General features: G+C 37.9%; 2 protein-coding genes across 3 annotated transcripts in view; both read right to left on the bottom strand.

The window, feature by feature from the left end:
* LOC138159900 (phosphatidylcholine translocator ABCB4) overlaps positions 1-30,597 on the bottom strand; it is a 110,949-nt gene extending 80,352 nt beyond the window's left edge. Inside the window, exons 1-5 of the mRNA XM_069086232.1 lie at positions 30,392-30,597; positions 30,000-30,089; positions 14,066-14,123; positions 9,476-9,626; positions 1,850-1,907 (exon numbers count right to left, since the gene is read on the bottom strand). Coding sequence (XP_068942333.1) covers positions 1,850-1,907; positions 9,476-9,626; positions 14,066-14,123; positions 30,000-30,079 — 347 coding nt within the window. The 5' untranslated portion in view covers positions 30,080-30,089; positions 30,392-30,597. The remainder of the gene's footprint in view (positions 1-1,849; positions 1,908-9,475; positions 9,627-14,065; positions 14,124-29,999; positions 30,090-30,391) is intronic.
* A 12,078-nt stretch (positions 30,598-42,675) lies between these two features.
* Positions 42,676-129,629, bottom strand: ABCB1 (ATP binding cassette subfamily B member 1). 2 transcript variants are annotated; one of them, XM_069086229.1, is made up of 28 exons: positions 129,227-129,629; positions 128,069-128,154; positions 123,617-123,659; positions 114,476-114,644; positions 111,261-111,300; positions 109,005-109,196; positions 108,241-108,412; positions 102,437-102,561; positions 96,322-96,493; positions 87,472-87,585; positions 84,536-84,646; positions 83,700-83,825; positions 81,797-82,000; positions 80,441-80,611; positions 78,027-78,188; positions 76,729-76,908; positions 74,296-74,442; positions 73,025-73,132; positions 70,796-70,873; positions 68,164-68,247; positions 63,931-64,134; positions 58,347-58,447; positions 57,118-57,258; positions 54,445-54,601; positions 53,168-53,365; positions 50,972-51,178; positions 45,834-45,980; positions 42,676-43,693 (listed from the first exon to the last, which is right to left on the bottom strand). In XM_069086229.1, exons 2-28 carry the CDS (start codon positions 128,146-128,148, stop codon positions 43,487-43,489), a joined length of 3,840 nt encoding a protein of 1,279 aa, XP_068942330.1. In that variant the 5' UTR covers positions 128,149-128,154; positions 129,227-129,629; the 3' UTR covers positions 42,676-43,486. The 2 variants fall into 2 exon arrangements, with proteins under 2 accessions (XP_068942330.1, XP_068942332.1); XM_069086231.1 differs by lacking the exon at positions 129,227-129,629 and adding an exon at positions 128,789-129,194.
* Between the last annotated feature and the right edge of the window lie 14,550 nt (positions 129,630-144,179).

Here is a 144,179-nt window from a genome sequence, read left to right as displayed (position 1 = left end):
TTTTAATGGAGAAGATTTTGACCGTGTCCTTGGTAGACTTAGCTATGAAGATAAGTCAAAAGCAGAGTTATTTTCTTTGGTTCAGGTCTGTATGTAACTGCCTTCATTAGGAGATCAGCCCTAACTACTCTTAGCTGCTTAGTCCCTGTCTCTGCCCACTCCAGGTAAACAAAGAACAAACATACCTGCTGTGTGAAGGGCCGCCAAAGTAAGGAGTGCTGTCTCCGACCCTGCACCTCAGGGCTTTCACCTACTGAGATGTTCGTCTCTTCAGAGCATTTGCTGGCAACATTGCCATTTTAATTCAGACAAAAAGTTTGGCATGATCTTAAATGATTCCTTACCATGTCAGATTCCCCCCTACCCTTTTTGATCTGTTTTTACTATTTATTTTATTTCTGTTTTACTACTATTTCATTCACTTAAATATTTTAAAATTATTATTAATGCACTAACATGAGGGGGCTGGGCCATCCATACCTCAAACAAAGAAATCCTGATGCCTTCCCTCCACCTTTACCAACCCCATGGGGGGTTGAGGAATCATAGATCTGGAGCCACAAAGGACCTCAGGGATCATCTAATCCTCTGAGGCCCTCATTTAATGTGGAAACTAAGGCCCAGGATGGTTATATGACATGCCCAAGGTGATCTAAGGTTTTCCATCACCAGAGCTAACAGGCTTATCACAGTATCATACTGTTACCCGCTCTGAAACAGCTCTTCTGTTTCTCAGATGGTCACCCTTGAGTTAAAAAGCAGTCTTATGGGAAAGAATTACAGTCCCAAAGATAGCTCAGGGACAGCCATGAGCACAGAGTTCCCTTTAAAAAATATATATCAAGTCACTCAGCCCTTTAATGTGGAAACCTGTGAATTCTCTGTGGATCTGGAGGTTTACACATTTACAAACAACCAAATGAACTCAATCAATGGGCTATTTTTATTGACTGAATTCAGCAGGTTGTTTCCAAACTAAATTAGACAGTTTGTGACAGAAAAGTTAAGGAGTAAAATCCAGATGACTGAAATATAGTTTCAGGTGCTGTTTACTGCCTGGAAAGTGGATCTCAACAAAGCAATGCCTAAATGATATCTGTTATTGATAATTTATAGTCATCTCTATGTTCATGTACTTGAAAATCATTTTACAATGATGATTAGAGGTTATTTCTCACAATAACTCTCTGTGAGGGGGGTAAACCCTATGACATTTACTCCTTATAATTTTCCATATTATTCCATAATATTCCATAAGAATGAAGGCCCAAAGAGAGGGAAAAATGACGGTCTTAGAGTCCTAAAATGAATCAGTGGAAAAACTGAACTTAGTTTTAATTTGACTAATCAGATCACAGAGTTGAATTAGGATTTATGTCTACAAAAACATCAAGTCCAATAAAATCTTGTTAGCCAAGGAAATTGTATCTATATGAAGGTTAGAATTAAATTCAATAGATACTTATTGGGCACCTACTGTGTGTGAGGTATATAGCTCTTTTGATTTGATAATTCTATTTGGGAGGTATTAAAGATAGGTAAAAAGCCAAAATCAAATGTATACCTTATTTGTCAATAATTATGTTTTCATACAGATTCTAATTTTGTGGTGTTATTTTTCAAAAAATCAATATTAATTTTTATGACAAAAATATTGTATTCTACATTCCCTTGTGGCTAACACAGAAATCTAGAACAATCTATAAAATTCATGAGGAAGCCAAGATGGTTTCATATGTTTAATCTCTGTGTTCTCTTGTCTTGAATAAAGTACAACACACATATCTTTCATTCGCTTGAAACTACATTATATAAGTACAGTTTAAATACACATATGTTAGCCAATTACCTGGTCATTTCTTCCTCCAGAATTCTGGCTGGATTTAACATCGCCAAAGAAAAATTTACTAAATAAAAAGAAATTAAGAGAAGACATTTTTAAAAGATTGACCTTAGTAAAAGACTGGCATTGATAGTTTCAAAATCATTGGCTATCACTGTGTATTGTAAACACTATTCTCTATTTAAAAACAACAACAGCAAACACCTACTTAGAGTTTAAATACTCAAAAGCTAGAAGATTGTACAAATCATATTTTCCATGCAAAATTAAGTTTTCTCTTTGCAAATACAAGTTCACCGTGAAGCAGTGAGTTCAAGGGTTTGGGGAAAGATGTTACCATAGGCATAGATTAGGGAAGACAAGGCCTTCCTTGATTCTCCTGTGCTATTTATTTGTGGTCTCTGTAGCTGTTTTCTAAGAAACTTCAAAAAGACATCCCAGGGTATGGAAGAGGTATGGATATTGATAGAGGAATGCATTGAACTATCACAATAAATAGATAATAGATAGATAGATAGATAGATAGATAGATAGATAGATAGATAGATAGATAGATAGATAGATAGATAAACAGATAGATAGATGGATAGATAGATGAATGAATTAATGAATAAATAAATAAACAGATAGATAGATAAATGATGAATGAATAAATAGTGATTTTTAACTCCCTTCACCTTACTATAATTAAAAGTTAGCTTTCTTGGGGGTTAGTGGTAGGAGTGGGAGCTTTCCAGGCACTTCCCAGGTAATTTGTATTTGTACCTTTAATTTTTTGCCCCCTTTCCTCCATGTCATCCCTACCACTCTTCACTTAGTGAGGTAGTTTGAAGCACAATGATGCAAGATGTACTATGCCCAAAGGTAATTTAGCAATGATTTTAGAAAGCAAACAAGTCTATTGTCTTTCAATCCCATTCTATATTGATAGATGTCCAGAATCTTAGCATTAGAAAGGATTGTAGATGAACACTAGATAACTAGGCCAACACTTTCATTTTACAGGTAAAGACACTGAAGGAGTTAAATCACTTTCCCAAAGTTAACTTTTTTTAAGTTAAGTAATTAAGCTCAAAGCTTATCTTGTCTGGGATAAGAATCAAGGTCTCCTCTTCATATTTATTCCTCAAAGCCAATGTATAACTTAGAATACAAATGGGACAAGATCACAATTATTAATGTGGGCAAATATGATAAGAATATTCTCTTATGGCATATATTGTCATTCATGGTTGTGTTGGGTGAGTGTGCTAAACTACTTTTTTATTCTTGATTAGAAAGGATGAGTCACTGCATAGTGTAAGGAAGAAAAATGCAGAAATGAAAGTGACATAAAAGCAAATTATTAATAAACTGAGATTTATTTAAATAAGGGCATTTCCTGGTTTTTATATTTTTAAGTTGTCATTCGACAGATTGGTTAATGGTTTGTGTTCATACCTACTTCTTCCCTTCCCCTCAACCCCTTTACACAAAAAGGAAGAAGTATAGTGGGAGGGAAAGAGAAAAATTCAATATTTATTCTTTTTTTTTAAAGCAATTGGGGTTAAGGAACTTGCTCAAGGTTATCCAGCCAGTTATTTCTGGGTGTGGTGCTAAGTATCTGAGCCCGGATTCGATCCCCAGGTTATCCCAACACTGGGGCCGGTGCTCTTACTTGCTGAAGCCACCTGGCTGCCCAATATTTATTCTTAGGACAAAGCACTAGATGGGGTCACTCCCCACTTAGGTTTCTATTCTGTACTATCCTTCCTTTAGTGATGCTGAACAACATAGAGAAAAGGCACCGGAAGAATGATTTCCTTTTATTGTACTGTGGTTTGACCCTGGTTGGGACAGATCAGTTCAACTTTGTTCCTTTAACATATGTAAATATGCCAGAGGTCATGTTTTCTGGCTACTCTGTAATTGTTCCAAAAGAGATAAGGCTAAAATTTATTTAAGCCTTAAACTCTTGCCAGGGTCTGTAGCCAGGCATGGTGTTTGGCATGATTTTTGCCTCAGTATCATGATGTCTTATAGCTGTGAACAACTGAAGGCTTCTACTTATTAACTGAATTTTTCATATGCTAATATGTCTGAATGAAGCTAAGAAATCATCTGATAGTCAACATCTCCCCATCCCCACCCATGTAAATGGTAAGATTTTTAGGTAGAACTTCAAGATTGGTTAGGAAGATACTGTGATAAGAGTGGTAAATGTGGAGTGAGAAGTGCTTGGGGTTGGATTTGGGCTTTGCCTATGTTATCTATATCACTATGGGTAAGTGACTTTAACCTCTCTGAGCCTCAGTTTCCTCATCTATAAATCAGCAATATCAATACTCACCCTGAGAATGTCACAAGATTGTTGTAAGGAAAGGGTCTGGTATATCTCAAAGTACTAGTGCAATGAATTATTATTCTCCTTATTTCTGCTTATTTGTCCCCTAGCTCTGAGTGCTTATTACTTAAATTGGTTAGCATGCCACCTGTGCTGTGTCCAAATCAAATTGGCAAATGGCTATCTGGAAGAACAAGAGATGAGAAAGAATTCTGAAACCATGACATTTTGAAGAAGTATGGGGACCAGTCCATGAGAAGTCTCCATGTTGATATACTGGTTCTGCCACTCTAGAAGAACCCGAAGTGAACAGATTAATTTGGAACCTTCTCCTTCCTCCTTTCCTATTTCCTTCTCTCCCCTAACAAATGGATCTCAATTCATTCAGTGACAGTCTCATAGCTAGAAATGCTTCTAGAAGAAAAATTTTGACACTGATCTGCTAATTTAGGGATTTTTACAAACCCAGAACTGTGGAAAGTCAGGGAGTAACTATGGACCATAGTGTATTTCCCATGACTGCTTAAGTTTGGGTTTTTATATGCAGACAGATGAGCCCCAGGTACCATGGAAACTTGGAGGCACAGCCCGGGGGCAATAACCACACAAGGTTACACAGCACATATAGTTTTACTGTGAAGAGACCATTCCCTTTTGGTAACTACCTTCTCATGCTAGAACTTTCCTGGGACCTTTTCACCTTAGAATCTCCCTCCTTCATGCTAACTCCCTTCACCCATTGACAAGTTCCTTCAGAGACCTCCATTTTGGGGGCAGGCTCAGGTTGGCCATGCTTCATGCCCCACCTGGTGGACTTCACTCCATGCAATGAAAGGACCCTCAAAGGTACGTTCCCTTTCCACCCCCACTCTTTAGGTTACTTTTGGGAGGGGAGGGTGCTACCTTCTACCATTAGAATGTAAGTTCTTCAAGGACAGGAGCTGTGATTCTTTTTGCTTATAGTTGTACCCATAGCACTTAGCACAGGGGCTGGCATGTAGAAAACACTTAATAATGATAGTAGCCTTGCTTATATGCTTCAATCTGATTACACTTCTTTATCTAAGTATCCAATCAAAATGAAAGATCTGCTTATCCAGCTCTAAAAACGGCAAGCTCATGCCTGCAGAGCATGCTTCAATAATTAAGTCCTTTTATAAGTACATCTGCCAACCACTGAACGAGTATAAAAGTATTTGTAAAATGAGGACCAAAATCATTAGAATAACCTAATGAATCTAGATTCACGGAGGTGTTTGTCATCTTGGTATATAACCTGTGGTCAAACTATTCTGGAAAAGGGCCTTTTGTCTCTGAGCATGTTGCCTGTAGTGAGTGGTACCATGTTAAAAATGGTGTTCAGGAAAAAGCAGGCTATTGGTTTTGATTATCTACATAATTAGAGCTGCATATATTTGGTATAGAGGTTAATAGTCTCTAGGAATCCTCAGAGAATCATTTGGTTTCACGGCATTACTGCCCTTGTGGTTCTGAAGGTGGAAGACTATATACACTTGGTACCTTCACAGGTGAGCTATTTACCAATGGAAGCAAAACATTGCTATCATCAAGCCATGCTAACAAGGATGAGCTTGTCTCACAAACTGCAATTTGGTGTCAGTCCACCAAGTAACTTAAAACTTTCTTCAGCATTCCCTTACTATTTGTCTTTCCTGAACTCTCCTGCTAATCTAAAATTCAAGTGAAGAGATTATCAGGGACAAAACCAACTATCTCATCTATCTACAGTCATACTCAATCCTCCTCAGGCCTAACAATATCCTAAAGGCTTGCCTTTTCCCTCATCTAATTGCTATCCCATCTTTCTTTCCTCTTCACTTCTAACATCATGAAGATGTTTTCTGCACCCAATGCCTCAATGCCACTCTTTCTTCAGACCTTCAGATCTAATGGGCCTTTTTTCAATCCCCTCATCTTCCTTGACCTCTCTGCAATTTATGATCACTACCTCCCACTAGAAAATCTTTCTTCCTTTAACTTTAGGCATTAAACCTTCTTGGTTCTTCTCCTACCATTCTATATTTCTCTCTTTTGTTAACTCCTCATCTTTTGACAGCCCTTAATGAGAGTATTCCCTAGGGAATCTGCCTTTGCTTCTCCTCTCTTCTAGCTACCTTTTCTTTCTTGGTTTAGTCTACAGACTCAAAGTCTGTAGTTCTACCTCACTGTGGCACTCCCTATCTGAATCTCCATATAAGTACCATATAAATAAAATTATTAGACTGTACGATCCCTGAGGTCAGGTATCATTTTCTCTCGACTTTGTTTCTCCTCTAGTATATGGGACAATGCTCTGCATAAGCCAGCATTAAATGCTTATTGAATTGAAAACAAGAGTTTGCCTAAATAAGTAACAAGAACATACTCAAATACTATCAGGAATAAGATGTGAGAATCTAAAACATTCTGGGTCACTTCCCAACACTAGTCCACAAAGAGCCTCAGAGCACAGAACCAGAGAAAAGGCACAAGTGTATGAATTTCTATGTATGGGAGTCAAGTTGAAACAAACAGGCAGTTTCTGGCAAACTCCCAGACCACCCTAGACTGGTGTTGATGATGGCCTCATTAGCTCTTTCTAAAAAAGTGTTCTACTTGACTTTGTCCATATTGCAAATCACTGGCACCTACCAAACAATATAGATCCAGTTCCAATAATAACAGCTCACTTTTAAGAAACTGAGGCTCAGAGAGGTTAAGAAATCTTAACCAAAGAACTGGGAAGAAAACTCTTTTCAGGCCCAAATCTAAATCTTCTTGTGCCTTAATGCAGTGCCTTGCATATAGAAGGAATTTAATCAATGTTTATTGATCGATTAATATTCCCTCTACCATACTCTCCTGCCTGCAACAACATGCCAGAAATGGAGTCTAGTGAAAAATTGCTGAACTAATTTGAATATTTAGTTATGGTAGAAGTATTCTAGTTTGATGACAAACAGTCATTAAATTGGTGAATTTATCAAGGCTGAAATCACACACTGTGGTCCTCTTTGAATACTTAATTGAGCCTATCTTTGTTACTCCCCACACTCAAAACTCCTTGTATTTGTGGTATTGTCATACTGTTTGTGACTTGATTTAAAAAAAGTAACAAGTAAGCCACCTTGCTGCTGGTCTGGATTAAAATATTTAAATCTTTGTGTAGCCGAATGTTTGACAGAAATAACAAAGTATCAATCTCTAGCCAAAATCTGTAGGGAGAAGCAGCATGGAGGAGGGCACAGAAGTAATGGAGTGGAGTCAGGAAGCCCAGGATTTAATCCTGTGGCATTTAGTAACCATGGGCATGTTACCATGACCTCTCTGAGCCTCATTCTGCATGGGTAGAGGAGTTTCCCATCCAATAAAATTACAGGTCCTTAATATCAGGATATACCATATGTATTCTTAGGTATGTTTCAAATACTTTTTGACTGAAAATCCCAATTATTAAAGTATTAGATATAGATTATATGTATATATATATATATATATACACACATATAAATGTGTGCTTGTATATATGTGTGTATATATACAGGTTATATTTACATATATGTGTATATGTATATTGTATGTATATGTACATGCGTACACACAGGTGATATACACATACATATGTGTGCGTGTATATATGACAAACCAACCTCTCTCATTCTTTTTTTTAATAAGAGAGTCTCTCATTTTTACACAAGAAACTGTCATTTATTTCTTTGTAGCAATATAACTAGACTTTCAGCCCTTTGGGGGAGTTTGAAAAAATGGGAAAATCCCTTTGCTTATCCCCTAAAGCTCTGGTCTTATATTGATCCCACCTGTAGGGTGAATGAATTTTGGCTTTGGTTTCAGCTGCCACATTCTATTATATATAACAAAATAATTGATTTAAAAGGTTCCTGCCTCCCCAACACATTTCATGTCTTCCTCCTAAACCAAGTTTATACAGTGATATGCAAATTCTATCACAATTCGCTGAAATATGAGTTTGGAGAACATTTAAAAAAATGTGTATACCAAATAGCTTGGATTTTCTAAGTCTACTTAAACAGAGTTTCTAAACAGTCAATATTGACCATATCTATGCAAACAAGCTGTGCTCATTGAACAAATCCATCAATTGCATGTCCTCAGATAACTACAGTCTTCAAAAATGTGAGCCAAGTCCTGCAGAACACTGAGAACCCTTATCAAATGCCAAACATCATTTATGGTGGAAACTATTTCTCTTCCATCAATCTGTTTTCCTATACTCAGCCATCCCTTCAATATACCCAGTTCCCCAAGGTTTGAAGGTTTCAAGGAAACCCAGCAGGCTTTGCATAAAGCACAGGAATCTTTGGTACCTCGGCATCTGGCAATCTAAAGAATAATTCACTACACAGAAACCTCACTAAAAAACAAACAAAAAAAAAACCCAATCCTTAGGGACGGGTTCTTAGTCTGGGGTCTGTGAACTTGTTCCTTTAAAAAGTATCTTGATAACTATATTTCAATGCAATTGGTTTACTTTGTAATCCTACGTATTTTTATTTTATATATCTAAGAACATTATTCTGAGAAGGGCTCCAGAGGACTCACTAGGCTAAAAAATGGTTCCAAGACTCACAAAAAAAGTTAAGGACTACCTTAGGGTCTCAAGCTATGAGGTAAAACCATCTCATCTACTTTGGTAGTTAAATGGCATGGGGTCCAGGAGAAATCAGCCTGATTCTTATTCTGCAATTTAGCTACTTAAATTTTCTTTATATGTCTGATTGACCAAAAAACTGGAGTCTGAAAAAGGGCAAGAATACTTTATTACCATAATAAGTTAAGCACTAATGTCATGCAAGAATACTTTCAGCAACATAAGCATTTAATATTTGATTTTTTCATAATGTTCTGGATGTTGTATTAACTATATAGAACATATTAAAAACAACAATGATAGAAACACTATCCTCAAGTAGAATTATTTCTAAAATTTTCATGCTAGAGCCCCTTAAATGATGGAGTGAAAAATTTTTCTTCCCTGAAGGAAATGTACCACTAAAGTTTATTATTCATTCATTTTTCATTTATTAATCCACTCATCCATTAACTCATTCATCCATTCATTTATTTTTAAATCAAAGTAAAATAGAGTTACTTTTAGGGTGTTTCCTGAGGGCCTGACAAAGTCTGCCTTGTGAAATCTAAGAAAGGCCAGGAGTGTGGCCAAATCAAATGTCAAATCACAGCAAATAGCTGGTAACAATAGAAACCAAAACCTATCTTTCAATCAGGGAACTGAACAATGCAACTAAGAAGACCAAGGCAATGCTTACCTGGAAAAGAAAAGTTTCCTGCAGTATTTACAAAGCTATCTGTCATATCTCCAAATACTATCATCATAAGCGGAAGACCTGAACCATGAGCAATAGCCATGATGGTGCCCAGCACCATAAATAATTTATCTTTCCAATCAGAATATCGAAACTGAAAAAAAGAAGAAAGGAAACAATTCAATTTGCGAAATGGAATTGTCTCGTTTTTCACAAATACAGAATCTCAAAATGGGAAAAGATCTCAGAGGCCACCTGGTTGAACTGGTACCTTGTAAGAATCCTCTCTACAACTGTCAGTAAGTAGTCAGCCAGACCTCAGGTAGAAACTTCAAACAAGAGGGAATCCACCCTTCCCAGTAGCAGTCCATTCCACTTTTTTTTTGTTCATTTGTGTCTGACTCTTGGTGATCCCATTTGGGGTTTTGTTGGCAAAGATACTGGAGTGGTTTGACATTTCTTTCTCTAGCTTATTTTACTAGTGAGGAAACTGAGGCAAACAGGGTTAAATGACTTGCCCAGGGTCCCACAGCTGGTAAACGTCTGAAGCCAGATTTGAGCTCAGGAAGATGAACCTTCCTGACTCCAGGCCCAGGACTCTACGGTATGCCCTGTGCCACCTTGCAGTCCAATTCCACTTTTGAATAAATCTAATGGCTAAGAAGAGAGGTATACTCTTAGCAATGGCCAAGTTAGGTTTGGGATGATCTCAGTGTCTGGGAGAAGCCACCATGATTGCATCTGTTCTGAGTAAAGGTACGCTTTTGTTCTGGATCAGGCAGTTCCATGTGTGACAAAAGGCTTGTAACTGTCTTTCCAAGTCTCAGCTTCCTCATTTACAAATTAGATGTTTGTAAAGCCCTAGCATGGAGCCTGTCACCTAACAGGAACTTAATAAAGGCTTATTCCCTTCCCTTTTCCCCTTCATCTATAAAATTAAGACAATGAGACGTGTATTATCAATCTTGCAGGGTTGTTGTGAAGAAAGCATTTTGTAAACCTCAAAGCTATGCAAGTGGGAGTTGCAATTGTGTTTGTATCACATAAAAGGAAAACTCAGAACTGCCTTGGGAAGGGAATAATACACAGAGGACTGGGAGCCTTAGACGGGAATCGGGCGCGTCTGCAGGCTCTTAGTAAGCAGAGAAGCTGGACTGGGTGGAAAATCACTTACACTGCCTGGCAATTAGCAGCTAAAGACAGCCTACGGCAGACAGGGTCTGAAGCCACAAAACAGCTCTAAAGCGAGAGCAAACATAAATAGGTGAGGAATGAGAACTTCCCAGACACTCAGCATTTCATTTTCCTTTAATGAAGATCATGGGTTAGGACACTGCTCCCAGTAGGACCCCCAAAGTCACTAACTATGGGGCTGTAAAATGTGAGGCGTTAGAGAGATGCGAGAGTAACCTCAAGGACAGAAGTCCTCAGACCCATGCCCCTGAATAGCCTAAGTGAGCCTGATCTGTCTCTTACATTTGCTCTATGTGGGGTATATCTGGAAAGTGAAAGTAGCTGATCTATGTTGTCTAAACTTCTTTAAAAAGCAATGATTTCTTTTTTTGTGTGTGTGTGGGGGAGGCAGGGGGTGTCTAAACTTGTGATTTCATTGCTGTGGGAAACACCCAGGGTGGCAACTCATCTGTAATTTATGGTCTTAAAAGAAAGGTGCAGAGCAGTGGAAGGAGGAGTGAGTGGTCCTGGAATCCAGAGCACCTAGATTCAAATTGTGCCTCTGATGCAGACTACCTTTGTGACCTTGATATTTCATCTCCCTGAGCCTTGATTCTCTCATCTCTAAAATGAGGGACTGGAACCAAAAGGTCTCTGTTGTTGTTCAGTTGTGTTCAACTCTTTGTGACCCCATTTGGGGTTTTCTTGGCAAAGTTACTGGAGCAGTTTGTCATTTCCTTCTCCAGTTTGTTTTACAGATGAGGAAACTGAGGCAAACAGGGTTAAGTGACTTGCCCAGGGTCACACAGCTAGGCAGTGTCTGAGGCTGGATTTGAACTCATGAAGGTGAGACTTCCTGACTCCTGACTATCTGCTGCAACACCTAGCTGCCTTCATCTTAGGCACAAAGCAGCCATTGTTTCCACCACCAGGGAGTGTTGCAGGCAAGGTTGAACCTATGACTTCTCAGGGACAGAGACTCTCTCCACAGCAACCTGACACTAGTCTGATAATTATGCTATTTGATCTAAGCTCTTGCTCTGTAGGTCAGGAGTTGAATCAAGAATTTAGGTTTATTTTATCTGTCCAGATAATATTACTACTGCTGAATCGTGGACAATCACTTGCCCATGGGGCTGAGGTGTTATGCACTTCAGCTGGAGCTCTAGGAACAGGAAGTGAGGGCTTCAAAGGTGAGTGATAACAGGTGATAACACTTGACACCCAGAAGCCCAGAGATGAGGGCAGTTTACTCAAGTCTCAGTCACAACAGGGATCTTTTGGTCCTTACAGACAGAAATCAGGTCCTTTTTTGCCACATCTTTCTATCTGTCTGTACTGTAACCTTTCTGTGACAATCTTTTTAAATGATTGTTTCTTTCTCCCTTCCCTCTTCTTTCCTTCTGTGGCTATAGCTCCTCTTTTTCTGTACTTCTCTTTGTAAAGAAATAGGTATCTTGCTGAACTTGGGTGCTGAAAATGGGGTCAATGGCATTTAATACGAGGATCTCTGGGTCTGCTCAGTGGAATGGACCAAGTGAAACTAGCTTAAACTTAGGAAGTCAGCAAAATTTCCAGCATGAGAATTTCTTGTATCTTCTCCATTATCTATGAATTTACTCTTCCTTGTAAATCAACTCATCTTTCATTCACTCCATCTTTCCTGAGAAGTCGGGGTCAGGGCAGGAAGGTTTTCTCTATTTGTGACTTCCTGGATGTGTCACAGACTTCGGGAAGATTAGAGAATACTACTCAGAATAAGTTGAAACATCTGACCTTTGAGCAGGCAGAATGATGGACTAGGTGACAGGACATTTTGCCTTGACCTAGATTAGGCCACGTTGGCAGCTAAACTCTTCACAACCTGGCCTCTCTTCTTTATCCTTCCAGTCTTCCACTTTCTTCCATTTTCTTCCCCTCCTCACAGCCTACAATCTAGCCACACTGGCCTATTTGCTGTTCTTCAGTCCCCAACACCATCTCCTGTGCTCTGTGCCCTCTCTGTCCCCCTTGCTTAGAATGCTCTCTCTCCTTTCCTCTGTCCCTGGAAAACCCCCTTTCATTGCTTCTGGGGGCTCCAGGGATTGGTTCACTTGATTTCCTGTCAACTTCCATTAACAGCTGTTTTAAATCAACCACTCTTCTTCCCTTGGTCACTGTTGTGCTGAACCCAGTCTCATGGTTTCCTTCCCTATTCTCCATTCCCTGATGCAGGCAAAAAAACCCTTCTGAGGTTGATTTCTTGGCCCACCCTCTACATCCAAAAAAAAATGCTAATAAAAAGGGGAACAAAGGCTTCTTGAAAACACTATCTTTGACTTCACCCCTTCCACCCCTTCTCTTTTTTTCACTAACACTGCAGAGAAAGTTGCATGAGCTACTAATGAGTCCTTTGAGAATATTTGGTGACTGAAGTAAGATTAATCTTCATTTCAGAGCAAAAGCAGACAAAAGACTGTCTTCAGCAATTTGAAATAGAAGCTGAAATGAAGGCTGGTTCTTTATAAAGCATAGCTTTAGGACCTTTGGGCACAGCCAGGAAGAAAGGAGATATCTACTATCTGCTACGCTAAGTGCTTTTACAACTATTATCTCAACTGATCTCACAACTCTTGTGAGATAAGTGCTATTATTATCCCCATTTTACAGTTCAGGAAACTGAGACAGACAGGGGTTAAATGACTTGCCTAGGGTAACACAACCACCAAGTTTCTGAGGTTGAATTTGAATTCAGGTCTTCCTGACTTCAGGTTCAGTGTTCTATTCACTGCATCACCTAGCTGTCTCCAACTAGGTCATTTAAATATCACATTTTACCAATGAAATCCAAAGTGACTTGTCCAAGGTCACATGAGTGGTGAGTGGCAGACCCAGGTCCTCTGCCTCTAATTCAGCAATCTTTTCACTATCACAAATAGTAAGTGGAAGTAACAATAGTCATAATAATTACCCTGTAGATAACTTATTTCCTTAGAACTGAATTCCAAATATAGGCTAAGGATAATGTAAGCTTACAGATTATAATATCTTGAGAGAGTTGAACTAGACTTCTCTAAGGTCTCTGCCAGACCTGAAATCTCATGCCAGTGCCCTCAAGGATTATTGGAATTAGAGCTGTTGGAGACATCGGTGAGCAGAGGAATTGCAGCCTAGTGAAGGGAAAGAACCAGTACTTTAAAGCCAGTACTTTAAACTGTTTGTCATGAGTCACTTAACCTCTGCCTCAGTTTCCTGAAATGTAAAATGGGGGTCATACTAGCACTTAACTCCTAGGGTTGTTGTAAGGATCAAATGAGACAATCTGTAAAGTACTTCACACAGTTCCTGGTACTTATTTGTTCTCTTTCCCTTCCTTAGTATTGGTTTTGTATTGGAAAGACAGCATCACACACACACACACACACAGAGTTCATAGCTTACCAATGTTAATGGACTGATCATGTTAGTTTTCTTCATTTTTTTCCTGTCTTGTTGGTTACTGAAAAAGATAATCGTTGGAATTATAAATGTACTATCAATATTTTGTACATTTCATGAGATAAAACCAACCAATCATCATACAGTTATTAAACTCCACTTATACATATTTCAAGCTTTTCTATTAGTCCTAATAATAGGGCATAAAATGTTTGGGGGGGCAGATTTATGATTTTCTTATAGTCTTTGAGAGATATCTGGGATACTAAGAGTTTGTGACTTGCTCATTCATTGTTACAGAAAGATTATGTTTCAGAGATGAGAGCTAAACTAAAGTTGCCCTGACTCCAGGACCAACTCTCTCTTTTTTTTCTTCTTCAATTAATAAAAATTTGTTTTTTTTTCTCTCCCCCCACTAAATACTATTAAAAAAAAAGAAAAGCATCACCTCTCTGTCATCTAAAATCAACACTTTTAATTTACATTAAAGAGCATTCTTAAATCTTTCAAAGTTGATTTTCTTTACAATATTGTCATTCTTGTTATATAAATTGTTCTGGTTCTGCTAATTTCAGTCTGTGTCAGTTCAAATAAGTCTTCCCAGATTTCTCTGAAACTATCTCGTTCACCATTTCTTACAAGACAGTAGCATTCTATTACATTCATATGCCATATTTTTTTTCAGCCATTCATTGACTGATGGCTATCCCTTTAGTACTCTGCCATGGCAAAAAGAACTACTATAAATATTTTTGTGCTTATGGGACCCTTTCATTTTTATTTCTTTTTGGTGAACCTAGCAGTACATTGCTAGATCAAAGGGTTGCTGTTCATCTTTCATTTTCAAAGAGGACCAATGACATCACGGGGTGATATCTTGACTTGCATGTGAATTGGATTTAAATGAGTCAGAGTTGCACAAAGTCACAGGCCTCACTCTCCCAGAGTTATCAAAGCCTTGAAGATTGGCAATAGCCCATGATGCAGCGGATGACCTTGGCGTATTCAGTGTCTAAACACTCCACAACACCTGCTTTAGCTGTCCTCATGGCTGTTGGCAGAAATTGTTCTCATCTGCCCACTCCACTGGGGGAGGTTGGGGATGTCTAGGTCAAAGAGTATGTACGCATAGGTTAGTGACTTTGGGGCCATAGTTCCAAATTGATTTGCAGGATATACCAGCCCTCTCTATCCACTACATTACCTCTCTCTGTCACTATCTACATATATAAGTAATAGCTATGAAAAATGAAAATTTTCCTTAGTTATTGTATTTCCAGGTTAAATGATTAGACTACTGGGTAGCCAACTGATACCCAAATGTACAAACATCTATAGGTGATTTTCCTCCTCTACATACAAGATTTAGAAAATCTAAACTTTTTTTGTTCAGTTCTCTTATTTCATTGGCATAGGAAACTCCCAAGTGATCTCCTTCTATTAATATGGATTAATGTCTTTTTTGCAACTTACTGGTTTCAATGTCAGAGACATTGAAGACATTTGGTGACTTGGCCAGGGTGAAAGACAGATCTCTTTGCATTATACCATACTGCCCCCAAATCCCAGTGAAAATAATTTTAGAACTATATAGAGGAAACTATAATGATCAACAGTTTTACAATTTGTGATTTTCAGTATGAGTTGTACCATAATAAATACACGCAGAGAGTGCTGGAGGTAGCCAGGGTCTTAGCCCCACAGAGCATGGGTACTCAACTTTCTAACATTAACATCTTAATACTGGATTCCTAATTGACTGTTCTTCACCCAGTCCAGATCCAGCATAGCAGACACTGATTTTACTTTATGCTGATATCTGAATGGGAAAGTCCCACTGTGCTATTATACTGTTTTAGTAATTCCAAAACTGAGGGTACCCAGATGGCTCCGTGGATAGAGTGTCAGGTCTAGAGTTAGGAAGACTCATCTTCCTGAGTTCAAATCTGGCCTCAGACACTTACTATCTGTGTGACATTGGGCAAGTCACTTAACCCTGTTTGCCTCAGTTTCCTCATCTGTAAAATAAGAAGGAAATGGCAAACCACTCCAGTATCTTTTCCAAAACACCCCAAATGGGGTTATGAAGAGTCAGACACAAGTAAAAGAACTAAAGAAGAAAACTCCAAAAGTAGTGGCATCCCTTCTAATAAAAGCTAGCATTTTCTTGATATTTGAAGAACACAGTATCATCAAAATAAATTTCAGATTTAAAATAATTGGAAAATACCTAATATTTTTAAAACTCTTTTTTAATCCACCATACAGTTAAAGAGCCAATCTGTATTTGGGGAGAGATTATAGTATGCATACAGGCAAGTTGAGGAAGGGGAAAGTACTAACAGGTGAAGGGTTAGGGAAAGTCTCTCCCAGGAGGTAGGTCCTTGAACTGACCCAAGATAAATTAGCAATGAATGGCAGGATATGCTTTAGATGCCAAATAAGCCTTATAGGCAATAAACACAATGTTGGCAAAAATAGACAGAGCAACTTTAAGTGAGGGAAGTTTTATGGAGTCAGCTGTTAAAAACAAAACAAAACTGTTAGTTTTGAAAAAGTATAATATTTCCCAGAAAACCTTTTCTTTTAGTTAATATTACCAGGCTATTAAGTTGACCAATAGTTTCTCTCTTGATTTCTTATAAACTACAACTGATAAATGTGCTAAGGTAGAAGAACACTGGCCAGAGACTTGCTGCCTCTACTCGTCTTCAGATCAGGTTTCCCGAAATTCCTGGAAAGAAAAGAGCTCTGTGGTTCAATTGGCTCTGAATTTTCTAGTTCATCTACCAGTGCAATGCTGCAGCTCTGGCAATAAAGATCAGAACAGTAACTAGACAGTAGTGGATTTGGAGTCAAACACTTGGACTCCCTTCCCACTTCTGTTACTTAGTACCATGCTACTTTGGCCAAGATATTTAACGTTTATGTGCCTTAGGTTTTTCATCTGTCAAAAATAAATGGGGTTGATTCTGGACAGCAATTTGGAACTATGTCCAAAGGGCTATAAAACTGTGTATATACCCTTTAACCCAGCAACACCACTACTGGGTCTGTATCCCAAAGACATAAAAACAAAAAGGGAAAAAAGCCTTCATATACAAAAATATTCATAACAGCTCTTTTTGTGGTGACAAAGAATTGGAAATTGAGGGGATGCCCATCAATTGGAGAATAGAAGAAAAAGTTGTGACATATAATTGTGATGGAATACTATTGTGCCATAAGAAATGAGGTGCAGGATGGTTTCAGAAAAACCTGGGAAGACTTATATGAACTGATACAAACTGATGCAAAGTGAAGTGAGCAGAACCAGGAGGACATTGTACATAGTAATAGAAATATTGTATGGTGATCAACTGTAAATGACTTAGCTATTCTCAGTAATACAACGATGATAGACAATTCTGAAGGACATGATGAAAAATGTTCTCCGCCTCAAGAAAAAGAACTAATGGAGTCTGAATACAGATCAAAGCATACTTTTTTACTTAATTTTTGTCTGTATTTTCTTTCATAACATGGTTAATATGGACATATGTTTTCTATGACTGCACATGTATAATCTATATTAAATTGCTTGCCTTCTCAAGGATGGGAGAGGAGAACAAGGAAGAAAGAGAATTTGGAACTCAAAATGTTTTCAAAATTAATGTTAGAAATTGTTTTTACATGTACTTAGAAAAATAGATAAAATATAAAAAATTAAAAGAATAAATTGGGTTGGACAAGATAATAATCTCTAAGGTACTGTCCAACTCCAAAGTAAAATTATAAACTGTTTTCCCAATTAACCAAATTCCTGACATCTAGCCAACCATTTTTTAAATTAAATACCACTGTAGTCATAGCATGGAAAACACAACCCAATAACCTTGTATTGAAGATTCTCCTCCTGGAGACTTTAGCTGGGGAGAATCCTGGAGGATATGATGCTCTCACATAATTGGAAGCCAATGCATACCTTATGCAATATGGTACCCCAGAGTCATTTCTTGGCAATGATTGAAGTGTCTATTCAGTCATATCCAAGACTTTTTATTGGGTGGTGGATTTTTTCTGGGGCTGTGGTCTCAATAAAAATCTCCTGACCCCTTTCACATTTTATCTGCTTACCACCACCTATGTCTAAGTAGGCAGAAGTTGCAGGTGCATAAAAAGATCTTTTTTTATTTTCAAGGTGAAGGAAGGAGAACTGGTCTAGGTTACAGACGATTTAGAAGCAAAACATCAGCTAAACTCAGTCTGACAGTGTAGTTTTTCTTACAGATAGAAACCATCACTCAGAGCTATCCTGTCTACCTTACTCAGGTTTCCCCCCTGCCCCAAAATAAAAAATCAAATAATCTGACAAAAGCATAAGTCACCTTCACCAGGTACTGCCTGTTTTTTATTGCTTTTAAAAATTTACTCTCTGTTTTCAGCTCTTTTTTCTTGTCTTTGAAGTATATTAATCATTTCTTGCTCACATCCAAGCAAGTGAGACCTGCCTAGTCTTAAGTCAGCTTTGCTGACCTTGGATAGAACCTTTCCTGCTTTTAAGTTCTCCTGCTTCCTGGACCTCTCAATAAAAAAAGGCTTTGGCCCAATATGGGCCCCAAATTGTGCTCTCTGTCCCCAAGTCAGATGCACCAGCCTGGTAAATCCCTTATTTTCTATTCTTAGGGTTTTCTCCAATTCCTGGCCTCAAGAATTCATCTTGTCTTTCTCCATTTTGCCCTTGTCCTTTTGTTGGTGATAGGGGCACTGTGCTCTCCTTGCCCACGTCCTACTGCCTTGCCCAGAACTGGCACTAATGGACATAGGTTGTGTGTGGGCTGAATTCTGTTGGACTTTCTGCTCAATCTCTCCCTTCCCTCCCTCTCCTAATCCAGAGTCTCTTGTTCTCTCTGTGAATTTTCATTGATTGTTGTCATTCCTGCCTGGAATGTTTTTGATGTCTGCTTGTGGGAACCCTTCAGAACCCACATCAGATAAACATGATCACTCCTTTGGTTCCTGATAGTACTTTGTCTGCATCTTGCTTTTGCCCTTCTTATATTATTCCTTAATTGTACATTAGCCCCAAACTGCTGACAGCCTCCCTTCCTCTACCCACATCCCCCCACTCCCTAATGGATAGTCAAGTCTTTGAATGCCAGATTGATGCTGCTTCTCATCTTTGTACCTCCACTGCCTAGATTACAGTCTTGAATACAGAAGACATACAAGGAAGATTAATTGAATTGAACACATTCTGATCCACCATGGTACTGAACTCTGTCTATGCTATGGGCTTCCTCTACACATCTTCTCCTTTATAGTTTCTGCCAGTTTAATCCTCTTCATCCTTTCCTTTTCCCAAGGCTTTTCTAAAGGAGGGATTCTATTTAATAGGAGGGTCTGATTATAAGAACACGTCAAAGGACTAAGTGAGATATAAATATAATGCATTTACACATATTAGAGATAATGGGATGAATATTTAGTAAAATTATTGTGAAGCAGCTATATGGCACAGTTGATAGAGCAGAGGACCCAGAGTTAGAAAGACCTGAGTTCAAATTCAGCCTTAGATACTTACTAGTCAGATGACCCTGAGCAAGTCACTTAAACCTGATTGCCTTAGTTTCCTCATCTATAAAATGAGCTAGAGAAGGAAATGGCAAACCACTCTAGTATCTTTGCCAAGAAAACCCCAAATAGGGTGACAAAAAGAGTCCTGCATTACTGAAATGACTGAACAACAAGAATTTTAATACCGTTTTTGTAATCAGTGGTACTACCACCAGAGTATTTGGCAAAGTTTGCCTATTGATAATCTACTATATGGTCTGTCCATAGTAAACTCTCAATGGCAGGCACGTTTAGCTTCCTCAGCTACCCGGTACAGGCTCCAAGGTTCCTTCTTTCCTTTCCAAATCAGTGTCCTTAGAAAACATCCATTGATTTTAATACTTTCTTACATGCAACACAATTAGAAAAGCAAAGGTGCTACAAATACATTATTTCGAAAAGAATTTTTTTAATCCAGTTACTTTGGATAGTTTTCCTCTATTGATGTCAAACTAGCTATTCTTTTAGCTTTATGTTTATACCTGATTTTGTTTATTTCAATATTTATCATTTTAACTAAGATACAAAAATCAGCAGTCGCACAGGTGAATACCAGCTGAAATACTGTCCTTGGCTGGCAGCCACTGCTTTCCCTATGCCTTCTGGAACAATACACTATTAATTATAATTTCCATACATCTGTCTCAATCGGTTTGCTCATGCCTAGCAGAATTCATCATATGTAAATATTAATGCATTCTTTAGTAGATTCATGACCTCATTGGTATGGCTACACATTGCCCTGCTGTAGATAGCAGCATCTCTGGGTCTTCTCATCCTTCATGTCACAGGACTATAGAGTTCCAGCTAAAGGAACTTTGGAGACGATCTAACCCCAACCCCTGACTTTTCACATGAGGAAACTGAGGCCCTGACAGGTGACTTATACAAGGTCACACAGGTCTTTCCACAAATCCTCCAGAAGATTTTTCCAACATATTGGAAACTTTCATCTAGTTTTCTTTTTTTAAATATAGCCTGGTTTTCTTTTGAAAAGCATATATTAAATTTAATATGGTACTACCCATACTATCCTGCTTGTCTGTGCCCCTTCTGAGCTTCCTCCTATGTATTTTTGTGCTTCCTTGTTTTTGGTTTCTTCTTTTTAATCTAGTCCTTTTTTTGTGTTAGCACTATATATTAAATTAGCATATAATCCCGAACTTAGTTAAGACAAATGCTAACCCCAATCATCATACAATTTAAAGGTCATAGGAACACAGATTTAGAGGTCATCCAATTCAACCCCCTCATTTTACAGAGGAGGAAACTGAGATTAAATGACTTGCCTAGGGTCACACAGATAGTAAATGTCTGAGGTATGATTTGAACTCAGATCTTCCATACTCCACACCCTGCATCCTATGCATCACAGTTGCTATCTCTCCTTAAAGATGAGGATTTTCCCTAAACAGACAGCACACACTGGTTGCTGTCTGTTTACAGATATTTATTCAACTGATCCAAATTATCCACATATGTCTTAAGGCTTCATTAATTGTCCATCTGTGGGAACAGTTCTATTAAGATTTTTAGGTTGGAAAAAATCCATTCATCTGATGAAACAAAGGTAAAATATAAGAGCTGGAGGTTCATTGTCAAATGTTAAATTGTTAGTATGAGATTGTGGTCCCAACATTTTGAAGTTTCTTTATTATCAACATGGGGAAGTTATATGGTAACACATTCTATAATCTATGCTATAATGTTATTATTGATGACCAAGCTTCAACTAGCTAGTCAATTATCTTTTTGTATCTGGCACAAACCTCTGCCTTTACAGATGAGGAAACTGAGGCCCTGAGAGGGGACTTATTCAAGGTTACACAGGTCTTTCCATAAATCTTCCCTAGAGGATTTCCCCAAAATATTGGAAACTTTCATCTAGTTTTCCTTTTTAAAGTATAGTTTGGTAACTATTTTGACATCAGAAGACAGGTGGCTTCCCAATCTGCATATGGGATTCAGGAAATTGCAAATCATTTTATCTAGCAAACAAAAATCTGCACAATAACCTATTAAGGAAGCAGTAGAAAATAATGGATACCCTGCACTTTCTTAAAAGGGGAATAATTGAATTTACATGTATTTTCAAGAATAAAGTCATAACTGGACTGCAAATTTAATAAAATTCAGTATTTTGAAAAGTCTTTTGCATCTTTTTTATGCTAGAAGACAAAACAATGACTGTTTTCTAGTTCCACTCCAGCTTTTAATAATTTGATAATAATTAAAAAAATAATTAATGCAGGGCAGCTAGGTGGCACAATGGATAGAGTGCTGGGTCTGGAATCAGGAAACCCTGAGTTTAAATCTGAACTCAGACACCAGCTGTGTGACCCTAGGCAAGTCACTTAATCCTATAACTTCAGTTTCCTCTTCTGTCAATGTACTGGAGAAAGAAATGAAGACCATGCTAATATCTTTGTTAAAAACAAACAAACAAACCCAAGTGGGATAACAAAAGTTAGACATGATTGAAGTGACTAAACAGCAACAACAAAAATCATATAAAATGGAAGAGTGATTTATATCGATTTGAGCTTGCTGTACTAAAAAAGCGATCAAAATTGCATTCCAGACTCATTCTTCACCAGAAGATTCTACTCGGCCTTCTTCTCGATTCTTGCCTTTTCCAGAAAAGTTGTTACCAAGGATCTTATTAAAGGATGAGCCCAGACTTTTTCTCTCTGTGGTTTCCTTCCCTCTCATTCCCACTCTCAAATTTTTAGGAGGAAGAGATGGAGGAGAAGGAGGAAGAAAGAAGAAAAGGAGGAGAAAAGAAAGTGAAGGGGAATGGGAATGCAGGGGCCACCTGAGGTATAAGACATGAAGTACTGATTTCCCTTGTTCTCTAGCATAATGCCTCCAGATCTAAAGAAAGTATTCATTTTAGAGACCAAGCGCATCCACTATTGCATGTGTGGGAGACATCCTTTCTTATGCTGCTAAAGACTTTCTTTTTTTGGAGAGGGAGGTCAGGGCAATTGGGGTTAAGTGACTTGCCCAAGGTTACATGGCTAGTAAGTATGTCAAGTGCTGAATCTGGATTTGAACTCAGGTCCTCCTGACTCCAGGGCCGGTGCTCTATTCACTGCACCACCTAGCCGACCCCCGCTAAGGACTCTTTCTTGCCCCTATACTACATGTACATCTCCTGCTCCTCATTAAAGAAGGGAGCTACAGAACAAGGCAGAAGGAATACCTCTTGCCAAAGCAGCTCTCGAGACTTGGAGAGAATGCAGTGCCCCATCCCTGATATTCTTCACAAGAAGAGTAGTCTAAGATTGTCTGACAACTTGCCCAACACCAGATCCACCGATCTCAATGGAAATGTCCCACCTGTGCCTCAAAAGCTCAGCAGCAGCCATGAACATCAGTTGAAAATTCCACCATCTCCCATTCCTGGGGTATCTTTCCACTTTGTGATAACAGAGACCCTAACTAGTGACTCACTTCCTTTCCTGAGCTGGACCCCAACCATGACCAAAAAGACACTTCTTTGCTCTCTGGTCTCCTCATATCAGCTCCAATCAGGTTCCCCAGGATGGGCCCCATTTTTGGAGTACACTCTCCATTGACTCTCAACATTAAGATTCACTCTGCATAGAGCATTGCATCACCAGGTTTATTGGACAGACAAGGTGCATAGAGTTCATAGGTACCTGAACAATACATAACATTCTATACCTCCTATCAGCTCAGCTAGATGATTCAGGGGATAGAGGGCTGGACCTGGAGTCAGGAGGACCTGAGTTCAAATCCAGACTCAAACACTTACTAGCTATGTGACCCTGGTTAATCATTCAAAAATCTGTTTGCCTCAGGGTCCTCCATTGTAAAATGGCGACCCTGGAGAAGGAAATGGCAAACCACTTTGATAGCCTTGTGAAGAAAACCCCCAAATGGAGCTACGAAGAGTCAGACATAACTAAACAATTTAACAACAAAAACCTCCTACTACCAAGATAATTTAATTGAGGAAAAAAGAATACAATGCAGAAAAACAAAATAAAACATGTTAGTGTGTGATTCGTCCCTAAGACTGAGGAAAGGAATCGTCATTTAATTTTTAAAATACTACTATGGAAATTGGGTTTTTAGGTCCATATCATACACTTTTTTTTTGAACCCGTGATTTCACTAGTATAGGCCAAAGGTGTCAAACATTAGTCCTACAGGCCACATGTGGCCCAACATACTTTAGAAGGTGGCCTAAACCAAATAAAAATGTAACTCCTATCTGATTTTAGTGTCTTGATGTCTTAATATATATATATATATATATATGTATGTATATTGAAGGGACTGTGCACATGTATATGTGCACATAACTTTAAGTATTCTACGTGTATATATATATATATATATACAATATACACATTTCTCTCTCTCTCTCTGTATAAACATGTGGTTTTCTAAGTCAATATGTGAGCTGCAGAGATCCTTATGTATGGTTTAGTGGTTACTCTTTCTATTTGAAGTTTGAAAGCTACAGGTATAGGGAACTCCCCTTACTAACACAGAAGAGCATGTGCTTTACAATTTATAGTCTTAGAGAGTTGGCTGGGAACTGGCAGCCAACTCTGGAGGTTAAAGCGACCTGTGCTATGTCCCACAGCTGGCACATATCAGAGGCAGGGCTAGAAATCAGGTCATCCTAATTCCAAAGCAGGCCCTCCAGCAACCATGCCAAGCTGCCTCTCATCATGTACCACACTCTGCAATAAAACTTACCGGACCAAATATCTAAATATTTTAAAAATTATTCAAAATAGAGGAAAAGTAATATTTGTTTCAACTATGGGAAGGAAGTACATTTTTATTAAACAAAGAGAAGATATCTTTGTAGGTTAAACTGATGGGCTTGGTTACTTTTATAAAAAGGAGTTTGTGAAAAAATCTCTAACAATTTTTAATTGATACAAATTTTCAATAAGTCTATCAAAATAAAAGTCTGATACATAGAATGTATAAAGAACTGATGTTTATCTGTAAGAATAAAACACTTTCCCCAGGAGAAATAGTTAAAACATATAAAAAACCATTTTTGAAGTAGGAAATACAAATTGCTAATAGCTACCTGAAAAGATGCCCAGATTTCTTACTAGAGAAATCAAGGTAACCTTAATATAGGCTCTTATACTCACGAAGTTCTCAAAAATAGTAAAAAAAAATCAAATTCTCTGTGGAGAAACAAGTACTCTATTATAGCACCTAGTGCCACACTGTAGTTACTTAACCAATATTTATTACAATGGTGAATTACATTGTTGGTGTTATTGTAGACTGCTGTGACTTTTTTGAAGATCAACATGAAAATATACAATAGAAGTCATGGAGCCATCAATTCCATTGCTGTGACTTTTTTAGTATCTAGTATAGGATCTAGCATGCAGTAGGTGCATAAAAGATGCTTGCTAATTGTTTGATTTAGCCTATAGATTGTGGAAAAAGTCCTACCAATATAAAAATATCAATAGCCACTTTCTTCATAATAGGAAAAATCAGAAACAATTTATATTCTCAATGACTGGAGAATGGTTAAATAAATTATGGTATATTAATTTATGGGAAATTATAAATATTTATGCCATCTTATACAAGGAAATATGGAAAGACTTTTATGAAGTAATTTAAAGAAAGGCAAGCAGAATCAGAATAGCATACACTTTGACTACAATTATGTATTTTTAATATAAAGGGGAAAAAATCTAAAATAACAGGATGGACAGTGGACAGAGGACAAACAAGCACTTTTTATTAATTTGGTTGGTTCCCTTTTATGGAACTGTGCAGTATAATATGGCTAAGGTTTTAAGTATTCTCTTATAATGCTGTTTTGTGTGTTTATATTTTATCATTGTTAGTGTACAATAATTTTTTTCATTATAGCCCTACTGCAGAATTCTGTTAAAACAACTCTGCTCACCTCTCCACTTAAATAATTACTTTTTATATATATTTATAATTATAGAGAAACATATCTAAACTTTAATATGGCCTTCTTGGGGGGGGAGTTAGGGGAGAGGGGAAAAAAGAACAAAGTAAAAAAGTGCACAGCAGAGAACAAAAGAAAACTCACAAGGCAGCAAAGAAAAGATGGACAATTTTCAACACAAGGAGTATTATTTATCATATGGCTTTTTTGAAGTGAAAATTTGTTACAAATTTTGAATCATCTCTTGTTCTGCTATACACATGACATGCTTTTTTTTTCTTTCCCATTTTGTATTTAAGTTTATGATATATTTTTGTTTCTTTTCTCTATTCTCTATTTGTGTTCTGGAGTTTGAATCTAAAAATAAAATTTTAGGGAAAAAAAGAATTAATTTTTACATGAATGGCAGATTTTATTCCCAGTTTTTCCTGGCCCTCATGTACTAATCCCTGCAGTTAATGGCTACCTATGGGAACTGGAGGTTACTGAGATTTACCCACAACACAATCTACAAGCAGCCAGAGAAGTTCAAATTTGAAGTCAGCGAAGTACTCATTAGCTCCTAGAGTTGGGGGAACAGGTCTCCCTATCCTCAAGTAACCTCCAAAACCAAAAGACCATCCCTGAAACTGATTTGTGGGGTTGAATCCCTTTCCCCACCACTCAAGAGACAAGCCTTGTGATCTTGTTAGGAGTATCTCTCTTGCTGCTCATTCACTTAGTATCCCTTTGGCCACAAACACCAAATCCTTGCCCACTCCTAATAATCAGCTAAGAGAACTGAATAGCCCAAGAGATCTTACAACTGTGGCAGTTACAGGTTGGTGCCCAGTAATCTAGCAGACTTGCATGGCTACAGGTCTAAGAAGAGGGAATGGAAGCCAGCCTTCAACAGCATGCTCTGGACTTGGTAGTGGCTTTCCATCAATGCTACCTCACCAAGGCACAGTCTCTAATTCCAGAAAGGCATTCCAGTGGGATGAACTGTGTCCAGTCTCATAACAGTGCTTATGCAATGGATCACAGGCCCAGACAAACTTAGTGTGATAGGATAGAGTGGAATCAATCATGGGATGTGATGAGAACACAGCCATCATAAAAGAAGACCATCTTGGATGAGAGAGTTTTGTCATTGATACTTTACAAGCAAAGGTTCTTAATCTGAGGTCTTTGGACTTATTTCAAAAAATATTTTGATGGTTATATTTCAGCACAATTGGTTTCCTTTGTAACCCTATACATTTTATTTTTTTAAAGCAACTGGGGTTAAGTAACTTGCTCAAGGTTACACCGACAGGTGTTTCTGGGTGGGTGCTAAGTATCAGAGCCCGGATTCGATCCCAGGTCATCCCGACACTGGGGCCAGTGCTCTTACTCGCTGTGCTACCCGGACACCCCTATACATTTTATTTCAAGCAGAACAAAACCATTCTTCCAGATACCCAGAGGCTTCACCAGACTGCCAGAGGTATCCATGACAATAAATGTTAAGTATCTGCTCTTCACAGTTGCAATTTATACTCAGCCTTTATATATACTTCCCTCCTTGAGGGAAATGTGAAACCTTAAGCTCAGCAAGAGAAAGAGCTTTTCTCTGTCCTGCATCCTTATTACATAGCACCATTATTCATGAACTACATAGCACCATTATTCATGAACAGAACCATGGTGGGAACTCATAAAATGTTCAACCAATTCAATCTATGAATTCTGCATCGCTGAAAATGTTCCATAGTCACTGACTCGTGATTAGTCCCTCTGTTGCACCATCTGTTATTTTTCTTTACCTCCAAATTAACACTGTTGATTTTAACAATGAATATGATATGAGAATCTTGAGGAATTCCTGGTTCAGGAACTTCTTCCACCAATGCAAATTCCATCTAGTCTTCACTTTTGTGGATAAGAGCTAGGGAGTAGTCTTAAGTACAATGTGTTTGTGACTTACCCAAGGTCAGAAAACTTGTGAGAAGTAGGTTTTAAAGCCAATTCTTTCTGACTCCCATCCCAGCCCTTTAGGTACTAGGGCCACTGCTGCCTCTCACTTTATATGTTTTTTAGAGGATGATACTTCTGATTTCAATGATGTACATAAGTTCTTCTACCAATGCAGACCAGTATCAGTTCAAAAACACATACTTTTAGAACATAAGTTCTTAACCTTGGGCCAACAGACCCCTTGGGTGGATTTTAGGAGGTTTGTGAACTTTGATGGGAATTTTCCTAACCTTTAATCAAAAGTTAGCATTTTCTTCATTTCTTAAAAACATTATTCTGGGAAGGGGTCCACAGTCTTCTCCAGACTGCCCAAGAGGTCCATAACACAGAAAAAGTTAAGACCCCGCCCCCCCCTTAGAGAGTTATCTGGGGGAAATGGGAGATTAAATGATTTGCCCAGGATCAAAGGGCCAGTATGGGTCCAAGCTTAAAGCAGGATTTATCAAATCAGAGATTAGAAATGATCTTTATCCATTATGCCGCACTGCCTTTGAACTTTATAAGTTTCTACAATTACAATTTTACACTATAAAAGTAAAATAAAAACAGAAAGATTTTATATAGTACTTACTATTTGTCAGACCCTTCACAAAAATTACCATTTGATCCTCACAACAACCCTGTGAAGTAGGTAATTTTATTATCCCCATTTTACAGTTGAGGAAACTGAGGCAAATAGTGGTTAAGTGACTTGTTTAAAGATACACAGTTTGTAAATGTCAGAGGCCAGATCCCGGGGCCCAACATTTTATCTACTGTACCACCTAACTGAACAAACCATCTGTTTAGCTTTTTCCTTAATACTATCCAGGAAAATTCCACTGGAGTCGTACTTTAAACTATCATCACTGTGGAGAGAAAGTCACCCTGAATTGTCAAATGCTATGTCAGGGGAGTACATGGTCCAGTAGATTCTACAAAACATAAGGAAGACCCAGAAATACTAATGTATTGTCTGGCTATCATCTGAAAATAAGCTCGGATAAATTTCAAAAGATTTGTGTCCAGATTAGCTGAAGGATGAAGAATTATTTCACCAAAGCAACAATTAAATTAAAAGGGATGTCCATCTCTGTCGGTAGAAGGAGTACCCAAAGACACAAAATACCTGACTCTAGAAATACTGAAATAAATAGCCAGTAAAATGAAATTTTCTATGAATTTTTGCCACAGATACTGAGGAGGAAAAAAAATTGCAGTTCTTCCTATAGAATGAGACAGGGTGATATAATGATAAGAGCAGTGGAGTTAAAGAAACTTTTCTCACTGATTCCAGAGAATCTGTTACCTTTGGAAAAGACTGGGCCTTAGTTTCTTCATATGAAATAGGGGAGGGTTAGATTAGGTAATCTCTAATGTCTCTTCCGGCCCTAAAATCCTATGAGCCTAAAAAATGATAGTAAAATTATCAGCCAGTATTCACACCAGTATTCACACACATTTTCAGTTAACTAATCAGTCCTAGACAGCTTGAAGGACTAACCAGAGAAACTCATGTCTTCCTGGGTTGATCATTTGACAAAGTAGTTCAATTAGTTCTGGGTGGCCTGGCATGAACTCAGACTCTGTAAGCAACAGTTTCATCAGCTACCTGGGTCTAAATGAAAAGGGGTTTCCTTCTACCTACTACGTCATGTAAGAGACATTTCCAGGTTTCTGAACTTTACTTACAAGCCATTGTCAGAGCACCAAAGATACTTGCTCCCATCAGAAATCAAAATGATACTTTTCCCAAAGTTTAAGTCCATGGTGCCTCATGTACTAGCCAAACAGAGCACAGGGTTTTTCACCCTCTTACTTCAAGCACGACTGAATTGGAACCAAACAGTAACTACTCAGGGAGAAAGACTGCTGCGGAAAGGTCCCTTTCCAACGGGGGAAAGGACGATGGGGGAGGGAATATAACCATTTGCAGGGCTGACCTTCTTTCCTCTTCTTTCTTTAAAAATAAATAAATAAATAAAGAGCCCAAAAGATAAAAAACAGGAGAAAAAAACCCCACAAGACTTAGACACGGGTTCTTTGCAAGTGCATGCATATTACTACGGAACTCTGGGTTCCCAATTGTAATCTATGCACAAATATTTGTCTGAGGCTTTCCTGGCATGAATAGAGACAAGAAGGGCAGCCTTTTCTTCTCCAATCCTCCTCCGGAAGGAGACTGGCAGATGCTGCTGCTTGGATGCTGGGAGCTTCCCAAACAAAACCAAACAACAACAACAAAAACTTTTGCTCCAAGGTCAAAATGTCCAGACTAGCCTCCCCAAAGGCTCTAAAGGGGGACGCTTTATTTTATAAATTCCAAATGAAAGAAGGACAGCAAGAGATTCTTCTGAATTTGTTTTCCTGGGCCAAGTCAGACACTATGCACCGGTAACTAAATGGAATGACGGGTGTACGGACCTGGTGGTGGCAAGTTCAAAGTCACCCTCGGCTCCCGAGGAGCTGCCGGCAGTCCCGTTCCTTCCCTCCTCGCGGTCCATCTCAGCCTGCCTAGTGGAAAAAAAAAGCACGGGACTGAAGAGCACATGCACTTGTCCCCTTCCACCCAGGACGTGTTCCCTCCCCATCCCCCACGCCCATCATCCTCTTCCTATCCCATCCTCCCTCACCTCCCTGGATGCCATGGGGGCACATCTGGTGCAAGGGTCCCCAGCTGCTCGGGCAGTGCCCCCCTGGAGGGTCGTTTTCTCTCGCCCCCCCCCCCCCCGGACGCCTGTAATGCCCAGCCGGAGTCCGGAGGCCCGGAATCCCCGGACCGGGGCTGCCGGTGTGCGCCTGGGCCCCCAGCTCACCTTCAAGTTCTCCGTCCCGCTCTGAGAACACACAGCTCCCTGGGACACAGCCGAGGCCCAGAGCACTGGACTTTGCTCGCCGCGGCCTCGCCGCCTCCTCCTCCCAGTCCCACGCAGCCTGACCTCTCGGGGCGCTGCAGGTCAACGCCTCCCCGGGGCCGCCCGGGGCTGGGGGGCTATCGGGGCCCGTAGGAGGAGGACGGACAAGCCCTGCGCGCAGAGCTGCTGGGGTGGGGGGCACCCTCAGCCTGCCGCCCCCACTACAGTCCCCGCGACCCCCACCCCCACTCCAGGCCTCTAGGGCATTGGTGAGCGGCAGTCGCCTCCTTCCTGCGGCTCGGCCCGGCCCGGCCCGGCCCGGCCAAATACTGATGGGGCGGGGGCAGCCGTGGATGCTGCCGTGGTGATACCGAGCCAAGCCCTGCCAAGCCCAGGAGCTGGGTTGTTTCCCTTGGCGATTCTAGGCTTGCTTAGACTCTCTAAGTACCCCGCAGTTTACTTTATCAATTGTACAATTTGCACACACACGCACACACACACACACACACACACACAGATACACACACCCTTGGCTGTTGCAGGGGCACAGACTGTTTCTTTCCCTTTTATGCCCATATGGGCCACTTTTGGATCACAGGGATGAAAAGAATCCACTGGAGACCACGGAACCAGCCCTCATCTCCCACTTCAAACTACCCCTCCTCAAGACTGAAATGATTCCTGTCAAGTGGCTATTTATCCATTCCTTAGAATTCCAGAGATGGAGAACCAATCTATGTGAGTCATGAGTCTTCAAAATAAAAAGTTTTCCTTGTGTTTAGTCTTTCTTTTGCCAAAAATTCTGCACCTTTCCTTTAGTTTTAAAACTAGAAAGGATGTTTGAGGTCATCTTGTCAGAGACTTTCCTCTGCAAGTTTAAATGTCTTTTGTTTTTACACAGTCATTCCCCCTGGTTCTTTTGACCTTCCTCTGCATCATACTTCACCATGGACCAGGTTACAGGCTGGAGGAGGAGTCAGGAAGATCTAAGTTACAATCCTGCCTCAGACCCTCACTAGCTATGTGCTTAGGGCAAAGCCATTCGACTTCTCTCAGTCTCAGTTTCCTCATCTGTAAAAGAGGGATAATAATAGCATCCTCCTCACAAGTTATGTGGGGATCAAAAGAGATAAATCACTTTGCAAACCTTAAAACTCCACATAAATGTTGCCCAATATTGTTCTTATTTTCATTGCCTTCCCACATTTTTCTGAATCCCCATATTCTTTTCATGAGCTCAAAGTTCAGCAGTACTGGGTAACATCCACAAACTCCAGTTTGTTTGACGTCTCTGCTGACCTCATCCAGTGCCATGAGTAACTTGGCTCCACTTCTCAGTGCCTAAGGCTGAGGTAGCCTTATCAAGTAGCAGGATCTTAGGGTGCTGAGTGAGAGCTCAAACAACTGCTGTTCTGTGTTTCTGGCCTCTTTCTCAAACTAGAGTCAAATCTCTGCCTTAGAAAGCTGCTGAAGGGGCAGCTAGGTGGCGCAGTGAATAGAGCACTAGCCCTGGAGTCAGGAGGACCTGAGTTCAAATTCGATCTCAGGCACTTAACACAAATACTAGTTGTGTGACCTTGGCCAAGTCACTTAACCCCAATTGCCCTGCCTCCCCCAAAAAAAGAAAGCTACTGAAGAAACAGCTTGTCACTATAGTGAAGAAAGAAGAGTGCTAGACTTAGGATCAGGAAGACCTGAGTTCTGAGACACTTTTTAACCTAATCGTAAAATGGCAACAGCTAGATGGCAAAGTGCTGGGCTTGGAGTCAAGAAGACGCATGTTCCCGAATTCAAATCTGGCCTAAGACACTCACTAGCTATACAACATATTTGCCTCAGTTTTCTCATCTGTAAAATAATCTGGAGAAGGAAATGGCAAAACACTCCAAATACCTCTGCCAAGAAACCCAAAATGGTGTTAGAAAGAGCTGGCTGCTGAACAACAACCAAAAAATGGGGGTAATAATACCTTATTTATTGGGGACATTGTGAGGATCAAATGTGATAACACATATAAAGAAGTTTGCAAACCTTAAAGCACTATATATTAGCTATCATTTTTTCCAACATATTTTTCACCGAGTATTAAAATAAATGTTGATTTTAATTTGGTGGACCTTATGTCTCTCATAGAATTTCTCTATCTCTTTATTCTCTGCAACAGATGTTGGCAGTAAGCTGCAGCTATTTTCATGACAATCTTTTTGCAAATGCTCATAAACCCTTTCAGTGAGATGACTGAATGCTTCATGAAATTTTTCTGGTTGCTGCTTTTGTATTCATGATAAAACCAACTCTGTCAACTTCATTTGTTCTTCTTAAAGAGAGCCTGTGAGTGTTTTATCTGTTTAGATAGAAACTTTTTTTCATCTCCAAGTTTCATTTAAAATGAGAATGTCACGATTGGTAGAATTTGGTTCCTATTATGTTTATTTATTGATTACTACAAAAGATCCCATATCCATATGACCAATAGCTAGGTTAATGTTTATATATGCTTTAAAATGGAGATCTTATGATCTACCATTTCTGTCTCTTGGAAACATAAAGCTGAAGCCCATATTCTATTTTTCTTTGTTTTGTGGGTTGCCATGTCCTAAAGATCCATCCCTGAGTGGTCAGCCTACAACAAGTGATGGGTCTCTCCATACTCAGGTAGCCTGGCCCTCAGAAAGCAGGCATAATCTAATATTGAGACCATACTTGAACCCTTTCCAGCATGGTAAAATTTCGGGGAATTTCTGATCTATTGACCCCACCTTCAGGAACTTAGGGTCACTTCCATGCTACAATGAAGTATCCAAGCAGGACTTTATGGATGTGATTAAGATGACTTAAAAATTGAAGTAAGCCTGTATGGAAAGATTAAAATAAGAATGAATACATCCTAGTACTCAGGCCACATAGCAGTGTCACCATTCTGTGTGGCATACTGTCTGCACCCTTGGCAGAAGCCATCTTAAAAGAATTAGCTTTGGCTTCACCAGGTATTTAGTTGAGATTTTTTCCTCCCACTGAAGAAAAGAGAGAATATGTTTTAGTTAAAATCTTTTCTGTTCTCTATTCAAACTACTCTGCTTGTCTTCTAATCTGCTGTAATTAGGCTAACGCAGTATCCTGAGGTGTGGCTTTTTTTATTGCTATTCCAAGACCTTCACACAAGCATATCATGCCTATTCTGCATCATTTAGGAATCTCCAGACCACGGAGTGACATGAAAATAAATTAAATTGTGGAGCCTGAAGAAGAGATGGTTGACAGGTAAAGTCTCCATATCTTCAAAAGAAGTAGAAGAAGAAAGGTAGGGAACCTGAGGGATGAAGGTGGAGAAAGAGTAAAGTTTAAAGTGCCAAGTAATACTAAGGAGGGAGGGGGTGTGTGTGTGTGTGTGTGTGTGTGTGTGTGTGTTGCCTTTGAAGGGAAACAGTCTTTGTATCTATTGGTTTTGAGGGACCAGACCCAACTAGAACCTGTATCTTTGTCTGCTGGGAAAAGTCCTGTGAATATCTGTGTATTTGTGTATCCAACTGTATTCCACCCAATTTTAAGAGCTCCCTTTATGTTTCTATGACAATATCACCACACTATCTCCTGATATAATAGATTATAAATTTCTGTGCCAAACCATAAGACATTTAAGATCAAGAACTACTTCTAATTAACTTTTTAAAATTGCCCACAGTGCCTTGAACATAGGAGGCAGTTCGTGTTTTTGAAAGAATGAGCAAGTTTTATTTTCCTGTGGCAGAGGACCTTGAGCTAATCTGTGCCATGGACACCTTTGGCTATCTGGTGAAACCAATAGGCACCTTCTCAGAATTTCAGAACTCAAGATGTTCCTGATTCCAGGCCCAGCACTAGTATTTATAAAGTTCTTTGCAAATCTTAAAGCACTATATAAATGCTCGGTGCTGTTGTTTTTAATTTGACCTAGTCCAGTGCTTCACTGTGGCACCGGAGGGATTCTGAGTCTTGGAAGGCCATGCCAGTGTCTTGTAAGGTCTGGCAGGTTCCAGCGAGATAGAAAGTTTTTGGATATGGGCCCAGCAATAGTCTCTGCTTTCTGAGAATCAATCTAGCTGAGTATCTAGATGCACAGCATCAGTAGGCTGATCATGCAGTGATGAAATATTTAGCTATAGAAGATGGCTTCTTCACCTGTGATCCGTGAATAGATTTTCTGAAGATCCATGAACTTGAATGGGGAAAAAAACAAATTACACATTTATTTTCATTAATTTTTAACTGAAATTTGATATTCCCTTCAATTATATTTTTAAAGTGTCATTATTCTGAAAAGGAGGCCAGCTAGTTGGTGCAGTGGAGAGAGTGCTGGGCCTGGAGTTCAAATCTAGCCTCAGACCCTTAGTAGTGACCCTGGGCAAGTCACTTAACCCTCTTTGCTTCAGTTTTCTCATCTGTAAAATGAGTTAGAGAAGGAAATAGCAAACCACTCTAGTATCTCTGCTAAGAAAACTCCAAATGGGGTCACAAAGAGTCAGACATGATTGGAAAAGGACTGAACAACGTGTTAGTCACTGTCTAAGTGCTGGAATTACAAAGACAAAAAAAAAACAGTTCCTGCTTCTGAAGAAGTACCTCTAACCTAATGAGGGAGACAACATACAAACAATTATGTATAAAAAATTTATATACCATTTCAATTAATTTAATATTAATTTAATGTAATATATCATTTATTTAAATTAAATTATTAAATCATTAATTTAAATTAATTTATTATTAATTAATCTTAGAAAGAAGGCCCTAACATCATGGGCCCCAACTGATATTATAGCCATCTAATGGGAAGGTCTTTCCATAGAGCCAGCAAGAAAAAATTGTTCATTTTTATAATACTGATGTTATGTGTGTGTATGTATATACACATATTTCTTCTGACTCTGCTCATTTCACTCTAAATCAGTTCATATAAGCCTTTCCATGTATTTTTAAATTTATCTTTAATCCACATTCATGTACCAATTTGTTCTGTCATTCCCTAACTGATGGGCAGCCCTTCAGTTTCCTTTTTTTTTTTGCCAACACACAAAAAACTACCATAAGTATTTTTATGCCCATAGGACCTTTTTTTTTTCTTCCTTTGATCTTTTTGGCTCAGTAGAGCTATAACATTCTGTGTGTCATTCCAAATTACTTTCCAGACTGATTGGAACCTTTCACAGCTGTGCCATCCATGCAACTATTTTCCTTACAGATCCTCCAGCATCTCTTCATTTTCTTCTTTTCAGTAATCTTTATCAATCTGATAGGTGGCATTTAGAACCTCAGAATTGCTTTCATTTCTATTTCTCTAATGACCAAATATATTTATAAATAAATAAAATATATAATTCCCCATAGATTCTTGGATAGATGGGCAAACATAATTGCCTTTTGTATAAGGATGAGATATTATGATTTAATATTTTATTTTATTATATAAATTAGAATTTAAAATAATATATTGTGCTATAGCATATATAGTCATATATAGTGCTATAATAATAATCACAGTTATAATTGTAGCACTATATGCATGTCAGCCACTATTATTACTACTACTATTAGAATGGAACCACATGGAATCTTATTCTCTAGAGGTCTTTAAGATGATAATAGCTCACATTTAGGTAGTACATTATAGTCTACAAGGCACTTTGCATATATTATCTTATTGGACAGATTTTTATCAGGTTATCATGATTTTGCTTGGACCATAGTGGCTAGAGTGCCATGCCTAGAGTCAGGAAGACTCATGTTCCTGAGTTCAAATCTGGTCTCAGACACTAACTGAGTGACCCTGGACAAGCCACATAACTCTGTTTGTCTCAGTTTCCTCATCTGTAAAATGAGCTGGAGAAGGAAATGGCAAACCATTGAAGTATCTTTGCCAAGAAAACCCCAAATGGAATCACAAGGAATCAGAAATGACTGAAAAACAACTGAACAACATCAACTGATTTTGCTATAAGACAGAAAGGCAATCTAGTTGATCCCCACAGTTCCTTTCAGGTTCTCTGATTTGAATATCCTCAGGTCTTTTTCTGCTTTGGTTTCGTTTGTATCTAGCTAACGATTCCATCCTTTTATTCCCTTGTTCGTAACTGGTTTCCAAGTGAACTGCTATGAACTGTCATTCTCATATATGCACATGTCTATTGCACAAGATCTCAGTTGTTTTCAAACTATCTACTGCTTAAACCTCTATGCCATAAGATCATAAGTTCAGAGCAGAAAGGTGACTTCTGATGGAGGTCATCTAACACTTTATATATGAGGAAACTGAGGCCCAGAGAGATTTAATAAAGATAGTGTGGAGCACATTCAGGATTCAGACCCTTTGATTCCAGATCCAATCATCTTTCCATTCAGTGTACCACCTCACCCTTGGCATTTTTCTCAAGTTTTTTCTCAACACTCCATCTCTAAAATAACTGCTAGTCCTTGGTAACTTTCCTTTTAAAAAATATTTCTTGAATCCCTATTCTTTCCCCCTTCTTATAAAATGCATGAGATAAAAAGGATTCTTTTCCGTACAGTGTCCTGCACACCCCCGGCACTTGATATAGTCAGTGATGGTGGTGATAATGATTTGGTTCCTTGGGTTCTGCTTTTTAGACCTTTCTAACCCATGGTGAATTTGTAGGCAGCTCTGCATTTCACTTTTAGAAACATTCAGTGGAGACATTGCTAGCAAACCCTGAGATAATATTGTTTATTCCAGCCTAGAGAAATGACACACAAGGGTATCGGTGGGAGGTCCAAGGTCAAATTGCCTCATGGACCTCTTGGGTTAGATAGGTATGACATGGTGAGCAACCAAATAGACAGAAGCTAGTCAAATGTTGAAGGTTATTTATGTTGACATAGATGAGGTTATCATAAAACTATAACTTTGCAAAAAGCCTCTCTTTGTTTAGTCACACAACCAAGTATTTGTAAACACAATCTAAAAATGCCTCACAACAATTTAGTGCAGGGAATGGACTATTTCCTACGAGGCTCAAATGTATAATTCCATATCAGTTATCTCTACCGAGCCCTAATTTTAAGACCTTAATGCTAGTTGATGGATTTATTGATTGGTCTTATGACATTTTCTATGACTTCAAGGGATGCTATGAAATTATTTTTGGGGGGGTGCAATTGGGGTTAAGCAACTTGCCCAAAGTCACAAGGCTAGTTTCATGTTAAGTGTTTGAGGCCAGATTTGAACTCAGGTCCTCCTGACTCCAGGGCTAGTGGTCTATTCACTGGACCACCTAAGCCTCCCCAAAATTAATTTTTTAATTACATTTTTATTCTGAAATTAACAAACATCAAACAAAAATGAGCATTTCCATATACATTACAGAACAGAGGAAAATTTCTATTCTAAATCTATTCTGGAACTCTTGGAAGTAGGGGGAATTAGTCATTAAGTAAACAATGCTAGGGTGTTGCAACTTTTAAAAACAGTTTGGTAATTCATTAGTTCTCTTCTTTCCATATACTTTTCTTTCTTTTGAAATTTTTTTGTTCATTTCTCTGTTGACATCTCTTTCATAGAGTTGGAGAGGCAAAAGAAAAAATAGCTGTGAAATTGGAATTGGTCACCTTTGTGATGATTTACAGTTAGTAGAAGATAGTGAAATTATTAGAAATAAGAAGAGGTTGTTGTAAATGATCTGTGGATTTAGATGATTTAGAATCTGACAGCCTTGATGAGGGTCTATAAATCCAAGGGAATGGGAGCTGGACATTGTCACAACCTGGTCCCATGTTTTTCTTAACGCTATAAATTTACCTTTTGAGTGTGGTGGGGTCAGATGCACCGTGAATTAGGAAACTGGTAATAATAGTGTCATGAAGCAAAAAGCACAGGCCAAGACTCATCCATCAAGGAAGAGGAGATAGACCAGTGGTATTGCCTCCTCTGGTTTTCTGTCTTTTAGGGTCATTCACCAACTATTAGACACCAGATTAAGAGGAATAGGGTTAAGTCAGAAGATATGTATGTGCTACAATAAATACCCAAAATTGACCAAGGAAACACATCTAGACCAGTCCATCCTCCACATGGCTACCAAAATCATCTTCCTAAAATATAGAACTGACCACGTCACTTCTGTGTTCAAACCTTTAGTGGCTTCATTTAGGATAAAATATGGACTCCTCAGCTCAGCATTAAAACCTACCGTGTTTCCCCGATAATAAGACACGGTCTTATTATTTTTTTGGACAGAAAAACACCAGAGGGCTTATTTTCAGGGGAGGGATTATTTTAATGAACAAAAAAATGTACCTTTATTCAATAATGAATTCAATAAAGAACAGGATGACGCGCTCACTGCTGCAGCTCTGATTGGATGCAGCTCAGAGCCGGCGTGCGTTTCACGAGGGGGGGAGAGGGGATGGTGCATACAGAGGGTACCGTAATGTAGCGTGTAGCGCAGGGGATCACCTTCACTACAGCAGCAATCTCGATAGGGCTTATTTTCGGGGAGGGCTTATTTCCGACAAATCTTACACAGTAAGGGGAGGGCTTATTTTCGGGATAGGTCTTATTATCGGGGAAACATGGTACAAGAATTTGACTCCAACTCACTTTCTCTGCTTAATTCATGCTATTCCCCTTCACGCACTGAATCTTAGAGCCAAATTGGTCTCATGGTTGATCTGTCCTTTCCCAAGAGAAACAATGACATCATGAGGTTGATGTCTTGACTTCCTTATGAATTGGATTTAAGTGAGGCAGAGTTGGGTGAAGTCATCAGCCTCACTTTCTCTTCCAGAGTCAATGAAGTTCAGTAACAAAAGTTAAGCCAACGGGTCATAGCCTGGGATATAGTAGATGACATTGGCCTTTCTTAATTAAAACCCCAATTGGTCTGCTTTTTACTTTGCATTCCATCTCCTGCTTCTTTATGTCTTTGCATGGGGGACTACAATTCCTCACCTAGGTCTCTCAGCTTCCTGAAAAGACCAACTCAGGGGCTGCCTCCTATGCGAAGGTTTTTCTGGTCCTTCTAGAGAGTGATTTCTTCCTCCTAAAAATTACTTACCTGCTTTGCAGTTTATGTTTCCAAGGAGAATGTAAGTTTCAGGATTAGAGATTGTGGACCTGAAGTTGTAAGGAACCTCAGAGGTCAGCTACTCCAAACTCCTTCTTTAGCAGATGAGAAAACAAGCTCAGAGGTGGCAAGTGATTTGCCCAAGGTCACATTGTAGCAGAGCTGGGATTCAAACTTACATTGACTTCAGATCAACCCTCCCCCCCCTTCCCCCGCGCTGCCCCAGGCCACATTTTCTACCCATTTTGCTTTTGAAGCCCCTTGCATAGTATATTGCACAATTCTACCACCCCTCTTCTGTATTTGTGATTTCATTGGGCTAAGGAACAGGAGGCCTTTCTCTGCCAGTAAAGAGTAAAAACAATTCCGCAATTTATAGTTTTAGTGAATGGCTTGGTGTACTGTGGGATTAATTGTTTAGCCCTGGGTTACAGGTAGTAGGTGTCAGAGGCAGGATTTGAATCCAAGCCTTCCTGATTTCAGGCTCTCTAGGCACTTCACCTGGAAAATAGATTTAATTGATTAAACAATTGACTTGCTTGAAATGAATAACACATCACATTCAAAGGAATCGTCACTAAAAGAATAATAAAAACTTTGCAAATGAAATGTGCCATAGAAAAATATGATTAATTAATCAGTCTCTTTTGGACTTGATATTCTCCCAATATTTGCATGCCAGTCATTCTTTAATCAGATCACAAAGCTTGTTCTGTGCCCATTGGCATCTCTGCAAATATGCCTTAGGATAAAGGAGTCCTTCACATCAGCAGAAATTGAAAAGTAAAACGCATCTCCTTGAATTTCCGTTCTCCTGCTCGGTAATACTGATGTTTCTATGCTCAAAGGGCAGAGTTTGTTCACCTCAGTGTTACAGGTTCAAAGGGAGTATATCTGAACTTGAAGTACTTGGCAGCAAAATTGGAGCAAAGGGCTATACATGGAAGAAATGGCTTTTCCTACCTCCAAATGAATTTGGACATCTGATTTTAATGATCAATTAAGAGAAAGCTTTCTTTTTGGTAAAATTAAATTATATTCTACCTAGATTTCTTTTAAAAGACTGAACACAATTTATAATGTAAAATAAAAAGCTACTATGACATTTCCTCTCCTTCCCTTCCTCCACCCCTCCCTCCCTGTGTATTCTGTGTGGTCTTTTAAACAGTGCTCCATGCCTAGTCACCAAGGGAAAACAAGTTGAGGTTAATTTAGATTATGAATGCACTCCGATTACCCATGTATATGTAAATTGGAAATGAGCCATTTTATATAAATCCTATATAAATGATAAGGTTGTATAAATATTAATTTGTGAGAGCCTCAGGTTGCTTGGAAGATATAAAATGGAGTCCATTTTTGGAGTCCTAGTTGGCATCTAGGCATCTGGGGAAGGGAGAAATGTAAGCAACAGAGAGGATGAATGGATATGTCAAGACATCCATATAAGACTACAGGACTTCTTGAGTAGGAATCAGAAAAAACATCCCTAGCCTGGTTGGCAGAAACGGGTAAGACACATTTTTTTTAACGAATGGGGTACTGTGCCCAGACGACCTAAAAAGGAGCCTCTTTTCTTCAAGGTCTAAGATTATTTAGAAAGGGATGCTGGTAGATTTGGATTAGAAACTGGGCAGATAGAGGACATTTTGACTTTGCAAGGAGTGGGCAAAAGTAAGTCCTAGAATGTGAAATAAATGGACTTCACAATCATACTTTGTAGCAATAATTTCCTTACCTAGTGGGTACCCAGAACTCTAGTCTCTTATCTGCAAATGTTCAATTCAGTTTCCATTTGCATATCTTGCTTGCCACATCAAACTAAGCTTATCATCCTTCCAAAGCCAGCTTCCTTCCCAGCTTCACTGTCAGACACAAAGTATCTTTGCCTCATTTTCTTCTTTTCTTGTTTCATTTCCAGTCACTCGGTCCTGTCACCTTTTTATATTGGTCCATCCTTTCTAGTTCTTTGAGCATTGATAGCAATTATTTATATTTCAAATATTTGTATTTACCTACAGAGATGCAAGTAATCTTTGAGAAAATATTTTCCCCAAACATTTCATTTTACAAATGAGGAGCCTGAGACTCGGAGGTCACATAGCTAATATATGGGACAAGCTGTGATTTGAACTCAGGTCTTCAGATTTGAACTTTTCCTACAATACCTAAACATGCTACATATTTAGGACTTAATACAATGTCTATTTAAGAATCTCTTCAATGTTCAGGGCTGTTTTATGCATATTAATTGTCTCTTCAACTAGACTGTATCTTGGGCAAGGACCAGCTCTCATTTTTTCTTGATATTTATCATAGAACCTCCCACAATGCTAAGAAGCTAGTTATAAACATAATAGGTACTCAATATATACTAGACAGAGTAAGTTGTTAAGTCATTTCTGGAACTTTAACATAGCAGTTAAGTGAGACAGTGCTGATGACTCATTATTTAAGAGGATTGCCCAAGAGATATAGATGTTAAAAATAGATATCGCCAGTCTTTCCCTCTCTGACCCTTGGGGCACCAACCCTCTTACATACAAAAGGCCATCTGGTCCAACCCTGTAAGCTCACCCACGTGGGGAGGGCCAGGATGTGAGGAAAATGAGATGCCTCCCTCCCATCTCCTGTTCCTGGGTTTTGCCATACTTTCACAAAACTCATCTGTGTCACTGCCATCTTGGTCTTAAACATCTCTTAAAATATGTCACCTATGACCCTCTGTGTTGTCATACAATGCCCATGTTTGTGTGAAAGAATTTCAGTAGACCATTATCTTAATGCTGTATTTTTCTCCCTTAAAATTATTTTCACATAAAGAAGTCTTTAGGTAGTAATAGGTCACATTTAGAAATATTGCTAGCACTCCCTGGTGGATAGCATAATTAATAATCTTGAGGCTTGCCAGCATCACAGGAGTTTTCATTTGGGTCAGGGTTGTTCTCAATAAAACTTGGGAATCACATTATGCTTGAGGGAACACTAATTAAGAGAGCGTCCTAGACTAGCTACTTTTTTTTCTTTGTTTGCACATTGTTGCCCTGTGATTTCTGGTTAACAATTCCATAATTTGAGAGAGAGGACCTTTTAATCTAACACATCTGAACTCACAGAATCTGAACTTTCCTACATCGTGGATTCGAGTTGACATTGTAGAGAATTAATTCCATGGAAGGTAAGTCAGTATTGAAATGAAAACAATAACGAAGTTTTATATTTTTTCAAAGTGCAAAAATAATAGAATTCTTTAACAACACTTTGCAGTAGCAGTGCAAAATATTAACAATACACCAAAAGAAGATTCAATCCCATGATTCAGCATTTCTCTCCTGGTCCCAAACGAATGAATCTTGCTTTGTTTCCTATTGTCACTTAGTTGGCCATAATAACAGAAGTTGCAAAGTAACAACATCAGGATTAAGCACAAGAGTGAGCAAGGTTGTACAGCTTTGTAGGACCCAGTATGAGAAAAAGGCAGATCAGGGTCCTTTTATTTTGGACCAACTACCTCACAATCTATTTTGATTGGGACCTGGTACACCCAGTTTAGGCTTGAACAATATTATACTAGTTCAAGAAATATTCAGATTTTATTATAGGCTCTTATAGTTTACACAACAGTTATTTCAGGAGTTCCCACCCTTTGTCACAGCATCTTATTTTTTTTTTTTAAGCAAGGAAAGTCAGCTACTTTCTGAAGGAGAGTAGAAATAAAAAAAATGAAAGTGCTTAGACAATTGTTAAAAAAACAAACTAGCTAGCCTCAATTCTCCCATAAGTTTCATAATGCATGGGACATTGGTAGATCTTCCTTAGGTGTTCCTTCTCTTCTGGAGACACGGAATTCTATCGCCAGAGATCCAGTTGTAGCAGGGGATGAGACAGCCTACTGGACTTGCTTTCTGGCACTTATGGCAGAAGTTTATGGCTATTATTCCATTTTTAAATACAAATACAGGAAATATTTGATTTATGAAAGGCACAGAATGAAAGGAGTTCACATGCGCTTTGCCCCACTCTGAACGTTGACCAGTGAAAAATAGATGCCTTTCTGAGCCAGCAGCTGTTGGTGTGTTCCATGTTCTTTGACCCTGCCATTCTGGAATACCACTATAAGGTCGGCATTCTGGATGGTGGAGAGGCGGTGGGCAATAACAATACAGGTACGACCTTCACTGGCCTTGTCCAATGCTTCTTGGACAACCTATTCAGTAATTACATACATGGTTATTAGTAAGAGAAAAATAAATTCTAACTTTTAAATTCCTTCTCCTTCAATATTCTTTCCACTTCATTTCCCTAACAAAATGTGTTTTTGGTTTTTTTTTTGGAAGGGCAATTGGGGTTAAGTGATTTGCCCAAGGTCACACGGCTAGTAAGTGTTAAGTGTCTGAGGCTGGATTTGAACTCAGGTCCTCCTGACTCCAGGGCCGGTGCTTTATTCACTGTGCCACCTAGATGCCCCACAAAATGTGTTTTGCTTGTGGTTTTGTGTCAGTGAGATGTAGGGCAGGTTTTGCAACGCTAAGAACTGGGTAGGCAAAGAGATCATTTTATACTAGCATATGTATTTTGTTTTTTTTATTTTCAAATAAGAAAAAAGAATTTGTAACATTTAAAAAAATTTTTGTTTTTCAAATTCTCTCCCTCCATCTGTCCCCTTTCCCTTTCCTGAGACGATCAGCAATTTGAAATAGGTTACACATGTACAATCATAGCACATATATTAATACTTGTCTCTCACTCTTACTGAACTCATTCCACCATTAAAAACATTTATTAGAATATCTGTTTTCTGCATGTGCTACCATGTTGTGTCTGCATATGCATAAACCAAAGTTCTTGGAAAGCTTTTGGCCAGCCTTAGTAGCAAAGTACATATGAGAGTTTGGATGCTTCAATTCCACCAGGTGGTTTTTGAAGCAACAGTCTTCTCTGAAAGACTGGAATGATCCTTTGCTATCTGCAAGTTATGGACACAGCTCAAGAGATTTATTTGTACTTGGTTTCCCTCCCACACAAAACAGTAACAAAACAACAATAACAATAAAAACAAAAGTGATTTCTCTATCCTTAGTCCTAAATAGACAGCAGTTTTGTGACTGTCTCATCCTCTCTACATTTTAGGTGCTATGTTGACTGACAACTGAGAACAGGAAAGAATTTGTTGAACTCTTAAAGTAATGGTGTTGGGTGTGCTGTATAAGGAGAGAAGGATCGTTCTCATCCTCTGATTTTCCTGGTTGTACTGATTGATCATTTTAAATGGTAAGAAGGTAGCTACAATTATTTAATACCATCAGTGGGGGAAACTCCTGATAGAAGTTTAACCACTTTTATCCTCATTGCAGAACAGCAACACATCTGTAACTCATACCTAGGCCCCCACTTTTTGGGATAATGAATATCCCTAAAGTGGTCACATGTATCCAAATTCCCACTATTTAATCATAGTTATATAAGAATAGGGTCATAGGTTCTAGCCTAGTGGAAATATGCTATTCAGATTTGAATAAGGTGACCACTTCAGAGAGATGAATAATTCCCATTAATGGGGACACAGCTGTATAGTCTTAGAGAGCTGGGTGGGGCCCTGAGTTCTTAAATAATTGGCCCTTAAATAATTATAACTACAGTATGTGCTGTAGATAGGAAGTTTCTGATTCCAAGACTAAACTTTTATAAGTAGCTAAGAGGTACATGGGTTCGGAGTGAGGAAAACCTGAGTTTGAATCCAGACACTTACTAGGTGATAATGGGAAAATCACTTAGCCTCTCATCTACCTCAGTTTCTTCACCTGTAAAATGGGGTTAAGAATAGCACCTAACAGGGGCGGCCAGGTAGCACAGCAAGTAAGAGCACCGGCTCCAGTGTTGGGATGACCTGGAGATCAAATCCCGGGCTCAGACACTTAGCACCCACCCAGAAACACCTGGCCGTGTAACCTTGAGCAAGTTACTTAACCCCAATTACTTAGGGGCGGCCAGGTGGCTCAGTGAGTAAGAGCACCGGCTCCAGTGTTGGGATGATGTGGATCAAATCCGGGCTCAGATACTCAGCACCACACCCAGAAATAACTGGCCGTGTAACCTTGAACAAGTTACTTAACCCTGATTGCTTTAAAAAAAAAAAAAGAATAGCACCTAACTCCCAGCATTATTGTTAGAATGAAATGAGAAAAGTGCTTAGCATGATTTCTGCATTCAGTCGGTGTTTAATAAATGCATGCCTTCTTTTGTTTCCTTTATGCTACCATTCCAACCTCTATGAATGTGAATATACTTAAGCATTCATAGTAAAAGAAAGTGGGCCTTTTCAGAGCACAAGTGCAATAAGTCCATACCTTTTCACTTTCCGTATCCAGAGCTGAAGTGGCTTCATCCAACAGCAGGATCTGAGGGTTTCTGATGAGGGCTCGAGCAATAGCAATGCGCTGTTTCTGACCTCCTGAGAGCTGAGTTCCTTTATCTCCCACCCTAGTTTCATATTTCTGTTTAAAGATAAATTTAGTTAATGTGAAAAAATGCAGACACTAGTAAAAATGAAAATTATTGTCTTGATGATGAGTTTGCAGTAAAAGAGACTTTGCTTCTTGATGCTAAATTAAAATGAACAAATCATTTATGCCAAAAGCAAGTAAGAAGGAAACTTAATATAAAAGAAATCAACAAGACAGAACAAAAGTATAACTGAACTGACATACAAAAAACTTTTTGAAAAAATCAATAAAATGAACAATTCACAAATTTAATCAGAAAAATGGAGAACAAAAAAATCAAATTACTGAAATCAAAATTGAGAAAGGGATCAAGAGATTAAGGCACACCGATCTATGCCAATGAAACAGAAAGTTTCAACAATAGCTCACGTTAATACAGTGCTTTAAAATCTATAAAATGCCTTATATACAATTTCTTTGATCCTTATACCAATGCTGTTAAGTGGTATTATTGTTTTTGGTTTACAGGGAAGTTAAGTGACTTTAAAATGTATTTACTGTGATCTATAATAGTTCATCTATTTACACTACGAACTCAAAGATTGTTTCTACTGTTCGCCTATTATTAATCCTACCAATAAGAAAAACTAAGTCACATGACTATATCATTTGATATACTTTAATAAGAATAAAAGCATACATTTATGTTGGAAACAGTATTTATAGGAATAGAAAGATTTTTCCTTAATGCAATTAAATATATATTCTGTATTTATAGGAAATTTGCCTTATCTGAGGATGACTGCTATCAGGAAAAGGCCAAGTAAAGTTAATCTATTTAAAACCAGGATCAAAATTTTTGAGTAGTGAAGAAAGGGTTCACTTGAGACCAAATCATGAAACAGTAAAACTAAGGAAACTTCATTTCATCTTATTTAATAAAATACATCAAGACTGCAAGTTTATACTCTTACAATGAGCAAAAGCATGTGTGAACAGATATTCTTCACTTTAGGTTACACCTTCACAGCACAGTTATAGAGAAGGTTTGGTGGCTAGGTGGCACAGAGGATAGAGTGCTGGGCCTGGAATCAGGAATCTTCCTGAGTTTAAATCTGGCCTCAGACACTTACTAGTTATGTGACGCTGGGCAAGACCCTGTTTGCCTCAGTTTCTTCATCTGTAAAATGAGCTGGAGAAGGAAATGGCAAAACACTCCAGAGTTTCTGCCAAGAAAACCCCAAATGGAGTCATGAAAAGTCAGACATGAGCAAAAAAGAATTGACTGAGAGGGTCACGGGAACAGAAATATTTGAGGGTTTCATCAATGTTTTCCCATAGACTCACAACCATCAAGAAACAATAAAAAAGGGTGGCAGGCTGGATCATGGTGTTGATCAGGGAGGAATGTTGGAACGGGACTCATTTTTAAGTGATAACTTTATTAGGGATATTTTTCGTTTTATACCGATCTTGGTTTCTCTGTCTTTGCCACTTTGTAGGGAGGTGGTGTAATGAAATCCACTGATGAAAAGCTTGCCTCAGAGTCACAAGGACTGGATTCGAGAACTGCCTCTTAAATTTACTGGATTATGTGACTCTTGTAGGCAAGTCACCTTCCCAGTGCCTTAGAAGCAATGCTTTAAGACTGAATTGTAGGAGAGCTGTTGATGGATGGTGAGAAGAGAGAACTTCTTCGCTAGGAGTTTCATTTACTGGTCAGTCAATAAATACTTAAGGGCCTCCTCTGTACCAGGCACCAAACAAAATTACAGATCTAGTTAAAAACAAAAAGAAGCCTGCACCTACAAGGACTAGAATAGTGAATATCCTCCCTCTATCTGAAATAAAGACCTAGCTAATATCATACACAATGGAGAATTAGAAATGTCTGCACAAAAAGACAGGGAAAGCTGTTCACTGACACCATTATTATCCTACACAGTTTTAAGAACGTTAGCTATAGCTATAAGGCAAGAAAAAAGAAATGAAAGGAATAAGCATTATCAAAGAAGTTATCTCTAGTTGGTGAGGGCAGAAAGGCATAATTAGAAAATCTTAAGAGATTCAACAAAGAAGTTGATCAAGGCTTTTGAAAGATATCAGGACATGAAATATAATGCCCCTCCATATTATATATCACTAAAAGAAACCAGAAGAGATTAATAGGAAGATAAATATAATTTATAATTACTAATAAAATATATTGAGTACTTAAGCATATCAAGGAATGTATAAGAGGGGCAGCTCGGTGGTGCAGTGAATAGAGCACCTGCTCTGGAGTCAGGAGGACTTGAGTTCAAATTCGACCTCAGACGCTTAATACAAAAACTAGCTGACCTTAGGCAAGTCACTTAACCCCAATTGCCCTCCAAAAAACAAACAACAACAACAAAACAGAAGAAATGTATAAGAACTATAGGAAGATAACTATTTAAAAAAAATTTTTAACAGAAATAAGGAATTAAATAATTAAAGAAATATCCCATCTGTGGCTGGATCGAGACAGTATAGTAAAATGTCAGTATGACCCACATTAACTTATAATTTGATGCAATATTAATAATAAACCATAAAACTTTATGGATTAAGTAAACCCTAACAAAATTTTTATCATAGGCTTGCATGAAATAATGAAGAGAGAAATGTATAGAGTATACAGTAAAAGCAATACTGTTTTAAGTACAATTGTGAGCAACTGAGTCGTTTTGACTATTATAAACACTCAAATTAACTACAAAAGATCTATGAAGGAAGATGCTATCTGTATCCAGAGAAAGAACTGATAAAAAGAAGTATGTTCAGCCTGAGACACTTAACACCCACACAAAAATACTAGCTGTGTAACCTTGGGCAAGTTACTTAACCCCAATTGCCCTCCAAAAAAAGGCAAAAAAAAAAAGAAAAAGAAGTATGTTTAGAATGAGTTTACATATGTATGTGTATATACACACATATATACATATACATACACATATATACATCTCTCTCTATATATATATATACACACATGCACACACATATTTGTATCTAATGGTAGCCATCTCTAAGGGTTGGGGGAAGGAAAGAAAAAAAATAAATTTTCATGATAACCTTATTATAAATTTAAAAGGAATAGCAAGTTGCATATGATAGATTTACAATTGCATGTGCAATCATCTTTTTCTATTCTTTTACATTCTGGAAATACTTGTTTTATTTCATAAATTAAAAATAAAAATAAAATTTTAAAAAGGAAAGACTAAGTAGACAAGAATGTTTGAGGGGAATTATGGGGGAGAAATGAGAAAAGGAGACATGCATTACCAGGTTTATTTCAAATTATACTGTAAAGTAGGTCATTATCAAAATAATTTGTTGTTGAAAAAAGCAGATGAATAGAAGAGCTAATCCAGAATCTGCACCAAAGGCGTATAATCACTATGATCACTGATCAGTGGCTAAGTCCAAGATTATAATACCAACACATATTCAATAGCAAAAGAAGGGTACGGTCATACACACATGAACCAGATTTTTTAATTACTCCAATGGTGAATTTTAGCTTTTCTCCTTGAAATTAAGAATGTGACACATACAATAATATATTTTTTCTTCATTTAAGTAGAGAAACACTTTAAAATGGCAATCTGCAAAGTCAATTGTTATCACCATTTGACGTATTGACTATCCCCCCAACATAGGTGCTACAGTGCAAAGAGTAATGGACTTGAAGTCAAGAAGAACTGAATTCAAATGCAACCTCAAACACTTACTAGTAGCGTGACTTTGGGCACATGGCTCAAACCCTGTCTGCCTCAGTGTCCTCATCTGTAAAGTAATTAGAATAATGGCACCTATCCCCTAGGGATAAAAATCATATGATATTTGTAAAGCACTTTGCAAACCTTGAAGTCTGATAACATTGCTATTGTTGTTGTCATTTTGTAGGGGAGAGAGAGAATGACTAATGTACAATTCACGAGCTTCATTGGAATGGATGCTGTGTTACCAGAGCTGGAGAGAGTTGATCAGCACACAGGCTGGATGTAAGAGGGATGAGTTCCGATGTGAAGCATGGTTGGAAAAAACCCACATTTATGAGAGCATAGATGCTTTGAGGTATGTACAACTGAGATATTGTGTGTGTGTCACATCTGGAATCAAGATTTGTAGGGGAAATAATTTGACCTGCTGAGCAAAATATATACAGTACAATATAAATGCACTAAGTAAAATTACCTAGTAATTGTGTCCGTAGTTCAAATAACTGTTATTTTAAGCATCACCACAGGGTGGTGCTTTTGGCATTGTTAAACTAAAAAGCATCCCGAAAGAGAAGAATGTTCGTTCTTTAATTACACTATCTCTTTGATTATTCCTAGCCGTCCTCAGATATGAGAAGCAGTACAATATGGCAGAGAGAAGAGAAAGGGTCTCAAGCAACCATCTGAGATGCTTACTTGCTGATTTTCATTGATGCCAGAAGCTTCCACCTTGGAGTTCCCTACACAGATAAAATCTGAGATATTGACCGTTTCCTCCTCACCTCCCAACCAAAAAGCCCCAGCTGCTCTGGGGATTGGTTTTTTTGCTTTTTTTCTTGAAGGCGGGAAGGTAGGGCAATTGGGGTTAAGTGACTTGCCCAAGGTCACACAACTAGGGTTTTTTTTTGTATGTATGTTAAGTGTCTGAGGCTGAATTTGAACTCAGGTCCTCCTGACTCCAGGGCCAATGCTCTATTCACTGCACCACCTAGCCACCCCCAGCTGCTCTATTTTTAAGTGTTCTTAATGACTAAGAAATTATATGTGGGAACTCAATTTTTAAAAAGTATAGTGTCCCCTCTCTTTGGGTTTCAAAGCTTATGCTTCTACAGGAAAAGAAACTGTAGAGATCATAAATCCAAGCTTTTTTCACATGAAGAAAATAAGGCCGAGAGAAGAAGTACAAAGGATCTGAAGTCATGTGGTATGACCCCTCATTTTAGGAGGGCCCTAAGGAAGTTCAGTGTTAATATCTAGCATCTCTTTGTGGTTTTAAAGGGCAAGAAAATGACTTACTTTGGGTAGTGTTTCAATGAAAGGATGGATGTTGGCAGCTTTGGCCGCGATCACAATCTCTTCTTGTGATACCACTCGACTGTTGTCTCCATAGGCGATGTTCTCTGCAATGCTGCAGTCAAACAAGATGGGCTCCTGGGACACGATGCCAAGCTGAGCCCGCAGCCACTGGACATTAAGCTTCTTGACATCTTGGCCATCAACTTTCTGAAAGCAAAAGTTCAATTCATCCCAAAAGCATTTATTAAGCCCTGACTAAGTGTTGTTATGCTTACTTTAGAGTTACAGAGATAAAAGTGAAACCATTTCTGCCCTCAAGGAGCTTGTATTCTACTGGAGGAGATTATACGCACATAGACAAGTCCTTATAGGCTGTATACAACATAGGTACAGAGTATTGGAGATGGGGTTGCTTGAGCTGAATCCTGAAGAAAAGTAGGAATTCCAAGGATGATGTGAGGAGGGTAAGTGTAAGGCATGGAGGACAGACACTACAGTGGCACAGGGAGAGAAAACAGAGCATCATGTTTGCGGAACAGTAAGAAGGGCGGTGTAGACTGCAAACTGAGAGAGGGGAAGCAACATGTCATTAACCTTGGAAAGTCCAAACACAAGAAACTGCGCCCGATTTTTAAAAAATTTCTAAAACTAAGTTCTATTTCATGCATGGAATTATCGAGTGATCGACAATCTACCACTGTGCATTGGGATAACAGCATCTTCCTTGTTTTCCTGGAGTTGATTGAACACGGATCTCACACATACATAACTTTGAAAAAATAGTGATGGTGTTTACTGTGCATTACATTGGCTCCCAACTTTGTGGATCACAACACCCGATGAATACATCATGGTGCCTGAGTTCTCTTACATCTGAGGGTCAGTTTTTTTGGCTAGGGAAAGGATGGTGTCCATGGGTAGCTCATTTGATCTTCATGCCAGATTATGTCATCTAAAATATCATGTAAATACTATGCATTATAAGTCTATAAGCCAAGTCAATAAGCATTTTAAAGTACCTACTATGTGCAAAACCCTGGATAAAAAGCCCAAACTGAAATATACCTTGCTTCCAAATATACCCTATACATGTGTCTTCCCCTACACTTAATTGGGGAAAACAACATGTACATACGCATGTATACATGGGAATAAATACAAAATAAATATGAGATGATTTAGGGAGGAAGAACCCTAAAAATAGTTGGCAGCAAGAGGAGAGAGAATCAGAAAAAGGCTTGCCACAGAAGAGAAAGTATATGAGGTAGCACAGCCATTCTTAATCTGGGGTCCATGAACATTTAAAAAAAAAAGTTAACAACTGTATTTCATAATCATTGTTTCCTTTGTAATAAGACATATTTTACTTTATGCATTTAAAGACATTCTTCTGAGAAGGGGTCCATGAGCTTTATCAAATTGCCGAAGGGAATCCATGACATTCACACACACACACAATTTAAGTACCTCTGAACTAGTTTATTACAAAGGCAGAACTTGAATCTGAATCTTTGCCCTCCAAGGGCACAGTTCTATCCACTCTGCCATATTGCTTCTAATCACTGAAGGTATTTAATCAATGTTCATTGAATTAAAGGCTACCATCCTAGTACCGTGCCTTACCACTTCAAAATTGCTTTCTCTGTCTTCTGCCTCTCCTCCTTCTAATCATTCCTATGTTTGCTGCTAAACCAATCTCCTTAAAACATTCCTTTGTACATTTTATGCTCCTTATAATACCATTTAGTAGCTCTCCAGTGTTCTCTACAACACACTCCACATTTCCTGACCTGTCCCTCAAATCTTTCTATGATCTGAGTCCAAATGATCTTGAGAGGCAAGTCTGATGGTAAAGAAAGAGCATGGAACTGGAAAGAGCTGACACTGCCACCAATTAATTACTTGGGTGACCTGGCTAAGTCATTTCCAACACTAGGAGCCTTCATTTCCTCTACAAAATGAGAAGGATGGATTAGATGATCTCTAGGGTCTCCCTTGCCTCTAAATCTTGGATCCTAAAATCTTTTCCCATTTTGGGAGTCTTAAACCACTCAGTAAGAGATTGTGGGGAATCAGAGGTCTTCTGCTACAAAACGTGGCGCTGAAAGTTGGCTTGATAAAAGACGGGACCCTTGAACTGAGACACACAATTTCATGGTTTCGTAGGACGTGACTGTCCTAAAACTGTTCACTTACCACCTGCCCAGCCAGGGGGTCATAGAATCTCTCCAGGAGCTGCACCACGGTGCTCTTCCCACACCCGCTGCTGCCCACAAGAGCCAGGGTCTGACCCTTCTTCACCTCCAGGGAAAGCCCTTGAAGCACAGGGATGTTAGGTCGTGTAGGGTAGTTGAACTTGACTTCATTAAATGACACATTCCCTTCAAACGTTTTCTAAAATCAAAATACCATCAAATTAACTACATGATGTGCAAAAACAGGCTATGAGATCAATCTTTCTTCTCCACTACCTTGTGAAAAGCATTTTTTTTACTGTTCATTTTTGGCTTTTTCAAACATGCTAAGACTCAGTAAGTTCAGGCCACCCTTTTACAATATGTGTGGGTTTTGTTTTTGTTTTTTTGCTTTTTGTAGGGCAATTGGGGTTAAGTGATTTTCCCAAGGTCACATGGCTAGTTTTCGTGTTAAGTGTCTGAGGCCGGATCAGAACCTAGGTCCTCCTGACTCCAGGGCCAGTGCTCTATTCACTGCATTACGTAGCCGCCCCAGTTTTTGTTTTTTTTTTTAATTAAGGCAAATTGGGGCAGGTAGGTGTCACAGTAGATAGAGCACTGACTTTGAAGTCAGGAGGACCTGAGTTCATATCTGGCCTCAGACACTTACTAGCTGTGTGACCCTAGGTAAGTCACTTAACCCCAACTGCCTCCAAAAATAAATAAATAAATAAGCAAATAAATAAAAGCAAACCATGTCCCCTAAATAATATAGCCAACAATAAATTCTGATATGACAGGGTCTGCTGCATTTAAGATATGTCTTCTTCCTGATACCAGTGTAATAAAAATATCTGTATGCATTAAACACAAATAAATATTATGTATTTGTATAATGCTGTATATTAATATAGAACATTTTTATAAATATATTTTATATACAAATATAATTTTCATGTAAATATATATTTTATATTCTAATGTGCAAACATATAATATGTATATATAAAACCTATACTAACTAGCTAGTTTCTTTAAAAAAATTTTTTCACTTGGTGTTCTAGAAAGTTATATCAGCAACAAATATTAAAAGCATGTTCCATTGATTTCTTATTATAACTCAATTCAACAAACATTCACTGAACACCTGCTGTCTACAAGGCACCTGGGCTGGGCACTGGGGAGACAAAAACAAAAATGAAAGTCTTTGTTCTGGAGGCAGTGGCATTTTACTATGTAATCCAATCTAGCCAACAAAGAATCAGTAGGCAAATTATAAACTCCGAAGGTGAAACTGACCGGCTTCTGTCCCTCCCCACTGTAGCTGTCTATCAAAGGTTTCCGTTCCAGGAGCATGATGATGTGGGATGCTGATATTTTAGCTTTGGCGTAGTCTGGTGCAAGTGAACTTGCCTGTCCCAATGCCATGGCACCAAATACAACAGCTGAAAATACCCTGTAAAAAAACCCAAAGGTTTAAAAAGTCATGATCACAGTGATTTCAATTTAAAGTTTCTACGATAGATCTAATTATTATAGAATTTTAAAAAAAAACCTCTCCCTTTGCCAAAGTCCTATTTGTGAATTCTAGGAACATCACATCTTGTATCAATGGAGGGGGAGAGAAGGGTGACTCTTATGGAGATACTCATGCTTTCTGTTAAAGGTATTAAAGTTCTCTAGCTATCATTTTAATCTATAATCATTTAATTTATACACAAAGGAACTGCACAACCTTAGAGATATAACAACAACAATATTAGCTATAATATTTTCAAAGTACCATAAATGTTATATCATTTGATCCTTACAACAATCCTTTGAGGTTTAACGATATCATTACCCTCACTTTACCCTCACTGAGGCTGAGAGGCTAAGTGACTTGCCCAGAGTCACACAGCTAGTAAGTATCTGAGGCCAGATTTGAATTCTGATTTCCTGACTTCAAGTTCAGTCCAACCTTTATCTGATACACCAATCCTTTTACTTCCACCCAGTGTGAACATTCCTGGTGAATGGTAGACTGTTATCACACATATTAATAAAAAAATATATCTTGAATTTTTTTTTGAGGCAATAGGAGTTAATCGACTTGCCCAGGGTCACACAGTTATAAAGTGTCTGCAGCCAGATTTGAACTCAGGTCATTCTGACTCCAGGGCACATGCTCTATCCACTGCACCACCCAATTCCCCCTACTTGCTTCTAAGGAGAAGTTTGCCTTCTTTTCATTTCCAGACATCATTCCTACTTTGTGCCCTCTGGACTGACAAAGGTTTCTCTTCCATAGTATATCCCTTTAATGTCTTATGCCCTCTATCATTCCCCTTCCCTTTCCCCAGATCAACCTTCTCTAACATAAACATTTCTCATGGCCCTACTAGTCCTCATATACATGGCTGTGAGGTTTCTTATCATTTGGTTTCCCTCCTATGGATATATCTGAGTTCGTCAGTGTCTTCCAAGTTGTAGGACCCAGAACTGAACATAACAGTCTAGATATGATCTAAGTAGCACAAGACACAGGAACATTATCAGCCCTGTGATCTGGAAACTCATTTTCATTAATTCAGGCTAAGATTACATTATCTCTATTAGCACACTGTTGGCTCTGGTGAGTTTGCTGACAATTAGCCTCCTGCAAAGCCCAGTCCTTTTTACGCTAACCACTCTCAAGCAAGGACTCTCCCATTCTGTACTTGGATAATTAAAATTTTAAAGCTAAGTGCAAGAGTAGCAAAAGCTTCAGCTGGGTCAATGCTTTTTCTCAGAGAGAAGAAATACATAAATTATCTTTTCAGAAACTTTATGGCAAAAATAACTAATTTTGATTTTTCCTAATGCTTATCCAAAGAATCTGCATACTTTTTGGTGGACACATATAAAAAATTTCATTTCTGCCAAATCTAGAGCTGAAGTTGATCCCAGAGTCCAACTGTTCCAACCCTATCCTTTTGCAGTTGAAGGAAGTAAGGCTCAGTGTCTATTCCAGAGTCACACAAAGACTATCAGAAATGGGATTTCCAGCCAGGCCTTTCTGATTCCTAATCCAGAATTCTATCCATGATGCCATGCTATGTCTAATATAAAGCTTTTTCAGAATCCTCTCCATCCCTCAACTCTTTCTCTTCATTGCTAGTACCTCCCCCCCAATATCGAATATCAATTTTATATATGCTTATATATTGGCATGTTATCTTCTCCCAATAGAAAGTAAGTTTCTTTAGGATGGGGACTATTTCATTTTTGTGTTTACAGCCCTACTTTCTAGCACAGAGCCTGGCATATAGTAGGTACTGGATAAATATCCCCCATTGATTGATTTACTACATCCACAACTATGGGCAAGTCAATGGGCCCCAGTGACCTCATGGGCAACATGAGAAGTTTGAATGAATTGACTTCAAAGGTCATTTTACAACTTTTAATTTTCTTTTTTAAAAAATGTATTTATTTTTAGTTTATAACATTCAGTTCCACAAGCTTTTGAGTTTTAAATTTTCTCTCCCTCCCTCCCCAAGATGACATGCAATCTGATACAGGCTCTACATATACATTCATATTAAACATATTTTCACATTAGGCATGTTGCAAAGAAGAATTAGAACCAACAGAATGAACCACTATTTTACAACCTTTGATCCTATGATATCTTTGATCCTATGATCCTCTGTGTAGGTCTGCTTGTCAAACTTTCTCCTTCCCACTCTGTGTTTCATTGACTTAAAGACAGTCTTTTAAAGAGGACATCTGAATTTCTCACCCATCTTCATGTATTCTCCAAAGGGATGAAGACCCTTTGAAAATCTCAAGAAATGTCACTTCAGTATATTTTTCTAAAGTGCCTAGAATTTGTCTTCCATAGCCACACCACTGATACACCACCAAAATAAATTCTATGTGTCTCAATTTCTTACATTTAATTCTAGAACACACCACATATCAAATGCCGAGACAGACTGAGATACTTACAAGAGAACATCTGAAAAGTCCATATATCCATGTACCACCAAGAAGGCACCAAACCGGAAACAAGCAGCATAGGAAAAATACATCATTGCTTGGGTGATAGCAAAAGTGATACCAAAGATATGTGCTTTCTTCACAGAATTTCTGAAAGCAATTTTAAAAAATGAATCATGGTACTCAGGTAGGAACAAATAAATTAGTGTAATGGCGTGCTTTTAAATCAAGGGTCTATCCCAATATTGATGAGGCAGGGTCAGTAACGGCATGGGCTGTTACCTGTTCGTTCTTCTTTGTGGCATCCTAAAGGAAAAGCTGCCCTTTTCAGAAGCAAACCACAATGATTGGTCTTGCCCTTTTGTTTTTTAAACAATTCAATTAATTCTTACTAAGTGATGGACTATTTAATCATCACCAATTGAATTCAAATCAGGTCACTGATCTCTTTGAAACTCACTACCCTTCTTCCTTGGTGAATCTGCTCCCTCTCCTTCTGCCCTCAACTACCTTGTATTTATTCTGTATATAGTAGTACACATACTTATTGTCTTCCTAGTAGAATGTAATCTCCTTGAGAGTAGGGAGTGTTTAAATTTTTTGTATTTGTATACCCACCCCCTGGCACAAAGCTGGACTTTAAAATGATTGCTGATCGACAAGGAAAAGAGGCAAAGATAGTGAAGGGAGGAAAAATCTTTGAGATGAAGGGAAAGTAGAAATACTTAAGGGAGAAAACAGGGTTGGGGGAGGAGAAAATGGAAGAAGCGACATGGGTGGCTAGTATCAAATGTCATTTGTGTTATTGCTACCATAGGATGCTGTGACTGGAACTAATGCTTTTGAGGACCTAATGGGTTTCCATGAGCTGAACTGAAATTCTTAGCCAGAGATACTAAGGGAATAGCAAAATAAAAGTGATATGATGGAATGATACCCAATCATCTCAGATACAGCAATCAAGGCAGGAGTTCATAAAGATCTGGCCCACAAGGAAAAATACACATACATACACAACAACAATTGATTTTTGTGAACTAAACAAAGTCAGTTTTAAGAAAATCCTAATTAAAACACTGGTGCTATAAGCAGCAAATCACTAAGCCCCCATTCTAGAGGTACAACTTTTCTTTGTCTTTTAGAAAAAAATATTTTAAAATGGTTGTAGTAATTGAAAGAAAACCCAACTTTACTCCCTGTTACCCTCTTAACCTCCACTCCATTCCACCATTCATTACCTGTATGGTCCCAGCAAGCCCTCTTTATACATATGCTCAAACTTTTTCTCCTGAGTCAGCGAAACAACAGTTCGGAAATTTTCTATTGCTTCAGTAGCGATCTGTACAAGAGAACACGAGAGCCAAAGGCGAAGATATATGAATAATCTGCATCTTATAATCATGGACTCACTCCAGAATTCATCACACTTTTACTTAACTGACTTCTTAAATATGGAAAATACAATTAGTCCTCATTTGATCGCTGAATCACAGAGTTAACTAACTAAAAGAACACCCCAACTCCCAATCAAACTGAGTGGGAATGAGGTAACCCTGTGTTATCCGCTGCACAAAGAGCATAATTAGGTATTGGTAGGGAAATGCAGGCGTGTTCTTGTATGAATGTGTGAAGGATGGAATTGCATTGAGAGTTCTGAAGAAGACTGATATTCTTCCTTCCTGCTTTGAGAGAGGATGTGTGATTTCAGGATCCCTAGAGATAGACTAGAGGCAACTAGAGAGAATGAGATCAGACCTATCAGTGAAGCTAGCTCCTTACCATGTGGCTGATTGCCAATTTGCCTCCCCAGAGACCTCAGTGAATTTCCCATTGGGTGAGATCAGGGACTTTCTTTTGGTTTACCAGTGCATCTAGGTAAAGAGCTCATTGACTGTTCTGTATTTTCAGGTATATTCCAATCCTTATAACTGCTCTGATTTCTGCCCACTATTAGCTTGAAAAAATGACTTTACTGGCTATTCACTTTTGTGTGACTAGCACTTGGTGCTGAGGGGCAGAGCCAGTGGGTGGAAGCTTAGGGTTACCACTTCCCCTTTAAGGGAAAGCAACCAAATAACCTAATGGCTTTTGAACCTAAAAATCCTTCCCCTATGATTAGCAATATTTACAGGAGCAATGAGATATCCCCTCTCTGAGGAAAACATAGTGGTAAATCTCATAACCCCTTTGCCTGTTCCCTTCAAGACAGAGAATTCAGTTTCCTTGGAGAGGGGCGGGTATAATTCCAGAAAGATTTATTAATGCTAGTGGCTTTTCTCTTAGGTTACTTCCCATTTACCCTGTGTGGATCTCATGTAGACACAGTTGTTTTCATTCTTTCCCCAAATCAGACTGTGAGCTCCTTGAGGGAGAGGAACTATTTTTGCCTTTCTTGGATAACCAGAGTTTAGCAAAGTCCCTGGAATGTGGTAAGAACTTAATATAATAAATGCTAGCTTATTTAACTTGAAAAAAATGTCTCCCCCCTCAAACTGCTTGTCTGTAAGTTTGGACACCCCATGTGAAAATATACATATCTACACAGGGAACACATATTTTACAGAAGGAATCTGAAAGGTCATCAAGAGTCTAACTTCCTCATTTCACTAATAATGAAACTAAGGCCCTAAGGGTTTAGGTAGCTTGCACAAGGTCAAAAGCTCTCAGAATTGGGAACAGACTCAGTTTCCTAACTCACAGTTCAACACTCTTTCTACTGCAAAATACCACATTTTCATTGATTAATTACTCAGCTGATTTATATTAAGAATTTTCTCGTGTCTTTTTTCTTATGCCTCATTTTAAATAACACCATGATGCCCTCAAAATAAAAAAAAGTAAAAATCCTCAGAAGACAAATTATGGTGTCTGTAAGTATAGTTACAGTATCTGGAAGCACTATGTAAACCAAGTTCCTATTCTTTCCACTGGTAGGTAATGAATTCTTTCTGAGCTCCTGTTTCACCCAAGGATACTCTAAACTGAAAATAATCTGGTAGGCAGGGGAAGAGATTTACTCTGGACTCCAAAACCTCTCCTTAAATCTCTTACACCTGTATCACTTGCCACCCCTGGGACACCGAGATTCCCCACAATTATTCGTGTCATCGTGACTCCTCTAAAGTTAAGAAGTGCCACTTAAAGGAGTGATAGATTGCAGATATGAAGACCCTCATAAGAAAAGTTTGTAATTGTGCATTTTTGAGGTCTGGGAGGAAAAGATAATTTGTGGTAGGAAGACCAACAATAGCAGCATTTACATTTGACCTGAAGGTTTGCCAAACCCTTTGTAAATATTATCTCATTTTGTCTGGGGAGGTAGGTACATTATCGATTCCATTTCACAGAAGAAGAAATGGTGGCCGATAGAGCTACCAACAGTGACTTGCCCTGGGTCACATAGCTGGCAAGTATGGGAGGCTGGATTTGGATTTGTCCTCTTGACTTAGGGTCCAGCATTCTATTTAGTGCCACCTGGTGATCTTGAGGAGAGGGGGAAGAAAAAAAAATCTAGTGCGTAGTCAAAGACCTTAGTCTAAGGCAGCCATGTGGTGTTATATGGATGGAGCTTCGGTGCTTGAAGAAAACCAGAGATTCCCAGAGGCAGAGGTGAGGGGGGATAAGGTGGGGGGATGTATTCCAGACACAGGGGACAGACTGCAAAGGCATGCCTTGTGTAAGGAAAGGAACAGGAAGAAGGCCAGTTTAGATGGAAAGGAGAATTCATGAAAGAGAATAACATGAAAGAGAATAAGCCCAGAAGGGCAATTTAGAGTAAGAGTGGAAGGGCTCTATATGTCAAACAGAGGAGTCTGTATTTTATCAATTCTAAGAATACATTTAAGAAAGATTTTCAGTTACAAGGATTAAAAGAAAAATCTTTGGTTTAGTTCACCCCACAAAGCTTATTCCCTAAACTTACTCCTTTTGAAGTCTTATTATATATCGGAGTGTGAAGATTTTAAGCAAACACATTCTCAGAGTTTTCTAATCTTACTATCCACAGTTAGTCTACCCTGTACGCAGCACAATCAGTTACTTTTTTTTGGAGGGGGGAGGGTATGGTAATTGGAGGTAAGTGACTTGCCCAAGGTCACACGGCTAGTAAGTGTTAAGTGTCTGAGACTGGATTTGAACTCAGGTCCTCCTGACTCTAGGGCCAGTGCTCTATTCCCTGCACTACCTAGCTGCCCCACAATTAGTTACTTTTTAAAATAAAAGCTACAAAAGCAGTAGCACTTATGAGTCACACTAAACAAAACCATATAATCCCTTACTGATTAAAGAATTCATTGTCTAGGAGAATGAGACAAATAAGAAAAAGCTTAACTAGTGCCCTGAGATATTATTTTCTAATCAGAGGAATGGTAAGTAGCATTTAGTGTTTCCTATGGAAATCTTTTCACATCACACAGCTGGGGGAAAAGGGAAATGGTATAAATAGCTTCTAATAGAATTAATGGTCTCCTCACTCTATCCATTCATTTCCCACTCCCCCCAAATGCTGCAGAAATGTGTTTTTCAACTTTCAAAAGACCAAAAAAGATAAAATGTTTGTATCACGGAAACAGTCATTTCTAAAAATGACCTTTAAAAATGAATTGGCAACCGATAGCACCTATGATGAAAGACAACCGTTCAGGGGCATGTGGACTGGCTCTTCCCTACCATTTTTACAAACTGCCCCTCCTGCCGGTGTGAACCAAGGTTACCAAGTAATACATCAGTCCTTATCCCTTTTTTCTCATTCTCCTTAATGGCAAAATGTAAGGCTAGTAGTGATACCCAGTTTTGAGAGATTCACAACTTGGGTCTAACATCTAAAGCTTAGGATTGCTTCCTCCAGACACTTGTCCCATAGGGCATAACGACTTTTCAGTGTTAAGTTTTCAGCTATATAATTTATTACTAACTTTCCTCATTGCTTCTACAGATAAACAAGTCTAAGTATAGTACTTAATTTATTAAGCAGTTGGTTACAAGTGTATTATTCAAAGGTTGGTCTTACACATCCCTCTTCTCTGTGATGCAGACACCACTTTAGTGTAAGGGATCAAGACCTGGTACCAGAATTACTGCAACAGGCTTGTGTTTGGTCTCCTTGCCTTGAGGCTCTCCCCACTTTACTCCATCTTTCATTGACCATGTCACTTCCATTCAATAAACCCTTGTACCTGTCTGTTACCTCCAGGATGAAACGAAAATCCTATTCGGCTTTTAAAATCCCTTGTAATCTGGCCTCTTCCTACTTATATCTTACTCCCCTCCAGATATTCTATGATATAGGGACACTGGCTTCCAATGACAAGACACTCCATCTTGACCCTATGCACCTTTACTGCATGTCCCTCACGCCTGGAATTCTCTCTCTTCATGACTTCCATGGTTCCCTTCAGGTCTCAGCTAAATTCCACCTTCAGTAAGAAGCCTTTCCTGATCCCCTTTAATATTAGTGCCTTTCCTCTGAGTTTACCTCCAAATTATCCTTTGTGTGTGTGTGTATCTCCTTGGAAAAATTTGTAAATAAATATTCACATGCTGTCTCCCTCCTTCGACTGTGAGCTCTTTGAAGCAATGGCAGATTTTGCCTTTCTGTGTATTCCCAGAACTTAGCACAGTGGCTGGCATACTGTAATCCCTAATTTTTGTTGACTTGATTTGGTATAAATATGATGACCTTCAGAAACTGACCAGATCAGTTACTGATGTAAGGATATTAACTCTATATTCATGCCAAAGTCCAGAATTGGTTCCAAAGCTTAGAGCCCAGATTAATCTATAGGAATCACAGCTGCAAAAATTACTGGGAGATAGGGCCAGTCAACATTCTTGCACAGTGGCAGACCACAAATCAAGATACTTTCATGTGGGTTTTGCATATCACAAATGCCAGCTGGTCATCACTACTGCTGTGCTGCTGATCTACAGAATTATTTACCCCCAACAAAGTCATATCACAAGGACGTCATTAAGATCAGACTCTATTCATAAACCTAGCTTTATCACGAAGCCATCCAACTAATTAGCCATTTATTACACTTTCTCTACTCAACTGTTCTTTGGCAACATTTCCTCTTAATGTTCCATTTCAGCAGACCCAAACAAAGATATGGAGACTTTACCTCACTTGATAATGGAAAAAAAATATTAAACTAAATAAAAAAGAAAGTTCATGTTGAATTATACTCCAAAAGTGGCAATATAAACAAATTTCTAAACAACATTTATAATTATTATTTGTAATAATGACAAACTGGAAACTAAGTGCCCAACATCTGCAGTTTGCTGAAAACCCATCAATGCCCAGGAATATGAGATTGACATTAAAAAAAATATATGAAGAAAGGGAGATATATAAAAACTCATTTAAAATTTTGCAAACCAAAATAAAACATACTGAGAATAGTACATAGATCAAAAAACAAAAATCATGTAAAGAATGTATTTTCCTAACATGTGAATTATACAACTTGGGAGTCTAAAGGGATTTATTGATTAATTCTTATTTATTACACACTTAAGCATATGTTTTCACCATAAATGTGAGTTGAAATGTTTTCTGTGTTATGTGATATTAATTTATTCATATTAAACACGATTTGTTTTTAAATGAGACAAACTGTAGTGATGGAAGGTAAAAGCCCAGGAAGCCCTGGACTTCTTCAACCCAACTGAAGAAACGTGAGAGGCTTTCCTTCTTTGCCTCAGTTCCCAAATCTACTGAACAAGCAGACAATTAGGTCATTCTGAGGAAGGACGGTTACTTCAAGGGATAAATAATCAAAGCCTATAAGTAAATGGAGAAAACTGAGTTTGACTGACCTTTCCGGCACCTTCTAATTCTTTCTTATCTCTCTGGGCATGTCCAGCCAACATTTTCATTTCAATAACTCCTGCAATTGCTATGATGGGTACAATTGCTAAGAGCAAAAGTGTTAACTGCCAGCCGTAGATCAATGAGATGATAATTCCAGTCCCAAGATTGGCGATATTCTGGGTAATAAGAGCCAGTCTGGAACCAGTAGCCTAGAAAACATAAGGGCATTAAAAAAATGCAATATGCTTACTTTCACTGATTTTATAAGAGAATGTAATCACACAAACTCCCTAACTGAATATCTTATTGGTGAAATAATAGGAACACCTAGAATTTATATGGCACATTAAGATTTGTAAAATGCTTTACATATGTTAATTCATTTAATCTTTGCAACAACTGAGTCAGATGCCATTATTATCCCCATTTTACAGATAGAGACATAAGCTTAAGTGACTTGACTGGGTTCATACTGCTAGTAAGTGACTGAGGCAGAATTTGAACTCAAGTCTTCATGACTATAACTCCCTCACTTAACCACTGTTACATCAGGTAGTAATAATAATAATCGATATTCAAATAGCATTTATCATGTTCCAGGCACATATCACATTTCAATAACATTAACTCATTTGATCCTCACAACAACCTTTGGACATAGGTGCTTGTTGTTATTCCCATTTTACAGTTAAGGAAATTGAGATAAAGAGAAGTTAAATGACTTGCCCAAGGTCATATAGCTAATTAAGCATCTGAGGTCAAATTTGAATTCAGGTCTTCCTGACTCCATGGTCAGTGCTCTATCCACCACACCACCTAGCAGAGGGCAAAGACTCTTTTTCATGTCTGAATCCCTATATCCATGCTTTATACATAATAGGCACTTAATAAAAGCTTACTCAATTGGTAATCTCCAGAATTTAGAAAAGATAAGAGTACTTTCATGAAAACTTACAGCTTCTCCAGATACCATAGAGTATCAGAGTGGGGAACCTGTGGCCTCAAGGCCACATCTGGCCCTCTAGGTTCTCAAGTAGGGCCCTTTGACTGAATACAAACTTCACAGAACAAATCCCCTTAATAAAAGGATTTGTTCTATAAAACTTGGACTCAGTCAAAAAGCTCTACCCAGTCAAGATGGCGGAGTAGAAACAGGACCTTCCATGGGCTCCAGCTCTCACCACCTCCAATCCATGTAAAGGGGGACTCTGAACAAACTTTGGAGCTACAGAACCCACAAAATGACACAGAGAAACTAACCTCCCACTGAGGACAGCCCGGCAGGCTGGCAGGAATTGGCCAGCTAAGTGCTCTGGGAGCTGAGCCCAGTTCCACACTGAGGTTTTAGCCCCAGAGAGGGCCTGACCAACCACTGGCTGGAGGGACTCCAGATCACCAGAAGCTGTGGCGGTCAAGAATTATCAACACATAGATGTGAAGGACAAAGTGAGAGGTCAGCGCTGTCTGAACTTTGGGACCCAGTGGTTGGGAGTGTGTTGGCTTTTGCCTCCCAGGGGTGAGAAGTGGCTGAGGCGGCTGTGCAGCCACTGCCACATGGCAGCTTCAGCTCCTGGCCTTCAGAGTGTAAGGGGACCAAGCCACCAGTCTGAGGGGTAATTGCTCTTGCTTTAACCTGCTTGGATCTGGATTGCAGTCTAGGGTGGAGGTCCTGGGGTGTGTGACCAGCTTGCCAGAGTGTGTTGGAGGCTTCAGAGAGGGCACCCAACTAATACCTACAGCAGCTGAGAAAACCCCAGAGTTTGGGACGAAAGCTCCCCTGTCTGGTGGCAGAATTCTGTGGCAAAAAGCCCAAAAGTCAAGTAATTGAGTGGCAACATGACCAGGCAAAGGAAGCAAAGCAAACAGAAGAACCCAACATTAGACTCCCGTTTTGGGGACAAAAAGGATCAAAGCAAGGAACAGGAGGAAGTGAGTGAAGTCAGAACTCCTGCACCAAAAGCTTCAAAGGAAACTACGAGCTGGTTACAGGCCATGGAGGACCTTAAGAAGCAGATAAGAGAAGTGGAGGAAAAATTGGGAAGAGAAATGAGAATGATGCAAGAAAATTATGAAATGAGAGTCAACAGCCTGATTGAGGAAAATAACACCTTAAAAAAAAAGACTAAAATAGCAAAAGAGGCTCAAAAAGGCAATGAGGAGAAGAATGCCTTAAAAAGACGAATTTTCCAGGTGGAAAAAGAATCTCAAAATCTCCCTGAGAAGAATCATTGTTTCAGAATTAGATTGGAGCAAATGGAAGCTAATGACTTGAAATCAAGATGCTGTTAAACAGATCCAAATAAATGAAAAAATAGAAGGCAATGTGAAATATCTCATGGGAAAAACCACTGACCTGGAAAATAGATCCAGGAGAGATAATTTAAAAATTATTGGACTACCTGAAAGCCATGATCAAAGAAAGAACCTAGAAATCATCCTCCAAGAAACTCTCAAGGAAAACTGCCCTGATGTTTTAGAACCAGAGGGTAAAATAGAGGTTGAAAGAATCCACCGATCACCTCCTGAAAAAGATCCCAAAAAGAAAACTCCTAGGAATATTATAGCCAGGTTCCAGAATTCCCAGATTAAGGAGAGAATATTACAGGCATCCAGGAAGAAACAATTTGAATATTGTGGAAACATAATCAGGATAATCTAGGATCTGGCAGCTTCTATGCTGAGGGATTGAAGGGCTTGGAATATGATATTCTGGAGGTCAAAGGAGCTGGGATTAAAACCAAGAGTCACCTATCCAGCAAAATTGAGTATCATGTTTCAGGGGAAAATATGGTCATTCCGTGGAATAGAGGACTTTCAAGCATTCTTGCTGAAAAAAACAGAGTTGAATAGAAAATTTGACATTCAGATACAAGAAGCAAGAGAAGCTTGAGAAAGTAAACAGGGAAAAGAAATCATAAGGAACTTTTCAAAGTTGAACTATTAACATTCCTGCATGGAAAAATGATAATTGTAACTGATGAAACTTTTCTCAGTATGAAAATAGGTGAAGGGAATAGAAATATATACATATATATATATATATATATATAAAATGTAATGTCTATATCAGAGGGTATACGAGTGTATCAATACATATGTGAATGTGTGAATGTGTTTATATGTTAACAGGTATACATAGATAGAGGGCACAGAACCAATTTAATAGGAAGGGATGATGCTTAAAAGGTGAAATTAAGAGGTGAGAGAGGAATATAATGAGAGGAGATGGGGAGAGATAGAATGGGGTAAACTATTTCATATAGAAGAGGCAAGGGAAAATGGTTACAATGGAGGGGAAGAATAGGAAGGCAAAAGGGAATGGGTCAACATTATTCTCATTGAATTTGGCTTGGGAAGGGAATGAAATACACACTAAATAGGGTATCTCACCCTACAGGAGAGTAGGGGGGAAGGGGATGAGGGGGGGGATGATGGAAAAGAGGACAGGCTGGGGAGGAGGGAAGTTGGAAGCACCCACTTTTGAAAAGGGGTGGGATCAAAGTAGACAATAGAACAAGTGGGAGGTGGGATAGGAGGGAGAGAAATATAGTCAGTCTTTTACAATATATCTACTATGTTAATGTTTTGCATTAGATACACATGTACAACCTATACTGAACTGCTTATCTTCCCAGTAAGGGTGGGTGACAAGGGAGGAAGGGAATGAATCTGGATTTCAAAGTTTTGAAATCAAATGTTTAAAATATATATATATATATATATATACATATATATACACACACACACACACACACACATATATATATACTATTATTAATACTATTTTACATGTAATGGCTAAATAAGATATACAGGCACTGGGGCATAGAGTTCCACCATGTCCTACTAGAAAAGTCGAAGGGGGTATGGAGAAGACATGGGAGAAGACATGGGAGAGAGCAGATTGGAGGAGGGGATATCCTGTGGGACTGCTATTTTGGGGCGGTGGGTAGTGGAAAAACGGGGAGAAAATTTGTAACTCAAAATCTGGCGGAAACGAATGATGTAAATCAGAAGTTAATAAAGCATTTGAAAAATGAAAAAAAAAAGGCTGTACCCAAGGACCTAGAGGGTCACAAGTGGCCTCTAGGCTCTAGGTTCCCCACCCCTGGATAGGTATTTTATATTTTTTTTACAATGTCCTTAAAAGTGATCAAAATACACAGAGGAAGGATATCAATTTCATACTTAATTCAAAGAATGTCAGGAACAAAGTCAAAAGGAAAGCTGGTACTTACCCCCTTGACTTGGGAGGCATCAGTAGCAAGTCTTGTAGTCAGAGCACCAGTGCTGTTTTTAGGGTCATCAAACCAGCTTACATCCTACAGCAAAAAAACAAAATTTTCGCTTGTGGGTACAGAATATTGCATATTATGTCCATTTTCCCCCAGTGCTTCAGTTGCCTTTGTTAAATTATCTTCTCTTTATCCTCTTTTCCTTTCCCCAAGAATAGAGACAGGGTCAAAGAAAGGCAATGAATACCACTACATGAAATAAGAAAGAATGAAATGAACAGAACCAAGAAAATTGTATACAGTAACAGCAATATTGTTTTAAGAACGACTCTGAGAGACTAAGTCATTGTGACTATTATAAATACCCAAATTAATTAAAAAGGACATATGAAGAAAGAGTCTATCTGCATCCAGAGAAAAATTGATAAACAGAAGCATGTATAGAATAATTCCACACATACATAAACATACATTCATATACACATATACATGCATACAAATATAGAGAACTATTTGTGTCTAATCATGGCCATCTCTAGGTCAAGGTGGAGGAAGGGGAAAAAAGGAAAAAAAGAAATTTCTATGTTAACTTTGTTGTGTATTTGGAAGGAGTGTCAACTAATACATGGTAGATTTGCAGTTTCATGTGTAATCATCTTTTTTATTATACTATGTTATGGAGACACTTGTTTTATGCCATAAATTAAAAATGATTTTAAAAAAGAAAGGCAATGAAGGGATACTGTATAAAACATCTGTCTGCCTTTTCTACTTGGGGCTGTCTTTGCCTAGGACTGAAGGGGAGAGAAAGGGAGCAGTTTTGGATGCAGGAGTATTAGATAGATAGGTGAAGTCTCAGGATGCCAAAGTAGCAGTCCTGATCTCTAACTTCTCCCATTGCTCACAAGTAGAAAAACTACAGGTCAACTCTCAAGGCATACATAATACTGAAAGGGTGGTGATTGGTCCCTGCCAGCACTGACAGTGTTAAACCATGGGACCTGGTCATCTAGTCCATCCCCCATATTTTATAGATGGCAGGGCCAAGATTCTAACCCAGGTCCTCTGACTCCAAAGGCAATCCTCTCTTCATTTATTTTATAAAATAAGAAAGTTATATCTGATAACCTCTAAGCCCCTTCTATCTTTAAATCTCTGATACTGGAAGTGGAGCCATAGGTACAAGACAGAGTCTTGCAATGAAAGCAGTAGGGACCAACTGCCAGACTCAGTTTCCTCTTCTGTAAAATGGGGATAATAACATCATCTACCTCAGAGCTGTTTTGAGGATGAAATGAGATAACATATGTAAATTGCTTTCAAACATTAAAGGGCTACCTAAATTCTAGCTGTTTCCTCCAGTTTGAGTAGCTAGATCTTATACAAATTAGCTAAATATTATATCCCCGAGGGGAAGCAAAAGCTTTTCATACTTGTCACTCGTGTCTTTTATGTGGTGTAATAGAAAGAACGCTCAACTTGGAGAACTGAAATTGGAATTATGTATCCTAAGTTCAAATCCTGGTAGATGGAAGACCTGTTGAGATTCTCAATCCCCTCGTTTTACCAGAAAGATGAAGCCATTTGCCTGGGAAAATTGACAGATACAGAATGTGAACCCTGATCTTGGAATTCCAATTCAAGGGAAAGAAGACAAACCCCTTTCACAGTAAGGTGTACCCCACTTCTGTAAGAAGTCTTCCCCAGTCCTCCTTAATCTTAGTGCACTCCCCCTGACATTACTGCCCCCCTTTTATTCGGACTTTATCTTGTTTGCACATAATTGTTTACATGCTGTGTCTCCCTCGGGATTTTAAGACTGTGACAGCAGGGATTGGATTTTTTCCCCTCTTGCTTATTACCCAGCTTGGCACATAAGTAACTAATAAATAATAAATGACTAACAGAAAGACCCCTATATCCTACATGTCATGGCCTGGGTTTGAATCCTGGATCTCCTGTTGAACTATGTGTGACCTTGGGAAATCATCTTTCTGGGTTTCCATTTCCTCCTAGAGATCTAAGTTATATGATACCTAAGATAAGGACAAATAGACTCTTTCAATCTTTTGGTAATCCCCCTAGTTACATAGTGAGCTGAGGGCTCTCTGCTCTCCACTCCTGCAATCATATAGATATTTAATTCATCATTGGGGATTGCTGCTCCAGTATTCCCTGACGAGTTCTTAGCAAATCTCTCTTGATCACATCTTTAGAAGTACTAGTCTTGCCTGACATATTCTAGGACTGAAAACTATATACGTGCTGATCTAGGGTAGATTTTTCCTCCCTTGAGGTGAAGTAACACTCAGTTCAAACCATGAAGAGTAAATTATTTTGCAGATTTAGTAGCCTCTCTCCTGAATTTGAAAATGAAAAAAATGAGGGTATTTCCAGCACCCAGGAGCATTAGTGACCTAAATGTGAATGAGTGCATTCTGATGTGGATAGATTTTAAGTCTGCATTAACATTCGAATTTTCCCATGCTCAGATTTATTTAACCCTTGATTCAAGGTTACAGCCAGGGCTAATTTGTAAAATGGTGGTGAGATTATTCTTGAAAAGGAAAGAATTCATGCAACAGATGGCACTTATTTTATCATCACTATCAATTTGTGACTTAAGAGAGAATACCTGTCTCAACATTGCTTTAAAGGCTTTATACCGGAGCCTCTTTGTAAGAATCTCTCCAGCTTTGCCAAATGTGAAGCCCTGTTGAAAAGAAAGAACACATTAGGGAAAGGAAGGGAAGAAGCATTTATCAGGCCTTTGCCATTTGCCAGGCACTGTGCCAAACAATAGTTTGTTTACAAATATTACAATATTGGGGGTGGCTAGGTGGCGCAGTGAATAAAACACAGGCCCTGGAGTCAGGAGGACCTGAGTTAAAATCTGGCCTCAGACACTTAACACAAAACTAGTATGTGACCTTGAGCAAGTCACTTAACCCCAACTGCCCTCCAAAAAAAAAAAGGGCAACCCCTTCCCCCCACAAATATCACAATATTTCCAAATATCTCATTATAGAGTTTTCTTTAATAGAAGACTATTGGCAGTGGTGGATTACCACCATTGAGGAACCCCAAAGCCACAGGCACATCTGCTTCCTGGTTTGCCTCCAAACTTCATGCCACTGGTGTCTTTTATGTGGTGTAAGAGAAAGAATGCTCAACTTGGAGGACTGAAATTTTGAATTATGTATCCTAAGTTCAAATCTTGGTAGATGGAAGGCCTTTTAAGACATGACCTTACTGGACAAGTACTTCTCTTGGTCTAGATTTCTGTTCCAGTTGGACTAATCCCCTCATAGGATCGCCATGCTTAACTGTGACTTTTGCCATTTGGATTTCTCTGTTTATCTAAATTCCACACTGCTAGCCTTCAAGACCCTGGCTCAAGACCCATCACTTCGTTGAAATCTTCCTTGGCTACTTTCACTCACCCATGATCTTTCTGTGAATTCTTAGAATTCTAGTAGTTGGTACTGTACAATCTTATATGTGCCTTTGTACACACGTAAGGTACTTCTGTGTTACCTCTGTAACACCTGGAAAGGAAGAGGCCTGGTTTTCCATTGATTCCGTCATGCCTGTGGTATCAGGCACTCATGTGCTTATCACATTCTATCTCCCTTATTCTCACTTTCCCAGAATTATCATATATATACTTATCTATTTACATGTTGTATCTTCCCAATAGAATGGAAGCCCCTTGAGGTGAGGGGTCACTTTTTTCATTTTGGTTTTGAAGCCTTGTCCACTTACATAATGTTGTCTAATGAGAAGGCCCTTAACAAAATCTTGTGGGATTGGATTACTAAATGATAATTCTATGAATAGAGGTGTTCAGAGAGCATGGTCAGACAAAATGAATTACACTGAAGAAGAAAGTACAATGGAAAAATTTAGACAGCACTTCATCTTTAAGTTTGTAATTTCATTCAAGTCATTTGAAAGCTATAATATTGGATTCTTGAGAACTATGTTCTTTACTGGCTTTTTATTGCTACTGATGTTTTTACCTTAAGGCACAAGTATAATCATTACTTGGGAAATGTTTCCATTTCCATTTAAAATGGGGAAATGGCAATCTTAGGAAAGAAAATTTATATATTTTAATTTTCAGCTTTGTGTGGCTTACTTCTAAATGCTTCTTTTCTAGGTCAAAGGTTGACATTCCATTTAATGTAATATTTGTTTGGATCAATGCAAGGATTTCTAGGGTCCTCCCAAATCCCGTATCTAATTATGATATTAAATCCCATGCTCAGTTCTCCCTTATTCTAATTATATTCTCAATTACATAATTTGGGGATGGGGGGGGAGAGAATTCTAAGTGGGAATTGGCAGGGGATGAAGAGATGAAACAAAGAGGAGACAGAAGATCCTGTACATATTTTATCAAGGCTAACCCATCTTTTAGCCAAATCAACAGAGTACATTCCCAAGTAGACAAAACTCTAGTTATAATTTTAACCCTCACTGGATTATCAACCAACATGGATTAAATATCTACTGTGTGTCAGGCACAAAGACTTTGATGATATCCTTAATCACTGGTGTACTCCCTCCATAACCACCTTGTATGTAACTTGTATTTATTTATTCATCTCCTTCTATATTGGCACATCATCTCCCCCAATAGAATGTAAGTCTCATGAGAGTAAGGATTCTTTTATTTTTTGTCTTTCTATCCACAGCACCCAGGCCCTGGCACTTCATAAGCCTTAACAAATGCTTGCTGATTGACTGATCATGCTAAGACAAACATGAAACAGTTCCTGTCCTCAAGGAGCTTACATTCTATAAGGGAGAAAACACGTACACAAATCTGTAGAAAATAAGTGAAAATATGGATACATACCTGAAGAAAAAAGGTAATGAAAGAAACTATTCCAAGTACTAAGAACAATAGTGAAAACAAATCACTATCACGCCGTCTTGTTTCATTATCATGATATTCTGTAAAGACCTACAAAAAAAAATTCTTTTTATCAAAGGAATGTAGGAATTACCATGCTGGCTCAGCACAAAAGTCTGTGTGCACCAACATTCGTTTGCCAAGAGAGGTCTTAAAATACCAAAGGAACCACTACTTTTTTTTGAGAATGTCTAGTTTAAAGGTTTATTAATTTTCTCTTATTAACTATAATTCACACATTTGTCTAAACTGTTTGATTTAATTCATTTACATTTTATGTGAACCAAATGAATCTCACACATGAAAATGTTTTAAATGACATAGTTCTCTAAAAATCTTAAAGGAAGGCAAGGTTGAGGGCTTTAAACATACAGTGAACTGACCCACAGGGCTTTCTCCTTTGGCAACAAGATGAATTATTTCACTACAGTAACAATGACATAGCATTGAGTGTGATAGGGCACTCATCTGGCCTCTTTTCTGAGTTCTAGACCCATGTCTCTACCTTTAGAAAGGATCCCACTTGGGCATATCAGCGGACCCACTCTGCATTGCAATCTGTGGCACCTGGTGCCAAACTCTGATGTTATCTCTGACTCATAGCTCCCTCTCACCTCTCATATCCAACCAACCATCAAACCTCAACCATGAATAAGACAAATCCAACTTTAAATCAGGATTGTAGGATTTTATTTTGGAACAGAACCTAAAATCAGCTACCTTCTTACTTAATAAATGAAGACTGGAGTTGTGAGAGATTGTGACTTGCTTGAAAAACATACATAAGGCAGAATCACCTCAAATCCACATTTCCTGAATCCAAATCTAGCACTTTTTCCCATACTCCAAGCTCTAAATATACTGAACTAGATCTTTAAATAACCTAATGGAGTCATTTGGAGTCTTGCTGCTCTTTCTAAAAGGGCATAGATGGAGCCTATCATTTTATGTCCCTATACTAGATACCAAAAAATCAGAGCAATAGGAATTTGCAGAAATGGCAATTTCACCCAGCCTTATTCCCTCATCCCTAGAACTAGAAACACATTAAATCTCCTTTTTTTCTTTATTTCCCCAAGGATGAATTTTGCTTAAGTTTGTTTGAAGGTGTGACTTTTTTACAGCCCATCCTTAATTCCAGCCAAAGTGTTTACCAGATTAAAGATTTAAATCTTGTCGTCATTGGAATATGTCGTGCCACTTGTAGCTCTTACCCCAATAATCCTGGAAAATATTATAGAAAATGATGGCTGTAGAGCTCCATTGATAATAGCACAGAAAGTGCCAACCAGAAAATAAGGCCATTCTGTCTTATTCATCTTAAGAACCTTGAAAAAAGAAACTGGAGGCACATTTTCATCCTAGAAAATAAAGATATGACAGGTAGTAGATCTTTCAAAATAAAATAACTTTGGCATGAATTTTCATTATCTACTTGCAGTTAAAGCTTAGAGGAATAAAACTTTCTCCAGCCTGGTTCATAAGTAGCACCCATCAAAGAGAGACCATTCAGCACTTGTGTCTCCCATCTCTTGCGGCTCATTGAGTAGATAGACACAAGCCAACATCAATCCAATTGGGCACCAGGGAGGACATTTGTTTTGTAACCTTCCAACAATTGCCAGTCTTCATTCAGGCTTGTCACACTAGCTCAAATTTAATGTTTGCAGTTTTCACTTGAAAATATCTGTGCTCTCTTGACTAAATAGACTCATGTCAAGTCTCAAGGCAGGGCATCCATGGTTTTCTTTCTCCACTCAAATAAACATCAACTACATGCAAAACACAGGCTGTTGGGTGATGATGGTGTAAAGGAAAAAAAAGCCAACCACCCAAGTTTTGCTCATTTCCACTTTCCATTCTAGAACTCGTACCTCAAAAAAGCAGTTTCAGTGATTCATTAAAAAAAAAAGATAAGGAAAGTATTTTTAAAAGGTGTCATCAACATATCAATCTGTTATTTTCACACAATTTCAATTTGCTCATTTTCACACAATTAACAAGAAATCATAGATTTAGAGCTGAAAAGGTCACTGGAGACCATCTGATCCAATCCTGACATTTTACAGATAAGAAGACAGAAGTCTATGTATGTTAGATGACTGTAAGCCTCAGAGGCAGAATTTGAATACAGGTCCTTAGAATCTAGAACACTATATTCTTCCCCCTGTCACCCAGAAAATACTCACTTAAATTATGTATTTTATAGAAAGTATCCCATTTGATAAGACTAGCAAGGTTGAAAGTTTTTCTCCTGGTTTCTGCTTTCACATTATTAACTGTTTCAGATAGAAACTTAAATCCAAACTGTCTAACTTTTCATGAATAATTAATTAATTATTAATAATTATTGTCTAACTTTTCATCAGTGGTTGGTTTCATAATAATTAACTTCATTTGTAAAATAATTCTAAGCAAATTCTCATGGCATAAAGGTTATTCTAAGTTGCCTTATAATCCCAGTACTTACCACAGTGCCAGGCATATGATAGGCATTTAATAATTATAAGATTATATTTTATTTTTATTTATATATTACATACAATTATAGCTATCTATAGCTCCTATAGGAGCTAATAATAATGAATAATTAGCATGACTTGACTGAATACTATGTCAGTGGGACAATGGGCTCTCATAAGTTCTGCCAGGCTAGAAAAGCTTTGAGTATGAGCCTGGTGAAGGATGTATACCCACCATGAAAACACCAACATAGCTCAGTTTGAAGAGGCCCATTATCAGAAGTTTGACACCTAGGAGCTGAATTGTTTTATTTTTTAGACTTTTTAATTGATATATGCAATACAGTTCTCCCTTCCACATAATAGAGATTATGGGAGTAGTGTCTCTGCAATCTGGAAAATCTGCATAAAGTTTCTTGGCTCTTCCTTTGTACCAGAGAAGAAATCTGAATTATTATGGTATTAAAGATAAAATATGCTCCTATTATACAATACTATACACATATTTTATGCATTTCTGAGTTTCTAAACTTTTTCTGTATTGTCTGTGGCTTCTGAAAAACTCCCCAAAATTCCCATTTAATTTCTTGTGCTGACTCACAATATACTGTAACTGTGATGGGGAAAGTTGTGATGTGGGACGGATAACTGTCTATATGTATGTATATACAGATATAAAACACATCTCTATGTCACCTTCATTTCCAAAGATATCTACTACTTAGTGATACATTTTATTCTCATAACAAAAACTAGGGAAATATCAGTTGTTTCTGGCATACATGTACTTTTCCACACCTATAGTCCTTCAACTCAGCAAACAGGAAAGGTGTATTTTTAATAAAGAGTTATTTTTGTCCACTGCAACTCATGAACAGTCTGCTGAGATGCAAAGAGGATGTCACACTAAAGATCCTTGAACTATGATAGTGAAACAGTTACTGAGTTTTTGTGGCTATATCATCTCTTTCTTTAAAGGTCATGAAAGCAGAAAGCCAACAGAGAAAAGCAGGCATTTGATGATGGCAAGAGATGCAAAGAACTGAGTTTCTATTGTGGGTCACTTGCTTCCTCTTTTAAATTCTGGATGCTATTTAGCAAAGTCCAAGCTTAATTCTGATCTTGCTTGTGCTCCTTGGGAAAACATCCCCAGCCACATGGGTAGAAAAACACCAAGAGACTTACAAGCTTTTCCTTCTCTCCAGTGACTTTTTTCTCTGATGCCTGTGGCCTCTTTATACTTGACCGAGTTGATCGTCTTCTTAAGTTACTGAATTCAAAACCTTGTGTAGCTGGCTCCAAGGCACCCATTTCATCTGCCTTTTCATCTGTAGCACCCTCTGATTCAGAATGATTTCCTCCTGTCTAAAATAAGCAAAATGTGCTATAAAGACATGGCTTAGCAAAGAAAATTTAAGTTTTAAGGTAGAGGTCCTAATGTTAATGTTTTGTCCTTTTCAGCAAAAGATTAGTAAGAAATAGTTAGCTATTCAACTATTTACTTCATCTATGTAAGTATGTATGTTTGTATGTGTGTGTATGTATGTGTGTACATACACACATATACAGAAAGGCAGCTAGGTGTCACAGTGGATAGAACTCCAGCCAGACCTAGAGTCAGGAAGATTTATCTTCCTGAGTTTAAATCTGACCTCAGAAACTTATTAGTTGTGTGATTCTGGGCAACTCACTTAACCCTGTTTGCCTCAATTTCCTCATCTGTCAAATGAGCTAAAGAAGGAAATGGAAAAATACTCTAGTATCTCTGCCAAGAAAACCCCAGATAGGGTCACAAAGAGTCAGACACAACTGAAATGACTGAACATGTAACATATACATATGTTTATACACACATGAATATATATAATTTGTATTATATATTGAAAGATAAAATTAATATGACACTAAACCCACTGCAATAAGAATCATGCGAGCAAATGAAATAAAATGACATAAGAGGAAAATTGTATTTTCTAAAAAGCTAGAAATTTCAAATTTATCTTCTCTTTTCTTTTTTTTTTTGGAGGGGGGAGGGCAGGGAAATTGGAGTTAAGTGACTTGCTCAAGGTCACACGGCTAGCAAGTGTTAAATGTCTGATTCCAGATCTGAACTCAGGTCCTCCTGATTGCAGGACCAGTGCTCTATTCACTGTACCACCTAGCTGCTCTCACCTCTTTTCTTTTCTGCAGTGATTCCTTACATATACTTTTTTGTACCATTTTTCTTGTGTAGTAACAGGGACCCAATCACTTTTGTCTTGGCTTTGATTTTAATCATATTTCCAATTTATATTCACAAATTTTCTTCTTTAGTTATCCCATGTTAAGGGCTGAAACTAAAAAAGCAGTTTGAAGTTACTCTTGCCTTGTATTTTTATTACTTTTCAAAGTGATCTTGAAGAGATACTATTTACTTACAGTAAAAATCATAGCAAAACCCATGTCTACTTAGAAAAATTGAAAAAAAAATATTGAAAATATACCTGCATGGTAACAAGTTTGAAGTAAACACCTTTCTGTTTCATTAATTCATTATGGTCTCCTTGCTCCACAATAACTCCATCCTCAAAGCCAGCTATAACATCTGCATTACGGATTGTAGACAAACGATGTGCTATAACAATGGTGGTACGGCCTTCTCTTGCCTATGGACAAAGAAAACTGGAATTAAGCAAAAATTTTTAAAAATCGCTACAGACACAAAATAAAGTACAAATAAGATTTGGCATTAGAGGCAACAGTAACCCTGAAAGTGGAATTTCTGAATCTATAAATGCTATACATTCTTCAGTGTACAGTACTAGTACCCATGACTGTTCAAAGAAGAAAAGGAAAGGAAAATTAAGTGGAATGGGAAAATGTCCAGCACTCTAGACAGTTCCTTTTTGCATAATTTATGGGGAGATCTGTATAAGAATTGCACAATATCAACAGCCATTAGATAGGGTATTATCTGCATTGATGGAGGGAGTAGCCACATCAACCTATCATGAATCTCTCAGAGTACCCAAAATAGCTTAATGACTTGCAAGCTTGTCATTGACGTTGATGACAATGTTATCACTAGAGCATATTTCATTCTTTATATTTTTATCCCCAACACCTACCTAGCCAAGAATCTGGTATATGGCAGGCACTTAATAAGTTAACTGTTGATTAACTGATAATGGTAATGCATCAAATGGGATAATTGATGACCTGAAAGGCTTAAGTTCTGAGTTATAGATTTAATTTTTATTGACATTTTAACTTGCCTGCAGCATAGAGGCACCATGATACAATGGATATAGAGTCAAAGAGCCTGGGTTCAAATTCTGCCTCTCTCACTTGCTACCAGTAGGTATATGAGCTGGAGCAAATAGATTTACCTTTCTAGGTCTCAGTGTACTCATCTATAAATATGGGGAGGGTAGATTTTGTTGTTGTTTTGTGACCCTATTTAGGGTTTTCCTGGTAAAGATACTGGAGTGGTTTTGCCCTTTCCTTCTCCAGATCATTTTACAGGTGAGGAAACTAAGGCAAAAAGGGTTAAGTGACATGCCCAGGGTCACACTTTGAACACAGGTCTTCCAGACTACAGACTGGGCATTATGTCCACTGTGCCACCTAGCTGCTCTGGAAGGGGAGGGAGAGATAAATTAAATGGCCTCTAATGTTCCCTTTAATTCTAAGCCTGTGATTCTTTGAAGGCCAGCTTACTATAATGGTCATGCTAAGTCTAAATATGCCTAATTGCACTGTTGGTTTCTAGAATTATATTATTAATTTAGACTTTTTATAAAAGGAAAACTTGCTAACTGTGGCTGTGATTTTTGGTTTCCATTCTATGACTTCCAAGTCAAATTTAAGTAACGGTTACTTCGATAAACATCTAAAAAGCTGTGTAATACAGTAAGTGGGATAAGCACTTAATTATGATTCCATGTAATGCCAGCTTCAGTAGTCTCGACCAAAGAGTCTGCAGATAGTTATAGCATCTTTAAGAGAAAGTGAAATAGCACCATTTTAACTTTTATTCTATAAAGAATCTATAGTTAACAAGATAGAGTTTAGATACTGTTCGCTGTGATGGCTTATAAGAAACCAGAAGAAGACAGCGGGGGAAACAAGACCAAGACAAAATTTAATTACCTAGAAAATGGAGTTTGACTCTTATCTGATGAAGAAACAGCAAAAGAATTTTTAAGAAGAGATTAGACAGTATCTGGAGACAACTGAATGGTGGGATTGTGTTTTGAGAAATAAGTTAGCAGTTACAATAATGCGCAAAAGTGACTTTGGCTGTGATCATTCTCATGGTTGACACATCGTTGACAATTATTTTTAAAATTACTTGTAACACGGTGGGTAAACAGTACAGCCAGTAACATCAATATTTATTTAAGCCTAGGAAATGGAAAGGTTTTGTGGCATGTATATATAAGTTTCAATTGTTTAAAATTGCACTGATACAAATATGTCCCCCTGCATATGCTGGCCTGCTCCCCCCTCCCTCTCTTTTTTTTTCTTTCTGTCTCTGTCTGTCTGTCTTCCAAAACTCTTAAGTCTTTAATACAGTTTTAAGCTATTTAACCTATTAGAGCTTAAAACTGCACTAAGACTTGGGAGACATCCTGCATATTGGGTATACACCCATACACCCCCACACCCTCACACACACACACACACACACACACACACATACAACTGTGTTGTGTGTATGTGTATTTGCAAACCTTAAAACACTATCAAAATTCTTTTAAAAAATTCTTCTTAGCTAAACTTCTGCTGGGAGGGATTATCTTAGAAATTACTGGAGAAAATTCCATTTTCTTACAACAATTTTTCAAAAAGGCATAAAATTGTTATGTTCTTATTCCCATTCTTAATTAAATCCATTTTATTGGAATTCACTGACCTTATCCAGAGCCACTTGTACAACTGCTTCGCTCTCAGTATCCAAGGCTGAAGTCGCCTCATCCAGCAGAAGGATCTTGGGATTCCGAACCAGAGCTCGAGCAATTGCTATCCTCTGCTTCTGACCTCCACTCAGCTGGGCCCCTCTTTCTCCAACCAGAGTGTCTAATTTCTATTATACAGAAAAAAACCCACATAAGAGTAGCTCTCGATGCTCCTTCATAGATCATAGCCCCTGCAACAATGAACATCTACACACCATGTTCCAGACATACATTACTAAGAAGGGAAGTCATTATCGGGTAAAGCCACTGCAATCAGGTAAGCTGTCATCACTAGGTTAAATGTGTAGTCCCAGGAAGCCCAATCAAAGTACCCAACTCAAACACACACACACAGTACACATATAACTATATACACAATACACTCACATATGTAATCGATAACATGCATACACAACATAAATGCAATACATAGGCATATATACACATATATGTTTCTGAAGACAAAATGCCAAAAGACCACTGGATGGAGAAAAGTGCTTTGGGTACAGCTGTAGGACTATGGGACAAAGGTCACCAGAGCCAACCTGCCCTTTCCATTCTTGCTAAATAAATCTACTGAGAATAACTACTTGCTAACTTTTAGGGGCACCTAATGGGAAGATGGAAAAAGAGTTTATCTTCTCCATTCCAAATATCAGGTAAGCATTGGGGATTTGCTGTGAAAGGGGAAGGCAAAGTAGTGAAAGTGATAGATTTGACCAAAGGTATCCTTACTGTATGGATGCATGCTATGGGGCTGACTTGCAAAGAAACACAAATAAGTCACATTAGGCTGTGCTCTCTTACAAGAAGAGCTGTAACCACATGAGCAGGGAAGGCTGCTTAGAAGTTACAGTTGAGTGGGGAACCAGCACATGACAGTGTAGCACAGAAAGTAGCCCAAAGGGGAACATCAATTGTTCTGTGTAGAAGCAGCAATCAGCAGCTCTGGAGACAGAGAAGTCTTCTCCCTGAGTTGAAATTTAAGAGTCCGAATGTTCTAATTATGTATCTTTGTTCCCTCTCCTATCACTGACATGGGATGTATTGTGACCATATATGTATGGTGGCATATTCCTTACTCTTTGCCCAACTACTCTATTTTTAATTCAAAGCTTTGTGCTTTGACTTAACATGCCCTTTTATTTGATCTTATTTTTTTTTAAAAAGTACTAGATTAAAGCTTCTGAGTCTTAGTTTTAAAAAGCTACTGACCAGAGTGCCATGAACTTGGAGGAGGGGAGGGGAATGTAGCTTTCAGTGGCCCATGTTGAAGGGGAGTTCATCTACAACTAGGATGGAAAATTTCTTACATTAGGAAGTTTCATGATAAAGTCATAGGCATTGGCTTCCTTGATAGCTTTCTCAATCTCTTCCATTGTGACATCTTCACGGCCATAGCGAATATTTTCAGCAATTGTAGTTGCAAACAGTACTGGCTCTTGACTCACAACTCCAGTAATTTCCCTCAGATACCTTACATTTAGGGTCCGGATATCCTGCCCATCAATGGTAACCTGGAAAAGAGGTACATTCTACCTTCACATTTCTATGTAAGTCAAAAAGATTAATGTAAACCCAGTACCAAAATATGGTCTGTATCACTAAATCATTTAGTTCAATTAAAGTCATTTGTTGAGAAGAACACCTTTTTCTCAGGTGTTCTCAGATGCGAGACAAATTTTCTCAGAGTTATCTCTGACTTGCCTTCTCTCTTAGTCCTCATACCCAATTGCCAAGTATTGCTATTACAGTTGGAAAATATGTCCCTTCTACATCTTTTTTCTTCTTGCATTTGTTGTTTTTCAGTTTTTTCAGCTGTGTCTGATGCTTCATAACCCCTTTAGGGGTTTCTTAGCAATGATATTGCAGTGGTTTGCCATTTCTTTCTCCAGCTCATTTTATAGATGACGAAACTGAGGTAGACAGGGTTAAGCTACTTGCCCAGGATCACACTGCTAGTAAATGTCTAAAGCTGGATTTGAACTCAAGTTTTCCTGATCCCAGACCTAGTACTGTAGTTGCTCTGCCATCTGCCTGACCCCTTTTCACCTGGCCACTGTCATAGACAAGGACTTAATTACCTCTTGTCTAGAAAATTTTGATAGCTTCCTAATTGATCTCCCGGTCTCCATCCTCTGTATTCTATAATCTGTTTTCTGTACAGTTGCTAAAAATTAAAGTAGTTATAATCATGGCATTCCACTCAAAAATCCTCAGTGGCTCCCTTTTCTTAAAGGACTAAAAACTCTTCAATCTAACTTTTAAATTTAATAATCTGACTTGCAACTTACTTTCCAGTCATATTTCACATTGTTGTTCTTCACATCCCACATTCCAGCTAAAACTGGACTGCTTACTGTATCCCAAATTTAGCCATCTGTATTCTGCCTCTATACATTTGTATTATTCATCCCCCTCTGCCTAGAATATACTCCCTCCTCATCTGTCAGAGTGCTTATCTGTTTTTTCAAGGTTCCGTGTAAGCAGGCGTTAAATCCTACAAGGGAACAATTCCTGATTCACTCCTTCCACAAATTACCTTAAAAAAACTTATTTGCATATATGTTATATTCTCCTACTAGAATTATTGTTTCTCATCCTTTATTTTCAAAGAGGACCAATGACTTTACAATGGGTGATGTCTTGGATTTAAGTGAGGCAGAATTGAACAAAGTTGTCAGCCTCACTCTCTCTTCCAGTCATCAAAGTTCAGTGACAGGACAAAAGTCAAGGTGACTGGTGATGGCCTGGGATGCAGTGAATGACCTTGGCATCTTCTATGTCTGACCAAGTTCTAAGAGCTTCATAGCACCTGCTTTGGCAGCATTTATGGACATTTAGAAAAAAATGTTCTCATTCGCCCATTCTGTCAGAGGGATGACTTCCCATGCCTTAGGGTAGACATTCTCTTTCTCTTTACTCATTGAGAGGCTTGACATCTCTTGGTTACTCCCAACCTGGTTTTGTCCTTCTCGCTGATAGTTCTACAACGATGCAGGTGTGGCACATGCCACAGCTTCTTGGAGTCACAGGTGAGTGTTGGGTAACAGGTGGACACCAAAGGTGAATAGGCAACCCTGAAAAGGGCCTGGCAAGCCTTCAAACCAGAGTTGCTAGTCTTCCCTGATCATCTCATACATTCTATATCCTTGAAACTCCAACGGCCTAGCACACAGTAAACACTTTAAAAATACTGGTGGCATTGATTCTTACCACACCCTCAGCGGGATCATATAATCTCTGTATCAACTGGACAGTTGTACTTTTGCCACAGCCACTGTTTCCAACCAGGGCTACTGTTTGTCCACTGTTAACCTTGAGATTGAGGCCCTTCAGAATCTGTATGGACAGGTAAGAAAAAGACAATTGATATCAATACAATTCGGAAATAGAGAGCCTACAAAACCTGCGATTGAAATTTAGTAGTTTTCTGTTCAAAATTGTATTTCAATTTAAACATGCCATTTGAATTTATTTTTATTGAAGTCCCTAAGCAAAACACAAAAACAGATGAACACAGGATCCTGACAGAAATTTTTCCTCCATAAAAACAACTCATCATTTTAATTTGTGTACCCATTTTTATACATGAGTTGGTTCTCCTGGAAACAAAGGCCTATCTTTTATTACAAATATCCCACTACTGTTGTTCAGCTGTGAGACGTGGTACACAACAGTCTCTGAAGACTAAAAATGAGTATCTCTGAGTAGGTAGTAGAGAGGCACAAGATGGGGTGTGTACAGGTAGCAATGTATAACTAATGAAGAACTCCAAAGAAGAACAGGAATAAAAGATATTATCAGAGTGATGTATGACAGGAAGAGAAGACGGGCTAGTCACAAATTAACAAGAATGACAACTGAACAACCTATGTCCACTGGTATCCTCTCCACATTAGAAGAAATCAAGGAAAGCTTCAGTGAACTTATGGGAGGATATAGGCAAGAGACAAACATGGCGGATGTTGATGAGTGACAATCTGCGTCACGGGAGGAAACATGCACATCGATGAGATTATAGGTCTATTTGAGCTTTTTGAGTCTCTCACCTTAACTTCTTTCCGAGATGGGTAACTGAATTGAACATTTTTGAACTCCAAGTTTCCTTTAATATTATCTGGTTTATGGCCACTTGTTGAATAGCTGTCAATATTTGGATTCTAAATAAAATAAAACATGAAAAAATAAGAATAGTCCTAGGTTACCAAACTGATTTTTTTTCTCCCCATGGAATTTGAGCACAGCGTATTAATGGACCAGGAATAAGAGTGGACAAGTTAATTCTAGTAATATTATGAGATACAGTCATCATATAGGACAGAGAGACACAGTGTTGCATAATAGGGTGATGGATTCAAAACTGAGAAAGACTCAGGCTCACATCTCACTGGTAACAATGAATACAAAAGAAATTCCAAGAAGTAAAATATACAACCTATGTGTTATTTTTTGAATGCCATGTAATTGCAAAACACTTTTACTAATATAGCTTAAGAAGAGTTGGAAGCTGCTCAGAACAGGGCAACCCATACAGAATAAGCACTTAAAGCCATGGCTAACTATACAGATAAACAGGAAAAAAGTCATTGGAGAGCATCCTGAAACTAAAGCTATAGACTTGTAGCTGAAAAATAACCATGTGACTATGGGTAGCTTCATGTCAGTTTATTGAAATAAGGCAATATGGGATGGAGTGACACTGACCACTCTCCACCTCTTCCCAAAATAACAAAATCATAGGTTCTTGAGGTACTGATGTATATAGTACAGATCTAACTCATAGCCTTGGGCAACCAGGTAGCACAGTAGATAGAATGCCAGGCTTGGAGTCAGGAAGACTCATCTTCATGAGTTCAAATCTGGCCTCAGATACATATGGGCTGTGTGACCCTGGGCAAGCCACTTAACCTCAGTTTCTTGATCTGTAAAATGAACTGGAAAAAGAAATAGCAAACCACTCTAGTATCTTTCCAAGAAAACCCCAAATGGGGTGACAAACAGTTGAACACAACTGAACAACAGTAACTCATAGCCAATTGATTTCTTCCATTATAACCTTATGAGAAAATTCATACCAAGAATATTTTGTTCTACTTCTTATGCCTACTTAAAATGTAAGTAAATTAGTATAGCAATAGAGAAGGAAGATTGGATGAGTAGCCAAGACAGTGGTTCTAATCCTATCACTACCAGTAAACCATTTGAACTCTTAAGTATGGATTCCTTTTTCTTTAAATTGGGAGGTAAGACTAGATGATCTCTCAAGTACTTTCTTGCACAGAAAATCTTATGGTTCTGTGATAAGATTTCTAGACTAGTGACAACCCCAAATCAAGAAAAACACATACTTGAAACTGTTTTCCTCCTTTGGATGAACCTGAAATTTAACTGGTACCAGGAACTCCTATCTATTTTATAGCTTTGGAGTCTTAGAGAATAGCCTGGGTATGGGAGTGGGCATATGCACTAAGAAGTTAAGTGACTTGCCCAGGATCACACATCCAGCAGGTGTAAGATGTTAGCTTTGAAGCCAGATTTTCCTTATAATGAGGTTCTCTATCTACTATATCACACTACCTCTCTTTTTATTTTAAGAGATAGAATATGCTCAGTTATTCCAAGAAAGAATAAAATAGCCTTGGTGCTTGGGACTCAGGAAAAAACAAATGTAGAGTTAACATTCAGTAGTGTCTCAAAGCTTTTAAAAGATGGTCATTTGATGAAACTCAGAAAACTTAAGTAATTCAGAGTCTTATAGAAATTAAAATGATAGAAAAGAAGCTTAGATTGAATTTAATTTAACTCATTAATTCTGCAAATGAGAAAACTGGGGTCCAGGGAGTTGAAATGACCTGCCTAAGCCAGTAAGTGACTTAATTGGGACTAGAACCCAGGATTCCATTTCATTTTAATACTTTTTTTCTCTAAGATGCTACCAATTCAGAACTGGAATCTTTTCTTCTTTTTTGAAGGATTTACAACTGGCATTAACAAAGATTTATTCCTCAGAGAGTTTTAAGAAAATGTAACCCAGGGCTCAAGTCTGGGTATTTACATAAGACTCTCATCATTGATGGAGAAGATGATTACTCAATGCTGTATGAAGGGTGAAGTTGGTAAGAATCTGGAATCCTGACAGTCCTCTCTAGAAGTCAGAAACCAGAAAAACTCTTAACATTTAATGAGGAGACTTAACAAATGCCCAGGCTTGTGCCCTAAGTTCTATAAATCGAATCAAATTTTCATTACACTATGAATTCTTGCTATTTAAAATAACCTAATGATTAATCTCATAGCATCAATCATGTCTGACAATATATATGCAGGATACCTCTACTATACTGTGAGCATTGGTCTAATTCTAAGCCCTAGCTGACAGAGGTAAATGCATGTTTAACTATTAATATACTGTGAAGTTCTTATGCATCGAACAACTTGGCTTGGTCAACTACATTTATGGTTAAGGATGTAAGGATAGCAAACTATCAGCTTAACAAACTTCATCTAATTCAAGTATGCAAAGTAATTGGGGGAGGGGAATAGAGTCCAGACTACCCACTGACTGATTGTCCCTGACTGCGAGGGATTCCTCCCCCCACACAGTCCCTGTGAATCTGCCCAGTAACAACAATTAGAAATAAGGGTAGAAACCAAGAAGATCTAGGCTCAAAATTGGGGGTATTCTGCAAACCTAGCCACTGCTGATGTGTGTCTGTGGGACCACATACATTTGCATGCCTGTAAGTAATAAATCCCTTGACTTATGATCCTTTGCATATTTATCTTCTTTCTTGGCCCCTTGGTACCTTTACATCGACAAATTTGGATTTTCATATATTGGATTATATTAAGGAAATATTATTAACATGTTTACTTTAAGATAAGGATGAAGAGAAGGGTATGAGATATACTCTAAGTTGGTATTGTGCATGTATATGTATGTGGATATGAATATACATATCATATGAGGAAAGTTGAAGCTTACATTATCAATTATCCTGAAGATTCCAAAGGCTGCACCTCTGGCATTAGCAAAAGCTTCAATGCTTGGTGATGCCTGTCCAATACTGAAGGCTCCAATTAACACAGCAAAGAAGACCTAGGTAAATGGGAAGAAAGTTGTATGAGGTTATTTAGTCCTTTCCAGCTCTCTAATGCCTTTTATTGGGCAATTTCCTTTCCTTTTACATAATCATTTATTTTATTTTAAACATCTATTTTTTATTTTTTCTCAATTACATGTAAAGACAAATTTTTAAACATTAAAAAAATATTGAGTTCCATATTCTCTCCCTCCTCCTTCAGAAAGTAACCATTTTTTGATATATTATACATGTGTAATAATGCAAAACATTTCCATGTTAGCCATGTTGCAAAAGAAAATGCAGACCAAATCCCCCCAACACCAAGAATAATAAAGTTAAAAGAGAAAAAGTATGCTTCAATCTACATTAAGACTCCATCAGTTCTTTCTTTAGAGTCCTTCAGAATTGTCTTGGAGCCATTTATTTAAGAAGAGTTACCACAACTGATAAAAGTTACAGGAGAAACAAAACAAAGTAAAAGCCTTAATTACTGACAATATGGAATTTGGAAAGTTATCTGTTCCATGAGATAAAGTTCTCAGACAGGTAACATAAAATAATCAGAAAGTTCTATGGTTTAATGTTACACAAACTTCATATCCAGGCTGTCTTTTTACAATACATATTCTTGTTTTGTTTTGTTTTTTGCTTTTTTTGGAGGGCAATTGGGGTTAAGTGACTTGCCCAAGGCCACACGGCTAGTTTTTGTGTTAAGTGTTTGAGGCTGGATTTGAACTCAGGTCCTCCTGACTCCAGGGCCAGTGCTCTATCCACTGCACCACCTAACTGCCCCTATGATACATTTTTAACTGCAAAATATGGGTGTATGTATTTTTAACAGTATTTACTATCATTTCAAAATGAATTGTAATAAATCTTAGAAAAAGGTGGCTTGTCTCTCCTTCTGCAAATTTGTGAATAATTAATTCTCCCTTGTGGATTACTGATATAGAGTGATTCGAGAACTGTTTTAGGATTTAGCTGACCAGGTAGAGGACACAATGACTTTGCTCCTGGCCTTAGGTATACCATTGTAGTTTTCTCCTCACTTCACACCCATTCACCTACATGCAAAAATAGAAGAAGTTTAGAGATAGAAAACTGTAAAACCCTGAACCCCAGAGTGTTTGGTAGTTACCACTCCTCTACAAGGTTTTACAAACTTCAGAGTACACATAGGGGGTGCTTACCAAGAGTTAGAGTAAGATTGCCCATGGAGACCTCAGGCCCAGAGACTAAGGCATTTAGTTTTAATTGAAGATTAAGCCTGAGGGTACTCAGCTGGAGTCACCCTGTTCTGTGTCCTAAAAAGTATGGCACTTAGGTTAAGGGATCTCTGGCTGGAGATAAATGCCCACTAGCCACGACTCTTCAAAAAGAAAAGTTGACTCACAAAAGAAAGGTGAGAAAGGTTTTTTCCTAAGGTTGCTGTTGATCTTAAAAATGAGACAAGAGTTGCTTCTTGTCTAAAAGAATTATATATAAAAAAATCGTCTAAGTACCTTTTTAAAATAAAAGAGCATTCTAGAGATAGTACTATAAACCAAAGACTTCAGTTGAATCTGGGAAGTGGTGAGAAGCACTTAAAGTCATGAGTCCAATGGGCCTTTGGGTGGCATCAGTCAGAAAGACAACATGTCCAGAAAGAATGATCTTGAGGTACAAAGACCTAAGTTTCCTTTCAATGTGCGAGCCCCAGATATATGTGTTCCCTACATTTGTACCCTTTTATATGTCTACTCTTCTCACTAAATGACTTTGCTTTGAACTAATTGTGTCCTCTGGATATTAAAGGTCAATATATTGGTAGGAGCTCATGAGTCATGCTTTTAAGTATATGCAGACCCACAAAATACTCTGTACAAGACACAGAGAATACCCTGAATTTAGGTTAGCCTGTCTCTGGGGAAACTGCCTATTGAACTACAAGAGCCACCAAACACTACTTTGGATGCCTCCAGGGCCCCTTAACATGAGTTGGTTGGTGAGGCATTTCCTATTTTTCTATATCCTTAGAGAATAAGTCCAAGGCTGAATCCCCTTGCCTAATTTTCACCCTGACATTCAGCTGATCCCAAGGCTATTCTTTCCTCATGATCTGCTGAGGATATAAAATTGCTTCCTATCCCCAAGGAATTTATAGAAGACCCTCCTGTGTGTTGATATGAGGGTGAAATGAAGTACTGGAGAAGAAGAAGAAGAAGAAGAAGAAGAAGAAGAAGAAGAAGAAGAAGAAGAAGAAGAAGAAGAAGAAGAAGAAGAAGAAGAAGAAGAAGAAGAAGAAGAAGAAGAAGAAGAAGATGAAGAAGAAGATGATGATGAAGAAGAAGAAGAAGAAGAAGAAGAAGAAGAAGAAGAAGAAGAAGAAGAAGAAGAAGAAGAAGAAGAAGAAGAAGAAGGAGAAGGAGAAGGAGAAGGAGAAGGAGAAGGAGGAGAAGGAGGAGAAGGAGGAGAAGGAGGAGAAGGAGGAGAAGGAGAAGGAGGAGAAGGAGAAGAAGGAGAAGAAGATGACTAGTTGAGGAGGCTGGGAGGTCAGATTATACAAGGCATTATCAATATAAATATTCAGGACCACAAGGAAAGTAATGGTATAGAGGGAAAGATCATAATTTAGGTACTGAAATCTTTGAAGAATTTGGTAGGATAAGCTGAAAAACAACTGATGGCAACAACAAGGATGGGGAGATACAGGAGTTAGGTATAAAATTTACTTAACACAGTACCTTGCACAGTGTTGATACTTAGTATATGTTTGTGAACTATAATTCAAATGATAAGCCTATACCCCTATTTCTCAATAGAGAAAGTCCAAGTCATGAGCATTGTTTGGACCCTGATTTTCAACTAAAAGCATTAACTATAGTGGAGTTAACTGGTTTTCAGATGGATGGAATTCTAGTTAATTGACAGCACTGGAGAGACAGTTCTGAAGTAATTTAAAAAAATATATCATTTGGATTCAACCCCTACCCCTCACTGTTACTATGGTCCTCAGTCCTTTTCCAACCTTAAAACAGTCAGGATCTGTACAATAAATAAAACTAAAACAATTTACATTTCTTATAAACACATTAGAGTATAAATTGTGACCAGAATGTAAGGGATCATTTTAAATTAAGTTCTCCCAAAACAAATTTAAAAATACCCTGGAAGATTATTTCCCTTTTTTTAAAACCATACTCCAAAAAGACATCAATTAAACACTTTGACCTTCCCCAAAAGGCAATCCTTCACTTTCTAACATGTTTAGAAATGACTAAGAGATACTTCCCATTACTGTATTCATTAATTTTTGCCTCAGATTCAGACAATTAAGGGAAAAGATGCCCTAAATGGAAACATAAATCATCTACAGTGTGAGCTATTTTTACAGGCTAGATTTTGTCCTTGGCTCAATTCAAAATGATGCTTTAGAAGTGGAAGGAATGACAGAAATCAGCTAGTCTGACATTCTTATTTTATGAGTGAGACCCAGAGCATGTCTTACATAAAAATACTGATTTCCCACTGGTTTTAAGGTCAGCAAACAGGTCAAGAGGATTCTGGGAAGATGGTGGAGTAGGTCAGAAAATTCCAGGCTTTCCTGATTTCCCAAACAAACAAGATAAAATAGTGCCTTGGGGGGAACATAGAGTGGCAAAAATAAACAAGAGTTGGGACAAAACAATGGTCCTCCTGGACAATCAGAGAAGATCTGCAGAAAAATCCCAGTATGAGGTTTGGTCCCTGAGATGAGTAAACACCTCCAGGCTAGTTCCACTGAAAGGTCAAGTATTAGCCCTGGGTTTAGCTGCATTGGGAGGTGCCTTGGCCTCAGTCACAAGAATTTTCACCTCCAGACAATATGGGAAGTCAGGCATCTGATCAGTGGAAGATTGAGGAAATCTCTGGTGATATGGGATGTCAGGCCCAGCTGTGCTATAAAGACTTGGCCCTAGGTGAGAAGGAAGTACCACAGTCCTGTGAGTGCAAAAGCAGTGGGGCAGGGATACTGCTGGTCCTGCACTGTGGGTGCTTACAGAAAGCCAGAATTCCTGTTTTCAGTTCCAGGTCAGAGGGGATAACTGAAGGAGGCACAATTCCCCCATGGTCCAGGACTAGAGGTGATTACAAAAAAATAAGCTGCTACAAATAAAAATACAAAATAAACAGGCAAAGAAAAACAAATACAACCATAGAAAGTTATTATGAGAATGGAGAAGACAGAGTTCATCTTCAGAGAAGGAAAGTGAAGCAAAAAAAAAAAAGACTCTCCTACCCCAAATGTTAATGCCAAATGGTTGCCCATCCAAAAAGAATTTACAGAAGAATTTTAAAAAGGCTTTAAAAACCAAGTGAGAGCAATTGAGAAAAAAAAATGTTTAAAAATAAAAACAATTCTGGGGTGGGTAGGTGGCACAGTGAGTAAGAGCACCAGGCCCTGGAGTCGGGAGGAGCTGCAGTGAGTAAGAGCACCAGGCCCTGGAGTCAGGAGGAGCCGGGATCAGTTCCAGCCTCAGATACTTAACACCCACACACCCACACAAAAACTGGCCAAGTAACCTTGGGCAAGTTACTTAACCCCAATTGCTTTAAAAATAAATAAACAAACAAACAAACAAATAAATAAATGAATGAATGAATAAATGAGTGAATGAATAAATGAATAAAAATTAAAACAATTCAATAAAAATAAGAAGATTATGAAAAGAAACTCAACCAATTAGAAAAGGAGATTCAGAATCTTAAGGGAAAAAATGACTCCTTGAAAATTAAAATTGGGCAAGGGGAAGCCAGTGAAGTTTAAGAGACCAAGAAATAATAATAACAAAACATAAAGAATGACAAAAAATAGAAGAGAATATGAAACACCTAATAAGAAAAACAACTGATCTGGAGAACAGATCAAGAAGAGAAAACATAAGAATAATTGGACTACCTGAAAGCTATGATAAAAAAAAAATATCTTAATACAATAGTACAAGAAGTAGTCAAAGAAAATTGTCCTAAAGCATTAGAACAAAAGGGGAAAGTAGAAATAGAAAAAAATCCACTGATCACCACATGAAAGAGATCCTATGAGAAAAACCTACAGGAATATCATAGTCAAATTCTGAAACCCCCAGCTCAAGGAGAAAATATTACAAGCAACAAGAAAAAAATTTAAATATGGTAGAGCCACAATTAGAATAATACAAGACCTAGTAGTGGTGATACTAACAGACTGAAGATCTTACAAAACCATATATTGGAGAGCAAAAGAACTGGGGATATGGCCAAAAATATTATACCCCTAAAAGTTAAGCATAATCCTGAATGAAAAAAAAAGGATATTTAATGAATTGTCAGACTTTCAGGATTTTGTTAAGAGAAAAAAAACTGAACTTAATAGAAAATTCAACATATATCCAACAGGAATATAAAGACTAATTACAAGGGATTCAATAAGGACAGATTGTTTATTTTTTATATGAGGAAATGTAAAACATGTCTCAGATTGTTATTAGTAATTGGGTAGTTTGAAAGAAATATTGGGGTAGACCTGAGTATGACAGGATTCTAAAAAGTAAAACTGTTAAGGAAAAAGGAAAAAGAGTAGTTGTCTTATATAAATGAGGTGTGAGAGGAAGAACTGACACAGAGGAATTAGATAGGGAAGGAGGGCTGGTAGTTCTGGAGCCCTGCTTTTGTTGCGAATTGGTTTAAGAGGGAACAATACATATATATCTAGGAGGGTATGAAAGTCTTCTTTTTAGAAAGAAATAAAAGGTTGAGGGGATAGGGAGGGAAGAGAGTATAAGGGAGGTATTTTCAGGGGGGAGGGTGAAGAAAAAGGATAAGGGGAGTATAGAAGGGTGCTTAGATTAATGGGAATGAAAAGATAAGGGAGGGACCATGGGGGAGGGGGTAGTTTAAGTAACAGAGGGCAAAGTATTGGGGAGAAGTAAAGTAGAGGAGTCAGAAGGGATAGGAAATTAGAGATACACACAAATATAAAATATAGATCAGAAGTAGAATTTATTAGGGAAAAAAGCAGGGTAGCAATCATAATCTCAGACAAAATTAAAGCCAAAATATTTAGTCAAAAGGGAAAAATAGGGAAGCTACACTATATGTCAGTCATATTAATCAATATTGTTTTAGACTATTAAAATAACTAGACAGTATAAGGTTGAAATGTTGTTGTAGTGTAGGAAATGCTGAATTGATGGACTTAAGAAAATACTGAAAGACACGGACTTAAGAGGGAAGAGGTTATCTACCCTTAGAGAAACAGACACATATGAATATATGATTCTACATATGAGTATGATTACAGGTATCTAAACACATGCATGCATATGTATGCATGTGTACATATATATCTTTGTGAGTGTATATATTGGTATGTTTTTATGTGTATATGCATATATATGTATGTGTACATATGTATGTGCACACACACATATATCCTGGATTAACTGTAGCCTTCTAGGGAGGGGGGAGGGAGGAAGGGGGAAAAAAAGAAAGTAAAAAGTACACAGCAGAGAACAAAAGAAAACTTAAAAGGAAGCAAAGAAAAGATGGACAGCTCCGAACAAAATGTGTAGTATTTATTAAATAGGCTTTCTTGAAATGGCAACTTATTCTTATATATTTTGAATACTGTTTTACATTCTGTTGTGCACATGATAATATTTTTTCTTTTCTTACTTTGAATTTAAGTTTCAATATTCAAGTGCATCATTTGTTTCTTTTTCTTTTTATTATGTAATTTTAGTATTTAAGTTTAAAATAAAAAATATATCATATTCTTAAAAAAAAAGATCAGCAGACAACTGTTATAGCAATTTCTTTTTTTTTAATTGTTTGTTTACTTTTAGTTTATAGGATTCAATTCCACAATTCCTTGAGTTTCACATTTTGTCCCCTTCCCTCCCCTCCCCCTCAAGGTGGCATATAGTTAAGTATAGGATCTGTAAATACTTTCACATTATACATTAGTCAGGTTATGAAGACGGATTGTATCAGATGGAATGAAAAATGGTAAAGAGGACATAAAACCAAACAAGAAAAGGAAAAAGATCAGGTATTTTGTTTCCATCTGGATATAAACTCAGTTCTTTCTAGTTCTTTCCCTGGATGCACACGTGTTATAGCAATTTCTGAAAGATTTCCTGAGGTAAGCCAAGTAAGCTGCATCTTTCTTTAGAAAGCTTTTGTCAGGAATATGCACCATCTACTCTGAAAATGGGCAAGGAGCAGCTAGGACATGAGGGAAACAAGTGTAGGGAAAACACTGCACATCTAACTGTGTCTCCTTGGCTAAATCACTTTACCTGTTTGGGCCTCAATTTCTTCATCTGTAAAAATGAGATTAGGCAGTTGGACTAAATGATCTCTAAGTTTCCTTTAAAAAGCTCTTTATGAGATCACATTGAAGAAAAGAAAAATAAAAACCTCTGGTAGCCATTTCTATTTAAATCTTGGACAAATGTTTGTTAAAACTTATCTAGGCAACTTTGTGTAGTTTTTAAAATGTTGGCTCTAGTCATATGACGTGAAAAATCAATCAAGAAATGGACACTAGGGCTATGGCTTAAGGATGTCATTAAAAGGAAAAAAAAAGAGGGGTTTAAAAAATATTCCTTGCTTTACTTGTAACAACAAAGACCTAGCCATATCTGAGGAACAGAAAATGCCTAAGAAGCCGTAGAATGAGTGAATGAAATATTAATGCCATCAAAGGTGACCAACATGAAAATTACACAGAATCAAAGACAGACGGGTATGAAATTATGCAGAACAAAGAAGGTTAAAGCAAAAAAAGACTACAAACTTTCATTACGACTGATAAGCAGCAGAAAAAGAAAGAAAAACATCTGCTAAGTACACAGAAGGAACAGAGATTGGAAGAGGACAAACAAGAGATGTCATTGTTGATTTTAGGTTTTAGGACATAAAATGTACCATAATGTAAGTAGTTAAAAGTTAATTGGTTTCTGTATTTTGTAATATTCCATCTATTTACTGAGTTTCTTATTAGGCTTAAAAAATTTTTAACCTTATTTTTGGACATAGCCAATGTAGGAATTTGTTTTGCTTAACAATGCATATTTGTTTCAAGGGGTTTCTTTTACCTAATAGGGCCAGTTGGGAGGGAGAGAAAATGAACAATTGTTTGTTTAAAAAATAAAATTTAACTTAAAAAATCTTTTTTAGAGGATTAATTTATTTAAGCAATCTACTGAAAGATAGAGATCATAGATTATATTTTCAGAGGATTAGAGCTTTTGAGGTGGAAGGGTTCTCAGGAGCTTATATAGTCCACCCTCATTTTATCTATGAACCAGTGGGGGTCCAAAGAGATTTCAATGACTTGGACAAATTCACATAGATGGTAAGCTTCAAAGGCAGAATTTGAACCCCAGACCTTTAGTCCCTGGGCTAATGCTGTTTAGCTCCATAATGCAGTTAATTCCTTCATTGTTTTTCTAATCTAGTATCTATATATTTCTACTTTTAACAGGTATTATATTATTCCTTTGTCCTACTAGACACAGATCTTTTATTTTGCTTTTTGGAGGGCAATTGGGGTTAAGTGACTTGCCCAAAGTCACATGGCTAGTAAATGTGTCAAGTGTCTGAGGCCAGGTTTGAACTCAGGTCCTCTTGACTCCAGGGCCGGTGCTCTATTCACTGTACCACCTAGCCACCCCTACACACAGATCTTGTCAAAGCAAAACAAACCCCCTAATAATTTCTTGAGAAAATTCTAAGCAAACACTTACAGTGAGTACTTCTCCAATAGAGTATTCTCCAGAGATGATCAAAGTGGTCCCATACCAGAATGCCAGTGAATATGAGGCATATATCAGCAGGAAGGCAATTCCCATTGAAACGTTGGCCGTAATAGCTTTCTTTATCCCAAGATTTTTAGCTTCTTCTAAATTTTTGTTGTACCTTCGAAAGACAAGAGCAATTGGAAAATATATACACCCTCGTGAACAACAATAGTCAGTGCAAGATCAGGGATGTCCTAAATAGGCATAATGCCATTCAAACATTCCCCATTGATCCAACATCTTGATAACTAAAAAATTTTGCCTATGATTCCTGATGTCAAGGGATATAACTTCTGGAACTTTTTTATTCTTAATTTTAAAAGAACACCATAGATTCACTTTGACTTGAAAGTACCAAGCAGAAAACACCCATGAGATCTAAATGTGGAGAGTATTAAAGCTCATTGTAATAGTAATGTAATCTGAAGATCCCCTTGTATTGGCAAGCACTTAGCACCTTGTTTCAAGTGTGACTGTACCAAGTATTATGATCCAGAACTTGTGAATCCCACAGTGGGAGGAACATCCTGTTGTAACAGGAAGGGGCAAAACAGGGAGGAGTTAATACCTTATATAAGGAAAAGCCCAAGCTGAGAGAGGCCAGAATTTCTCTCAGGAGGCTGGACTGCTACTTCTGGACTAAGGACTGAACTGAGAATTGAGAGAGAAATAAGAACTGAGACAGAACTTCTTGGAGCAAGCCATGTGGAGGCTGAGGAGGAGAGACCAGAAAGTGATTTTGAGAACAGAGCTTATGGTGGCAGAGCTTCTTCTGAGAGCCAGCCAAAACTTCTGCTGAGAACTTCCGAGAACCAGCTGGACTTGCCAAAGACTCCCAAGGGCCAGACAGAGCTGCCAGAGGAAGCATGACTATGGTGTCCATACTGTGTCTGTTTTGGGTCTATGTTGATTGCACAGGCAGAAAGTGCTTTTGGTAAGGGTGCCAGCAATGTGTGTGAATGTTATTGTGCCTTTGTTAAGCCTTGCCTTCCTAGGAACAGAAACTGTGAATGACTTGAGATGGACTGGACACTGTGAGTTTCAATGGAATGGGAACTAGACAAGGAAGTGGGAGCTGTCTGCCTTTGAACCTAGGAGACAATTTGTTTGATTCAGGCAGGAGCTGGGACCATGGAAGAGGAACCATGGAAGCTGAGAGCCTGCCTCGAGTCAAGATGAAAAGACCTCTCCTTGAGTATTCAATGCTGACAGATTACACTGTAACTTACTTGTGACCTAGGGGTGGATGACCTTTTTACTTTCCACTACCCCTTAAGAGGGTACAGTGACTGGTGATATTGTAACTTAATTGTGATTTAGGGGTGGATGATCACCTTTGTACTTTCCACTAGTCCTTAAGAGGGTGCTGAGTGGTTACTGATGATAACTTGATTGCACCCCATGGGTGGAGGACTTTGACCTTTGTACTTTCTGTCAATTAAGGGGCTTGCCTCCTTAAGGGTGATTGAATTAAGGATTTATTGTTGAATAAATAGAGAGTTTACTATACTGTGTAATCAGAATCTTAAAAGCTATTCACAGCAGCAGTCCTCTGGAAAGCTGTTAGTGCTTGGCTTTACACACATCACAATGTGCAGTCAAATGGATTTTTTAGAAACATTTGACAGTTTATACCAAATGTCCATTCATGATCTTCTTGATTTTTATATGTGCTATATTATATTCTTTCTTTTCAGCTTCATTTAACAGCCTCTTTCTTTCCCATTCATGTCAAATAAAATTAATTTGCCCTTGTAACTTTCTAAGATTAATTCTGTCAAAATAGTACTCTTCTGGTCTCAGATACTTACTAGCTGTGTAACCCTGGGCAAGTCACTTAAACCTGTTTCCCTCAGTTTCCTCATTCATAAAATGAGCTGGAGAAGGGAATGGCAAACTATTCCAGTATCTTTGCCAAGATAACCCTAAATTGGGTCACAGTCACAACATGACTGAAGAACTGAAATATATATTTACATAAGAACTACATATCTGCAGAATTAAAATATTTATCTATACAATTTGTGATTGGATTTAAGAACTAAACAAAATCCTTTCATATTAATAATATCTGATATTTGTATAGCACTTTAAGGTTTACAAAGTGCTTTATAAATATTATTTTATCCTTGAAACAGCCCTGGGAGGTAGCTGCTATTATGAGTTCCTTTTTACAGATGAAGAAACCGAGGCTGAAAGAGGTTAAGTAACTTCCCACGTACCACAGAGCTAATAAGTATCTGAGCTTATAAAACATCATTTATATACAAAAACAATTCCTATGTCACTAGAAATCTTTGTGTTCTTTCTACTTGTGGTTCTACATTATAACAAATACGAATTACATTAAAACAAATGTTTTGATAACTGAGGCTCGGGCTATATAAGCCCTCATGAAGATCAGCCAAAATTAAAACCCACTCAGTGACTTTCTCTCCTCAGTTTTAGTCCTGTTATCTTTCTCAGCTGGGTTTGTCAGCTTCCTTATTGGATCTGTTTGTGGGCAAATTTATCTACTCTAGTAACTATTTATCCCATCCAATCCCAAGCCTGCCCTCCACCCCCAATGCCAAAACTGGCAGTTTCAAGACCATGCAGCAAAAGATGGTAAATAAAATGAATACAATTGCCCTGTCATTTGAGGAAACTTCCCAAAATAAAGAGCCAGCATGTACTGAGTGGAAAGTTCACTGTATTTGGAGTCTGAGCCTCTTAGTTCAAATGCTGACAGCTAAACTCTTTGGAACTTAGTTTCTTCATCTGTAAAATGAAAAGACTGAATTAGAGTGATGGCACTCAGACCCCTAAGACCCCTTTGGGGTCCTCAGGACTCTTTCGGCACATCCTTAAGACCAAAAGTACTTCCATAACAATACTAAGGCATTATTTGCTTATAAAAATACTCCTCCCTTTACCAACTACACATCTGTATGGGGTTGGATCTTTTTTATATACTTCAACCAAAACAGCATATCAACATAATGACAGATCAAATGCAAAAGCAGAAATGAGAATCCAGCCACCTTCTATTGAGCTATACATTAAAGAGATTTTCAAAAACAGGCAAAAACAACCCCCTCTTCTCTTTTGTTTTGGAAAATATAGTTATTTTCCACTAAAATGTTATTTATATTAACATGTAATGAGTTTATTATTATTTCTTTAAAAAGAATTACTAATATAAATTTTAAAAATTTATCAGTTTTGATCTCAAATATGGTAAATATTGATAGATATGATCCACATAAACAAAAGCTATTTGGGTTCTAATATAAAGGAGTTCTGAGGTCAAAAAGTTTAAAAACCACCAGAATAGATGGTCTACTAAAGGTTCCTTCCACCTCTAAATTTTATGATCCTATAATTGTTTTTAAAAGGACAAAACACATTTTCCCAAATAAATTCAGAAATCTCCACATTCTTAGAAAAAATCTTGGATGTCAGAAAGATTATATTTTATTCATGGACTTGAAAATGTTAGTACCTTCTAGCAGGTTATTCATTACCCAATCTTGTACTTAGAGGCAGCCATTACTAGGCATATTATCCATCCTAATGATTGAAAAACAAAACTCAAAGCTGAAGCTCACACCTATAATCTCAGGTATTTCATGTTATTGCTTACCCAGGCTAATGCTGGTGGAAGCCATTTCATTGACATCATGCTGTCCCAAGCAGTCAGAAGAAAACATTACACACAAGACAAATCAACAATGAGAAAGAATATAATTTAGATTCCAGGAAAAATTGATAAGTGAAAGGGGGGTAGAGAAGAAAAAGGTGATTATAAAAAGAACTATTTTCTGTTTTATGTTAAACAGCAATTATAATAACTCAGAAGGTGTGTAGTAAAGCGGACAGAATGCTTGGTTCAGAATCAAGACAACCTAAATTCACATCTTGCCTTCAACATTTATTAGCTATGTGACCTTGGGCAAATCAGTGGAACGACTTCTGTGTTAGGTATCTCCCTAAGACTCACCTGCTAAGTCATAGGGTATCATGATCTCTATTTGGGGAGAAGCTCCTACACAGGCATGACCTATTATGACAAAAATCACAGATCTTTCCCATATTCACAGCTCACATTTGAAAAAGTCTTTAAGTTTGTAAGGCACTACATATGGGACCTCTCAAAAGGTTCTCAAATCAACTCTAAGAGACATATGGTGTTGAGTGGTGTTCTCCCTACAGTATTCTTCACACTTGGTAGAGTGGGAAGGCAGGAAGTGGAATGACTTTCCCAAGACGGTGAAACTAACAAGAGTACAACCAAGATCTTAATCCTTTGGGGCTTTTTTTAATTGTTTAAATTTTTTTCAGTAACAATAATTTTAAAAATATTTTAAAAGTAATCTTTAGCAACAGTCATTCTTTCCCATCTTGGATTTAGGTGGTTTGTTTTTCCTTCCTAAATATACTACTATGCTACCCTTGTTTTGGGGAAAAAAACCTCAACAAAGTTAAGCTTGTATAATGACACCTCCAATGTACCAAAGAATTTTAAACTTTTAATGTTTTCTTCAGGGTGCTAGCCACTGCTGCCTGCATTCATTCACCGTATGAGCAAATCCTACTGAGTTCCCTGTCAAAAATATTTAAGAACAAATGGTCCCTGGAGCAGCCCATTATCTCCCTTTGGGTCTGACTATTTACAGCAAAGCAGACTGGTCAGCCCCCAATGCTACCAAGTCACTAGGCAGAGTTCCAAGAGAGAAACTCCATGAAATTTCTTAAGTAAGAAAAAAAGATTATTTTCTCCGCTGGAAAAGCATAAAAAGTGGAGGTCACTGTCCAGACTAATAGGCAAAGTCCAGTTCTCCTCTGAGATAGCCCTAAACCTATGCCAGGCTGAATGAATGTTTTTTTAATCAATACTACCACTCATCTGGTAAGATTATCTTCTCCATTTACCCCATACATATCCTGCTGTATACATATGAAATACTTTTGGTATTTCAGCTACAAGTCTTAAATTTGCTTGGGAGACCACCTGGAATAAAATTAAGGGCTTTAATAGCATAATGCAAAATTATTAGTTCCCCTTAAGCTAACAGACTGTTTCTTAGTCATGAAAAATCAGACTGATTTGACTTGCTTTTCAGAAAGCAAGGTGTTCTTGGGTTCTCTGTCTTTAAGACGTTTGAAAACTAATTTCATTCTTATACTCAGTGGCAGATAATCAAGGTCATTTATTCATTAATATGCTTCAAAATTAAACACATTCTTTTGTCTTCAGAACACATTGGAGCTATTATTTCAAATTTCAAGCTACCAGTCAACTTTTGTCTGTCCCACAACAGAAAGAAAAAAGGATGTTAATAACTCTAAACAGCAAATCATTTAAAATATTATGGAGCACATTATGGATGGGCTTTTCCCCCTGTAGATTTACTATCCTAATAGTGACTGGCTCAGGCTAGAAGGAAAATTATTTTGCATGCAAACCATCTGTGTGATAAACTGTTCAAACTGATCAGAGACGTGTCAGTCATAATACATTTATGCATAATGCAAATGATGACTACCTTTGAATACTAAGCATCTATTGGAAGACCAACTCTAACATATCATATTTCATACACCAGTGCAGGGCCTGGGGTCACAAAGGCCTGGGTTCAAAACTGGCCTCAGACACTTACTAGCTGTGTGACCCTGGAAAAGTCACTTAACACTATTTGCCTGAGTTTCCTCATCTGTAAAATGAGCTGGAGAAGAAAATGGCAAAACCACTTCAGTATCTTTGCCAAGAAAACTCCAAATGGGGTCACGAAGAGTGGAACACGACTGAACAACAAAAATAATATCAACCATCACAGGAGTATTTTCTTTATATGTAATATAATAAAAGAAGGCATACAGGGAAATCTTTAAAAGTACAACATTTTTTCAATCAGTTTTGAGAGAGAGAGAGGGAGAGAGAGAGCGCGGAGAGAGAGACAGAGGGAGGGAGAGAGAGCTGAGGGGGGGAGGGAGAGAGAGGGAGGAGAGTGAGAGAGACAGAGACAGAGAGAGAGAGAGAGAGAGAGAGAGAGAGAGAGAGAGAGAGAGAGAAACCAACCTTTCCAGCTCTTTCTCTTGTCCTCCAAAAGCAATTACAGTTCTAATTGCTGCTAGGACCTCTTCAGCTACTGCTCCAGCTTTTGCGTATGCTAATAATTCTTTATCAGTAAAGGTAGACAGTACCTGTTTGAAAAAGAGATAGAAAAATTCATTTTTGATCCCATGATTTAGAAACCCCTTTAATAAAATCCGACTCTGATGATTCACGCTGGTATGGTAGTGACCCCTGGTTTTTCTAAAAGGTTACACCAGTGGGGGCCAGTTCTGGGAAGTTCAATGCAGCTAGAAAGCCTCAGTGATGAGCTGCTACACCAGCCTAGCTAAGTGGGGAGAGGATCATCATCAGAACACTGGTCACAAAATGATCCATTTTTCTGACCCCAGAAACTCATGAAGTCCAGCTATGGAAAGGCAGAGACATTGCTATTTGAGCTGGTGGCAGGTACAGCCTATTTCAATCCTTCAAAAAACACCTTAGGTCAGTGGTTCTTAACCTAGGAGGGGAAGGGAGGGGAGGGAAGGGGAGGGAAGGAAGAAGGAAGGAAGATGTGTGTGTGTGTGTATACTAGATAGATATAGATATAGCTAACTACATTTCAAAACAATTGATTTCCTTGATAATCTTATATATTATACTTTAAAACTTTTCATAACCTGCCCCCTTACTCTTCCAGTCTTCTTATACCTTACATCCTTCCTTATTCTGCGTTCCAGTAACACTGACCTCTTTGCTGTACTCCACCCCCCGATTTACACTTCATCACTGGTTGTGTCCCATGCCTGGAATTATCTGCCTCCTCATTTCCTTCCAGTCTCAGTTAAAGCCCTACCTTCTGCCAAAACAAACCAACCCCTTTCCCAGTCCTCCTTAATCTTAGGTTTTTCCTTCGGAGACAATCTGCCCCATTTGCCCCATACATATCCTGTCTGGGTATCCCTGATGGCATGCTGTCTCCCCACTACATTGTGCACTCCTTCAAAGCAGGGACTGTTTTTGTCCTTCTTTGTAACCCCAATAATTAGCCCAGGGTCTGGCATACTGTAAGGGCTTAATACATGCTAGCTGCTTGCCTGCATTTAAGAATGTTATCTTGAGAAGGGGTTCATGACACACAAAAAAAGGTTAAAATAACTAGTTTAGGAAGTTACCACATAAATCCCTCTATACAAAGTAGCCATGTGCAACTTTTCTCTCCTGAATATTATGTAATGGGAGAGAAGGGAGGAAGAAGGACTGTGTATACGTAAGGGCAATGTATGTAGGGCACAATCTATTATTACATCTGTCATCTTTATTCTGAGGTCTCAACCATGTTGGACCAGGAATGAAGAGTGGAGGGCAGGGGAAGTCAGGTTGGCTGCAAAGGCTGCAAGCCTCAAGGCTATGTCTAATGCCAGGGCAACGAAGAGCTTCCTTTGCCATCATCCATGGGATTGATCCAGCTCCTTAGAAAGCCCCTTTGATCTTTGATCTGTCAATACCCTCCATTGCCATCACTGTAATTAAGTCAGTAATCTTAAACTTTCAATTAAAACAAAAGGGGCTTTATATTTTAAATACCTTCTTAATTTTCTGTACCTAGAACTTAAAGCCAAATGCCAGCAATCAGTCAAACACACACTCATTATCACGTAGCCAATTAACTACAATAACTCTTATTAAACATTTAAATCACACAGATAATTCAGGGACTTATGTATATGTGATGCATTAGTCATTAGGAATGCAACTTCAAAAACATATTATCAGTATAGTAACTTTTATTTTATTTTATTTATTTTTATTTTTTTAAAGCAATTCGGGTTAAGTAACTTGCTCAAGGTTACATGGCCAGGTGTTTCGGGGTGAGTGCTAAGTGTCTGAGCCTGGGATTCGATCCCCAGGTCATACCGACACTGGAGCCGGTGTTCTTACTCGCTGAGCCACCTGGCCACCTCAGTATATTAACTTTTAATGCTTCAAAATACCATCTTTAGGTGGCCTGGTGGGGACAGCATTAAACCTAGAGTCAGAGAGACCCAAATTCAAATACTTCTTCAAACACATACTGGCTGTATGATCCTAAGCAAGCACTTAAACTTCATCAACCTCAGTTTCCTCATTTACAAAATGAGAATAATAATAGCACCTATCTCATAGGGGTGTCAAGGATCAAATGAAGTAACTTAATAACCATAGCTAACATTTATCTATAAAGTATTTTATAAACCTTATGGCCATATAGAAATGCTAGCAATTATTTATAAATTTTCTATCCTTATTTACTTAAAAAAAACTTAAAATTGACCAGATTCCCCCCTCCTCCCCATACCACTTTTAGTAGAAAAAGGCAAAATGATAAAACACATTTTTTTAAAGAAACGAACCTTGAATTGTTATCAGAGATCAAGCATATACAAAGCCCTTTGCAAACATTAGCTATATCACTTCTACTATTATTAGAGATTAGTAACACCTCAGATTTGCACAATAGGTCAGTAGACTTAGCCTCCCCTCCCCATCATTCTAAAGCATTAGCATTGTACAATTATAACCAATATGTAAATGAGGCAGTGGTCATAGTGCCGCCCTGCCGACCTCAGGGGCAGGAAGAACTGCTTCAGCCACACAATAGTTGTATCACCTTGGGCAAAGCATTAGACTCTCAGTGTTCCAGGCAACTTTCTAAGGCTATAAATTACATAATAAGGGCTTACCTGTATTGATAAAAGGAGTTTCCTTGAGTATATAATATACCCAGACCAAAACTCAAACAAATAAATAATGAAGATAATAAAAGTTTACATGAGCATAATGTTCTATAGTTTACAAAGCCTTTTAGATATGTTATCATATTTCATCTGCTAAGGGAGAGGAGAGAAGTAATATAAGGTGGTAAAAAGAGCCCCAAAAGACCTAGATTCAAACCTAGTTTTCCCCTAAAGAAGATGTGAGACAGTATTATTTAACTTCTCTAGGTTTCTTTCTCACCAGTAAAATAAGAGGGTTGGCCCAGATTGTGATGAAGATTACATCCAAACTTAAAATCCTATCATCTTAGAGTAATTATTATGCTAATGAGAAAACTGAGGCCCAAATATTTCTCGGTTACACATAAGTGGAAAGGATTAGACTCAAATCTGCCACAGCACCTAGACACTACTTCTGCCTCCTAAGAGGAACGAACTATATAATACAGAAAGATAAGTTATATTCATTATCCTGAATTTACTAAGCCCATAAAGTGAGCTAATTCATTTGGAAGTGATTATTCCCCCTCCACTTAATAGTATTGTATTTTTTTCCAGTTACATGTAAAATGTTTTCAACATTTATTTTTTTATAAAATTTTAAGTTCCAATTTTTTCTCCCTCTCCTTCTCCTCTCCAAGACATCAAGGAGTCTGATATAGGTTATACATGTACAATCATGTTAAACTTATTTCCACATTAGTCAGGTTGTGAAAGAAGAATCAGAACAAAAGGGAAAAACCATGAGAAAGAAAAAACTAAAAAAAAGGTGAAAATAGTCTGCTTTGATCTCCATTTAGACTCCATAGTTCTTTCTCTGGATGTGGACGGCATTTTCCATCATGAATCTTTTGGAATTATCTTGGATCATTAAATTGCTGAGAAGTGCTAAGTCTATCATAGCTTATCATCACACAATGTTGCTGTTACTGTGTATAGTGTTCTCCTGGTTCTGCTCACTTCACTCAACATCGGTTCCTATATGTCTTTCCAGGTTTTCCTGAAATCTGCTTGCTCATTATTTCTTATAGCACAGTAGTATTCCATTACATTCATATACCACAACTTGTTCAGCCATTCCCCAATTGATAGGGAATTCCCTCAATTTCCAATTCTTTGTCAGCACAAAAAGAACTGCTATAAATATCTTTGTACATGTAGGTCATTTTTCCTTTTTATGATCTCTTTGGGATACAGACGTAGTAGTGGTATTACAGGATCAAAGGGTATGCGCAGTTTTATAGCTCTTTGGGCATAGTTTGAAAGTGATTTCTAATTAACAAGGATGAAAAGTAAAAAGCATGTTATTTAACCAGCATCGCTTCACCAAAATGCCAATTAATCCATGAACGAGGAATGCTATTGGTCCCTCAATCCCTCAAGCATCCCAATACGCTGGAGTCTATTTTAGACACTATATTTTTATTTTATTTTATATTTTAGGCATTTTGAGAGGCCATGTGGAGTAGTGGATAGAGCCTGCATCAGAGTCAGGAAGATGAATCCATCTCCAGCCTCTAACACATACTGTCTCTTTGACCACGTTCTCAGAAGAATGTTTCCAATCACATAATATAAATTACCTAGCTTTAAAAAAGGAAATGAATTCTATTGAAATACAATGACCAGAATATCAAAACAAGTTCACTGACTCCAGTTTATGAACTCTTGTTCCTTGACCAAAACTTGAAGAACAGGGAGAGTTTCTTCACTGATGAAATTACAGGTTCAGATGCCCCTAAATTACATATCATATTGTTGGTCCATATACATTTGGTGTTAGACTGTTGCTGTACAACAATGAACCTTAAGTAAATTCAAAGAACATCTAATAAGTCAGAGGATCTAAGTTACGTTAGTGTCAGAGGGCCCATAACAACAATTTTCCATATCCCTGAAAGAGTGAAGAAATAAAAGCCACAGTATAGAATCAGTGTATCGTTTTTTCTAAGTTTCTCCAACGATTATAGCCTGAATTTTCTCTGGGTTTGGTTAACTTCTTTCAGTCTTCCTTTATTTTAGCATCTCGAGGTTATATCTAGGGAATACAGAACTTGGGACTAATCACATATTGTCTGTTTCTCCCTCACCTTTAAAACATTTTATACTGGTCATAATGAATATCAAGCACAGTCATCTACTGGGTAAAATAATTCCCCAAAGGACAGCAATGATCTGACAGTATGCTAGCACATACATAGAAAGTATCCTAGTATATACATAGAAAGAACTTGCTCCCTAGAAGATCTTTAGCAAGTTGCTTGGCCTCTCTGGGCCTCAGTAACTTCATCTGCAAAATGAAGAAATGACCACTAAGATCCCTTCCAACTCTAAATGTATGATTCTGAAACCCCAAAAGCAGTTTTACTGCTTTTTTGTACACACACACACACACACACACACACACACACACACACACACTTCCATTGATCTATACTGAAGCCTCTCCTTGTCTCAATAGCCAGGCTTTGTGAGATTCTATGGAATAAAATGACAAATGAGGAGGCAGCTTTCTGTAGATGAGGGTCTCTACATTTAACTCTCTTGGTTCTTAGAAGGAGAATGAATGCACACTTGGTTCTGTACTCAAGGGCTTTCTCGCTTGGTAGGGCCACCCAAAGTCTGCCCTTCATAAGCATGGCCTTACTGTTGAGTTGATGGCAAAAGACTTAAGTGGAGAACAGGCTGGTTACCTAAATCAACTTCAGGTTTCTGAATTTTTAAGCACCAATAGGGGAATTTTCCTCTTTATATCTACTGTCCTACCAGCAGTACTGCAGACCCTCTCTCCCCACCCCACCACCCCATTTCATCTCCAAGCTCAATGCCAAAAACACAATTAGTAAGATTTTAACAACTACAGATTTATTGGATAATTTACAGTCATCAAGATACACAGTCTCTTTAACTAATTTTCAAGGGAATATTCCTGCTACTTCCCATTTATTTTTAGTGGCAGATCTAAAGCCCAGTGAACAGACAAGTCAGGGGGCTGTTGGTTTATTAAGTATGGCAGGTGTGTTTTATCTGTGGGTGAAAAACATTGCTGTAAATTTCACAGGTTTTACATACCTTTGCCCAGATGGCAGATGACACTCCTAGGACAGGACTAATGGCCAGAATCACAAGTGTTAGCTTCCAGCCTCTTGAAAATCCAACTATAAAACCTGTAAGGAATGTTGCTACTGCTTGAAAGAGTATTCCAATTTTGTCTCCAATTCCCTCGTTAATTTTGGAGACATCACTAAAAGAAGAATATAAATACTACTGTCAAAATCATAAATATTTAAATCATTTCTATCGGGTTTAAGATTATTTCTGATACTGCAAAATAAGGTTCAATGCCCCTCTTAATTTTTGTTCTACCAAGTCAAATATTTGCTACCCAGAGCTATGGTTCACAGGTGTGAATATGCATATGTAGTCCAAAACTGAGCATGGACAATTCAAAAGGTTCAAGAGGTCTCCATCCCCAGGGAGAAAAGTTAAGAAGCAAACCACCCATAGTCACATTTTCTGTCATCACTGGTAGGTCTAAAAATGCATATCATCATGTCCAAATCAACACAACAAATGTGAGCTGTCAATGTAATGAGCACAGGGTTAATTCTGTAGACTTCATAATGTCATTCAATAATCATTATTAAGCAGCTACAAGTATAAGTCCCACTTCGTGATATAAAAATAAACCGAACACAGTTCCTGTTCTTAAGGCACTTACAATCGAGTAATTATTTCCTCCAGAGTTTGTCAGATCTCTTAAAAATAGTAGGACATTTAAAAGTCGTTGAAAAGAAAGAATCATCTTGAAGTTAAATATCCAATAATATACTTACTCAGTTAGTCGAGTGTTCAGTTCCCCAACATCATGGATGTCAAACCAACCAATTTCCTGGCGCATTATTGAATGGAAAAACTTTTGCCTAATTTTCTTAATTTGTCGTCCAGCAGCTAAGGTCCAAAATGAAACTTGAATGTAGGCAGCAACGAGCACCCCAAAGCCCACTGCACTATAATAATATGCATATCTGGAAAACAGCAAAAAGCACCGAAAATATTTCCTTCAGCCAAAACAAGTCTTTCAGAGGCAATTTAACTTTTCCTACTCTCTCAATTTTCCTAATCTGACCATTCTTAAGAAGTAGAATGGTTCATAAGTTGAGGTAAATGTCAGCATCACTTGTTGGCTGTTAGTCTGCTATAGAATAACAGTTCTCCCACCCCATTCTTGCTTAATTACTTTTTTCTCATCATTAATGAGTAGGTGAGACAGCTCCTGCAGGTAAGCCAATGGAAAAAGATCCTGTCAGATGATTGAATCAAGGACAGTAATGTTCCTTAGTATTCTGGGATGTTAATCAAGTCCCATTCCAAATATTGGAAAACTTCTAGGAAAAAGGGTTTGTTCTGGGTCAGTACAACTGACAGCTTTGTCCCTCAAAAGGGCTTATTTTAGTTCTTAAACCCAAATTCCATAATGATAAGTGGCAAACATTCTCTGGACCATATCAAATTCTTTGATATTTAAACACACACACACACAAACACACACCCTGAGGGCTTTGTCAAACAATTCCTTTTAAAGGTGGAATGTCAGAACACCCAAATGAAGTAGAATTTTATTATAACTGAAGTTTACAATTTTTGACATTTCAGTATTCAGATATGTGTGTGTGTGTGTGTGTGTGTGTGTGTGTGTGTGAATTTTGCCCAAGCTATACAGAGGAGCAGAGAATAACATCTCAACATTGAGTTGTATACTTTATCAGAATCAAGCATCTTGGCACATAGTTTTTCACTTAGAGGTTCTGAGGTTAAGTACAACAGATAATTTTGATCATGGCAATAAACCCTTGGTTAATGGATTACTCACTGGTGAATTATTACCCCAGTGTTAATCATCTATAGTTGAAGAGAACTAAATAGATGTTCCAAAGTGAGAAAAATACCAGTTTTCTCTGAAGTCTAAAGCAATCCATGGCCCTTAATCCCATATATTTGTTACTAGTGTTTGCGTTTTTAAACAAAACAAGAATTAAAATAGTTCAAGCAGTCATTAGACGATTTCCATTTGAAGTTAAATACCAAAAAAACAAAAAATAAAGTTCTGAAGTACATTGAAATTTCTGGTTTCCTCAAAAGGCTCAAATGCCTTTCCAACTCATCCTGCAACAGGCCTTAGTTTTTGGACTTCCTATCCTTTTTTCACCTCCCCTTTCATTTATTTTATGTGTCTTTAGTACCTTCATTACAGGTAGTAGATTTAAGTCTCTTAAATTCTTTAACCATTAATCAAAAGGAAAACCAGGAACATGGGAAAAGGAGAAAGGCAGGAATGGGAAGGCAAGTTATTACTGGGGAATTGGCTAACAAAAATTGTCATTTTAATTCCAGATGGCATCATTGTCATCATATGACTATGATGAAAAAAACCTGAGAAGCAAACTAAAATTCTCTAACTTCAATGATATATAAGAATTAAATGTTCGACAAAATGTCTATAAAATTGTATTAAGACTTTATTATGTTGTTATTAGTGATAATTTTGAGACTGGGTCTCTCTCTCACTCAGGGAGACCCATTCATGGGTCCAATTTCACTGATCATCAGCATTGGAAGTTTGGACCCTAACTGCTTCCTAACTGAGCCTGTTCATCTCTTCTTAAGGAAGATGAGTGTCCCTTTGCTCAATGTGTCAGACTTAGTGCAACATTCAATCTCTGTTAGCCCTCAGAACTCCTGGAGCTCATATGATCCAAAAGCCTTAGCCTCCCTAAGTTGCAGGAATTCCAGGCATGTACCACCACATCTGGCAAGAGACTATGTTTTTAAAAGCTATTCAACTTCTTTCACCTATATTCTACTAAGGGATAAACTAATGCACTGGCCATTAAGCAAGAAAAATTGACCAAAATCTTAAATGAACATTATTTTGTAAACAGTCAAGGCTTCTTCTATTTTACATTACATCAACAATATTGTTACTGGATAATTTCCATTCTCTCTTAGCACAACACAAATTGAAGGCATAATACTATTATCATAACAAGTATAATACTTATCTGATACAAATAAGAAATATAGCTAATTACGTGGTCATTTTCTCCTCCAGTTGATCAAAGGGATTTCCACCTCCACAAAAAAGAAAAATAAATATATAAATTAGATTAAAAAGACACACAGGACTCTGGTTAGCCTTATATATGCCAGCTTTAAAATACACAGTTATTTAATACAACTATATTTCCATAAGTCAAAAACTATATCTAATTTACTTTAAAACTTAAGTGCCCCCAAATTGCACAGTCTGTCATATGTACTGTCCATATTACATGCATAAATTACAACATGATTATATTTATTATATTATATATAAATTACAGCATAGATTATAGGTAGATGAATAAGATTATAATTCTATTTTGAAAGAGAAAAAACTCAAGACTCATATCTGTATAAATAATTTATACCAATATATTAAAACATCAAATTGTATACCTAGAGTTTTTGAAACTGTAGACTTCAGATCATTACTTAACGTTACATATAAATTGATATTTTAAAACTGCAATACATTTGGGTTTGGGTCTTTGGTTTTTTCTTTTTGGAAGGATATTGATGTGATATTGATGGTATAGGTGAGGAAACTCCAATTGTTGATAATCGGCTTTTCTGACACTTAAAGTCTTAGAGTTGTATGGGTCACTGAGAGGTTAACTGCCCAGTTTTATTATATAAAATCTCTAAGAACTTACCTAGGAACAGGGTGTAAGAGAAAGAGCAGGGTCAAAAGATCTAGGGTCAAGCCCTGTCTCAGACTCTTACTAGTTAAGAGGGCTTGGACAAGATAACACCCCTCTGTACTTCAGTTTCCTTATCTATAAAACAAGATAATACTTGGACCATCTATCTAGAACTCACATGGTTGTGAAGAAGCAATACATGTGCTTGTAACTAACAAAGGTAAGTGATAACCCAGAAAGGAAAGCTCGTTTGTGATACTGTAGAAACTTTTTAACGCTGAACTTTAGAAAAACCTTTGAACTCTTAGAAGAACAGTGTTGGGAACACTCAAGTTCCTAACAAGCTGAGGTTAGAGAATAGGACTGAGGGTAATGGAAAGTGGGGTTAAGAAAATGATCATGGCTTTACTTTTGCTGTTGTTTAGTTGTTTTTCAATTGTGTTAGACTCTTCATGACCCCTTTGGGGTTTTCTTGGCAAAGAGACATGAGTGGTTTGCCACTGCCTTCTCCAGCTCATTTTATAGATGAGGAAACTGAGGCAAGCAGGGATAACTGACTTGTCCAGGGTCACACAGCTAGTGTCTGAGGTCACGTCTGAACTCAGATCTTCCTGACTCCAAGCCTGGTATTCTATCCACTGAACCAACCTATCTGCCCCTGGTAAAATCTGAGGTCCTACTAAACATCTCTATGCTGTGTTTGAGTCAAGAGATGAAATAAAGTCTCCTGACAACAGAAACTCATTTTGCCACAAGTCAACCGGCCAAAATTTTGGCAGGAGCCTCTTCGTGTTGCTTCAATATGTTATCTACCACTGAATAAAGGTAGAATTTCTGCTTCTTTAATAGCTATGGTAATAGCTACTGGCAAAGTACAGAATCAAGGGCATTTCAAAGCCATATTCACCCAGCCTTTACCTTCAAACACATAACTTTACAACTATCAGAATAAGGATTATTTCCTCCATCCTTCATTTGATGACAGGAACCAAAGCAAGACTTTTATCTCTGCTATCTTACTTGCCAAGGTCAAAAATCTTAAAGTTTGTGTCCTTGCTCTGGTAGCAGTTTTCTTTATAGTAAAATATCTCAATTATGCACTAGGGCAAGTCTGGACCTAACAGATATCCTCTCTTATAAGCTTTTTTCCTGTTCTCCGATTGATATATAAACATACACATACACATATATGTATATATATATGTGTATGTGTATGCATATATTATATATACATACACACACATAAATGTGCATATATGTATGTGTGTATGTGTTTACACACACACACTTACTCCCTGGAATGTTTGCTCCAAAATTAACAAACTTGCTTTAATTTTTTTTACATTTATCAGTTATATGTTAACAAAAATTTTAAACTTTCATTTTTTTAAAACAATTTTAAGTTCCAAATTCTTTCCCTCCCTCCTTCCTCTCCCCCCTCCTTGAGAAGGTAAGTAATTTGATATAGATTATAAATGTACAGTCATTCAGTATATTTCCATATTAGCCAAGTTAAACTTGCTTTAATATTAAATGTTTTCTATTTTCATATCCTCCATCATTGAGACCTGGCTCTCTCTTGGTAGCACCATATCCCTGGCTACCCTTTCCAAGTACTACTTGCATATTCATTCAATAGTTCCCCCCCCACCTCGCCACCCTTGGACACATAAGTAGTGGGGAGGGGTCAGAATACTAATTGCTATCCCTCTGTTGCCAGTCCCAGACAATCTTACCACCATCTTTTAGCAATCTCTCCTCCTTTGAGGTCCAGTTATTTAAATTTACCACCCAGTTCAGGTACTGGTGACCATTATCTATTGATTCCCCAGGGTAGCCTCGTTCCTTACTCACTGAGTTCAGTACCTGGCTCATTCTCTCTCCATCCTAACTCCCTTCTTCATCCTAGGGGACTTTAACATACTTACTGATGTCTCCTCAACACCCCAATCTTCCAATTCCTCAGTCTACTCAAATCTCATGATCTGTTCCTCCATACCACCTCAGATGCACACACAACACCCTGACCTGGTCATACTTCCCTTCTCTAACTCAGCTCCATGGTAAGTTAGTCAAATTATATACTATATTTGATGGTCAATTATGTTACCTCTTTTGCTACTGCCAATCACTCTTCAACAAACCAAAATTTTGGATTACTACTGCTCCCTCACTCCTATTCATGAGCTCCTCAACAGTCAGAGAAAATGACTACATTTCATTGACTGGGTCCATGACAAATTTACGTTTCACAATCTCAACTGGACCCTCACTGCAGCGAGACAAACCTTATAAACTTCCCTAATTAATTTTCTATCTCACTCACCAGAGCAGCCTTTCCATTCTTATTCCTTCTTGAGTTCTGCAGTCTATTAGCTAAGGACCATGCCTCATACTTCACAGAATAAACAGTGGACATTCACTTCCTCTTCTCTCATCCTCCTCATCTTAAATCACATACCCTCAATTCCTGTAAATCTTACAGCACTACATAAATGTTATTTTTATTATATTTCAATGAAAACAATAATAAAACTGCCAACTCAAGGTGATGGGATACTTACTTGTATTATTTGAGTTTGAAATAGTTATATTTGCGTTTCCCATTTCTGCAAAGCTATCCGTCATGTCTCCAAAAATAAGCATTATAAGAGGGAGTCCTGCCCCATGTATGACGGCTGCAGTTGTTCCCAGCACCATGTATAACCTATCCAGCCAATCAGAATATCGAAACTGGAGGGGGGAGCATATAAAATAGGAAAATCAATTAGTATACTTAGAAAAATGAAGTCTTAAGTCCTCCACTGAGTTCTAAAAGTATCATTCAAGTCTAATTTATTCTTATCATTTTTATTATACTACATTACAGAAGTACTTGTTTTATTCGATAAATTAAAAATAAAATAAATTTTAAAAAGTTTAACTTACTTTCTCATAGGGCTCAAATGTAATAGTGCATAGAGAGAAACAGGATTTAAAATGATCACATCAGCAGTATGTCTCATAGACCTTATGAGCCAGATTCAGAGCTCTTTTTTTGAAGAAGTATTCCTTTAGAAAAGCATAAATATTATCCTATTTGTTTATTTTAAATGTTTAAAGAAGGGTAAGATGTTTTAGTCCCTATAACAAAGTCACAGTTTATTCTAGGCATCTGACTTAAGCTATAAAATGGTGGAGCTCATTAAAGAAACCTTTTTAATATAGATTAGACTTTGATTTAAAAATGAAATGGAGTAAATTGAAATATAATTGTTAGAACGACCTTTTCCATATCAGAAAGGGAGTCATACCCTATGTATATATCACTTATATCTCCACCATCTCTCCTTATTACAGAAGAGCTACATGGAAGAAAGAAAGGGAGGAATAGAAGCTGGGATTACAAACTAAGTAAGAAGGTTTAGAAGGAAATTTACATCTTTTCTTGGATACATCTTAAATAGTTAAAAAGATCAAAGGAAGGGAAACACCAAGCAAGCAGAGCAGGTTGTTGTGGAGCTAAGGGTGAATTCTGAAGCTTTATGATACCCTAATCAGATGGCTTCTAGGCTTTGATACAGATAGCAGCAGGTTGCCAGGACAGAAAGAGATCTCAAAGATCTATCAAAACAATAGCTCCATGACTTAAGACAAACTGATTATTAGGAAGTCAGAATTCTTTTTTTTTTTTTTTGCTTTTTGGAGGGGAGACGACAGGACAATTGGGGTTAAGTGACTTGCCCAAGGTCACACGGCTAGTAAGTGTTAAGTGTCTGAGACCACATTTGAACTCAGGTCCTCCTGATTTCAGGACCAATGCTCAATTCGCTGTGCCACCTAGCCACCCCAGGAAGTCAGGATTCAAGGAAGAAAATTCAGTAGCAAGGAGTCAAAAACCCAGGGACAAAATTTAGGCAACCGACATAAGGTACTATTGTACAACAATATAGTAGCAACTCCTGATGTTCCTTCACTTATTATAAGTTTCCTGGTCTGGTATGAACCAATTGCCAAATTGAATTAGTCAGAGTGAACATCTGACTAAAATATGGAAAAAGAAGGAAGAAGTCAGGAACTTTTCTTAAACCAGGATGAGAAAAATTAGAGTTAAACAGGTTTGTTTGTTTTTTTTTTTTAGAGGGGGAAGAGGGGAAGGATAGTTGAAATTAATTGTGAGAAGGGTACTTAGAATGTAACTAGGCATCTTTTTTAATTTTTAAAGTTTTACTTATTCACTTGCTTCAAAACAGTATTTAAAGTTACTTGGCTTTATTAGTTCCCTTATCAGTAAAATTGGTATAATAACTGCACCTACCTCCCAAGGTTGTTAGGAGAATTAGGTGAAATAATAACTGTAAAGCACTACACAAATGCTATTATTGTTATATTTCAATTAAAACAATAATAACTGAACCCTCATTGGTCCTCAAAAACTCAAATCTATGAAATGGCAAAAAAAAAATACAATTGAAAAAACATGGTACTCCAGGGGCTAGTCTGACAATTGTTCTTGCTTAGATACTGTTTAAATTAAAAATAAATCAGTGTTTCATTTCATAGGTAGATGTTACCAGTCACAAGCTTTATCCTCATCCCTTTGTCTTTCCATGGGTTTACATATGTCAAAGGGGGATTCAGACGGCAAAGGTCTGGGTCTTACTAGTCAGTCGATAAACAGTAGACTGACTGCAGAGCTACCCACTTACTTTTGCATGTTCTGCTTTTGATAAGGTGTTCTCTAATGGAAAATACAAACTTTGACTCTTAAGTAAATATTTTATCTACCACCACTGAGAGAAGAGAAATGAGAAAGAAATCATTTACTCCCTTTACTTCTTGACATAAGAGGCCAAGTCAAGTCAAGTCAATGAATCATCAATCATACTGTCAATGCCAGGCCCCATGCTAAGCACTGTCTTTCCTATGGCTTGACATAAATTACTAAATGGGGAAAAGAAGCAATATGACAACCAAACCCTCTCTCTTCTCAGAAGAAGATTAAATTCTGTGCACCAAATGGCTAAAATAAGGCACGATCAAATTTTCTGAATTAATGAGGACCAGTGGGCATTCTTTGGATGTTCCTGTTTGCATAGGTTTTATGTTCATTGCATCATGAACCTTGCAAAGCCTCCTGCATTAGTCCTAAAACCACTTGAGTTTGGCCTAATTAGCCATAGTTACAGGGGAAAAAAAACAAATGAAGAATACCAATTGTTCATCCTACGATATCTGAATATTGTTCCATAGTTTTTGTTGTCTAGTTGTGTTGGATGCTTCATTACCCCATACGGGGTTTTCCTGGCAAAGATACTTAAGTATTTTGTCATTTCCTTTGCCAGTAGATTAAGGAAAACAGAGGATAAGTGACTTGCTCAGGGTTACACAGCTAGTGAGTATCTGAGGCCAAGTTTGAGTTCAGATCTCCTTGATTCCAGGCCCAGTACTCTATCTACCTAGCTTCCTCCAGACAGGTACACAGACAGACAATCTGTAATACTTAGGCACCACTGCAAGTGATGTTAGGCCTGGAATTATACAGGAAGGCAAAAGGGTACTTACTGCTTTTGGAAAACCGTGAAGACTGGTGTTTCCATTTTTTTGGTTTTTGTTTTTAAACATAAAAATTCTTCCTGAACCAAAGCCTCATTTCAAAAATATCATTATTATTTACTGTTTAGTCATTTCAGTTATGTATGATACTTCATGACCCCCATTTGGGAATGGTTTGTCACTTCCTTCTCTGGCTTATTTTACAAATGAAGAAACTGAGGCAAGAAAGTATAAATGACCTGCCCAGGGTCACACAGCTAGGAAGTGTCTGAGGCCAGATTTGAGTTTAGTAAGAGGAATCTTCCTGACTCCAGGCCCAGGGCTCTATCCACTGAGCCACCTAGCTGTCCTTTAATAGAGCTGTGAGTCATGAAGTACTACATTCAAAAAAAAAAAAAAAAAAAGAAAATGAGGATCAGCCAGAGGGGGACAGGGAGTTGTGTGTTGGACATGAATAGGCTATGACCTAATAGATATAAAGAAACACAAGGAAGAACTAGGATTAAAAATATGTAATGAAAGAAATGCATGAGCAAAGAAAAGAATATGGCCTGATCACACAGTGAGATGGGCATCACTGCACAGACCAAAGTAAGGCAGGAACTCAGACCTAGACCTGGAAGGGACATCAGAGATCATTTAGTCCAATCACCTGTTTTCACAGATGAGGAAATGAAGGTCCAAAAGGCCCTTTAGGGCTTGCCACAGTCATGTAGGTAGTGTAAAGGCAGGGTTTGAACTTGGGCCCTTTGAGCTCAAAGCCATGCTTCTGCCACTGTATCATGCTGCCTCTATGTGGTAAGATTTGCATCAACAGAAGAACTCATCAGTTTGATCAGAGATCCATCTGGGCACTGAGTATCAATAAGATCGCATTACCTTTCTTCAATTAGAGTAATTAATCAATTCAATTAGAATAGCCCTAAGAGGGTGTTCAAAGATCTTCTGATGGCCTAGAAGCACTTGATGAAGAAGAATCGTACATATATGCTCTGAACACTCAGTAAATACATGATCATTATTATTATGATGATGGAAGAAGATAGGGTGTCAATATGGCCATTTTAAGGTACACAACTGTCAGGAATAGAAAGGCTGTATAAAGCACAGTTACCTACAAGAAGTAGGTAGGGACTTAGGAAAAAAAAAAGCCAAAATGTTACTTTCTGTGAGGTAACTCAATGGCATTATGGATAGAACACCTGGTCTAGAATCAGGAAAACCTAAGTTCAAACCTACTTAATCATGTGACCCTGTTTAACTTCTGTCTGCCTCACTTTCCTCATCTGTATAGTGGGAACAATATAGCACTTACCTCTGAGGGTTGTAGTGAGGATAAAATGAAATATTTGAAAAACAATTCCCCAAACCTTAAAACACTATATAAATGCTAATTATTATTATTATTACTATTCCTTAAGTGTTATGGAAATCTAACACTGTAAGACTAGCAAACAGTATAACAAAAATATATGTATTTTATGTGGTGTCCTTTTTATTTAAAAATTATCTTTCTGAAGGGAAAATTTAAAATTCCCCCAGGACATTTTCAAGTCAAGGGAAAAATCAATTTTCTCCTTCTTTACTAACTCATCACCAACATTTTCCAGGTAGAAAAAAATCCGAAAACCATGTTGGGACATAGTTAACAAAGTAAGGTTATTTTGACCTTTCAAGAAAACTATTATTATTAATAATAGCATTCAGGAGAACATGAGTCTCCCACCCAAGAACTTCCTTAATAACTTTTGTTTTGTGTGCAGGTTTTCACAAAGTTCTACATGAATTATTCAGGCAAAGACAAAAGTGAAAACAATGACCCCAGGACTATTCCCTTTCCAGGAATTTAGAGTTGGTTGCCTTAAATGACCTGCATCATTCCAACCCTGTGTGACCTCTGCTCTTTTTAAGTTTATTTGAATTTTGGCTCAAGGAGGGAATAATATACACACTATATTGGGTATCTTTACCCTACAAGAAAGTAGGGGGGAAGGGGATAAGAGGGGGGATGATAGAAGGGAGGGCAGATTGGGGGGGGAGGGTAGTTAGAAGTACACACTTTTGGAAAGGGAAAAGGTCAAAGTAGAAAATAGAACAAGTGGGGGGTGGGATAGGATGGAGGGAAATATAGTCAGTCTTTCACAATATATCCACAATATATTCACTAGTTTTGCATAACTACAAATGTACAACCTATATTGTTTTGCTTATCTTCCCAGTAAAGGTGGGTGATGAGGGAAGAAGGTAAGGAATCTGGAATTCAAAGTTTAAAAATCAAATGTCTTTTTAAAAAATTATTATTATTAATTTTTTTAACATGCAACTGGGAATAAGATATACAGGCACTGGGGTATGGAGATTCAGCTTGCCCTACCGGAAAGTGGGAGGGGGAATGGGAGAGGATATAGGAGAGAGCAGATTAGGGGAGGGGGTATTCAGTGGGATTGCTGTTCTGGGGTGGTGGGTAAGATGGGGAGAAAATTTGTAATTCAAAATCTTGTGGAAATGAATGTTGTAAACTAAAAATAAACATAACAATTTTAAAAAAATTTTTAAAATTAAAAAAACTAATGTGTTAAGTGCATAAGAAAAAATATTCCTATGCTTTTTAATGTTTTAGCATAAAACATTGTTTCATCAAAAAAATTTATGTGAATTTGGCATATCTATTGCTACCATTTATTGGTCAAAGGATATGAACAGGTAGGTGTCTAGAAAGAAATTCAGGTTATCAGCATCTACATAAAAATGCTTGAAATCACTAATAATTAGTGATATGTAAGTTAAAACAACTTTGAATCTTTCAGATTGGCAAAGATGATAAAAGAGGAAAATGGCAATTGTTTGAAGGGTTGTGGGAAACTAGACATATTTATGAATTGGTCCAACCATTTGGAAAAGTAATTTGGAACTATGACCCCAAAGTTAGTAAGCTGTACTCAATTTGACTCAGTTATATCACTACTAGACCTACACTCAAAAAAAGTTTTCCTTAATGGACAATAATCTTTATGTTAAAAGTATTTATAGAAGCTCTTTTCATAGTACCGCACAAAATGGAAACCAAGAATGTACCCTTACTGGAGAATAGCTAAGCAAATTATGGTATAGGAATGCATCATTATTGTGCCATAAGAAATGATAAAATGAACAGTTTCTGAAGAAACTAGGAAGAGCTTTTACTAATGCAGAATGAAATTAGCAGAACTAGGAGAATAATTTCTACAATGACAATAATATTATATTATTTGAAAGATTCTAAAATTCTAATCAATCTAATTATAAATCACAAGTCCAGAAGACTGAAGATGAAACATGCTATTTGCCTCATGTCAGAGAGATGATGAACTCAAAATTCAGAGAGACAAATATATTTTAGAACATGGCCTATGTGGGAATCTGTTTTGTTGAACTATGCATGTTTATCATGAAAATTTTTTTTTGGTTTTGTTGTTCAATCTGGGGGAGAACAGTGGGAGGGGCATATTATAAATGCATTTATAAATATATTTATGCATAAACATGCATAAATAAATTTATAGATAAATTCTTACCATTTATCGAATAATAATAGTTTTGTATTATGTAGCTTATAAACCCCTGTTTCCCCCATTTTATTCTGAGTATAATATAAAAGAAGAAAATTCAGCCTCCAAATTAGAAATTAAAACTTTTAAATAGACCAATATGTAAAAAAGGTTTCTTTAATAGAGACTGAAATATAATACTATTTATTTTTATATATTTATAAATACAGAAAAAAAATCCAAAACTATGACTTAGGAATTTCAGAGTGAAGCAGACAAGTGATTTAATACTATCATCTCCCCATAGATTCTAAAGGGACAGAAATATAAAGCAGTCACTGAAGCATCAACATGTCTATCATAGGATAATGGAAATATCAACAGGGAAAAGCACTAACTTCCAGGGTTTGATTAATTTGGTCATTATCTCCTAAACTCCAATGACCTGTACACACATTTAGTAAGATGCCCTTAAAGAAGAGACTATATTACTTCTGAGTTCTTCATTAAAGTTGAGTGATGATGCTGCCATGTGAGGTCTTCCCTGTGTGACTGATTAGGTTCTAAGTTATGATTCCCATTCATTATCTGACCCTTCAGTATCCCAAATACAGCAAGGATCAAGGTAGGAGGCATGCCAGCAACACTCATAAAATTCCTGACCTCATCTTGAGGAGATCATTGGTTCATAGATTTATAGATGGGAAGGCTCTTATTTCATATGGTCTCAACCTCTCATTCTGTAGATAAGGAAATAGGTCGAGAGGCTAGCTGATTTGTCCAAGAGAACCCAATAAATGGCAGTTAGGATTTGAACTCAGGTCCCATAACTCTAAATTCATCGCTTTTTGTACTGCAACACGCTACCTGCTAGGACAAGATAAATAGTTATTCTTTATTAACCCTACAAGCTCCCTATAGCAATTGGGATAACGAAGTTATATGGCCTTTGTAAATTCCAGATATTCTTGGCTGTTCAAGCATATAATTTTGTTAATGGAGGGAAACAACGATAAGGTCCAAACAGTGAATAATTATGGATATTTCTCATTAATATGAATAACAAGGACTCGGACTCCAACCTAGCAAGTCTCAAAGCTGTTGCACAAAAAGGAAACCCTGCCAATCCCTTTGCCTTCATGAGACCTTCTTTCTTTCTTCCCTAGGCTCTTGCTTGGATAGATCCAGCTAAAGATTAAAGACCTAGAATCAGAAGAACCAATGGAGACCACTTAGTCTCACCTCCTCATTTCACCAATGAGGAAAATGAAATTCAGAGAGATGAAGGACCATACAGGTAGTAAGCCGCAGAGGTGGGATGACTAATGATGCACAGAATTAAGAAAGAAGGCATAGCTAACTGAATCACAAGTAATCAACAAGTATAGTGGTTAGAGTGCCAGACTCAATATAATAATAATACCTTAATTAGTACAATGGACAATAGCCTTATAAAGATCGTGTCTTCCCCTTGCTGCATGATCTCCTGTGGCTCCCTATTACTTTCATGATCAAATATTAAAGTCCTCTGGCTCTTAAAATTCTCCATGACCTTCCTTTCCAGTCTTGTACTTTACTCTGATCCACACACTCCATGAGTTAGTGACATTGACTTTCTTTTTTTTCTGATAGAAAATTCCTTTTATTACCAATAAACAGGGCTACCTGGGTGCATTTCCAGATTGGTTTCAGTTGAGGAGATCTGAATCGATTGCTCAGAACACCGAATAGCTTTTGGATGAATTAGCAGCAATTGTGTGGCTGTGCAGTTTGTTGATTCTGATGGGAATTGCCTAATGCAGAACTAAGTGAGTAGTGGTGGAGTGGTGATGGGGGGGGGGGGGTTCTGTTGTGTTCAATTCTTTCCCCTGACACTGGGGAAAGTGTTTTCGCTGTTCCTTATATCCCACTTCATATCCCAAACCCTCTGCAATTTCATTGGCTGTCCCTCGTGCCTAGAATTCTCTCTCTCCTCATTTCTGACGCCTGGTTTTTTTTTTTCAAATCTCAACTAAAATCCTACCTTCTGCAAGAAGCCTTTTTCAATTCCCCTTAATTCTAGTATTTCCCGCTGAGATTATGTCCAATTTATTCTATTCATACATAGATGTTTACATATTGTCTTTCCCATTGGACTGTGAGCTCCTGAAGGTAGGAACTGTTTTTTTTTTCTTTGTGTCCCCAGAATAACAAAATATCTAGCATAGTAGGTACTTAATAAAAGCTTATTGACATAACTCTATGAATGAGATAATGTGTAAGGTACTCAGCGAAACTTACAGGGCAATAGAACTGTTAGCTATGATTATGACTTTGGTCACACTACTCTATATTCTGCCATTTGTATATATCTTACCAGAGATTAAACAAAATCAATACAATTCAACAAGCATGTATTAAGTACTTAAAATAAGTAAATCACACACAGTGCTCTAGCTACTGAGAAGACAAAAACAAGAGAAAAAGTCTCTGGACGTCTAAAAGTTTACCTTCCCTTCTGATCCTGTACTGACAACTTCTTCAAATACAATACAATCTCTAGTTAAATGCTAGCATAAGTGTGATAAACATAAGCATGAAAAGAAGAAAAGCTGTTTGGAAATCTGTTTTCTATTTTGAAATACAAAGAGACCAATAACTCACCATAGCAAATGTCCCAACAGTTGGCTGGATTTCTTTTTTCTTGCTGTTAAAAAAAAATACAGGACCAGAGAAGACATTGATCATATTACACTTATGGAAGGGAGAATATACAATTCAAAATTTAATTACTCAAGTAGCCTGCTCATGGCAGAAAATTAAATTTGTGGCTTAATGACATTAAAAAACCACCGATTTCTTTACCAGCAGTTGATGCCAGACTAGTTTGTTTCTAGTTTGTTTATTTAAAAGAGAACATTCAGAATTCCCAGTATATTTGTCATGTACATTCACCACACAAGATTTCCCAGATACCCTACTTAGAAGTTAACATTCTATGTCATATCACCAAAATGGGTGAAACCTCAAGAAGCAGACTTTACTACTATACAGATACATTTAAAATACGTTGAAAGTTTATTTTAACTTAATAAAATCAATTAAAAAGCCAAAATTAGCTCATAAATCATTCACACAGCAAACATAAGCATCATGCCTTAAAGATGTAATTTTGTAAAAATGTGAAACAAAGATTAAATAATAACAGCAAAAACCCTAACTTCACATTTATTTAGCCCTTCAAGGATAAGGAAGTACTTTCCTCACAATTCTATGAGGTAGATGACATAGGTATTATTATCTCCTTCTTATGGAAACAGAGAGTTTGCAAAGCAAAGAAAGCAATTTGTCAAGTTAGCAAGTACCTGAAGCAGCAATCAAACCCAAGTGTACTGACTCCAAGTGCACTGGACCTACCATGACATTGGACTGCTTATGATTAAAAATATCTCACACAGGGGCGGCCAGGTGGCTCAGCGAGTAAGAGCACCAGCTCCAGTGTCGGGATGACCTGGATCAAATCTGGGCTCAGATACTCAGCACCACACCCAGAAATAACTGGCCGTGTAACCTTGAGCAAGTTACTTAACCCCGAAAAAGAAAAAAAAAATCTCACACAGTACTACCCTCCCTCACTCCCATCTCAAAAAAATCACCAACAATCTCAGAACAGTATAACCAGAGAGATAAGAGAGGTAAAAGGGGGAGAGTTGAACATCCAATTTTCTGTCTACTCTGTCGAATGCCTTGCTAAAGCCTCAACAGGAATCTTATTACAGTAATGACTAAAACTTAAATGGGAAAAAAGCCAAGAAAAGCATAAACCACTTAAATAATTTAGGCCTAAAATGATTTCTCCCATTTGGAAACTTAGATGACCCTAGCTTATGTTTTCTGAGTATTTATGTGAAATATCTCTTCTTCCCTTGCCTGATAGGGTCCTCAAAGATATGATGTGATAATGTGTCATGCAAGTCTATCTATCCCAAGTACAGAAATAAATTAAATTGCTCTATATGGACAGAGCTGGCGCTACCTAGCTGCTCGACAAGAGGCAAGTCATAGACTCTCAGCATCTTCATCTGTAAAATGGGGATAATCTGTCGCCTACCTCACAGGGTTGTAATGAGGCATAAATGCGATCATTCATGTGTGAAGAGCTTTTAGAACTTTAAAGCACCATATGTCACTTCTCATTAATAATTACTTAATATATTCCTGAAAACCAAAGTAGACAATTATACCAATAGACGTTATTACTAAAAAGGGACAGGTCTGTAAACAGTTAAAAGTATTTTTCCCCCAAAAGCACATAAGCAAGCATTAAGAGGAGAAAGGCAATACAAAATGAGTTACTTCATCTTTATTTCCTTGACTGGGAGATAATATAATTATCTTCAGAAAAGACTAGCTTGCGTCATTAATTTTTCGAATGATGTTAATGTTTAAAAAATAGAATTATGCACACAGTGTGTGTATAACATTTCTGACAAAAAGTTATATGACTCAGCCCGAAGACTTTTATAGGGAGGGAGCCCAATAATAACAACAGATATACAACGTTTGCCACCCTTGATGGTCTACTTCAGATGCCATCTCCAAGAAGCCTAACGTGATCTCCCTTCCTCTAAAATCTCATAGTACTTTGAGCGGGCCACTGTTGGGGCATTTTGCAATACTATCTTAAGTTCTAGTTAATATAATATATATTCATATATCTATCTTTTACTTTACAGCCTCAAAGAGTTTGTTATAATCATTGCTCTCTCCAAAATCTGCCCCCTTTCCCAGCATACTGCCTTGCACACGAGAGTGATGTGGAGGGAGAGAACACTATAAAAATGCTAGATAAATGAATATTCAACAGCACTGAAGGCACCCAAAAGTTCTTCAGAAAACTAATTTTAAAAAATTGTAAGTAGAGAGATAGATGCATCACCAAAAGATAAAAAGGATTTTAATTACTTATCTTTGTTCTGAGTCAACAATATTCAACTCAAAACAACAGATTATAGCTTAAAAAAGAAAGGATGTAGACTATGAAAAGGTCTGATAGAAAACTGATATACTTATTTGTAGGTTATTTCAATTCTGGGGTTCCAACCACATTCTCCCCCAAATTTTTCTAGGTTGAATTTTATTAAATCTGACCACAAGTAGCTCTCTAGAAATATATAAGGTTTTTGTTTTTATGGGTTTTTTGGTTTTTGTTTGTTTGTTTTTGCTTTTTGGAAGAGGGAAAGCAGAGCAATTGGGGTTAAATGACTTGCCCAAGGTCATATGGCTAGTAAGTGTTAAGTGTCTGAGGCTGAATTTGAACTCAGGTCCTCCTGACTCCAGGGCCAGTGCTCTATTCACTGTGCCACCTAGCCACCCCCAAATATATGTTTTAACATGTTTACAAAGACTTAAAAAATTAATTAAATTACTTCACATCACAATTATTAGATTATAAATTCTTCAAGGACCTTTCTTTATATCCCCAGCACTTAGTACAGTGCCTGGCATATAATATACACTTAATAAAATGTTTGTTGATTTATTTGTTTTTTCATTTTCTGTTTTCAATTTTCATTTTCATTTCAATTTTTTCATTTTCGATTTTCAGATGTTTTTCTGAAAATTATAATAAAATTCTTTTAAATTTAATCACTTTAAAACCACTAGAAGAAAGCATTTTTAAAAGTAAGTCTGGGATAATGAGTCTTTTTATAAAGTGCAACCTCTTCCTATAAAGTGAATAAATCTTTATATAAATATATAAATAATATAATTATTTATATAATATAAATAATATATCAATTATGTTAATTTATTTAATCAATTAATATAATTATATATTAACAATATGAATAATATAAATAAATCATTATCTACATCCCTCATCTACCACCTTATTATGGATTTTTGCACTGTATATTGGATTTCCTTATGGTAAGGTACAGGTATACTAGAAGCCCCAGGATACTTCAAGAATTTTGGCTATCTAGACATAAACATGTCCTCTTTCACTAACCTTGTGGTGCTTACAGTTCTTAATGAAGTAGGAATTACTAGCTTGCCAAGTGTGGCTTATTTCAGCCCAGGAATAGGGAACATTTGGCCTTAAAGCCACTTGCGACTTTCTAAATTCTTAAGTTTAGTCTTTTCACTGAATCCAAATTTTACAGGACAAAATAAAAGGATTTGTTCTGTAATATTTCGATTCAGTCAAAAGGCTGTACTTAAGGATTTAGAAGGCCACAGGTGGCCTTAAGGTCTGAAGGTTCCTCCACCTGTTTTGGTCTGTCCATGGAAGTTCCAAACTAGAACTGGGAGCACATTTCCAATCTTTTTATCACCTTAGGTTTTTCTAATGTCATATGCCATACATTAGTAGTAGTAGAATTTTTTTTTTCAAAATAAACATGTTTTTTGGTGAAACTATGTCAACAGAAAACATTTATAGCATTTTAAAAGGGTGAATCTTTTGATCTTAATTCAATATCCCCATACATTAGAGGGAGAAGAGATGTGTAACAGAGCTAATTTTTGCATTAGAATTTTGTTTTTACCTTTACAGTATCTCAAATTACTCTTTTTTTCTAGTACTCTAATACTAAACTTTCAGAATCACCTCAAAACATCCTCTCCGGTCCTGCCTCACTTCTCATCCTTCATCTCACCACTGTTTGGCCTTAAAAGCACGAATACACTTAAAAGCAAATTCTGGGCTTCCTCCCCCTTCCCCTTTAAGGATTTCTTCCACAAAAGCCAAAGATATTAGTCACCGGTTTAAAAGTGAATGCTGGAGTTTTCCTTTAATTATATCATCTCCTTAGTAGACGTGAATTTCTGGCAGCCCGTGACTGCATATTTGTAGCAAGGGGCAGTTTTGCTCCTGATCAGACAGGAAACTACAAGTTCACTTTCAAAGCAATGCTGACAAAGTTAAGCACGCTAACAAATACTCACAGCCTGCCCTCGTTTCCAGAATCACATGTGCCTTACATGAACCTCTTTCCAACCACAGGAAACTATTTGCAAAGGATGTTAATTGTGGTGGATGCGAGGTTTTTTTTTGGGGGGGGGGGGGAACCAAATTTATAGTAAGAATGAAAAAAAAAACTCTACAACCTTTTGCTGTCTGATTTCGAGCCCATCGTCTCTTCCTTGGGGCTTCCCGCCGATCCATTGCTACCGCCTTCCCAGCTCATCTCAACCTTAAAAAAAATACAGAGAGAAAATAAGATTAAAACTAATTCCTTTTTCGTTTTAGACTGACGCGAAGCATTCGGCCAGTGGGATAAGAACACAAAAGGATGCCTCCGGCCCAACAGGGAGTGGGATGGAAGGTGATGCCCGCCCACCCCGGCCCTGGGCTGAAGATGTGTGTTGTGTGTGTTGTGTGTGTGTGTGTGTGTGTGTGTCTAGGCTCCCGCCTTTCCCCGATCCTCTAACATAATCGTTATGTCAGAAGGTAAGTTCAGCTCCTTCGTGGTGCCGCTAAGGACAGGGGATGAGGGCAGGGGCTGAGGACTGGGGCTGAGGACCGGGGCTAAGGACTGGGGCTAAGGACTGGGGCTGAGGACAGGGGAAGGCCTTCAGGAGCACGCTTGGGACTAGAACCCAGGGCTGCCCGCCTCTCCTCCGCCCAGGCCAGGGCTGCCCTTCATTTACAGTGTCCAGGGGGTGCTCTACGGGGGCATTCCACTTGGGGGGTCCCTCTGGTCCTCGGTTTTTCCCACTTGTGAAGTGATCTCTGCCTCTGTAAACGCTAGGCTAATAAGTCCCAGCTTCACCTTTCCCCTCTGAACCACAGCTGGCTGGATGGAAAGGGGTCTGGACTTTGCTCACCGACGATTCACCTCTCCCTTCCCCCACCACTCATGTTGTTAGCGGAGGCGCTGTTGAAGATTCCCCTTTCTCCTCTTCCTCCTCCTCCCCCTCAGTCCGACTTTTCCAGGGGCTTTGGGTGTGCTCCGTCCCCAAGAAAGCAGCACTCCACAGGTACAGAAGCCACCGCTCCAGGGCAGAGGCGCACGACTCCTCCCCATTAGTGCGCTCTGACCGAGACAGGCCAGCGGCAGACTGTGGGACTTGAATGACTCCAGAGGCAGACCTCTGCCGCCGCCACTGCCCCTGCAGTCCTCTTTCCCTGCCCCTTTAAAACCCCGGGACTGGAGGGGCTGCCCATCCTCGGGCTGGCCGCTGTGCCATTGAACTCTGTCCCTTCCTTCTATCAGCTCCCAGGCTCTCCGGTTGATTGCCCATCCTTGGGCCGCGTGCACTCACCTGGGGTCCGCTCTGTCCAGCACTCTGTGGAGGTTTGATGTTGGAAAAGGAAAGAGAGCAAAAGCCAGGGCTGGAGACTTATCCTATATTCTGGGAGGCGAGCCTTCTTTCTAGACACTGAGCAAATGAGCCCGAGTTTCTCATGGAGAAACTCTTGAACCTTTGGTAAGCTGTCCACACCCTCTTTAGCCCAGCCAATCAGCCCTACAGTTCAGCAGGTACTTTGGTGTGAATACTCCAGTTTATTCAAGATTGGTATTTGGAGGAAAAAAAAAAAGATTGTAAAAGGCGCCTGCAGCCATCCCCTTGATCATCTTGATAAGAGTGTCCTATTTTGCGAAAGGGGAATCGGAAATATTTCCTGAGCCTTAGAGCACAGGAAATATTTAGTGAATGCATCTTTTTAAAAGACATTACTTTGTAAATTTAAATTTTACTTTATTTTAGCTAAAGTACACGCGTGCTGAGGTGTTATGCGTTTTGACCAGAGGAGTTAGATGCGAAGATCTAGACTTGCCTGGATTCTTAACCTTTTTTAATATCACATTTTGGTACTCTGCAGAAGCCTATGAACTCTCTTCGCAGAATAATGTTTTAAATGTTTCAAATAAAATATATAGGATTACAAAGGAAATCACTTATATTGAAATACTGGTATGAAAACAAGTTTTAAAAATTGTATCCGACTTCATGGATTAAGGTTAAGAATTTTCCCTCTAGAAGATTCCCCATGACAAGGGAGATATGGCTAAAATGCAAGAAAGGAACATAGGAAATTCTAGGTTCAAATTCTGCCTTGAATATTTAACAGCTGTCTGGCCATGAGAATGTCACTTAAGCTTTTGGGGCCTCAGCTTCTTCACCTGTAAAGTGGGCATAACTCCCTTCCCCCAGCACCTACCTCTCAGGGTTAGGCAATTTACAGGAGATTGTGTGAAGAACTCTTTTCGAACCCTACAGCACTAGCAGGAACCATTAACTAATTAAGTATCTGTCATAATCTACATAAATGTACGTCAGTTATTTTTTTTAAGTTTCTGCCTTGGTGATAATATACCTAAAAGACAAATTTCACTAATTACCTGACTGTCCCTTAAGGGAACCAAACGGAACCAAATGCAACTTTCCTTCTAAGTGCAGTAAATTTCTTTAAGCAATTAGCAACCCCCACCGCCCCGCCCCCCTCAATTGAACTTTAAGCACTATGTACTTGCAGTAGACAATGTTTTCAGTATGAACATATTTTTTTTGGTCATACTATACCAAGTGAAAACCTATCTACAGCATTTTAAAAGGGTGAATCTTTTGATCTTATTCTAATATCCCCATAGACTAGAAGGAGGACAGATGTGTAATAAAGCTAATCTTTGCATTAGAATGTTGTTTTTACCTTTACAATGTCTCAAGTTACTGGTTTTCTAGTTAGGTAGCACAGAGAATAGAGTGCTGGCCCTGGAGTTCAAATCTGGCCTCAGACATCTGCTAGCTGTGTGATACTGGGCAAGTCACTTAACCATGTTTGCCTCAGGTTCCTCACTTATAAGATGAGCTGGAGTAGGAAATGGCAAACCAATATAGTATCTTTGCCAAGAAAACCCCAAATGAGGTCACAAAGAGTTGAACACAAATGAAAAACAATTATGTATGATATATGAAGACTGGCACTGGTATATCCTTTTAAGACTAGACCCGGAGCACTAGAATCTTTGAAACAAAAGCAAGAAAGCAGTTCGTTTACTTCATTTTTCTGTCAGAGTTTACAGAAAAATATTATGCTGAATAATATCCTTTCAGAGGTCACAGTGGGAAACAGAATGGTACAGTAGACAGTGTACTGGATTGCACAAGGGTTCGAATCTCCTTGACTCTGCTATATATTACCTTTGTGACCTTGGACAAATCACTTAATGCCTCTAAGGTCCTGTTTAGTAGGGGAATTGGAGTAGTTGAGTTTAAAGGTCCCTTCCAGCTCAAAATCTGTCATATGGTATGGTATTAGCTTCCTATAACTCTCCCCTTTCCAAAAAAATCTTCATTGACTTTTCTTTATGGTTAATTTCCTCTGCCTTTAATTAATTTTTTTTCACCAATTTGGGCTACTAGGACTTTTTTTTTTCAAATATTCATTGGTAATTTTAAAAATTAAAATATAGCAAATATCTGTTTTCCTCAGAATTATATATGCTACCTCTAGAGAGTCTCTTCAAATTAAAACCTACTTACTGATATGATATCAACACATGACAGGAGTGAACATAGCACATCTAAAAGTCATCTCAAGTTATCTCCTTTCTTCTAGTTTCTCTGCTTAACATTCACCAAGAGATTAAAATACAATGTTCTAGGTGTAATGACCCTAAGGGAATGAATAGTAATTTTTTTTTCTGTCTTCTGTGTATTGTTTCTACCTCCTTAACAGAGATCTTCTCCAACTTTCATTTGTTCAGTTTTGTTTTGTTTTCAGTTGTGCCTGACTCTTCATCATCCTCTTTGGGTTTACTTGGCAGAGATGCTGGAGTGGTTTGCTGTGAGTTCCTCCAGCTTGCTTTACAGACTACTAAACTGAGGCCAAAAGGATTGAGTGACTTGCCCAGGATCACACAGCTAGTAGGTGTCTGAAGCAAGATTTGAACTCAGGGACTTCCTGACTATCCACTGCACCACCTGATTGTACAACTTTCTGAGACGACTTTAAACTTGATTTGTAATCTTCTTCTTGACTTCTGCTATCATTCTGTTTCAACATTTCTAATTGGACTTCATAAATCTCCAATTATGTCACATATGAATCACTTATCACAAGGACACATACCATTATGTTTATTGTCCAGTCTCCAAACCTTTGCTCATGCTGTAAGCCTCCCTCAAATGCTCATTCCACTTCTGCCTCCCCAACTCCTACCCACTTTTCAAGGACTAAGTTCAAATTCCACATCTTCCCCTGAGTATTCCAAGTAAATGTTGCTTATTCCCTGTTCTGAATAACTGAACCCTGGATTCTCTGACCAGCATGATACTTTGTCACTGTAACTGACATTCACATGGCCCCTTTCCTCATTGCAACCTCATGTGGTGAGATAGTGCAAATATTAAAAGCCACTGACATTAGCCATACAAGTGATACATAATATTTTATGGCATTATCTCATTTACAACCCATCCCCTGAACTTCCCTCTTTCTCTCAAGGGTACCACCATCTTTTTTTTTTTAAAGCAATCAGGGTTAAGTAACTTGCTCAAGGTTACACGGCCAGGTGTTTCTGGGTGTGGTGCTGAGTATCTGAGCCCAGATTTGATCCCCAGGTCATCCCCACACTGGAGCCAGTGCTCTTACTTGCTGTGCTACCTGGCCACCCCTACCACCATCTTTTATAAACTCACTCATCTTCTACTCTTTATTCAGCATATCTAATGCATTGCCAAGTGTTGCTGATTCTATCTTTATCACATCTTTCTAGTCCATCCTCTTCTCTCCATTCCTAAGACCACCACCCTGGTGGCAAGAGCCTTGTAACTTGACAGGTCCCCCTGTCTCATGTCTGTCCCCATTTATAACTTCTCAACAGGACTGTCAGTGATATTTCTGAAGCACAAGTTTGACTATATCACTCCCCAGCTCGGTAAACGATAGTGTTTCCCTCTTACCTTCTGGATCAAATATTAGTGGCTACTTGGTCCAACCTATACTCATATGCATTCCCCAGTCTAACATACCTAGAAGGTCATCATCTAGTCTCTGCTTGAAGACCTTGAAGGAGAAGAAACCCATCCCTTCTTGATGCAGCTCATTCTGCTTTTGTATAGTTCTAATTATTAGGATATTTTTCTTGATATCAAACCCAAATTAGCTTCATTGCAACTTCTCCATTGCCCCTGGTTCTGTCCTCTGGAGTCAAACAGAATAAATTCAATCTTTCTTTTACATAAAATTCCTTCAAATATTCGAAAATAGCTATTTTGTTCTTGTGACTCTTTCTTCCAGGTTAACTAGACCTATTTCCTTCAACTGTTTCTCCTATCACCCTCTAATTTCTGTTCTATTTACTTGTGTCTATATGGTTTTTCCCCAATTAGATAAGGTCCTTTTCTTCCTCATCATTGTATCTCTGGAGTATCTATTTCTAGCATAAAGTACATCACTAATAAATGTCCATTGAAAAATGGATTGAAAGACACACACTCAAATATCTACTTTGGTTCTAATTCCTCATAAATCATTCTTTTGTAAATCTATCCAAGATAGATACTCAGATATCCAAGAAAGATGAATTCAGTCAGTTTATGTTATTGTCCATAAAATAGGCATTCTCATGCATTTGCCTTTTCCTCTTTTCTTGCTAAACCAACTGTTAGGCCAATCATTTTGCAGTGACTGTAGGCTTCATTAAGGAGATCCCCACAATGCCATTACTTAAAAGAACCTTCCCATTATAGGGAATCTGTCTTTCATTTGACATCTGGAAGGAGATGCAAAGAGTAAGAGGAGGGCTTTTTTCCATGGTTGAATTGCATGTAAAAAGTGGCATAATGGCTATTGTAGAGGAAATATATGATCAGAAAAGGAAATGGGCCAGTTTTGCTGCAATAGTGAGGGATAAAAGACAGACCACTTGAGTGTGTCAGTGGTAAAAAAAATAGATGGATGGTAGATGAATGGATATGTAGATATAAATAAATGATATATCAATATATGTCAGATTGATTATAGATGATCGATTGATGAACAAATAAATGAAAGGTAGATAGATGATAGATTGATACATATATGAAAGATAAAGGATAGATAGCTGATAGATCAATAGATATTTAGAGATAGATAATAGAATGATAGGTGACAGATTAAGGATAAAAGATAGGTAGATGGAAATAGATCAATAGATGATGGTTTGATGATAGGTTGCTAGTTGACAGATTGATAAGTAATATATGACATATAGATACAGGAAGATAGATGATATCGATTAAAAATGATAAGTTATAGATAGATAAAAAGAAAGAAAAAGATGGTGGGTGGGTAGATGGATGGATGGAAAAAGTCTGTCTGTACTAAGTGTTGGGAATGCAAATTCAAACAAATAAGACAGCACCTGCCCTCAAGGATCCTACAGTCTAATAAGAGAGGACAACACATAAGAAAGAGATAGAAAAGAAAGGGGGAATTACATGTGATGAGAAATTCTTTGGAAACAGCTAAGAAAACAAATGGTGGCCTTATTCTACGTGAGACAAGACAAAAGCTCACTTCTCATAGCTGGGAGACTCTGGGGACAGAGTCCAAGGTTGCAGTAAAGGAAGTTAAGATTGATGGCCTGAGTGTATATAGCCACAGAATGTAAAAAGGCCTAAAGGAAGGTCTCTAACGCTCTGGGCAGACCTATGAAGAATTTATGAGAGAGCTTGGACAAAAATGACCCAGGGATGGGAAGGTATAGATGGGAGTGGAGCTCTACCAGCAGAAGTGTTAACCATGTTATGAGAGCATAGATCCACTGATGCACTTAGTATATGCTTAACGCATTATTTTAGTGAAAGGATGATGCGGAACAAGTTCAAGGCTAGACACGGTAAAGGATGTGGGGAGATAGAATTACCCAACTTCATGCAGTTACATCACATTTCCCAGAGTAAGTATGTCTGTACAAGGCTAAACATCTTTCCATAAACATGAGGTGATGATCTGATGCATCAGCCTTGAAATCGGCCTGTTTTATCTGATGAACAACCTTGAACAAAATGATGTTCTTTTTCATGGAAAACTAGATGTCCTCTCTCTGTAACACTGATGAAAAGACATGACTATCAATTAGACGTGGAAGTATACTAAGTACATTTGAACTAAAAACAACTTTCTTGAAATGACTAAAATTCACACCAAAGTTCCCTCTTTTTTATGGCTCTTAAGTTTAGAGCTGGAAGGGAACTTCCTATTGTTCAGTTGTTTCAGTCACGCCCCACTCTTTGTGACCCCATTTGGGGTCTTCTTGGCATAAATACTGAAGTAGTTTGCCATTTCTTTCTCCAGCTCATTTTACAGATGAAGGTAGTGAGGTAGTTTTGCCTTACACAGCTAGTAAGTGTCTGAAGTCAGATCTGAATTAGGTCTTCCTGACTATAGACCCAGCACTCTAGGGAATTTAGAAGTCAACTAATCCAATCTCTTCATTTTATAGATGAGGAAACTGAGTCCCATAGGGGCTAAAGTTCATACTGCTAATGAGGAATAGATCAGAACTTGGTCCCAGATTCTACATCTCAAAATCCTGAGCTTTTTCCATGGCATTATGCTGAAGTAGACCTTGGATGAATTGGTGAACAGACCTACTGACACCTAATATCAAAACAATTCAATACATTATACATCTAATTACTCATTTAGGCTTAATGAGTTCCCTGGATGGGACCCAATAAAGCAATATATAGCCAGTATTTATATAGCACTTTAAGGTTTGCAAATCACTTTTCCATATATTGTCTGACTTGATCCTCCCAACTCTTCCTTTTATAGAAGAGAAAAATAGACAAGTAAAATGACTTGCCCAGAGTCACACAGCTAAGTGCCTGAGGTAAGATTTGAACTCAGTTCTTCCTGACACCAACTCTAGCACTCTATCCAATGGAGCCAAGCTGCAAGGAGAAGTAGTGTTCTAGAAGATCAGAAAATTTAATAGTTTTTAAGTTAACATTTTTTAATTTAATATTTTATTAATAATTGAATGTTTTCACTCTTTCCTAAACATCATAGAATCAATCAGTTATAGGATCTAGTAGTATATATTTTATAGTTAACCTTCTAAAGAAAAAAAGATAGTATTTTTCATTTTCTTTTTGGAATATCTAGCCCCTGTCCCAAAGCCCATTATGATGGGACTATCTCCTCATTGGCCCCTGCATGGGACTGAGCAGAGACCTCCAAACAAAGAGAGCCTGAGGTTTCTTTAGTCTTCTTTGGAACTCTTCAAGCTTCAAGTGGAAAAATGGAAGAGGCCAACTCCACTTCCAGAGAGGACTTTGGGACAGAAGCTACCTAAAATAAAATTGTATTGATATGCTTTGTTTTTACCTCACCTAAATGTCCAAATGCATACTTTCAACTGAAAAACAACTGAATAAACAAAACAAACTATTCCTCCAAAGTAGTCACCTTGGAAAGTGGTACCTAAATTGCAGTAATGTTGCCTTGGCACATCCTGGAGTTCCCTTAAGAGCCCAGGACACAGTCTTCTGGATATCCCTGGTGGTGGCAAATCTTTGTCCTTTAAGAGTAGAATAGATTTTTTAAAAAATTAAATCACTAAAAGTAGCTGGTAGATCAAATAATTGACGTGTTTCTGTTTCTGCTTATTCTGGCTTGAGAAAATGTTGAAATGTAGCTGGAGAGGAGAGCCCTATAAACAATAATGATTTGGATGTATTGGGGATATTTTTAGGTTCTCATTGCTTTCTAATCATACACATCTTGTGTCTGTAGAGAATCTGACCAGAGATAATCTATAAGAAATTTGTCTTAGGTGGTTTTCAGTTTTAGAAGACACATTTAAAATGTCATTTCCTGTTGAGGTGTGTCTATTTGTTGCTTTATGGTCTATAGACTTTGGAACAAGATTAACTCAGCTGAACTCTCTCCCTGGAGCTCTAGTTCAAATGAGTTCAGCACTTCATTGATAAATCATCTATTGACTCGTTAAAAAGAGTGGACTATTTAAAGAGACACAAACTTTTTCAAATAGATCACCATGACATAATTTATACTTTCAGAACAGAAACCCCAAGTTTGGGTATAATTACTTTAATCTGCTATAAAAATGGGTTTTATTTTCATTTTGTAGCAGGTATTCCCTGACACAGAATCATGACATCTCAGTTGTAAGGCCAGCTCAAAGGCCATCTTCTCCAACCTGTACCAATAATGGTAATGGCTAGGGCATTAAAGTTTGCAGAGATTTTTACATTTCATCTCATTTGATTATCACAACAGCTCTTGGAGGTAGATGTCATTATTCTTCCCATTTAACAGATGAGGAAACTGAGATTGAGAGAGGTTAAGTGACTTACCCACAGTCACACAGCTAGTACATAACTAAGGCTGGATTGAACTCAAGTCTTCCTGATTATAAGTTCAGTGCTCTACAGCAGATGAGTCAGATACTTGACCTGCGGGCTGTCTGCAGCCCACAGCCCTCCCTACCATGTATGTCCTGTATCAGATTATGATGTAATTGGGAGATTATCTGACAAAATAAGCAAAAATACAATGTGACATAATTAACATGTCATTTTCAAAGTCAGTATGTAGCCTGCAGGGATCCTTGTGTATGGTTTAGCAGTGACCATTTCTATCTGAGTGTGACACCTCTGCTCTACAACATTACTAAGAAATAACTATCTGGCCTTTACTTACAGCCCTCCAGGAAAGGAGAATTCACTGTATTCCAATAGCAACCCTTCACATACTTTTAAGACAGCTATTTATTTCAGAAGATACCTAAGATGCCTTCTCCCAGGACAAGCATTCTCAGTTTCTTTATTTGATCTTCTTTGAGCATGATCTCAAGGCCCTTAGCTATCCTGGGAATCCTCTGAGCAAATCTCTAGCATCGCTTCCAATCCTAAAATGTGTCACTTCAAACTGAATGCAGTATGTATTCTAACTGTACTCGGACCAGGGCAGAATACAAGGGGACTATCACCAACCTGTGCCAGCTGGGGGTGGGAGGTGGGGGCACTATAGTGCATAGACCTTCGAGCTTGGAGTCAGACTCATCTGCCTGAGCTCAAATCCAGCCTCAGACATTTACCCTATCACCTTAGACAAGTTAGTTAACCCTGTTTGCCTCAGTTTCCTCATCTGTAAAATGAGAAGGAAATGGCAAACCACTGCAGTATCTTTGCCAAGAAAACGGGATTACAAAGAGTCAGATATTACTGAACAACAACAAATCACCTCCCTGGTCCTGGATGTTTGGGGGTCACTATGTCACACTGTTCATATTTACCATAAAGCCTACCAAAATAAAACTCTTAAAAAATTTTTTTTCTTCAGATAAGCTGCTATCTTCCTCACCTTATCCTTTGGAAGCTTATTTTTTTTTAAACACTAAGGCAATATTTTACATTTATACTTACTGAATTTCATCTTATTAGATTGACTCACTGTTCTGGCCAAACAAGAATTTTAATGAATGTGTCCTTGTCATTCAGCATTTTAGTTTTCCCTTCCAGCCTTGCATCATCTAAATATTTGATAAGCACGCCTTCTATGCATGCAGCTAGGTATTGCAGTGGAAGACTTGAATTCTGGTTCTGCTTTAAATGCTTACTAGCTGTATGACCCTGGGCAAGTCACTTAACCTTTTCCTTCCTCAGTTTCCTCATCTGTAAAATGGAGATAATAATAGTACCTCTCCCAAAGTTGTGGCAAGGATCAAATGAGATAATATCTGCAAAATGCTTCATAAACCCCAAAGGAACATATAAATGCTCACTATCATCACCATCATCATTAATTCAAATGACTGATGTAAATGCTAAACTGGGTAGGACCAAGGACAGTTTCTTGGGGGATTCCACTAGGGACTTCTTTCCAAGTTAGCTTCAAACTACGAATGACGACATGATTCCATCTGTTCAACAGGTTCCAAATCCCCTGGTGTGTTGGGGAGATCCTCTATGTTAACCATCTGGAAGACATGGATAAGGATTTCTAGAGAAGTGAAAGTAGGGGATGAGTTGTGATTTCTATCATTGCATTACCCAAATCTGTGAGATCACAGAGGCATTGATGCCTGGCAGAGAGCAAATATTTAATAAATGCCTGTTGCCATTGAAATACTGAAGTATAAAGTATGAAAATCAACAGTCAAATAAATAGTCTTGGATTTCATCTTCCCCAACAGCATTTTGTTGTCTTTAAGTCATAGAATAGAAGACAGTTGCCTTCTGCTGCATCTGCTTTCTGACATTCAAAGCTCTCCAAGGTAGAACAGTCCTATACCTCTCCAGAGCATGGGACTTCCCTCAGCAGGCCCCATTTTCCACAGGGAGCAGTTTATCTCTAGTAGATAAGGAGGAGGAAATGGCCAGCCCTGTGTAATATTTGAAAGAGATACAGAATGTGTTTACCTGGTATTGACCTTCTATTTTTTTCTCACACCTTTTGATTTGTGAGTAAACTTTTTAAGATGTATTTTAGTTTTTTGGTTTTTACATCATGATAATTTCAACCTTCGCCACTCCCACTCCAGACAGAAGCATTCCTCAGGGATAGGAACTGGACCTGTGATTCCACTGATATAAGACCTCTAGGGTGAGCAAGTTCCATTTACAAATACAGACTGCATTTTGTTGCACCCTAAAATTATAAAGAGCTGCCTAGAACACTGAGAGATCAAGTGATTTTTTCCAGGGTCACAGAGGCAGGTCTTGAGATCAGGTCTTCCAATTCCAAGCTCAGCTCTTTATCCACTTTACCACACTGCCTCTCATCCTGAGGATTCCCTTATCATAACAAAAAGTGATCAAAAACACCCAGTGGAATGACTGTATCTGACAATAAATACAATACTTAATGCTAGTAGTCCCTAACTTGTAAAGCAGAGAAGCAAGTTTCATTAGCCCTTCTCCAGGAACTTCATTGCTTTTTGCTTAATGCATTTGAATTCTTCCTAATGAGTTCCTCATCTTACATTGTTATAGTCATTGTATATATTGCTCTCTTAATTCCACTTATTTTGCTCTGTTTCAGTTCACACAGATCTTCCCATGTTTCTCTGAATTCCCCACGATCATCACTTCTTACATCACGATATGTTGTTACACTTACATATTTTAACTTTAAAGCTATTCTCCAAACAATAGGTACCCTCCCTTCATTTCTAGGTCTTTGCTGAAAGGTTTTAATACGTGAACTCTTTAGAGTATTTTGCTTTTAAATATCATTTAAAATTAAAATTTTATTAAATATTGTCCGCAGATCTCTGTCCCACATTTTTTTCATAAATTCTCAGAGATGCACTTTTCCAACACTCTCATCTTATAAATAAGGAAACCAAGGCCCACAAAAATGAAATCACTTACCAGATATCACACAGATATGGAACTGGAACTAAACCCAGGTCCCCTGATTCTTTGTCCAGTGCCCACTTGCAAAATTTCAAATGACATGGTCTTTCTCAGGAATGTCTACTTTGAACTCCAGGTTTGACTGCATTTGGCTTTTTGAACTCCTACACTACATCTTGAAATCTAACATCTAAAAGAATAGCACTTTTACATTGTCTTACTTGGGGTTGGAGGAACAGAGATAAGGAAGTGGTTTAAAAGGCAGTTGAAGCAATGACCTTACACAGCTCATAGCAGTTCATCACATGCATCATCATGGAAATGTCATCTAGAGTATGTTCTCACACACAGGATTGTTTTAAATGCTAAATATAGATTTTTTTTACCATGTCAGAGTATAGTTTTGAAATTATTATTTCTACTCAAACCAATTGTACTTCAAAGTACATGGTGGTAAAATGCAAAATGATATTGAAGGACTAGAAGATGCTTTTAGATTAACTAAAACAGGATGAGCAAAATCAAGAAAATTCGAGATGGCTGAAGGGAGAATAGGCCTTTGTTTCATGGGTAGATGGTGAACTCAATGCCAAGGACATCAACCTTATGGTAGAATCCAAGTAGGTTCACTGAGCTAACATATGTAAAGGATTTTACAAACCTTAAAATGCCATATAATTGCTAGTGATTTTAAATATTATTAGAAAATTTTCTGATTATTTAAAGAAAATTTACCTGAAACATGCAGGTAAATTATGATTTCTAGGCAAATGACTCTCAGATCTAGTCTAGGCTCTCTCCAGAGTTCTAATTCCTCCTCACCAACAGCGTATTCTGGCTTTTTCCAACTGGATGTCCCAGAGGCATCTGAAACATAGCAATGAAACTCACCTCTTTCCCAAACTTCTCTATTTCTGACCATCCTTCCAGACACAGGATTACACTTATGGTACCATCTTCAAACCTTTACAGTCACTTATTTCACATATCCAAATCATTGGTCAAACCTTACTCTTCCTACCTCCATAACAATATTACGATATTCATCCCCTTCTTTTCACCCATAGAGTCACCACCTTAGTCCAAGCCCTTTTCACCTCTTGCTTGGATTTTACAATAGCCTCCTAATTGAACACTCTGTCTCAGGTCTCTCCCCACTCCCATTTTCCTTCTCACAGCTTCCAAAGTGATTTTCCGAAGGTGCCAGTTTGACTAGATCCCATATTCCCCTACTTAATAAATCCCATTGACTCCCCATTAATTCTAGAATATAGGATAGACTTCTCTATTTGGCCTTTAAAGGTCTTTACAAACTAATTGAAATGTGTCATTCCAGCCTTTTACCATATTGCTTTCCTTCATCCTTTCTCTGGTCCAACCAAACCAACCATATTATTCCTCACATGTGATACTCCATTTCCCACCACCACCCCTTTGCACTGGCTGTCTCTCATTCCAAGGATCAATTCTCCCATTACCTCTGCAATTCTGTGGTTTACTTAAAGATTTAGGTCATTAAATTCATTAATTACAGGATAATATACAAACTCCTTAGCTTAATTTTGAAGGCCTTCTACAATCTGACCTCATACTACCAGTCCTGTCTGCTGCTGCCTCTTACTAAAGCCCTATCTTCTACAGGACTTTCTTAATCTCCCACGTGCTACCTTCTCTCCCCCCCAAATTGCCTTGTAGCCATATTGTTTCTGTGTGTATACTCATATACATATGTGTAAACATATATGTGTGCGTGTATACATATAGCACTGCATACACATACATACATGTATAATTTAAACATATATATGTGCATGTATATGTATAGTGCGTGCATACACATACATGCATGTATAATTTATATCTATGAATGTTTTATTTGTGTCTTTGCATTCCTGGCATTTGGCATAGTGCCTAGATGTTGTAGGCCCTTAATAAAAGAATGCTGATTAATTGATTGAAAACCAGAGAAGGCATAGGCGGTTAGGTGATGCTGTGACTAGGGCACTTGACTTGGAGTCAGGAGTGCCTCAGTTCAGGCACTTACTAGAGTGTGACTCAGAGCAAGTCATTTATTCTCTGCCTCAGTTCCCTCATATGTAAAACAGGGATTATAATAGTATCTTCTCCAAAGGGTAATTGTGAGGGTCAAATGAGATAATATTTGTAAGGTTCTTAGCATAGTGCCTGGCCCATAACAGGTACCCTGAACTTCAGAGAAAATATAAGCAGAGAAATAAAGACCAACAGACAGGAGTCTGACTGCCTGAATCAACTATACCCTTTACCTAGACCCCTGGATGGAGAGAGCCTTTACATCTGAGCAGTCGGGGAGCTCAGAACATAAGGCCATTAAGACTCTCAAATCAGGGAATCACAAGATCCTTCTCATAAACAAACCCCAAAGCAAAATAACTCAGAGGTGTGTGTGTGTGTGTGTGTGTGTGTGTGTGTGTGTGTGTGTGTGTGTACACTTCTCAGAGCCAAAAGATATCACAACTCTCGTGACTCAGTGTCTAATTAGAAATTAGCAAAACATGTGAAAGCCTTCCTACAAGCAAGCCTCCCCTAAGCAAACTTCCCTTAATGGGTTCCATGTGAAGCCTATTGATAGCTGGGGAAGATTTTATCCCATTAATGTTACAACTAGTCTACTCCTAGGTGCACAATTTACTCTCTCCCTATTTTGACCTTCATGGTCAGCCACTTCAGTGCTCTCCTTACTGCCAACTTAAGATTCCCATGCCTACCTGGTGTTCTGCCTCCTCCACTATATAATCCTCAAATCCGGATCACTGCAATCATCTGTATCAATCAGAATCCTTTAATGACTCTTCATTAATTACAGGATAATATACAAATTCCTTAGCTTAATTTTGAAGGCCTTCTACAATCTGACCTCATGCTACTAGTCCTGTCTGCTGCTGACTCTTACTAAAGCCATTTTCCAGATAAAGTCATTTCCTTGATAACCCCTGAATACACTTTCTGTTTTTCTTCCTTCAAACTTTTGCTCATTTCATTTCTTCTGTAAAGAATGTTGTCTCCCTACCTTTCTCTCTCTCCCTACCTTACCCATTGCTCAATACCTAGCTCAGATCTTGCATCATTTATTCAAACCTTCCTTGACTATTCCAGGCTGAAATGATCTCTGTCTCTGTTTCCATCTCTCTCTTTCTGTTTCTCTGTCTTTCTCTGTGCATGTGTCTCTCTCTGTGTCTCTGTCTTTCTGTCTCTCTCTTTCTCCTCTCTCTGTCTTTCTCTCTCTCTTCCTCTCTATATCTCTGTTCCTAGAGGAGAGATTTCCTTGAAGCTTTTGCTACTACTAACCACTCTTGGATATAAAGTCACAAATTAAGATATGAGGGAACTGGTAGCAAATAGCTGAGGGATGTGGTTTCTGAGCCATCATTGGTGATCTATAAAGGATCAAGGAGAAGGGAGAGGTATCATGGGGTTGGAGAAGGGCACATGTCCTAATTTTCAAGAAAAGAAAAAGATTAGTTTGCAATTTATAGGCCAATGAGCTAAACTTTGATTTTTGACAAAATTCTAGAATATGTTAAAGGGATGTTTAGTTAAGATCTAGAAAAGAAAGCAATGATCTCAATCTCATCCATTAATGCTTCTTCAAGAACAGGTCATGCCAAATTAACATCATTTCCCTTTTTTGGAGGGCTACTATTTTGGTAGACAGGGAAAATACAGTAAATATTAAGTTATTTAGATTTTATCAGAGCATTTGACAAAATCACTGATGCTATCCTTGTGGACAAGATAGAAAGATTCAAGATAAAAATGGCAAAAAATTGGATGTATTCAAAACTGGAAGAATATTTGTATCCACAGAATAGTTATTAATATTTCTACATCAGTTTGAAGAGGGAGGGGAGGAGGG

This window comes from Petaurus breviceps, unplaced genomic scaffold (genome assembly GCF_028583685.1).
Source record: "Petaurus breviceps papuanus isolate PSGF00001 unplaced genomic scaffold, PetGlider_PUasm1.0 178, whole genome shotgun sequence".
Classification (NCBI taxonomy): Eukaryota; Metazoa; Chordata; class Mammalia; order Diprotodontia; family Petauridae; genus Petaurus; species Petaurus breviceps.
The sequence above is the reverse complement of the archived record's forward strand: the minus strand, read 5'-3'. Positions and strand labels throughout refer to the sequence as shown.

What these genes read in the sequence shown, in the direction of transcription:
- ABCB1 (XM_069086229.1), bottom strand. Translation starts at nt 128,148, where the DNA reads ATGAGCTGGGAAGGCGGTAGCAATGGATCGGCGGGAAGCCCCAAGGAA. An exon ending in TTCAAACTCAAATAATACAA is followed by an intron (nt 111,301 to 114,475) that starts GTAAGTATCCCA and finishes TTTTTTGTGGAG; the next exon opens with GTGGAAATCCCTTTGATCAA. An exon ending in TTAAAGCAATGTTGAGACAG is followed by an intron (nt 68,248 to 70,795) that starts GTATTCTCTCTT and finishes TTTTTGCTGTAG; the next exon opens with GATGTAAGCTGGTTTGATGA.